The 143,555-nt window shown below is 39.8% G+C and overlaps 10 protein-coding genes and 1 long non-coding RNA gene across 15 annotated transcripts in view; 6 read left to right on the top strand and 5 right to left on the bottom strand.

Moving 5' to 3' along the window:
* Nucleotides 1–8,265, bottom strand: part of LOC146686993 (uncharacterized) — an 11,350-nt gene extending 3,085 nt beyond the window's left edge. The window contains exons 1-4 of one of the 3 annotated variants that reach the window (XM_085437994.1): nt 7,935–8,261; nt 6,391–6,669; nt 4,945–5,433; nt 3,073–4,663 (exon numbers count right to left, since the gene is read on the bottom strand). In XM_085437994.1, coding sequence (XP_085294120.1) covers nt 4,608–4,663; nt 4,945–5,433; nt 6,391–6,637 — 792 coding nt within the window. In that variant the 5' untranslated portion in view covers nt 6,638–6,669; nt 7,935–8,261 and the 3' untranslated portion in view covers nt 3,073–4,607. Of the gene's footprint in view, nt 1–3,072; nt 5,434–6,390; nt 6,670–7,934 lie in introns of those variants that run through there. The other 2 variants (XM_085437993.1, XM_085437992.1) reach the window with 2 other exon arrangements.
* Nucleotides 8,266–11,096: 2,831 nt separating this feature from the next.
* Nucleotides 11,097–13,504, bottom strand: LOC146686992 (tripartite motif-containing protein 16-like). Its single transcript, XM_085437951.1, has one exon. The coding sequence runs from the start codon at nt 13,454–13,456 to the stop codon at nt 11,780–11,782; it is 1,677 nt and encodes a 558-aa protein (XP_085294077.1). The 5' UTR covers nt 13,457–13,504; the 3' UTR covers nt 11,097–11,779.
* A 3,829-nt stretch (nt 13,505–17,333) lies between these two features.
* retreg1 (reticulophagy regulator 1) lies at nt 17,334–44,633 on the bottom strand. The gene is made up of 9 exons (XM_085437978.1): nt 44,363–44,633; nt 43,219–43,325; nt 40,711–40,741; nt 23,412–23,529; nt 23,017–23,101; nt 22,621–22,743; nt 21,966–22,036; nt 21,397–21,520; nt 17,334–21,288 (listed from the first exon to the last, which is right to left on the bottom strand). The coding sequence occupies exons 1-9, from the start codon at nt 44,545–44,547 to the stop codon at nt 20,786–20,788; spliced, it is 1,347 nt and encodes a 448-aa protein (XP_085294104.1). The 5' UTR covers nt 44,548–44,633; the 3' UTR covers nt 17,334–20,785.
* A 4,024-nt stretch (nt 44,634–48,657) lies between these two features.
* On the top strand, nt 48,658–49,521 carry rnf182 (ring finger protein 182). Its single transcript, XM_085437999.1, has one exon. The coding sequence runs from the start codon at nt 48,658–48,660 to the stop codon at nt 49,519–49,521; it is 864 nt and encodes a 287-aa protein (XP_085294125.1).
* A 5,472-nt stretch (nt 49,522–54,993) lies between these two features.
* On the top strand, nt 54,994–85,610 carry ranbp9 (RAN binding protein 9). The gene is made up of 14 exons (XM_085437942.1): nt 54,994–55,656; nt 59,047–59,158; nt 62,399–62,451; nt 67,015–67,182; nt 68,449–68,471; nt 71,954–72,138; nt 75,241–75,353; nt 75,841–75,949; nt 76,490–76,644; nt 78,092–78,245; nt 79,811–79,932; nt 80,103–80,254; nt 81,082–81,193; nt 81,835–85,610. The coding sequence occupies exons 1-14, from the start codon at nt 55,440–55,442 to the stop codon at nt 81,963–81,965; spliced, it is 1,806 nt and encodes a 601-aa protein (XP_085294068.1). The 5' UTR covers nt 54,994–55,439; the 3' UTR covers nt 81,966–85,610.
* On the top strand, nt 62,467–65,066 carry LOC146686989 (uncharacterized). The gene is made up of 2 exons (XR_014916275.1): nt 62,467–64,174; nt 64,284–65,066. It is a non-coding gene; the product is annotated as an uncharacterized LOC146686989 (long non-coding RNA).
* An 899-nt stretch (nt 85,611–86,509) lies between the features above and the next one.
* Nucleotides 86,510–91,688, bottom strand: nol7 (nucleolar protein 7). Its single transcript, XM_085438006.1, has 8 exons — nt 91,442–91,688; nt 90,744–90,804; nt 89,805–89,860; nt 89,687–89,712; nt 89,466–89,556; nt 88,581–88,702; nt 88,126–88,203; nt 86,510–86,984 (listed from the first exon to the last, which is right to left on the bottom strand). Exons 1-8 carry the CDS (start codon nt 91,624–91,626, stop codon nt 86,911–86,913), a joined length of 693 nt encoding a protein of 230 aa, XP_085294132.1. The 5' UTR covers nt 91,627–91,688; the 3' UTR covers nt 86,510–86,910.
* Nucleotides 91,689–92,339: 651 nt separating this feature from the next.
* epdr1 (ependymin related 1) lies at nt 92,340–95,951 on the top strand. Its single transcript, XM_085438007.1, has 3 exons — nt 92,340–92,616; nt 94,103–94,311; nt 95,263–95,951. Exons 1-3 carry the CDS (start codon nt 92,381–92,383, stop codon nt 95,454–95,456), a joined length of 639 nt encoding a protein of 212 aa, XP_085294133.1. The 5' UTR covers nt 92,340–92,380; the 3' UTR covers nt 95,457–95,951.
* A 562-nt stretch (nt 95,952–96,513) lies between these two features.
* LOC146686985 (uncharacterized) lies at nt 96,514–100,935 on the top strand. Its single transcript, XM_085437941.1, has 3 exons — nt 96,514–96,650; nt 97,850–98,099; nt 98,360–100,935. The coding sequence occupies exons 2-3, from the start codon at nt 97,865–97,867 to the stop codon at nt 99,973–99,975; spliced, it is 1,851 nt and encodes a 616-aa protein (XP_085294067.1). The 5' UTR covers nt 96,514–96,650; nt 97,850–97,864; the 3' UTR covers nt 99,976–100,935.
* Nucleotides 100,936–103,145: 2,210 nt separating this feature from the next.
* On the bottom strand, nt 103,146–114,456 carry LOC146686984 (uncharacterized). 3 transcript variants are annotated; one of them, XM_085437983.1, is made up of 5 exons: nt 114,392–114,455; nt 113,346–113,435; nt 111,779–112,016; nt 106,670–106,739; nt 106,171–106,267 (listed from the first exon to the last, which is right to left on the bottom strand). In XM_085437983.1, the coding sequence occupies exons 3-5, from the start codon at nt 111,999–112,001 to the stop codon at nt 106,243–106,245; spliced, it is 318 nt and encodes a 105-aa protein (XP_085294109.1). In that variant the 5' UTR covers nt 112,002–112,016; nt 113,346–113,435; nt 114,392–114,455; the 3' UTR covers nt 106,171–106,242. The 3 variants fall into 3 exon arrangements, with proteins under 3 accessions (XP_085294107.1, XP_085294108.1, XP_085294109.1); XM_085437981.1 differs by lacking the exon at nt 106,670–106,739 and having other exon boundaries at nt 103,146–106,267; XM_085437982.1 differs by lacking the exons at nt 106,670–106,739; nt 113,346–113,435 and having other exon boundaries at nt 103,146–106,267; nt 114,392–114,456.
* Nucleotides 114,457–115,742: 1,286 nt separating this feature from the next.
* LOC146686983 (uncharacterized) lies at nt 115,743–126,424 on the top strand. Its single transcript, XM_085437936.1, has 3 exons — nt 115,743–116,177; nt 118,542–118,806; nt 123,809–126,424. The coding sequence occupies exons 2-3, from the start codon at nt 118,557–118,559 to the stop codon at nt 125,740–125,742; spliced, it is 2,184 nt and encodes a 727-aa protein (XP_085294062.1). The 5' UTR covers nt 115,743–116,177; nt 118,542–118,556; the 3' UTR covers nt 125,743–126,424.
* Nucleotides 126,425–143,555: the final 17,131 nt, after the last annotated feature.

Raw genomic sequence — 143,555 nt, 5'->3', positions numbered from 1 at the left:
CTGTGTGGGGTGATGGAGCACCTCTTCAACCTGAGCCTGAGGTTGGGAAGAGTCCCACAGCTCTGGAAAACCTCCTGTGTTGTACCAGTGCCAAAGACTTCACGCCCCAAGGACCTCAACAGCTACAGGCCGGTGGCTCTGACATCCCACCTGATGAAGACCCTGGAGCGGTTGGTCCTGGCTCAGCTTCGGCGCCTAACAAGCTCATCACTGGACCCACTTCAGTTTGCCTACCAGCCTGGCATTGGAGCGGATGATGCCGTCATTCACCTCCTACATCGTTCCCTCGCTCACCTGGAGACCGCTGGAAGCACTGTGAGAATCATGTTCTTTGATTTCTCCAGTGCCTTCAACACCATTCTTCCCTCGGTTCTGAAGGACAAGCTGGAGAACTCTGGAGTGGACCATCACCTCACTACCTGGATTTTGGACTACCTCACCGACCGACCACAGTATGTGAGGACTCAGGGCTGTGTGTCGGACAGGGTCGTCTGCAGTACGGGGGCCCCACAGGGAACGGTTCTGGCTCCGTTCCTCTTCACCATCTACACTGCAGACTTCTCCCACAATTCCACCCAGTGCTTCCTGCAGAAGTTCTCTGATGACTCTGCAATAGTCGGCCTCATCACTGATGGGGACGACAAGGAGTACAGAGGACTGACTCAAGACTTTGTGGACTGGTGCCAGCTGAACTACCTCCAGATCAATGCCAGTAAAACCAAGGAGCTGGTGGTAGACTTCCGCAGGCACAAGCATTCTCCACTGCAACCACTGAACATCCAGGGTATGGACATTGAGGCTGTGGACAGCTACAGGTACCTTGGTGTTCATCTGAACAACAGACTGGACTGAACTCATAACTCAGACGCCCTCTACAGGAAAGGGCAGAGCAGGCTGTACCTGCTGCGGAGACTCAGGTCGTTTGGGGTGGAGGGCCCACTCCTGAAGACCTTCTATGACTCTGTGGTGGCTTCTGCTATCTTTTATGGTGTGGTCTGCTGGGGCGGCAGCATCTCTGCTGGGGACAGGAAGAGACTGAACAGGGTGATCCGAAGGGCCAGCTCTGTTCTAGGATGCCCTCTGGACCCAGTGGAGGTGGTGAGTGACAGGAGAACGGCGGCTAAGCTGTCATCCCTGTTGGACAACATCTCCCACCCCATGCAGCAGACTGTGACAGCACTGAGCAGCTCCTTCAGTGGGAGACTGCGGCACCCACGGTGTGGGACGGAGAGATTTCGCAGGTCTTTCCTCCCCACTGCTGTCAGACTCCACAACAAAGACTTTAACTGAACAAACACACACATCCACACATGTGCAATAACACTAAGTGCAATAATCTTTTCTGGCATCGTTGTATTTTTACTCAGTTGTATATAGCATTCGTATTCTATTTTTATCTTATTGTATATTTTTATTCTATTTTATTCTACTGTATATAGTATATTATTTTATTCTATTCTGTACAGCTGTGTACTGTATTTATTCTTATTGTATTCAAATTTTTGCGTCATAACTTTTGCACTGTCCACTTCCTGCTGTGACAAAACAAATTTCCCACGTGTGGGACTAATAAAGGTTATCTTATCTTATCTTATCTTATGTTCATGGATGTATGGCACAACAATGGGCCTCAGGATCTCATCACGGTATCTCTGTGCATTCAGAATGCCATCAATGAAATGCACCCGTGTTCTTCGTCCATAACAGATGCCTGCCCATACCATAACCCCACCACCACCATGGGCCACTCGATCCACAACATTGACATCAGCAAAGCGCTCACCCACACGACGCCACACACGCTGTCTGCCATCTGCCCTGAACAATGTGAACCGAGATTCATCCGTGAAGAGAACACCTCTCCAACGTGCCAGACGCCATCGAATGTGAGCATTTGCCCACACAAGTCTGTTGCGGCGACGAGCTGGAGTCAGGTCAAGACCCCGATGAGGACGGCGAGCATGCAGTTGAGCCTCCCTGAGACGGTTTCTGACAGTTTGTGCAGAAATTGTTTGGTTATGCACACCAATTGTTCCAGCAGCTGTCTGAGTGGCTGGTCTCAGACGATCTTGGAGGTGAACCTGCTGGATGTGGAGGTCCTGGGCTGGTGTGGTTACACGTGGTCTGCGGTTGTGAGGCCGGTTGGATGTGCTGCCATATTCTCTGAAACGCCTGTGGAGACGGCTTATGGTTGAGGGATGAACATTCAATGCACGGGCAACAGATCTGGTTGACATTCCTGCTGTCAGCATGCCAATTGCACGCTCCCTCAATGCATGTGGCATCTGTGGCATTTTGCTGTGAGATAAAACTGCACATTCCAGGGTGGCCTTTTGTTGTGGGCAGTCTGAGGTACACCTGTGCACTACTCATGATGTCAGATCAGCATCTTGATGTGGCACACCTGTGAGGTGGGATGGATTATCTCAGCAAAGCAGAAGTGCTCACTATCACACATTTAGACTGATTTGTGAACAATGTTTGGGAGGGATGGTAATATTGTGTATCTGGAGTGACTTTTAGGTCTTTATGTCCATCCCATGTCAAATCGGAGCAGGAACAAAGGTGTTGCGTTTATATTTTTGTTGAGTGTAGAACAATTAAAAGTAAAACATACCAAAAACACATCAAATGGAGAGTGAAGCAAATATTATTAATAACAACAAATGCACATATTAATAATATAAACCAAAATCCTTCAATAAAAAGGCTACAAACAGAAACAACAATTTGAAACAGCAATAAGAAAACAGTGAAAGTGACTACAGATATAGACCTTCCTAGGGAGGCCTGAAGTGCAAACATACCCTCTACACTCCCTTCATAAAACAGGGGACCATGATTACCACCATAGTTGGCCGGTCTGAAGGCACTGACCTCAACTTCCATACAATGTTTGAGCAGGACAACCAGGACAGACCCACAACATACAGAGCCTTAAGTGACCGCAGGCAAATCTCATCCACCCCACCACCACAGTGATGGGCAAGTCTCCCTGCCCACTGTACAAAATGTGCTTCACAGACGTTGTTTCATGTTGTAAAGATTGTGCCTTAAAAAAATAGCCACAAGAAGTTTTAAAGAAATCTTTATTTCACTTTTAAGACACATAACCAACACCAACATACGAATCAACAGGATGAGCACATGCTGAAATTCAGTCTTCATGAAAATCAAGATTAAATCACAAAATGTTTGGTCTCATGTGTGTTTCTTTCCAGCTTTGACTCTGTGGAGTAAAACCTCTCCACTAAACAAAAAAATAAAACATCTCAGCAACTTTTTTGTCACCTCCACAGCTCAACACGATACAAATATCACATCAAATGAATGTAAATACGTGTTTCATCTTCATTACAGGTTTTAATGGAATATGCAACAAACAGAATTAGGGCTGTGACATATCATATGATCTGCAATAATACTGGTATAAATGTTTACAAAAAAGTGTGTTTAGAGGAACATCATGTGTTTGCATTCACCCCAATGAGTCAACCCCAGTCATGTCTCACAGCCAGAGCCATATGTCGGGCTCCAGTCACAGTTTGGTAGCTGAATGTTCGCAAAATATGCAAGAAAACTTTTCCCACTGAAAGTGAAAAAAGCAAACCTGTTACAACACTTTAAGCAAAAACACACTTGAGTACAACCGGGCTGTGAAGGCACGTGAGCAGGAGATACTAGCAGCAGTGATGTGCGACCCAAAGGTAAACAAATGATTCAACCATGCATCACTGGAGCACTCGCGAGTTACATTTCATATAACAGCAAGAGCAGTCAGTGGATGGAAATTACTGATGTGCTACACGGTGGAAAAGCAGGAGGTTAAAAAGCTCGACCCAAGATGAAACAAACCAGGTAGAATTTCTTTTCCTTATATGACAGAATTGTGCAGGCTCCTTAAGCATTACAAGGTTATTTTGGATATTAAGCTAGAGTGTAAGCACTTGTAATACACTTTTCTTAAAACTTCCAGGAAAAACACCCCTGAGGATACTTATGTGCTCATATTTCATGTATGCCGTGTCACTAACATTGCACTATAATGTTGTTCATAGAGTATTTAAAGGTAGAATGGGAGGCAGAGCCTTCAGCTTTTAAGATTAGACTTAAAACTCTCCTTGTTGCAGATGGGGGTCCCTCCCTGAGCCTGGTTCTGCTGGAGGTTTCTTCCTGTTAAAAAGGAGTTTTTCCTTCCCACTGTCGCCAAAACGCTTGCTAATAGGGGGTCATATGACTGTTTGGGTTTTCTCTGTTTTCATTGTATTATTGTTGGGTCTTTACCTTACAATATCAAGCACCTTGAGGTGGCCACATTTTCACACTTTGAATTAGCTAAGCTGTCATCAGTGACAGCAGCTCACTGGAAGAGAAAGATGGAAAATCCATCATTTACTTACACATATAAATGCTGCTGCCTGCCGAGCTGATAAAATGTACATTATTTTTTTAAACGTAAGTTTCTTGAAATATTATTTTGAGGCTATATCTCCCACCCCCACATACAATAAACAATACAGAGAGTTTTTTAATGAAGGAGGTCATCTGATCTGCTCTGATCTGGCTTCTCAGTGGACTGCTTCATCTGACAGTTCTCCCACTTTTAACTAGTGTGAATCCTCATGTGTCTTTGTAACTGTATCCTCTGAATGAAGCTTTTCCCACAGGTGCTACATGAATGAGGCTTCTCACCTGTGTGAATTCTCATGTGAGTTTTCAAGTTTATCATCTGACTGAATCCCCTCCCACAGGTGCCGCAGGAGTGCAGCTTCTCGCCTGTGTGGCTTCTCTGGTGTCTCTCCAGTGTTGGTTTCTGACTGAAGCTTTTCCCGCAGGTGCTACAAGAATAAGGCTTCTCACCTGTGTGAACTGTCATGTGCTTTTTGAACGTTGATTGGTCTCTAAATTCTTTTCCGCAGATGCCACAAGAATACGGCTTCTCACCTGTGTGGATTCTCATGTGAGTTTTCAAGTTTATCATCAGGCTGAATCTTTTTCCGCAGGTGCTGCAAGAATGTGGCTTCTCACCTGTGTGAACCCTCATATGTCTCGTTAGTTTGGATCTGTACTCAAAGGTTTTTCCACAAATCTCACATTTCACAAACTTTTTACTTGTGTCAGTTTTACGCTGACTCTCTGACACAGGAAAGTTGTCTTGCTGATCTCTGCTCTCTGGTTCAGGAGAGCTGGAAGAAAGGAGATGTTCACTGTCCAGCTCTGGCTCACTTTCCTCATAAGTAGGAGCCACCATGAAGATAATAATGCCTTCAGTCTCCTGCTTCACTACAAGCTGATCTACGTCCTGACTGGTGCAAGGTTCCTCCTCTTCCTCTTTTATCTGTGGAAGCTCCGGATCCTCCTGGTCGAGGCTGAAGTTTCTCTCCTGGTCCCCAAAAACCAGTTCCTCCTCACATTCATGCTGTTGTGGGAAAGCTGAGGTGACAAATGGACAAAATTACTTGTCTTAGATAAATATAGAAGTATAACAAGAATGACTACTCGGCAGTGGTGTCTACAGCTGTCCATTTCCAACTCTACAACAGAGTTTAATCAAAATATCATCCGAAATATTTTGATTTGATTTTGATTTTATTGATTAGCATTCAAATTCAAATCTCAGTGAAAACAGTGAAAAAACAAACAAACAAACAGTGAAAACAGAACAAAAATCTACCATAAAGAAAGAAAGCATGAGACAAGGCTAATCAAAAGGTATTGGCTGAAGCATTTGCTTATTACGCCAACCCTTTTCACAAAATATCTTTTTGTATGCAGCTCCTGTACACAGGGCTTGAAGAAAATAATAAAACAAAGCAAAAACCAAACAAACAAACAAACAAACAAAAAAAAAAACAAAGAAAAAAAAAAAACTTTCCACCTTAGATAAGTAACTACATCAAAGCAAAAGAATCAAGAGGTTTTTTTTTTTTTTTTTTTTTTCTCCTTTCTCCTTTTGCTCTTTTCATTCTTGATTTATATATTTTTCTAATACTCTATTTTTAAACATATTTTTAAACAAGGAAAATGAACTACACCTTTTATCATCATATCATTTACCCAGACCTGGAAACTGTTAAAATAAGATTTCATGCACTCACTTCTAACACGTTAGTAAATTTCTATGCACCAATCACAGTTTGTCCACCAATTACTGTTGGAAAGATGTTTATGTAAATGATAAGACAAACATCAGACAGAAGGGGAAATTTAAAAGTAGGATTAAAATATGGGGATAAAAAGCAGCGAAGCTCTCAGAAAACCTCGACTAACAATCAGCTGAGTTTATTTAAACACTGGCCTTGAAGAACTCTGATGTGTTTCCAAAATATCTTTATTGAATGAATTAAAGTCATATTAATTTTTAGGTAAGACCATTACGGTTTTACATACCCCTGCTGTGTAAGTTCATTTCAGGTTTCCAGAGGTTATCCAGCTGTCTGAGCTGCTCTTCTTCAGTCCAGATGAGGCCTTCATCCTCCTGTTTGAGTACAATCTTTTCTACGTCATCGCTGATGCAGAGTTCCTCCTCTTCCTCTTTGATCTGTGGAGGATCTGGGCCCTCCTGGTCCAGACTGGAGTTCCTCTCCTGGTTGGAGACCTGCTGGTCATACAGGCCCTCCTCTTCCTCACACTTCATGTTAGGGGGAGATCTTGAGGAACAAAGGGTCACTGAGGAAAAAGGTTAATAATGTGATGACAGGAAAACACATCTGAGCAAATATAGTCCACTCTGAGCATGTCCTCATATGTGAGTGAAATTTAAACTGTACAAATGTGAACAATGAAAGTGTAAGTTACTCTCGAGCTCTGATACTCTTATTAGGAAAGTTCAGAGTACAAATCATTCAGGTAGCTGCTGCCAGCTTCACGCTGCAAGTAAATGTTTGTCATTGTTGTAGATTAAACTGAAAATCTCACAGTGCCATAGCAGATAAGTACCAGTCAGGTTTCACAGCCAGTCATTGCACAGAATCAACCCAACTAAAGTCATCAGTGATCTGAAGATTATTAGGGACTCAGAGTTTCAGTCTTAGTTCTATTTGATCTCATTGCTGCCTTTGATACTGTTGATCATGACATTTTAAATCAAAGGTTTCATCATTTAGTTGGTTTAACTGGACAGTTCTCAATTGGCTCTCGACCTTTGACCCAGTTAAACCTCTCAGGTCATCAGGTTCAGATCTGTTAACTGTTCCCAAAATCAGATGTAAGTGTGCTAAGAGTGTGTTCAGTTACTGTGCTCCTGTTCTTTGGAGCATGCAGCCATAGTTTGCCTGCTGTGGCTGCATTCAAAACTAACAACTATGTTTCCATGCTTTGTGAATAACACTGACATCTGTGAGATTTGAGCTGATTTAGTTCGAGTTAAGACTGTTTATTAGAACATTACAAAGTTATTTTAAAAACTTCATCATTTTCTTGAACCCAAATATAATTCAGTTGAAAAATATACATTTTAAAATGAGGTGAGGATGGTGGGGGAGGCACGATGGTCTTGTAGGGTTAGACCCTGATTAAGGGGTATTTTTGAAAGTAAAGCCCATCTCTCAAAGTCCCTGCCGGCCTGCCTCCACCTCGGGAAGTCTGTGGGTGCAGACGGAGGTGAGGAGCACCACAGGCGGCAGAGGACTGTCTGTAGCCCCGGAGTGAGGGTCAGAGAGCCGAAGCAGACAGCGAACTGTGGCACAGTGCAGAAAACAGAAGCTTTCCCTCCCTGCCTCCTTTATCTTAATCTTCTAAATAAATCTTCTATAAAGGCACTTTCTCTCGGTCTCAAGGTTTGTTTAATGCTAAAAGTTCACCGTAAAAAAGAGACGCACTTGTGTGATTAGCCGCTCCCTGATTTCAGTATGTTAGCCTACAAGCTGAGCTCTGATCAGGTCCTACATGAGTTGTATTCTTGTGTTAGTCCACTGAGACCATCGCAGTTTTACCTGTTATGCGTAACTTTATCTCGGGTTTCCGGCTGATATCCAGCAGTCTCTGCTGAAGGTTGATCTCATACTGGACGATCAGACGTTCTGTTAACCTCAGAGCAGATTTCTTCTGCAGCAGTCAGCCGGTCTCTCCACTATTGCGTCAAACCCTGAAATGTTTCTCAGTCGTAGCACAAAAATAAACTCTTCCAGCTAACAGTCCATCACACATGAAGCTAGCATCCATCAGAGCCTGTGAGCAGCACGAAGCAGCGCCCCACTTCAGCAGCTGGATCCATAGGCCGTGAAGGCCGAACCGAGCGGCTTTAAATGGGACGGTCTCGCTTACGTCGCGCTGCGCCTGTTGCCTAGCAACCGCCACAGAAGCGATTCATTGGTATCCGAGGCCGAGAGACGTTCACGGACAGGTACAAGGTCGTTAAGCTGGTTCCTGGAGCCAACAGCAATGTTAACACCGACGACATGTAAATTGTATGTTACACTTGGGAAAAAATGTATCAAAAGTGGAAATAAAATATTTCTTTATTCATTTGCATTTCATTTATCCCTTTAACTCTATTACTTCTCTGAGACAAATATTTGTCTTTGAATATACTGCACCAACTACAATCCTCTGAAACCTTTATGCTTGTATTTAACAGTGGAAATACAAACTCAGCATTCATAACAGGAGTTCTAGAATAACACATGAAAACTTAACTAAAATATGTTTAAACAGAACTTGAAAACTGAGAAACTTACAGAACTGAAGGAAACAGACTGTAGACCACGATGTACCATTTTATGAGATGTTTACTGGTCATGTTAAACCGTGGTGATTGCTGATACTGTGTCCCTGCTGTTTGTTCTCATCAATAGTCCTCTTCTGTTTTTAACAGAAGCTGAGGGAAATCTTGCTACAGTGTTGAATGATACAGCTCCAAACTAAATAAGTGACTAACTAATGATGCTTTGATCCAATTTACCAGGATCTATGACACAGTGCACTTTATGATAAAGGCTTTATTCAGCCTAAAAACATGGCAGAATGTAAAACAGTGCACAACCTGAGCTGAGGTGCTTTAACCTCCTCTACATCCTTGTTAGCAGGATGAAGGCGCCCTCTTGTGTTGTGCATCAGTTTCAGATTTCACTTGTTAACCTGCAGGAAGACAAAACTTCACTGAGCCTTCAGCAGCTTCAACATCATCAGTAAAGACAGATTTAAATATGTGTAACATCACACTGTGTCAGTTTGTTCACAGGAGTCACAACCTGTAACACTGATGCAGCATTCAATGACCATGGAAAGATGGGAGAGAAGAGTTTTCAGTTTACAAATTTCCTAAAACATATCAGAGTTGGAAACTGTGGAGCAACTTTACTTGTGATGGTGTGATGCATCAAGAAATGTCTTCAATCAGACAGTAAAACAACACTAATTTCTGTGTAACGTAAAGCTGTTTTAGTGAAGAAAGCTGAATCTTCTGCTCTAACATTGAACTCTGAACCCATGGTTTTCGCAGATTAGTTTGACATTTTCTTTGTCAGATTTGAGTGAGAGTGAGTGAGAAAAAAAGAGTGTTCAACATTTGATTCATAAGAAAAATGTGTTCCAACATCTAAAATAACATTTAACATAACAAATGATCTGCTCATTGATTACAATCTCTATTTGTCTCGCTAAACAGATAAATGGGTCATGTATGAGTATTTAAAGCGCCCAAAAACAATTTTCCACATCAAAGGAAGCAGCTTAAGAGGATTAAATTCTATTGTCACGCTTAAATTCATGCAATACTTTTCTGCATTTTAAAGACAATATGGAGTACACAATATGAGACCAGTGTCACCCCAAATGTAACTACAAACTCTAAAATCTGGTGGACAGGTGATAACCAAATGTAGAAAATATGCACCCCTAAATGTTTTTAATGACTAGAGAGGAATATACCAAGTGTCAGATTATTTGCAGTTAGACAGTACGACAAAAAAAAAAAAATCTAATTTAGTTAATCTGCCTCCCAATATTCCTAAGGACATGATACAACTGACCAGTGTCAGTAAAATTCAGAAAAAGAGAAATGATTTCACATGGTTGACTGAATTGCATTATTGCTGTCACACACAGCAAATATATCATAGGCTTGAAAAGGCTCATGACATCATAATTCAAAACAAATGGGCCGGAGCCAAACATGCAAACAGTTGACAAATTAAAGGAAAACTTTTGTTAGTAAGGTGTTTGTGCATCATGTGCTTCCAAAGCAGCTTCAGTATTTCATGGTTTCTACATTAAACCCATAGCATATACTTATCAGCTTGTCAGTGACCCTCTTCAGACCACTCCTATTAGAAGTGTATCACCCCAGGATAAAAGTCATAACAGCTTTGTATTGTTTTGCAGTGATTTTTCTCATTGACAAAAGGACCCAAACAAAGGCAGAAAAGTACCACAGTGCAACAGAATCACTGGATTCCTCCTCAGAGAAGGGATCAAGGGTTCATATTATTCCTTTAATTTCTTCCTTGTTATAAATAAAACTCAAAAATAAACCTTGCTTACATTTTACTATATTTTTTAAAGGAAAGTAGCCAAATTTAAAGAAGTTCTACATGGACGAAAGATCACCAGTTCTCAGGATCTCAGCTTTCTTCAGAAAAGGGGCCTTCTCATCTCTTTTTGTCTACAAACTAAATGTTGGTTGATGTAGACACACAGGTACTCCTCCACCACATCAACATCCTGTATCAGGATAGACAGAGATCTTTTAGCTGTCCTCGTCCTTCTGAAGTTGATTCCTGTCTCTCTGACCTGATCCACATTCAGAAGTAGATGATTTCTCCCAGAGCACTCCACAAAATTATCCACTAGTGCTCTGTACTTTAGTTGTGTACTTTAGCAAAGCTAAAAACATATTCATGAATTTAGAAAATGACATCTTTCTGTTGAACCCAAATGGTGAAATAGATAATCTTTGCACAAAAATATCACCCAGTGTCTATCGAGTCGTAAAATGGGCAAAAGTCAAAAGAGTAAAGTCTACACACACTGCAACCAAATAAAATGATATTTTTTTCTTTCAGATGTTAGTGTTTACTCATCTGGATTCTGTCTATAAAACACTGTGACGCTAAAGTACAAAAGTACAAAAGTACAGAAGTACCAACCCATTCTGAAGTTTAATCTTTATTGAAAACTGTCAAAACACAAAAATGTTCCCAAGACTCAAATATTTAAATGTATTTATTTAAACACAAACTTCATATCATTGGTTTCCAGTAGCCTTTAATCCTGTGCAATGAATTATTTTTAGTCACAAGGAGAACAAAATAAATCGTGAAATTAAAAAGCAAACAAATGACAATCTCCACTTTTTATCTTAAAGCAAATGTTTTTAGTTAAGAAAGGTAAAAGAGTTTAAAATAACATTAAAAATAACAAAAATAAAATGTTAATGCAGAGAATTGTGACTGAAGCACATCAGTCCCAATTCTAATGACTAATCAGTCTGCTGTCATTGTGGAGGAAAGGTGTGTTATAGAGGTGTTACAAACACATTACAAACACAACACACAGTGTTCCACTCCTGTAAAGGTGGAAGGGGCCATTCCCCCCCAAGCTTGTGTTTATCTTCATCTTCAGGCTACAGAGCTGCACATTTTTCTTCCACAGTGGTGACATTAACACAAAATCTCTCCCAACAGACATATAAACACATTCCAACTGCTATTTGTGAAAAAAACGTGCTGCACTAGATTTATACTGGATCATTTTTGCCATAATGTCATACACAAACAAAAAGACTCAAAAATTTAAAATTAATACCAACCTCACCCTTGCAGCTGATAATTATCTCAATTTATTTCAGTTTGCAGAATTCAACACTTGTTCCAAACACAAACCATCCACTAAGATAAACTCCAGCATAGAGCGGCTGAGTGAATGTGGTCTGGACTCTGTGGAGGAGAGTCATGGTTTCAGAGACGCTGTAGAAGGACAAAATACCTGCTCTGTGATCCAGGTACACTCCTACTCTGGAGGAACGAGGACCTGAGACAGGAGTTTGAATGTTGTTGTACCAAAATATATAACTGTTGTTGTTACAATCTAATGACCAAGATTTGTCATTACATCCAAATCTACATTCATTCCCCTCTCTGCTGATATTCTTGTATGCGACTGCTACATCAACTCCTATCCCTCTCCACTCCACCTCCCAGTAACAACGTCCAGTCAGACTCTCTCTACTCAGGACCTGTTCATATCCAGTGAATCTGTCTGGATGATCAGAATAAGACTGATCTTCAAAAATAAGTATTGCTTTTCTGTGTCCTTCTGATAATACAAGATTTTTCTGTACTGTGTTTGGATCCAGTGTGATTTCACATGAATATTTTAAGAATCCAGCTCTGGTCTTTGGCTCTGATTGTGGCACTAAAACATCCACTTCAGTGACTGTCAGTGAGATGTTTGTCCGTTCCTCTCTCAGAATGTCCTGTAGTTTATCTCTGACCTCTGACACAGCTGCTGTCACATCCTCAAAGTAGCTCAGAGGACGGATATTGATGCTGGATGAGTCTGTAGACTCACTGAGTGCTGACAGTGAGGGGTAGTTGTGTAGAAACTGGATGTGATCCTCTGTGTGTGAGAGCTGCTTCAGCTCAGCATCTTTCCTCTTCAGCTCAGTGATCTCCTGCTCCAGCTTCTCCTGAAGCTCTTTGACTCGACTCACTTCAGTTTCCTGCTGGGATCTGATCTGCTGCTTCACATCAGAGCTTCTTTTCTGGATGAGATGGATCAGCTCAGTGAAGATCTTCTCACTGTGCTCCACTGTTTGATCAGCAGACTGATTGATGGCCTCCACCTCCTGTTGAAGCAGCTTCACATCTTTCTCTCTGTCCTGGATTCTCTGCTGGATGTTTTGTCGACTCACCTCCAGCTCTCTCTGCCTCTCAGTCCTTTCTGCTGCAGCTGAGACTGTGTCGTGGCCTTTATGTTCATCCACAGAGCAGAGATAACAGATACTCTGCTGATCAGTACGGCAGAACATCTTCATCACCTCATCATGACGAGAGCAGATGTTCTCCTGGAGCTTCTTGGAGGGCTCCACCAGCTTGTGTTTCTTTAATGGAGCAACATCATAATGAGGCTGAAGGTGTTCCTTACAGTAAGAAGCCAGACAGACTAAACATGATTTCACAGCTTTTAACTTCATCTCAATGCAGAAATCACAGGCCACATCTTCAGGTCCAGCATAGCAGTGATCAGCAGGAGCAGCTTGGAGTCCAGTCTTCTTCAGCTGCTCCACTAAATCTGCTAACATGGTGTTTTTCACCAGGACAGGCCTCGCTGTGAAAGTCTGTCTGCACTGAGGGCAGCTGTAGATTTTCTTCTTTTCCTCTTCATCCCAGAAGCTTTTAATACAGTTCATGCAGTAGCTGTGTCCACAGGGAATAGTCACCGGATTCTTCAGTAGATCCAAACAGATCGAACAAGAGAAAGTTTCTTGGTCCAGCTGAACTCCTTTCTGCGCCATTTCTCCTCTCAGTATCAGCGACTGTGTGAGTTTCACTTCCTTATAACTGAAACTAATGCAGTAAATGGGGCCTGTCAGCTATTCCACGTCACTACATGCTGGTTACACCCATCTTCAAAGTTTAGATCTGAAGGGGAGGGAACACAGAAACATGTGGACAGAGAGGAGGTGCTGAGTCAGAGAGTGGGAGGAAGTGGGAGGTTTATCAGACTGTGTGTCATTAACACTTTTTATAACGGAGCATTTTTCACATTTTAAAAATACTATTCAAACTTTTTAAAATTATCTTCTACATCTGCTAAATTAATCATTTTATTCATTTCAATAACCACTGACACTCTAACTACATGTCTCTGGACTCTGAGGAAGCCAGAGTGCCCAGAGATAAGGACAACATGCAAATCACATCGAAAGGCTTGTACAGATCCTGCACAGGACATAGTATGAGACCAGTATCACCTTCAGTGTCAGTCACACTGAATTGTAATTGTTAGGGTGCCTGGGTCGTTGACCCAGAGGTTTAAGTTTTCATTATTATTGTACTTTGATTTTTGCCTTTATTTATCATTTCTAGTCTTTTGGTTTCTTTGTCTGAGTTGTACCTGCTGGTTTCTGTTCTGTGTTGCCTCCCCTGTCTGCTGTATCCCCATGTCAAGTCTGCGTCTCTGTGTTATGTTTCCAGTTTTACTTTGAAAGTCCGTGTCTCATGTTAATGTGTCTGGTTTTGCTTCCTTTGTCTTTTTAGGCCCGAGTTTCTGTCCAGCCACCTGTTGCTGCTGGAGGGTCCGAGAGGCCCGTCCAGCAACCTGCCTCCGCTGGAGGGTCCGAGAGGCCCATCCAGTCGCCTGCAGTGCCACCATTAGTGGCTCCCACGACATCGCCTGCAGTGCCACCATTAGTGGCTCCCACGACATCGCCTGCAGTGCCACCACCTGCTCCTCCTTCTGCAGCTACTGAAACATTGGGATTCAAGCAAAAATCCCAGCAGCTTTTTTTTTTTAAGGATTTCCCATATTATAACAGCAGGTAAATGAAATAAATAAACAATTTAACCAGTCTGACACGTAATAAAAATGACCTTTATTTACTCAGAGGTTGGAACATTTCTTTGTATTACTGTGATTACATGTAAGATAAAAATTAACTTCATTCAACTTTGCCACTACAAAGTCCTCTTAGGCAGTGATAATGTATTTCCGATTTTATCTGCAAGGTGTACATTGTAGATATATATATATATATATATGTATATATATATATATATATATATATATATATATATATATATATATATATATATATATGTATATATATATATGGGGATCCCGCAGGCGAATGGGAACCATGAAGAGGCCGCTAGAAAGGCTGCAACCACCAAGTACCTGCAGAGGGTCAGGCAAGTCCTGAGGAGTCAGCTGAATGGTAAGAACAAGATCCGGGCCATCAACACGTACGCCCTGCCCGTGATCAGGTACCCTGCTGGGGTAATAGGCTGGCCAAAGGAGGAGATAGAAGCCACTGACATAAAGACAAGAAAGCTCCTTACCATGCATGGAGGGTTTCACCCCAAGTCCAGCACCCTGAGGCTGTACGCTAAGCGGAAGGAAGGAGGCCGGGGACTGGTGAGTGTCAGCACCACAGTCCAGGATGAGACAAGGAACATCCAAGAATACATTGGGAAGATGGCCCCAACTGACCGAGTGCTCAGTGAATACCTCAGGCAGCAGAAACCCAAGAAAGAGGAGGGAGACGAGGAACCATCATGGAAGGACAGGCCCCTGCACGGTATGTACCACCGGCAGATAGAGGAGGTGGCTGATATCCAGAAATCCTACCAGTGGCTGGACAAAGCTGGACTGAAAGACAGCACAGAGGCACTAATCATGGCAGCACAAGAACAAGCTCTGAGCACAAGATCCATAGAGGCTGGGGTCTATCACACCAGGCAAGACCCCAGGTGCAGGCTGTGTAAAGATGCCCCAGAGACAATCCAGCACATAACAGCAGGGTGCAAGATGCTAGCAGGCAAGGCATACATGGAACGCCATAACCAAGTAGCCGGCATAGTGTACAGGAACATCTGTGCCGAGTATAACCTGGAAGTCCCGAGGTCAAAATGGGAGATGCCCCCAAGGGTGGTGGAGAATGACCGAGCTAAGATCCTGTGGGACTTCCAGATACAGACGGACAAAATGGTGGTGGCTAACCAACCGGACATAGTGGTGGTAGACAAACAGAAGAAGACGGCCGTAGTGATCGATGTAGCGGTTTCGAATGACAGCAATATCAGGAAGAAGGAACACGAGAAGCTGGAGAAATACCAAGGGCTCAGAGAAGAGCTCGAGAGGATGTGGAGGGTGAAGGTAACGGTGGTCCCCGTGGTAATCGGAGCACTAGGTGCGGTGACTCCCAAGCTAGGCGAGTGGCTCCAGCAGATCCCGGGAATAACATCGGAGATCTCTGTCCAGAAGAGCGCAGTCCTGGGAACAGCTAAGATACTGCGCAGGACCCTCAAGCTCCCAGGCCTCTGGTAGAGGACCCGAGCTTGAAGGATAAACCGCCTGCAGGGGCGTGCTGGGTGTTTTATATATATATATATATATATATATATATATATATATATATATATATATATATATATATATTATATATATATACATATACTGTGTTTGTATATTATAAAAACACATGCATGGGGCATGTTAAAGAAACATAGTCACTCTTCCCAGCAGATATCTGGTGCAGAATTAAATAATGATTGTAATATTTATAAAATAAATTTAAAAATAAAATAAAATCCCAGACCCCAATTGTCTGGGCCTGGCAGTGTTGTTGTAAACCCCGATGGGTTTCAGTGAAATCTAAAATATTGATATTGCTGCTCTTTTGGAAAGGCTGCCATGGGTCTCTAATTCAAGAGTTGCATTTTCCAGACACACTTGACACATCCAAACAACCTGCCAGCTGTTTACCTTCTTTATCCTCACCTTTCCCAGTCCTGATTATGTTGCAGGTTTTTTCCTGTTTTCTCACCACTGTTGCCAAGTGCTTGCTCATAGGGTACTGTTGAATCATGGGGAGTGTTCCTCTTATAGAGAATTTAAACTTATTAAATGCCTTGAGATGACTCTAACTAACTAACTTAAAAAGATAAAAGCTTTCTTCAGTTTGAGCAAAAACTTGTAAGTGAAAGCAGCTTAAACTGAGCAAAGGTCTGGGGGTGCTCAATGTTGTTTCTTTTTGCTGCCCACACATGTAACCAACACTGCTCCACTATTTAGTTTTTCTCATTAGTAATGAAAAACTGTCTAAAGCAAACCCTGTGCTCCTCTGGCTATGGAGCTGCGATGAGCTTTGAGGCCATGTTGGTTAATTTCTACCATCTAGTGGTGAAGCTGTTTAATACAGCTTTATTTGGTTTAAGTTTGAAACACTGACACCTGAGTCATCCTGCAGCCAGCATGCATTTTAGATGCATCTTCATATATCCTGAAATTGTTCAACTTATTCAGACATACAAACATAGCAACATTTCGCTTTGTAAAGTTGATGGTACTTTGAGTTTTTTATTTTAGATTATCATTTGGACTTTTAGTCTGACTGATTATCATTTTGTTACAGTCTGTCGCATTTTCTGATCTCAGATGTCAAATAAATACATAGTGTTCATGAAAACTGTTTTATTTAGGCCTACTTTTAATGAAATTTAAACACGCACTTGAGTTTTTTGTTCTTTTTATTTATCACACATTAACGGTGAGGGACAGAAAGTTTGAATAATATTCAAACTTTCTGTCCCTCACCGTTAATGTGAGATTTTTTGTAAGATGATTGGTTGCATATTATGCAACCAATCATCTTACAAAAAATCTCACAAGACTAAGAGGTGCTCCTCACACTGTGGTTTGTATATTTGCTGTGTTGCCTCTTTAGTACATAAACAATGTAGGATAGACTCTTTCTCTGTCTATTAGATACATTTTTGAAATTGCAATTTCCCTCATGATGACTCAGTGATCCTAATTAGAGAAATGAGAAAAGCCCTAAGTGTCAGAGAAAGCTGTGACTGTGAATCAGCATGACCACATACGGGACCTCCTCTAAGATGAGTGAAGCCATCATTAATCCTCCCTGTGCTTCCCCTACTGTGACAAATTAAACATACACTCAGTTTTCAGATTAAATATCTTCATGTCTAAAGCTGAGACAGTAATTTTGATACCTTCTGCAAGTTGTGATAACATATGCATGAAACATAAAGGTAAAGCAGGTACAGGTAAAATTCAAATCCAAATTTTAATAATAAACTACATATTAAAGATTATTTGGTTCCCTTGTGATTGTCAACTGATTCGATGGAATTGTGGGTAATGTAGTTGGAAGAATTGTTTCAGCACTGAAGTTTGATTCATGTGTTATGAGCTGAGTAGCAGCAGCAGTGGTTTTTCAACCAAATCTATTCGTCCTTTTCTTCCCAGATATCCAGCCTGGGATCCTGGAGCCTGTCCTGGAAGCAACTAAATCCTGTCAGTTATGATACTAACAGCAGGTGATAGGAAGTTTTTCTGCCCACTATACAAACTCACTGGTAAAATACAGTCTTTGCTACAATAACACCTGTGTTCAGTTAACATTTACTCCTAAACTACAATTTAAAAAGTGAATTTTTATACTTAGATTACCTTTTAAGTCCCAACTTTGAATCTTGTTTCAAAGTCTGGGGAACTCTAATGCGACTACTTTTAGCACTTGCAGATATGTATTTATTAAATGCTTTTAATCACACACTGTAATTTAGCTGTATGCATATGTAAAGATATTTAATGTGCATAAAAAGACAATAAATATTAGTGTTAAAGTGTGATCAAAACATAAAATATTAAAAAGAAATTCACAATTTAAACTAATGACCTCCTTTCCCCATAAGGCCCCAAAATGTGTCTGAGAGGATTTAACTGCATAGACCTCGAGATGGTTTATAAAAAGGTATAAATCTTAATATGACGTTTGTTGTATTTTGTGAATAATCACTCCTTTATTTGTTATGCAACAATACAAAATGATTTACAGGCATAAAATAATTTCACAAATACATAAATAAACACAAAAATATCGTTATTTGCTTAGAACTAAATAACAGCAGGTGATGAATGAAATATTAAGTGTTTATATGATGCTCATCAATCCTAAATTTTGACCTCATATACCATTCAGCTGTTTTAAAAAGCCACAACTGATGAAAAATCAAGAGCAGGAGATTTGTCATCAACCAGTCACCTGCCTGTCATGCTGGGACCACACCACACAATATCTTTGTGTTTAAAGGGAACCCGAAATGCTACACACGAAAAGGCTAATTTATACTATTGAGCCTTGTTCTCAAAAACAGACATAGATGTAAAATTATCCTTGAATTTTGCTGGAAGTTATAGTTTTAAAAACATGTTTAGCTCCATCTTCTGTCAGTGCAGAACGTGACGTCATGTGATCGGTTGGTTGATTGCGGCCAATAGACTTAAATTAGTTTATGTTAGCTAACTAGGGACAGAATCGATAACTCAGAGGAAAAGTAATGATACTAAAACTAAAAATCAGTCTAAGAGGATCACTTCTATGCTGCCTCTGACTACAACAATGAGCTTCATGTTAAAACCAAGAATAGACTGTCCACTTTCACTGTATGTCTCTTTAGCAGGACGTGGCTGGTCGCTGTTTGGCTAGCTGCACTCAGACAGGAAAATCCACCTGTTAATGTTCGAGTTTGTAAAGCACTTTCTAAATGAGGACTGTGTGGAGGAGAGCCTGTTTGAGACAGGTGACAGGTGCTTTCACCGGGCTGACATAAACTGGTTTTTCCTCCTCTGGCCAAGTTTACTGAGCAGCGCAATCAGCTGATGCATTCAGCACTTTTTATGTCATAAGATAATCTTTCTCTTCTTGAGCACATCCAGACAGTTTACAACATAATGGCCCATTTTTCCTGTGGACATGCTGATGAGTGTTAGGGTTTCTAATACCCTTTGGTAAAAAAAAAAAAATACCTGTTATGTTTTTGGTCTGATACTCATGTAGTAACCTGTTATGTAGTAAACTGGTTGTGTTTCGTTAAAGAGAGAATTTTTTTGTGTTGCATAAAATAGTGCTGATGGCATCTTGCCAATATCTGCTTTGCAAGCTGATGTCATGGCTCAGTACACCCGACCTGGTGAGGAACAGGCTCTGCTCCACACAGTCCTCATTTACAAAGTGCTTTACAAATCCAAACATTACGACTAACAGATTAATTTTCCTGTTTGGTGCAGCTAGCCAAACAGCAACCAGCCACTTCCTGCAAAAGAGACACACAGTGAAAGTGGACAGTATATCCTCAGTTTGTTAACATAAAACTCATTGTTGCAGTCAGGGGCAGCAAAGAAGTGATCTCGTTAGAATGATTTTTAGTTTTAGTATCATTACTTTTCCTCTGAGCTATCGATTCTGTCACAAGTTAGCTAATATAAACTAATATAAGTCTATTAGTAACGAACTAACCACATAACGTCATGTTCTGTACTGACAGAAGATGGCGCCAAACATGTTTTTAAAACTTTAACTTTAAGCACTTGTTTCTTAAATCCTGCTTCACAGACAGTTTTACATCTATGTCTGTTTTTAGAGCAGGGCTCAATAGTGTAGATTAGCCTTTATTTGTGTAGCATTTCATGCTTCTTTAAATAAAGCCGACTTAATCCTTGCTGTGACTTGACTCATAGGCGTAATTAAATGTCTAATTTCTCTCAGCTCTATGTGAAGGACCAACCCAAGGAGTAGTAGTGGAGTAGTATGTCACAAGATTTGAGTCTTATGGGAAGTCAGCATTTGTACTGTATTAGTTTGTACTACACTAGTTTTGCACACTTGCCACATAGCGATACTGTAACCTAAAAACTACGCCTAAGTCAATTCAGTGTTAATTTGAAAGTCATATAAAGCCTTATAAACGTGAGTGACCAGCCTCCACCTGACTGATAGCAAATAATAAAAGTATAAATTTAAAAAATCCATACGCCTGTTTTCAGATGAGCCTGGATCTTTCATTAGTTACTGAAATCATCTTAGAGGCCTCAGTTTGGTCAGCCATTATTAGGGTATATGGTGTGGTCTCAGCTTTGGGCTACTCTGGTTCGATTTAAAAAAAAGACAGCACTATCTGATCAGTTCTGTAGATGTTTGCTTAACAGGAAGAAGCTAAATTGAAACTCTGTGTTCTCACAGCTCTATAAAGTTGCCTCCCCTCCACATGTCCTCTGGAAACCACACCTCACCATCTGCTTTCAAACTTTTCATCCGTCAGTGGCGTTTAAGGAGTTTGGACAAGAAGCCAGAAGAGGCGGGACTGTCGGTCTGCACCTCTTCTTTGGCTTTGGCCTTCTCTCCGAGGCCAAGCTCCCCCTCCAATTGCTCCAACTCTGACTGGTCCAGCAGCTCAAAGTCCTCCACCTCGCTGTCCGACTCCTCGGTCAGCTCCAGCAGCCTGCTCGATTCTGTGAGTCCCGCCCGCTTGGGGTCTTCAGTTGGCGTCATGAAGCTGACTGCTGCTTCTATTCTCTCCTGGATGGCAGCTGTGACTGCAGCGGTGATAACTTCACCTGCCATCTGGTTGACCAAATCGAGGGCATTGGTGGACTGGTCTTGAGGTTCGTGCTTGGATTTGATTGGATCCTGGAGCCGAGTTGGAGGTGAAGCAAGGCCGAGGCTGAGGTCGTCGTCGTCGTCGCCATTGGTGGTCATGCCATTATCAAGTGAAGGGAATTCAGGTAGGCCACCAATGAACGGTTCTTCTCTGTCAAAGTCTGATCAAAGTGGCCCCGACACAAAAAGGAAGAAACACCAGTTACCTAAATATGTGAGACACAAAGTAGCTCTCGGCGTCAGTCAGAAGAGCGTCAAATGAAACTTACCCTCTGAGTTCTCAGTCTGTGGTGTGTGTCCCTCTGACAGGTTGAAAGTACCATTGTCTGTCCATGTGACATCTGACACCTCTGTGTCCGAGACAGACATCTCTTTACACACTGTGGAGTCGAGCTGGGGGAGAGAGACACACGCAGACGTCAGATTTTATAGTGCAAACCCAGATCTGAGCTGGTAATTGGTTGACTCAGACAAAGTGGTGACATCCGGGACTAAAAGATGAAGCCGCATAACAACTAAGTGCATGAAACTGCAGAATCCTGAAGTCACTTGAGGCTTACAAGGCATACAACACATTCTTTCTGCATTGCATTCATTATATTTGCACAGTGATTTGAACGCTCTAATAGTGAGCGTGACAGGGAAGTGCACTCAGTGAATTCAACCAGCAGCTCAGTGTTTGGCATGAGGAGAAAAACGTTAAAGCATTTCTTGCCATTGGATTTGTCCCATGCTGATGGTGATGTGGATCATGTGTATTGAATTTTACTAGCTTTAACTGGATGCTATCAGTCAACAGAGGCATAATTACATTAAGATGAGAAGATGATTAGCCAACCTTTGGAAACATAGAGGAGAGGTCTGACTCAATGCCTTCTTTCTCATTCTGAGCCTGCAGGAGTCGCTTTTCTAAAAGAAAAAAAAAAAGAAAAACATGGATAAGACTGATTTAGTTCTCTGGCAAAATACTGGATAAAAAAGGTAAACTGATTTTTACATGATAACAAATCTTTTTAATGTTTATTCGCTATTTAAATAAGCATTCTTATAAAAAATCTACTCCACATTCAGTGTACATTTCTACAATAGTTCCTACATGCTATGCAGCATTTCAAAATAATGTCAAATCTAGGTCAAGCCGTGACCTTAATGTTAATTTACCTGCACACTTAACTTTGGGTCAAATGAAAAAACAGTCTTAATGAAGTGCAGAGCAGAAACGACAGACCCTTACATTATGCTTGTTATGTGTTGTTGAGATATATGGCTCATATTGCATATGCCAAAGGAGACTTTTACGAGTTGCAACAAAACTTCAGTTAAAGTTTTTAAAGATTTGTTCTGGTTAGGTCTACATAATAGAAAAATAAAGGTCATATAGGTTTGCAGCAGTTTGGCAGGTAGTTGTCTTAAAAAAAAACACATGGTGAGTCACTTCCTGATCTCATGTCCTTGTTTGGATAATGAGTAAAAACAAATTGCATGATATTTACCGTGGTTCTCTTTGATTTTCTGAAAAAACTCGCCGATGCCAAAGTCCAGCTTCTGCAGAACTGGCTCCAGCCACGAGCTGATGTCATGAGATGAAATCAGAGGCCACAGAAAGACACCCAACACTTCACAGAGGAAGAAAAACAATGTCAGCTTATTTTGCAGAATAAAATGTGTACAGCAAGCTCAAATTCAGCATGCGATATTCATCATATGTGCTGTTTAACTTGTGCTGTCCTTGGGATTCCCATCTACTTGTTTGCTATTCAACTATGGACCATTTTTGGCCCGAGGACAACACAAGGGTTACCTCTCGGAAACCAGACAAAAAATGTGATTCAAATGGGTTTTTCAGTTGATAACTTGACCTTTTGTTGAGCAAATCTTTGAGGACTCACCTAGAATATACGAGATAACGATCCCTGGAATGTAGCGTCCTAAGACAGCAAAGAAAGTGCACACACTGCAAACCAGCAGGCAAAACTAAAACAGAGAGGCAAAAACAAAGAACTTTTTGCTGTCAGTTACAAACTAAATTCCCCCTCAACAATAAACTGTTTTAGTATTTCTGGTTTTACAGATATGCAAAATCCCTCCAAGCTTCAGCTTCAGACACAAATTACAGACAGTGAAGTTATAAAGCAAACAGGTATTTTCCAACAATGCTGAATGGTAGAATTGTTTTATACAGATTTCAATAATTTATTAACTAATTGTTATACTAAATATATATATACAGTATACATATATGCTTTGTTCATGACATACATCAGGTATGTCGTCTCTGCCTCACCTTGCCTGGGTTTTGCTTTTTGAAAGCTGATGTCTCTTGCAGGAAGAGTCTGAGGGAGTCAGTAAGCTGAGGTCCAACCCCAGTCCGGCTGTCCTGGCCTGAATCAATGATCTCCCAGCTATAAAGAGACAAAGACAGAGGAATGTTAATTAAATTGAAGATAACACTCCTGACTGTGCTTGAAACAATGGGCCTCTAAAATGTAAATTTGGAGCTCTAATGATGCTGTTACTCTAATAGCCTCCATAATTTAGACATGAAAGGCTAAAATTGTCGTGGTCGTGGGTCTGTTGCCCAGAGTTCTGTGTTTTTTAAGTTTTCTGGTTCTGTTGCATTTCTTGCTTTAGTCTGTTTTCATAGTCCCCTCCAATAAATTGACTGGACTAGATCATGCTGACACACTTTACGGTGACTCCGCATTAAAAATAGGACCAGCATTTGACAAACTAAGAAGGGGATTACATTGCTGTCAGAGGCTTGAAATTCTGCTTCGTTGAGGGTCATTAATAAATTTTAGTCCAAGTAAAAAGCCACTCCAATGCAAATGCCATTGTTTAAATTAGGAAGCCTACAATAACATTGGCATGATGACTGTGCAGACAGGTGTGGGATGGGAATAGGGATGTGAAACTGGTTTCCATGCTGTGGCACTGCTGGGAATTCTGGGCCACCTGATGATTTATAAAACTTTCCGCTCCAGGATGGGAGTTCCCGAACATCACCTCCTATTTAAGCTCCACTATCAGCCTCTCGTGTTCTCGTCAGATATAAAACAGCTATGAAAGGCACAGGTGTGGCTCGTGTGTAGGTCATGTGTGATAAATAGATATGAGTATGAGGCAGCTAAAGTCATCTTTCCTCTCTTAGCTACTTTCAGTTCCCCAGGCTGTAACGCAACGTAATATTAGTAAAGCTAAAATGTGATAAATGAGCATTTACTAGTGTATAATGTAACACCAGAAACATCTATCACCAGGACAGTGATTCTGGAAAGGTCACCTCTGAATGGCTCAAAGAACAAAGAAAAAGATTTTGTAATGGCCTAGTCAAGATCTGGACTTAAATCAGATTGATGTGCTTTCTCACGACCTCAAACAGGAAGCAAAATACTACTTCTAGAGCTGTTTAGCCTACTATCTTCTCGTGAATATGATGGAAATAAATAGCAAAAATTTGCAGAAAGAAAAGCATAAATCTGGACCCAGTTATTACAAAAATCTCAAACTCAGTGTGAGCAGTCTCTTACACTAAAATATACCTATGAAATGTGATCACTCTGCAGAAGAAAGCCTCAGTCTACCCTGCACCTTTGTCTCGTTGTCAAAGTTTATTCTGGTCTCCTTTTTGGTTTACTTCTTGTTTTATTTTAAAGGTTAGGTCTTCATATTTCTTTCTGTGTCTGCTTCCTTCTTTTGGTATTTGCCCTGTCCTCTTTAGTGTTTGATTAAATTCACCTGTAGCTTGTTACCTTTGTTTTCCTGCTGTCTATTTAGCCTACTGACTCATTTCCCAGATTGTTGTTATTGTTTATCCAACCTAAAATAAACAAGAGCATTTCAAGTTCAAACATGAATGCATAGTGTACTAAGAGAAATTTCTACTGTTGTTCAGACCAAATTAATCTGTCATTGTCAGTGTAAAAGCTGGAAATGTCTCAACCATGTTCCTCATATTAAATATCCCACTTTATCCAGCTGAGGATGGAAACTACATGTCCTGTGGTTGCAGCTGTCCTGGTGGAAACAGCTGGTGGGAAATGGTGATGGGGCTCAAGTTACTACAGCAGCTAGACAGGTTTCCACCAGTTAACCAACAAATATCAAAATACTGACAGTTTTGTAGACTGTGTTACATTTTACACAGAACCTAACTCTTTTCTGAGTCTGATTTAACTCCAGTGAATGATTGATGCAGTAAACAGTGTGGAAGGGGAAGCTTAACAAATACAAGTAGGATCACTACTGTAGCCCAGTGGCTCTGCAGCGTTTGGCAGCTTAAGGCCACGTTTACCTCCAATGACTTACGCTGAAAGTCTGTCACTAATAATATGAGCTTGTTCTTTCTTTCTGAGTGCAACTTGATACAAATTTACCAGCACATGCTGATAAAGGGACTGGACATTTGTAAAAGAAAAAAATTACTTCCAGCACGGTGTGACTTAATGTGGTATTTCTGACGTATCCCAGATTTATCCCTATTCTTGGCAGGTCTTTAGGAAAAGCTTATTCAGCCTAAGTATTGCATATTAGCATTTGCTGGCAGCTGCTAATACTGGAAACGATCTTCACCAAGGTTGGTTTTCTTCTTTCCTTGCACAGCTTTTAACTCCACATTCACAGTTTCACTGTCTCACAAACAGAGCATTAAACTAACTAAACTTGACTACTAAGGTGATTTAACTGATACCATCCTATGCATGCAACCGGTAAATCTCATATGGAGAAAAGTTGTTTACAGTTGCTGCACTTCTGCAAGCCACTTTGCAGCCCATCTTCTGCCCAGAACCTCATTTTTTTGCTTACTAACACAATCAGTGCCATGTCTGCAGTCATCTCCATTATTCTTTCATCCTTGACCAGCATTAAAGATGGACTCCACCAAGTCGTTGTTATATTTACTTTTATTACACTGTCCGACCCAACACAGATCATTTGCATTGACTCAAAATGATAATCCAAATTGTCTGTATAAATTTGTAATCTGCTACGATCCAAAAACGCCCTGTATTTGTGTTGAAAAAGAGAAACTGTTTTAGTTCAGCCATAGAAATTAAACAGTCAGAACTTATCAGTTAAACTTCCACTTTATCTGCAGCTCAGTCCAATTCTCCCTCCCCACAATCATGCTTCAGTTTGGCACCTAGGCCACGAGAAGCGAGAGTATCTCTTTTACATCCACCTGACCCACACACCCAGCCTTGTCTCACATAACCCTGATGACGAAAACTCAACCCGCTGATCCCCTCTCGACTTCCAGCGCCCTGTAGGAGTTTGCTTTCCAGGCAAGATGGTGTGCTGAACATGTGACAGTAAAATTGCAAAGCAATTATAGCAACATGGATGGGCTGACAAGGTAAGAATTTATCCATTCCACGAAAGCCAGACATCTCCCTAAAAAGACATGCAGCTCTTCTGTAAAGTTTCACCACATTTGTTTGTTTGAGCTTGTTGCTTGGTAATTTCTTTGGCAAATCCAGCTTTACAGCTGACACAGAGGCCTCGTGGATGTGATGCGATACAGTGCCATATGGATGATTGCTTGTTCTGAAATTAGTAAATCCCATTTAGTTTTCCATCCAGCTTGACTTTTACAGTAATATTTGCATCAGCTGGGAAATGAATGCACATTCAGCAGATGTTTTGACCTACTTTGATCTTGACTTTTCTGGTGGGGGTCACCAGACAGACAAACTTTCTGCTCAGGGGACTTTCTTGATTCTGTTGTTGCATTAAGGCTGAAGAAGGGAAGCTAGGTGTGATTTTTCCTGACTAAATTCCTTCTAAATACATGCTAAAATCTTGAAATCTGTTCATTAACACTTGTTAACACTACCCATTATATTAACCTCATCATCTTCATTGCAATCATGACACAAGAAGTGAAGGAACAAACCAAAACGCTTTCAAAGAAATGTTAAAATCTACCCATTTCTCTGAGCAGAGTAACACACTTTTCACGTTAAAAAGTAAGCTGGTGGCAAGTAGCCATCTTTCATCCTCATTTGTATACTGACAGGCGACCTTAATAAAATTGTTCGATTTTTATCAAGATGACCAATCAGACTTGTCTATGCAGACATTGCACTAGAGTTTACCAACAACCCATACTCCTTGAGGCAGCCTTGGAGCCCAAGCAGACTTGGAAAATGTGTGATTGGATCGGCAACTGCCCCCATTCACGTCCACAACCGAGTGGACCAACCAACCAACAGCAATGATGTCAGTAAACACACCACAAAATCTCAATGGGAATGGAAAAAAACACATTTCAAGACATTGACCCAGCCTTCAACTCCCCCAAAAATTATCCGATCAAAAGTATGAATATTGGGTTTATGTTTACACTTCTTGGTAGCCTCTATCTGCAAGATTTTCCAGTGAATATCACCAGTTTCTGACTTTAGATTTAACCAAAAAGTGTTTGCACAACTTAAAGTAGTAGTCAACCTTCAACATGTGCATTCTCAAAACTCCTGCCCCATGCTCTCTGGATACTTGTTGAGAAAAGACTATATCATGTTTCATTGCCCCAGACTCTTACACACCACCACTGAGCACTGTTATCCACTGGTGGGTCACTATTAGTCACATGTATGAAGGATTCAGGCAATAGTCCAATAGAAACTAAAAGGCTCTGAAACAACAGAACACAGAAAAGCGGCACATCTGAGCCTCTAACAAGCCCAGTGACTGCAGTTTAAAAATAGAAAGACAAACAATGCAAAGAATGGCGGCAAAAACATCTCAGCTCTTCACTTGTGTCTGCCCCCTGTTTATGTGGGTGTTTACCACAGAAAACCTGACTCTGACGCAACTAATACCTGATTATGTTCTGCGTAGAGACACACAGGTAAAAAGACTGATATTAACAGAGCGAGAAATCAGAATTCCAGCTGATGGAGTTTACATTTAATGCCTTCGTGAAAGAGCAGTCTGCATGTGTCTGCGTATGAAGCCAAAACAAGCAAGTTATATAAGAAACCAGTGGAACAGACAGACATGGCCCAATGACACAACTTTTCAAAGTTCATCTGTTCTGTGGTGCTTCTTTATTCAGACTGACATCAAAAGTTGAATGTATTATAAATTTAATAATTTTAGTATGATCTAACTTTACGTTGAGATTCTTTAGTAAGTTCAGGTCACCCTCCCAACCCCCCAAAAATAAAAGTTTTCAGTTTTTCTTTAAAGTACTTGAGTTTGTTCAGTTAAAAGTGCTACATCATCTCCTTCATTTCTGCCAAAAAAATCAGTAAATCTCAGATCCATGCGTTTTCAAGCCTACAATAAAGGGACAAATACAACTAAAATTGTCCAAATATCTGCATGTTTCCAACTGTAAAAACAGCTAAATTCTTTCTACTGGATCTGGATTAGCAGACCAGACAAGTCATTGCTCCTTAAATCTATTCTGGCTTCCTCTCCAGGACACAAATTTGTACCTCAATCCTGCCCCATGGTCTTCAGGAGACATCTCAAGGTCTTCAGGCACCTTCAGAGGGCTAAATGGTGCAAATAAAACAGCCAGGTAAAAACTGGATCACGGATAATGGTAGAAAAAAAAGAAACACCTAATTTAAATGTTTTCCAGTTGTTACAAAATGCAAACCTAGGCTTGAGGTAAGCTCAGCTTTTAAGTGTGACACACTGCACGAGAGCAGCTTCTGTTTATCCTCAATGAAGCCCCGCTTGGAGTATTTCAAGTGACCCCGTCTAAAAATAACCGAGTCACACTACATTCCATCCGGCAGCCATCAGGAGTACAGAGGGATGGGGTTGGGCTAGGTTGGGCTGGTTTGGGTGCAGTTGGGTGGGGTGGGGGGCAACAACAACAGCCTGTATCAACAACACCGATCCAACAACAACGGTCTCCTAAACACACCTGCTCTTGTTTCAGTGACATGCATTGGACAAACAGAGGAGAAGAAACACAATGTTGTCTGCGTGTTGATCGATGCTGTCAAAACTTTTAGCTCAAGGGAAGGTTTGACGCTTGTCATGCCCTTTTCCTTCCAGCGGGCCTCGACCCCAATTCGCTGTCACTTATGGACAAACAGTTTCCACCCTTTTGTATTTGTCTGGGTGTTTAACCCAAGAGGCAAAATCCAGGAGTCAAAAGAAGTTCATGTAAAGACCACTTCAGGACGGCTCCAAAGACGAGACGTTACTGTAGCAACGTGTTTATGGTGTAGTACAAAAAAATAATTTTGACCGATTTATTATAGCTTTGACTGATGAGGTGTAGCTGTCAGCCAGCTTCACCTGAACTGGACTTCTTAGCCGTGTTTGTGCTATTTGTACCTTTTGGTGTCACGGACCCGGTTCCGGGGACTCGGGGTTCGTGAACAGTGTGGACCTTTATTGTTATTAGTGTATTGGATGTATGTTTGCTGCACTGTGTTCTTGTGTTCAATGCTGGTGTGTGTATGTGTGTGAGGCTGGAGGATGAAGGACAGCCACCTGCAGGCCTGATGGGTGTGGCCCTGCCAGCTGCTGGTCACGCCTAGCTTACCACACACCTGCTTCTGATCAGGATCGTCGGGGGAGCTACTTAACAGAGCGATGGAGCTTCCTCCGGCGCAGGATCGTTGAGTTAGACTCCATGTCAGTGTTTGTAGTGCTGGTCAGTGTATGCCTGCTGGAGTTGGTGCCATAACGGCTGTGTCTGTGTTTTTTCCTCAGGAGAGTGGAACACAGGACTGCAAGACACACGGGGTGTGTGAAGGCACAGGGGCAGAGAGCACGGGATACCAGCACTTGGGAGAAGACACGTCACGGGAGTCGAGGGAGCACTTTTGGAGATTCAATGTGTGGTGTACATTTACCTCACTGTAAATAAACCCACTGTTCATTTCATTAAGTCCAGCGTTTGGGTCCTTTCTCCAACATCCCCCACGGTCTGCCCCCCAGACCGTGACATTTGGAGTATTTTTATGGAATTATCATAAAAATAATATGCTTACTTTGTAGTATAGACAAAAACAGAGAGATGCCAACAGGTAAAGGTTATCCAGATACTTTTAAGACGAAAAGCAACAAAGTCTGGATGTAATCACTGTTATTCTTTATATATGACTTAATCACATCACTTGACTGTGATGAAACACTCATAGTTGGTTTATTGTGCTGTTTTTACTCCAGTGGACCCCAGGTCCAATCAGAGCGGGCACTCTGAAACACACCCACTCCACCCCAAGTGATCTGATTGGTTCAAGTGCTTCCAGTCAGTCTGAATCTGTTCCAGCGGTGTGGAAACAGCTGAGTCACTCACACACACACACATGCACAGTAAGTAATTAGGCACACATTGCACTCAGGTTTCACAACTCTTAAGAAACTTTGCAGTTGTTGTGGGAACACAGAGTAGCTCAGCACTGAGTCTTTCCTCGAAGCCAACGCCACAAACACAAATTGTATGAGTCGCATGACGTTCGTCTACATCTGTAAGCACCATCATTTAAACACACAAATGGCACTGACATGATGCTTGACCAACAGTTCTTTCACTTTCCCAATAACAGTTTTATTGCATTTGGCATTTGTTTACATCCTGTAACTCTTGACTCCACAAATCCACAAAGCTGGAGTAATTTATAACACCTGTGTATGTGCTGGGCTTTTTTGATCACTGGATAGTTCTCATATTTATATAATGATAAACCTGAGAAACAATCACAGTTATCTCTCTGTTTTGGTTCTATGTTCTGCTGTGTGACTCAGCCTGACTTGTGTTATTGAGCTTCCAGGTGCAGCAGGAAGCAGGTTTTACCAAATAAGCTATTACACCCACTAAGCACCAAACAGCAGACGGGCACACGTAAATGTCAGCTGTTAAAGTAAACAGCAACAACAGCTTCAACTCTTCTGGGAAGGCTTTCCACAAGGTTTAGGAGTGTTTATGGGAGTTTTTCTTCCAGAAGCACATTTGTGAGGTCAGATACTGATGTTCAACCTGCCCTTCTCACAGTCTCTGCTCTAATTCATCTAAAGGCATTCTATCAGGTTGAGGTCAGGACCCTGTGGAGGCCAGTTACGGTTTCCCACACCAAACTCTGCTCTAGAGCCCAGTGGTGGCATGCTTTATATCACTGCATCTGACGCTTTGCATTGCGCTCAGTAATGTAAGGTTTGGATGCAGAAGCTCGGCCCTGGAAAAGCATCCCATGAAGATCTCTACGCACTGTTCTCGAGCTAATCTGAAGGCTGTTTGAAGTTCGGAGGTCTGTAGCAACTGAATTTGCAGAAAGGTGACAAACTCTGTGCACTATGTACCTCAGCATTCGCTGACCCTGTTCAGTGATTTTACGTGGTGTACCACTTCATAGCTGAGTGGCTGTTGTTTGTAATTGCTTCCGCTTATATAATGCCAATAACTTTTAGCAGAGAGGAAATTTCACAACTGGACTTGTTTTGCAGGTATCATGGTTTCACTCTGGAATCCACTGAGCTCCTGAGAGTAAACCATTCTTTCACAAATGTTTTTAGAAGCAGTCTGCCTGCCTGCTTGATTTTTATATACCTGTGGCCATGGAAGTGATTGGAACATTTGAATTCAGTGATTTGGATTTGTGAGTGAATACTTTTGGCATGTATGTGTATGTTCCTCAGGAGTTAGTGGAGACCACACGAGAGTGAAAAGGAAACTAACATTCACCATTTACACAACATGACTCAAAATAAATGCCAACTGTTACTTACATTACTTGCGACATTGTTTTTTCAGTTATCAACACCCCTCCCATGCCCCCCTGCACAAACACACACACACGTAGATATATGTGGCTGGCTCACACTCCTCAGCTGTCAGCTCACATTTTGGGTCAGCACCTAATCTCCTGCAAGCCTTTGCCTGAGACGTGCTCTGTGCCTGATGTACAATTACCCACAAGACAGCTCTGACAGGCAACAGCAGGTGGCAACAACACAATCCCATCCTGCCAGCCAAATGCCACAGAGACAGATAGAGGAAGAGTACAAGACAGACTGTGGAAGTGTGGATATGCAAATAAGGGCAAAAGAAATCTGAAACAATCAAAGCTCCCAACATAAACTGCAAAAATTTAGTGCGAGACCTAAGCTCCACACTACAGCCAAAAATAAAACCAACATATCAGTGCTAAAATCTGCAGTTCCTCTAACGGCCACTTGAGGCTGTCCCAAAGTACATCAATCCCCACAAGACTGTTGAAATTACTCATTTCACTGCAGAAACAAACATGTTTAAAGTTTGATTTAAAAAAAAAAACATTTAAAAAACTCTTTAAGTATTTTATGCCCTCAATTCAACTGCACAGTGGAAAATATTTTTATAATTCTACTTTTTTGGATTTGTTTAAAAAGCTGGCATCTTGAAATGAAAGCTGTGGTGACTTTGATGCACATGTCTGGAGTCTGGGAACTAGCTAGTTGAAGAAGTTGGTGATCCAATTATTTATTAGTCTGACACTTAGCACAAATTAGCAGCTATCTTCATGATCTACAATCTCATTCAAATATGGCCACTTAGCTCTAATAAATTCAAGTCCACAAACCAAAAGGTGACTTTGATGTAACTGTTGTACAGTTGGTACAGTTTTGTTCAGGCATTTACTCACATTCATTATGAGGCAGTTGAAACTTGGACACAGCTGCATGTTCGAACAGGAAAATGATCCCAAAAAAACATCACAACTGGTTTTGAAATGGATAAAGTAGGCTAACATTAAGCTTCTGGAGTAGTTTTCCCAAAGTCCCGACCTCAAGCCTACTGCACATTTGTGCTATGTAACCAACCAGATTAAATGAATTCTACCAATTCTGCCAAGAGTCACTTGAATGAGTGATGAAACATTTCTCCCACGTCCAGATGAACAGAATTAACTTTTTGGCAAATATTAGTGGGCATGTATTTATACAAAATGCAAAATCGTACATCCAATTCTTGTTTTTTAAAGCCGTTAAAGAGGTACGCTGTGCAATCATTCCACCCAGGAATTAGAACAGTTTCAGAAATCATTAAAAGCCCAAAATTAACATGAAGTCCATGCACATGAGTGTAACGTCTTGATGCATTCTCAATCATCTTTCGCCATCTTACAGTGATTGCAGCCATTCCCCAACTCTCTGTGAATGGTACTCATGGCCATTGATCAGTGGTCTTTGAGCAGCGGGTTTTGGTCAGTGGTTGTTGATCAATGGTCATGAGAATTTGCATAATTAAGATTAAGGAACTGACCTCCCAGCCCATTGTTCCTTCAGTGGGCTGGTTTCAGTCATTATGCAAATGTCCTGTTTATAAGATTGAAACCTGCAGTCAGCTGAGACTGAAGAAGTCACCTGGATGAGTGACGAAACGTTTCTCCCACAAAACTCTACGTCCAGATGAACAGAATCAACCTTTGGACACATGAGTGTAACTTCAAGCTACAGCTGTACTTCTCACACTATTAACATTTTTCAACCAAAAGTTGTTGTCATCAGCTCCACTGACTCAAACACTGAATACATAGAAGATAGAAACTGGGTGAAAAAAGTCCAAATGAAGATTACAAGTGGACCTTTATTTATTAATCAGTTTGGTTTTACTTGGATGAAAAATCTTCAACTGGGTGAACTATAACTGAAATGAAACAATTACTATGTCCATGATATTAAAATGCATCTTGTGAGGTGTCTGTCATTTTAAGTACAGTGTAAATTGCCCCTGACCTGGACTCACCCAACTATCTGTTATATAACTCAGATGTGTTGCATCCAGCCTGGCGCCCACAAATCCCTGTCACCTCCGCTGAATCCCATGGAACCTTTAGAGCCGGCATCGAGTAACGGACGACCTCCACCCCTTGCACCACTAACACCATTTGAATGTGACTCCCCCTTCAATGCCTTTACCACTTGGTCACAAAACAGACTGCCAAATGGGTCATGGCTCAGCACCATTAAACGGGGATCTGAAACTCTGAGAACGTGCATTAAGATATTTCTATTTTATTTATTCCACAGCAAAAATTTTATTTTTATCATGGTATTTATAAAGAACAATCACTGAATGGTACTTTAATGAACAATTCAAATAAATGGGAACTGTCAGAAAGTACAAAGTAAAAGAACAAAGAATAAACCATGATCAATACCACAAATTCAAAGATTTGATGTCATCGCTTATAGTTTTTTGAATTTCTTGTAAATTCTCACATATTCTGATTATTTACATAAAGGATTACAGGATTTTCTCTTTGAACTCGACTGTATATTTACCTGTTTTCAGCTCATGCTGAGCAGGTTTATATGTAACTTTATACAAGAAGAAGACCAAGAAGAAAATCTTATGAATTTCCTTTTAAAACACGATCACAAAGCTTTTTCTTTTAAAGATTCTTGCAGCACAAATCATTTACCCTCACCATATGTTTAGCTCCACAGTGACATAAACATACTTCAGGTAATGTAAAACTGTAAAGTATTAAATGGTGCTCACTGACAGTTAATGAATACTATAACAAAACAAGAGTCCATAAAACAGATTTGGAAACAGACCAAATCTGACCAGTGAAGGACTGTACAGTAATTATTCTACAGTTACGTATCCTGAAATATTGAATCAAATAATGTTGTTATTTAAAGAGGAACTATTATTCATTTTCTTATTTATCCATCCATTATCTTCTGCTTATTCAATTGAGGGTTCAGTGAGTGGGGATATTGAAAGTATGGTGATCTCAGAGAAACATTATTAAGGACTTGGAAACGAGCAACACATACCTTCTTTGAACCTTATTTTCAGATTTTAATGCAGTTTAAATCTGTGTTGTTATTTAACAATTTTCCTTCAGTCCGAAAACTTTAGGTCACAGTTTAACAGCTTGGGTGTCAGATTTTAATGGAAAAATACAAAGAGATGACTGAGATCACTATTAGATTAATATTTCATGTTTAAAGTTATGCGTAGAAATTGTAAAGTCACACTTTTGCCTAAACAAACTGAATAATTCATGATTGTGTGCTCAGGCTCCATCCAGTGGCAGAAATAAAAAACTAAGGATATGGATGGAAAGACAATCATGTAAAGAAATTATTCTTGTTTTCTTACAGAGAGGAGAGAAGGAAAAAAACATGCTCATAACTGAGTTCTCTATTGTCAATAGTACTTTAACGTGATACACTTTTTGAAATATTTCTTCACAACAACTGAAAGTTTTGTAAATAAGTTTGTTTGTTTAGTTCTTCATGGAAATTATGTGAGAAAAATGTCATTCATCCTTAAGCCATCCTTTAAGCTCTAAACACCACGTCCAGAACACCTCACTATGAATGTGAATGGTACTTATGACCATTGGTCAATGGTGTTTGATCAGTGGTTGTTCCTAAATGGTCATGAAAATTTGCATATTATGATCAAGAAACTGACTTCACACACAATTGTTCTAGTTTCAGTCATTGTGCTAATGTACTGTTTATAAAGTTGGGGAAACCTGCAGTCAGCTGAGACTGTAGAAGTCACTTTCTCCCACTGAAAACACTACGTCCAGATGAACAGAATGAACCTTTTGGGGTCATCCATCCAGTTTCTTCTACAATTCAGATAATGGGGGTGTGAAGCTTATACTATGCTGTCTTAAGGCGAGAGTCAGGGTATGCCTTGAAGAGCTCACCCTCCATCACAGGAGAGAGAGACACACAGAGAGACAGACAAGCATTCACACTAACATTCACACCTACAGCAAATTCAGAATCCGTAATTAACCTAACACCATCCATGTCTTTGGACTGTGAGAGGAGGAGCCACAGTAAAACCCACGCAAACACAAACACCACACAGAAAGGCCCCAGGCTGGATTCAAACCAGAGTTTGAAAAAATTTAAAATTTAAAAACTTCCAACTGAGATGAGTGTCAGGGAGATTTGTGACAGAAAGACAGCTTTAAGCGTGAAGGGAAGGATGGTAGTAAGACCTGCTGTCATGCATGGTTTGGAGACACTGACAAAATGACAGGAGGCAGAGCTAGAGCTGGCAGGTTTAAAGATGCTGGGATTTTCACTGAGAGTCATTAGAAAGAATAGGTATTTGGACATATCAGGTTGAGGTGTTCTACTGACAAAGTTAGAGAGACAAGGCTGAGATGGTTTGGACCTGTGCAGGGTAGGGACAGTGAAAATGTTAGACAAAGGATTTAAAGATGAAGATGCCAGACAAAAAGAATAGAGAAAGATTCATGGGTGTAGCGTAGGAGGACAAGCAGATTGTTGGTGTGACAAAAGAGGATGCAAAGGACTGGGTGAGATGGATGATCCACTAAGAAGAAGATGAGATGGAGAAAAACTAAAAATCTGTGTAATTTACAGCACCTGTTTGATGCATGTGTAAAAAATGTGACCTGCTTCTAATAAGAATCTTTTAAACGAAAAGGCACAAACACGGACTATCAGGTCTAACATCCTCATGTTGGTGTTGTTCCTGGATCAACATAATAATGTTAGTCTGGGAGCATCATTGGATCTGACGAATCACATTGTGTTGTCATATCATTGTGACTTTGGGAAAAAACTGCCGATGTCCACTCAGGAAAGAAATCAAAAAATGGGGTGTGAGGGTCAGGGTTAGGGTTGGAGAACAGGGTGTGATCGCGGTCAGGGTTACAGCCTCAGGTTTACGATTTGGTGTGTGGTGTGAATTTGTTTCCACGTGGCAAAACTATTACATCACTACAATCTCATTGGTCACTTGTGATGTCCAACCTGGACCAACATTAGCTTTGTTGATCCAGGAACAACATCGACATGATATCAGCTCGTGCTTGCTATTAATCTGTTTAGGCATCTCTGATTATCTAAGTATCAACACTAAGCAGCCAGTCACAAGCTTGCAGTTAGAGGGAGGTTTCAGATCGTGAATGCAGCTCTGTTCATAGTAAAGGCATACCCCAGGACATACAGATTATAGTAATGGTTAATTACAGTTTAATCTGATACCTTCTGATACACGTCAGATTCTCCAAAAGCCTAGAAACTTTTAAAACTGCTCTTAAAACTCACCTCTTTTCATTGGCTTTTAGAAAGGTTTAATTTATTTGTTTATTTATTTTTTATTTTGATCAGCGAGGTGTTTTACGAAATTGTGTTCTATTGTATTTTTATCTGTATTTACTGTACAGCACTTTGGTCAGCCTTGGTTGTTTTTAAATGTGCTCTATAAATAAACTTGACTTGACTTGACCTTCCAGCTGCATGTCCTGTCTTTCAAAAAGAACCAAATTCATTCCATATATTTACTTTCTGTTGATCAACTAATCTGCTAATTAAGTAGGCATTTGAGTCATGCATCACAAGATACGCGCATGAAGTGAAACTGTAGGTTTCACTGTTTGACAAATCACACAGTTTAGTCTGACACACACAGGCGATATTAGCAGGGGGATTAAATTAGACAGTCATATGTGAGCAATCAGCTCTGCAGGGCTGCAGCTGAGAGTCAGGACGAGACCCGGCTCTCGCAGAGGACTCAGTCATGCATGATACAGTATGAGAAGCTACACGTCTTTATATACTCTGTGTTAGGAAACCTTCCAGTATATTTACAAGAGATGACTCAAATTTAAGGCAGAGAAGTTGTTTTAGAATCACTGCACATCGGCAGAGCTGAACTGCTCATCCAAACCATGAGCGCCAAGAAGCTTTTAGAGAGTAACAAATAAAACACGTTCCCGTTTTAAATGTGCATCTGCTTTGCTTCTGACAAATCGTGTTTTACCATTTTTAAATGCAAATGCCTCTGAAATATCCTCAGCACATGCAGACATGTATAAGAAGCATTTCAGAGGTATAAATTGACTCAGAATCTGACGTTATTTAAGCAGAACATTATATAACCTGTTTTTTGTTTGTTTTTTCACAAGCTTAAGTTTTAGCCTTGGCTCAGCTTTAATAACGCACTTAATCGTCTTTAAACTCATTATTTAAATGCACCTTGGATGTTGTAACTGTTCCTTTCCTTGGATTTTGTCCTTTATCTTTGACCTTTTAACTAAGAAAAAATCACCTTCAAACTACAAACAACTGAATGATGCAGGAAGCACGACACAGTTGATCAACTTTTAGCGTTAATCCACCAAAACATTAGCTGCAGTAGCAATCTGGGAAGTTGAAGGACAGCCAGTGTCCAGTCTGACTGTTTTGGAGTTTTGCATTGTCACATGGACCTCTGTTGGGTGACATTCAGAAAAGTCAAGGCTGCGGTGCATCTGTGAAAGCAGGGGTAGCTGCAGAAGTAACCCACCAGAGGCAACAATTTAAAAACCTTTGGAATGAAGGTTTCAATCACTGCCAGGTGCCGATTAATATGAAAGACAACTCAAAAGTTATGAAAATTCAAATTCTGCAAAAGCTGGATGATTTTAAGTGTTTTGGTAAAGATCTACTACAGCAACCCATCTAATATGTGAAATAAAATGACTGAAAAGAAAAGAAACTTCATCTATATCAAAACGCCACCTTGTCCTTTGTGGTCACACAGACTTTTTCTAGGTTTCAGTATATGAAGCATGGATGTCTTAAATCTCCATTCATGATGAGGTGACTAATGAAGTTATGAGTATTTCACAATCAGAGCCACTGAGGGCTGGTCTGAAAAGGCCGGGATGTTGACAGTGAACACTCAGCTTGAAGCTTCTCAACACAACTCATTTTTTTCAAATACAACCTACGAATAATTACTGAAACATGCTGAAACATTTAATGAGTAGCAGTATAGAACAATGCATCGTCAGCCCAAAGCTCCTGTGTGATTTTGTATCTGTAAAAAATAACTGAGTTCATGGAGTGTGTTTACATGGTCATGCTGCTTGTGAGGTTTATCCTGGTTATATCCAGGAAATTACGTCTGCAGAGAAACCTGCTGCTACAGGTTCCTGTATACATGATAAACACTTGTATCCTGGTTACTGATTAGTGCATGATATTTGCACAGGAACGTGTGACAGCAGCAAACACAAATTAGCAGAAAGGGCTGGTGTGACATTTCTGTAACTGTGACTGCAGGCTTTAACTCCTTCACACCCCAGAGACTGAAATCATTTCCCTAAAAGATTGTTTGTGTTTGTGTTGTATTACTTGGCTTAATCTGCTGCAAATAGTCAGCAACACACCACCATATTCAGGTTTTAAGAAAACAGAGCAATGGGCTCATGTAGTTTTAATGAAGGATATATTTGTCGTGGTCCCTGAGTTTTGAATTTCTTGTGAACTGATGATTCCATAACCAGGTTTCTTCCTCTTAAAATTAAGTTTTCCTTCCCACCATTGCCAAGTGCTTGTCTCATTGGGAGTCATGTGACATTTGGGGATTCTTTCTAATATTACAGAATAATGCACCTCGAGGCGTTTGTTGTAAATTAACACCATATGAATAAAAGTGAATTGAATTTTTGTTTTTGAGAATCCACTATGAGCTTTGTTTCCTATTTTTTTTGTAATATTAGTGAGTGTTTAGTTTAATATTGATAGAGTTTTTATTCACTTATGTTTATAAGTCTTGTTTATGTTCTACTTCGACAGGGTTCTCTGTGGTTTAATTTTCAATATTTTCAGTTGTATTTACAACTTTTCAGTTGTATTTAGTTCCCTTTTGCTCCCTATTCTGTTCCAGTCTAACCTCTTTAACTTGTCACGAGACAAAGAAAGACAATAACAATCTTGTTTCCCCATTCTGTTACTTCCTGTTTTATTTTGGTATTCGTTGTTCTCTGTGTTCCCTCTGTCTTGTTATGTTTTCTTCAACTGTGTTCTCCACCTTTTTTCATTTCCCTCGTTACCTGTCTGTACTGTCTCAGTCGTCCCTCTGTCCTTTGTCACATTGCCTACATTGTTATGTCTCGTTGCTCTGTGTTCCCAGAGAATTACATTCCTAGTTATCCCTGGTATTTATATTTCCTGGCTCTGTTCGGTAAATGTTTTGGATTTTGGGACTTTATTTATCTCTTGGTGCTAAAAGCATTACAGGTTCAGTTTTAATTGAACCTCAGTCTCTGGCATAATATTGTGCATATGTCCAAACTCAAAAAGAGATCATAGCTAGAGGTGATTCATGAAGCAACACTGTGTAACGCCACCACACTGCTGCCAGTCGATTCTTTCTTCAGTTGAACAACAGAGTAAGACGTCTGATTACTGAAGCTGATTACATCAACTTGATTTCAGGAGTCACAAACATCCAATTAAACTTTCCTTCGTGTGATATCAACAATTTAAGCTGACCAACTTTTTGTTTTTCAGCCAAGATCCTCTTCACCTTTCAGTTTGTGAAAAACAAGTTGTGTCAGACATAATTTAAATCTAAGATCAGATGTGGTTTGAGCAGAAGCTTGATGCAGACATGTTTGTTCTTGATTTCTTTGTTTAAATTAACTTCACTGTCCTATGGATGCCTTCAGGTTCAGGAAACAATGAATGCCGCAATAGCATCTTCACCAATATGAAGATTTCTTCCTTCAGAGCAGCTCTGCCTCTCTGATATGTTTTAAAATCCAAACACTCCCATTGTAATGTTCACCAAACACACATTATTAACAAACCTGCACATCACAATCACCTGCACTTAAGTGTCTTACCTTGTTGTCATGCTGTGCCATAACTGGGCTCCTGTGAAAAAGAACCACAGATGTGTTATTCATCAGCACTCACGCGCTCACACCCACTGCAGAAACTGTGGCAAAGAGAGAGCTGAGCCTGAAGGCTTAGCTATTGATTTATTGGATGATCTACATTCCTGCCCTCACCTATCGAGCTGTTGGTGGTGACGGTAAGAATATCCCCTAAACCCGGATAGGTGGTAGAAAATGAATGGATGGAAACAATGATAAAATGGCTGGAGCAAACTGTAATGTAGTTACCACAAGCTATGATTGGGCTCTAAATGTAATATAACAACCATGTAATAAAATAATGTTAAAAGAAACATAATTTGTAGATGAAATAAATGCTTAACAAAGACCCTTTTCATGTTTCCAACCACAGGTTAATTAGATATAATCGTTTTTTCGATGGGGTGGCTGTAGCTCAGGTGGCAGAGCAGGTCAGCCACTAATCAGAAGGTCGGTGGTTCGATCCTGGCTGCATGCCAAAAATCCCTGGGCAAGATCTAACCCCATGTTTGCCCACTGATGGTGGTCAGAGCGCCCGGTGGTGCCAGTGTCCTGTCAGTGCGCCCCAGGGCAGCTGTGGCTACAACGTAGCTTGCTATCAACAGTGGGTGAATGACTGAATGTAGTGTAAAGCGCTTTGGGGTCCTTAGGGACTGAGTAAAGCGCTATACAAATGCAGGCCATTTACCATTTTTTATTGAGTGTTGATATAGTGCTAATGATTACTGTGATGTTATGAAATTATACTTAATGACGTGAAGTATGCAAAAACAGTTTTCTTTAACAGAAGTGTTAGGTGATGATAATGAAAGTTTTCTACAAAGAGAAAACTATACTGATAACATTAAACTTAAATAACTGCTGACATCAGGAGTCCAATGTGTTCAAAGTGTAATTGTGAGCAACAGTCAGGCTGATGAGTCACCATCCGCCATGAAAGATGATGCCTCATCCTTACTCATCGGGCTAATAAGCCAGGATGAAGCTGAAATCACGTAAACATCCGAACCAAATAGATTTGTTTGGTTTCAAAGCAGCCATTTATAACTCTGGTGAGGGAACATCTTGGGTTTAAGCTGAACGGCTTATTTATTTCATTTTAATTTTCCTCTTCATTTGTCAGGGATGGAAAAAACATTTATCTACTAATAAAAAAGATCCACTGTATCAGATTTAGCTGTTAGCTATTTTTCGTCCGCAGTCCCTGAAATATAAATATAAATAAAGAAATCACCAATAAATAAATTATAGTAATAAAAATGCTGTTGACATTTCAACATAATAGACCAAACATTTACCAATAATTTCAAAACCACAGACAGTATCCACATCCCATATATCCATTACGCTCATAAATATCAAATACATCTAAATAATATATAAAAGCCTTTTTAAAATCTGAGCTCCTCGTTCATTCAATGCATCTTTTTGTAAATGTTTTATATTCTTGTCAACAGCTCTGTTAGTTTATAGGGTTTGTGCTACAGCCACATCACAATCCTCCCCTTAAACACTCCCTGGTGCTTCCTTTTTTCTCTGTCTTGTATTTGTTTGGTGCCTCCCACCCTTGTTTGTCTGTCTGTCTGTGTTTTTGTTGTGGATGGGTGTGGGCGAGGTCTCCCTTATTCCTGGCTCCCAGCTCTGCTCATCCTGCACACCTGCCAACAATCAGCCCCACCCAACCTGTTCATCTGCCTTCCATCCACTGTGTTAACGTTTTCTCCAACCATTCCTCGCCACAATGCAGTTTCTACCTCAGTAATAGCACTTTGAACACCAAATTAGAACTTGCTTGTAGTAAATCTGCTCTAATGTTTCTTATCACAAAGCTTTCTCCATTTTTTCTTCTTCAGGAACATCACCCAGCTGCCCGCCAGTCTGCTTCTCCCTCTGACTACCTCAGCTTCTTGCACTCTTATATATTATAGATCATTCATTCTTTTCTATATTTAGGGTATTTATTGTTTTACATCTTCTAATCTGAGTGTCTGTCGTCTTTTTAATTACCAGGGGTTGATTACTCCCACAAAGGCCCCGCATACATTATAATGCTATTACTACATCTGCAGCAAAAGTGGTCCTGACAATAATCTGTCCATTTTCTCAAACACTGGATGCGACGCTGCAGCCTGCACCAGCTTTTGGTTCACAGTGACATTACACAAGACTACAGCCTGGCCCTAGTTCAGCATCACTTGATGCCTCTGTCACACAATACACAGACTCCTGGGACACAAAGTCATCACTCAAAAGTGTTTAAACTGATTTCAAGCAACTTTTTGTAAAGCACCTTTACACATCTTGTGCACTTTGACAAACACTTTAGTGTCAGTTGGTCTTTTATCGGTGTCAGTATTTGTATTTTAAATGGGTTTCGGGGCAGTTATGACTGAAGATCCAGAGTTATGAGATTAAGGCAAGGCAGTTCCTTACTAGTTATTCTTCTCTTTAATCGACTGATCATTTGGGGGTTACCTGCGGATCTGGACCGAATTACATCTCGGGTGGTGACCGTGATGACCAGCAGGGCCAGGAGGAAAGCCAGGAGGGTGTAGGCCCGAAACGAGTCAAAGGCCACAAACCTGCAGGGAAACAGAACAAAAGTTTCACTCACAGCAGCTCACTCAGGTTGTTGTGATGCACTCCACAGTTTAACTCTGTGGAAGTTTTAGCAGATCGATGTTTATTTTTGTGGAGCTGTTTATACAAGATGATAAAGCTTTATATTTTGATTTTGGATACATAATTTTACATCCGTGGATGTAAAAAAAAACTCACCATCTATTGTGGAGCTAAAATATTCTCATATTCTTTTGCTATAATGAAAAAATGACCCTGTGTCAGAATTTTGAGCTTTTCTGCTTTCCTTACACAAAAAGTCAGGATGCAGAATTATAACAGATCTGTGTAACGAAGACTTTATAACAGCAATCTATGCTTTTCCTCTTTCAGTACATTAACCACTGCAGCAGTAATATAGCAATGCTGGAATATATAAAAATACTAATACAAACAAAATTAAATGAACACTATTTGGGGTTTTAAATGTTTTTTAAGTGCTTTTACTGTTGACTAATTATAAATGTAACTCTTATTTTTAGGCCATAAAATACATTTCAAACAATATATTGTAACAGAATGAGAAAAGTGAAATTTGTTTAAACAGACAAACAAACATAAACTTGACGAATTTTGTCTCATGAAGTCCCAAATTATTGTGATTTGTTTGTTTTTTTGCTCATGGTGGTAGCGGTTTGTTTTGACAATGTCCCTGATACAGACATTACATACAGAAAAATATAAGAAACATACAGAAAAATACAGAAAACAGTGGCAGCTGAGTATTTACAACCCCTTTTTAAAGATCATCATTATTATTATTAGTGTGTGAAGTATAGATGAATTTAAAAGTAACAACGTCAAATGATTTAAAAGATATAATAGAAAGAAAGGACTAAAGTTGAAATAATTACGCCTTTAATGTGGAATTACTAGGATGTCATGATTTTTTAACAGTATATTTAATATTTAACTTAAAGTCATAATTATTATTATTATTTATTTATTTTTATTAACAGGAGCTCAGTGCTGTGAGATATCCCTGCGTCATGATGCCTACCCGAACATCGCGTTGGCTGCAGCAAACAGGGCTGAAGTCCTGCATGGTCTCCGCCTCCAGCTGACCAGGCCGGTGAGGCGACACCCTGCGCGGCCGGGAAGGGTCTCCTGATCCCGGCTTGGCGGTCCGCCGGCCGCGGCCACCTGCCCACCTCCGGCGGGTCCTGCTTCCCGGCTCCCCAGCATTGAAAAACGACCGGGGTCCCTCCGCTCTGCCCCTCCGCTCCTTCAGCAGAGATGGGTGTTAAGCAAAGCGGAGACTTTACTGAGCTATTTCCGATTCTGAGGTTTCAAAATAAGTGTCTCATAACGCGTTCACTTTTTGAAAAAAGTCTAAATGTTCTTTTTGCAATTAAAACTAATGCGTTTAAATCATACAGTCTTATTAAATTACTTTTTATCTCAGGAATATATAGTTTACATTATTATTCACAGAGCAAAGATACATAAGTGAAACAAATTCAGTAACAAAACATATGATAACCAATTAATAAGTAGCATGAAAGTTATTTTTTAAAGAAAATAAAATGAAAATATAAGTAACTCAAAAGTGTGCTTAAGTGCTGTGTTTGAGTAAAAGTAGTGCTGCTCTGGAACAGTGCATGCAAGGGGTGAAATTAAAAGAAAGAAATTAAATGTACAACAATTTTCTATCATTTGTATTAATTTTTCTTATTCTAACCAAAGTGTGGTAACTTTATATTTGAAACCTAGGTTCTAGCTTCTTATAGTTGTAATTAAGCAATCATTAAAATTATTTGCATTTCTTTTTGTCTTATTTTTTCTGCCTTTATTTTGAAAGACACAATCATCATGCTTCCTGTATAATTGTCTCAACTTAAATCAGCTGCACACTTCAATTCCTGCCTCTTGTGTTGTTGTCGTTCAGGTTGGTGACGTCAGGTGTGTGTGTTCGTGTGTGTACATTTATTGGAGTGTAACGTCTTTTGTTTGTGTTTTATTGTTATCATTATATAGCCTTTGTGTGTAAATGACGGAATTACTACTATATACTGCACATGTAACTACACCTATGTTAACTGCACTAAATAAAATGGAATCAGATGTTTCTCAGCTGCCAAAGTTAAAAGACTGAAGAATAGCTGCTTGATGCTGGCCTCCACCCATCCTGAAAGAGAAACAGAAAGTCAATATTTAACTTGCATTCATCAGAGACCCATACTATGAACAGATCTGTTTATGCCCAAACTTTAAACATGCCTGGTTTCTAAGAAATTAGCTTGAACAGCTTGGTGGCTCATGTTTGTTTTTCTGCCCACTAGTGGTAAAAAAAAATCACTTGGTTGAGCTTTAAAATGAACTTCTATGAACTGTGCAATAAAACAGTACAGAAATAAGATAAATGTCACTACAAGTGATTCATGTTATTGTTACTGGACAGCCTGTGTTTGAGTTTCCTCCCACAGATCAACAATCATGTTTGGCTAGCTGAGATTCTAAGCTGCTGTGGACCCAGAGGTGAGATGGACGCAACTTTAAGTAAAAGAAAAAACAAAACAAAAAAAAACATATTATATTTTAACATTGAGGTACAAAATGTTGCAAGCGCTTCAGAGCTGTCAAAAGCTACAGAGCAGGTTGTTTTGGTTTTTACACTGGTTCCTTTTTCATTCCTTCCAGCATCCTTGTACCTGCCAATTTTCAAAGAAATGCATCTTTTTGTTTGTTTGCAAACTGAACTTACAAAAAAAATCCATCTAACTCAGGGGATGACAATAAGCTTCAGACACCAAGCTTTGTACCATCAGCTTGTTGCAGAACCATATGATTTGTTTCTTCAGCTGATTCTGCAGAAAAAGTATCGCAAAGTAATTTCCTTAAAAAACAGGAAAGAAATCCAGCAAAGACCTGACACATGACTTGGTTCAAGACTTTTGCACAGTACTGTGCTTATTATAATGACCAATATCAAAGTTTCCATAATCTTTGTGACAAACGTTTCCCTTTGCATGTGCCAGTTTGCCATTGCAGGGTAAATCCAGCCCTGAAACCACAAAACCAGTTTAGTCTTTGAAATTACTGTGTGAGACGATTGTGACTTTTATTGGGCACTTATCATTAGTTTTCTTAGTTTCGTAATTAAGGTGGCAAACAGAACAACAGCTAAATGACACTGCGTGAGAGATGGCAGACTGGGCTACCTGCCACACTCGACGGAATGAGCCCATCTTAACAAGGAAAGCTCACATCTACAAAGAGACGTTGACCCATTTTGCTCTGCTGCCTGTGCTGTTCTGGCCATAAATCAAGATCAGAGCTCACTGCCAAACCAGGATCTCCAACATGGACCTGCTCCACTTTCCACTGCTGGGTCCACTCCTTCAGTCCACACCAGTTCACCAATTCTGACACATATTTGCATCAGCGGGCCTGGTCTCAAATCATAGGTGTCCTTCATGGTAAGACATTCTCTTTTCTTTGTTGTTTCAAACTGTTGACTGTGAATTTCAGCTAATGAAAACTGGATCGTGGGATTTAAATTTGCTGTAACCGCGATGGAACCCAAATGGCTGATTTTGTGCGTTACTAGCTAACTGTTTCAGAAAACAGCAGCATTCTTACAAATAAAAAGATAATCCATAAGATTTCATGCAGAAACGTTAGCTGAAACAACCATCTGCACCCATCTAACCTGATAAATGGACACTAATACAGGAAATACTAAATGAAAACACAGGTTCTCATTTTGTAACATTATGCATGGTATTACATATGAATTTGACTCAGATGTGGGTAGATTTAGGTAGCGCCAGAAGGATTGTGAAAGATTGTTTAAAAAAAGATAAAACCATGTCGGCTACTAGATGTGAAACAGGACTTGTAATGTTGCTGACCCCATCATCCACCCCCACCTCCACAGGATCTTTGTTTCTGAGACAGGAGTGTCGTTATACACATGGCGACACTCATAAAGATAGAAGTTATTTACCTGTTTAGAATTATCACCGTGGATTTAGAAGAACCAGGCATTTCTCTAGGGATGGATGAGAAAACACATTTCTGTTTTTACGTGGACACATAATTTTGCATATTTACACACATGCTCACAAACACACACACCATAACATCCATCCATCCATCTTCATCCGCTTTATCCGGGGTCGGGTCGCGGGGGCAGCAGCCTAAGCAGAGAAGCCCAGACCTCCCTCTCCCCAGCCAGCTCCTCCAGCTTATCCGGGGGAACACCAAGGCGTTCCCAGGCCAGCCGAGAGATATAATCTCTCCAGCGTGTCCTGGGTCTACACCTCACCCAGGAGGCGCCCAGGGGGCATCCTTGTCAGATGCCCGAACCTTACTCTGAGCCCCTCCCGGATGGGTCATAACATACCATAGTTTATTTATATAGCATTATGGCTGACCAAAGTGTTGTACAACACAGATAAAGTTATTTATATAGAAACTCATTCAACTTTTCATGCACACTTATTTTTGCAGACCATTAACAGGGAGCTGCAGTTTGTGTGTGTTACCTGGGTTTTATCCATGCTGCGTGTTTACAATGCCACATTATGAGGGTGTGTCTTCCTCCCAGAGACAAAAATGTAATCCATGCTACGTAAATTATTAAAGGTGAGGACATGATTTCAGGTTGGCATGTGTGTAGGCAACTAATGGTTAAGTCTACAGCAAGTGTGGTATGAAGGTAAGTCACGGAAGTCATGAATACAGTAGTGTGTGTGTGTGTGTGTGTGTGTGTGTGTGTGTGTGTATGTGTGTGTGTGTGTGTGTGTGTGTGTGTGTGTGTGCGTGCGTGCGTGCATCAGTCACTAATTGGGCTGAATTTCATGGAGCAACAAAAGATCAGACTCGAAAATTCCAGCTCTGGTTTGTACAGGCTCTGCTTTGTTGTCCTTTCGCCTCTGTTTGCTGTGTTAACAGTTATGTGTCTCCCTCCCTCTCTCTGTCTCTCACTCTCTCTCTCTCTTTAGGTCTTTCTCTCAGTGTCTCTCTCACCCTTCTCCCCCCTTTTTTGTGCGGCTCATGAAAGGCTTTTTACTCCAAATGAAGCACGGTCAACCCAACTGCTTGGAGCCAAGCAAACGCCAGAGGCCAAATCCTGCGAGGGGCTTCACCTTCTCACATGTCTCTCTTCTCGCTTCACATTGAAACACACACACATTTTAGGAGACAGCTGCAATGAAGCCTAGATCTTCAGTGAAGAGGACCTTCATCAGTGTCTCCATCTATGGGAAAAGTACCGGTGCTGAGCTTGGACTTGAGCTTTTGGTTGGATTTTGCGTTTGATCTTAGAGTTGGATAAAGTTTGAGCACAGGATGATGCTAGAGATGCAAAACCCCGAGGATAGTGGTGGTGGTGTTGGAGGTTCTAGCTTTGTGGACATGCTGGGCACTGAAGAGATGGAGTGTAAGATCTGCTACTGCGCCTACAACCTGGGGAGTCGAAGGCCTAAGGTGCTTGAGTGCTGCCACCGTCTCTGCTCCAAATGTCTCATTAAGATCCTGGATTTGGGTGAGTCGCCTCCCAATGCCTTGGTGTGTCCGTTTTGTCGCTATCTCACTAGACTGCCAGGAGATGCTGTGAGCAACCTGCCAGATGACTGCAACCTGGTGGCAACGCTGGCCCTCCAAAACAGGAATCAGAGAAACCGGCAGTTCCACCAGGAGGCAACTACGGAGCTGCTCCTAAGCCCCATGCGCCTGAGCTCACTGATGAGCAGCAATTCACCTGTGATATCTACTTCCTCCTCCACATCTTCCTCTACCCCTTACTCCACCATCCGCAGCTCCCCTAATTTTGTGGTCATTACTATCATGGAGCCTCCGCCTGCATCCATATCCACCCAAGACATCCATCCCTACCAGCAGATACATGGCTCTCACCTGTCAAACCAGGACTACCACTCATCCAGTCAGGACTCTATGGCATCCATCGCAGAGAGGTGGACAGTGTGGAACTGTGCAGCCCTCCTGTGCCAGACTTCAGCCCGGGCATTGGTATGGGTCCTGGGGCTCTTGTACTTTAGCTCCCTGCCTATGGGGGTTTACCTGCTCATAATGCAGAGGACAACACTTGGGGTGCTTCTGGTGAGCCTGGTTCCTGCCAGCCTCATCGTGATCATGGTCTATGGGTTCTGCCAGTGTATCTGCCATGAGTTCTGGGACTGCTTACCATCATAATGCAACCAAATGAACAGGCAATGCTTTGCTTTGAACATGCTTGACAATAGATCTCCAGAATTGACTAATGGGGATGTTACTGTGTAGCTAACCATGTGAACTGTTATTTGAATGGCATAAAGGTGGAGCTCATACATCTTAATTTGTGCAGTTTTTAGGCTGATAATTTACTTACCTAATAAAGCTCAAAATGTCAGATAGCTTCAACTAAAACACTACTTCTGAAGTCACTGTTTAATGTAATGCATTATGATGTTATAGTTCAAAATATAAAGGAATGTACAGACTGTTCTCATCTCCACATTGGTGTGGCTGATTTACATACATGGTGTCCTCTTTAACCTATTCCCTGATACATCAGGTTAGCTATTAACCAACAAGCTTTCTTCCGAGTGCCATGAGTGGCAAACATAAGGTTTGAACCACAGGTGGGTGCAGCTCCTGTGGTCACAGCCAGAGCTGTGCACCTGAGATGATCATATCAGAGCTATCCTGTCATCGTGCAGAGTGAAGATTAAAAATAAAACTGACAGAGTATTTAGATCAGGCTGAACTTTTGGCTGATTGGGATTACTTTCACATGACTAACATCATCATTTGAAAATTTGGCCATGTTTAGGCACGAGCATCTGCCAGTGTAGCAGTACATATCTGAAAGAACATGAGAAAAACACAATAGGTACCTTTAATAGAGATATAATATGCAACCTGCAGATCAGCAGCAGAGCTCTTAAACGTTGTCTCTGAGATCTTAGATTTGATCTTAAACACACTCATTGCTTGTGTCAGAGGGACAAATCATTTTGTTCCGATTAAAGCCCTGCCAGCTAAAATGATTAATTCCCTCAAATAGAATAAAAGGAGGCATAATAATAATAATGTTTGCTGATAACTAACATTGGAGGGAAAAGCAGGATCTAGCTGATATAATTAGTCAAACATTAAGCTAGTGGGTTTTTTTTTAAAGACGTGGGATCTCTGCTGTTAACGTCTATTCACAGAGTACTGTATTATTAGTCTGAGCCACCAGAGGGTGCTGTGACCATCCACCTCAACATCCACCTTCACTGCTGAGGTTTTGCTGGATGTCCTGTCCTTGCAAAAGTCTTTATTTCCAGTGTCTTTATTCAGGCTGTTAATCCTTGCAAAAAGATGTCAGCTAATGGAGTGACTGATAACTGACAGAACATCTCTGTCAATTAAAACAGTTAGAATCTGCTTCAGACCAGCTCAGATTGTTGTTTAAGATTTTGGTGCAAATGTAACAGCAGTGTTTACACTGTAAGTTTGAAAGTCAAATTAACAGTCATGTTTTCATGCTTACTTGCTATTGTCTGGAGCGGAGACGTCTGGAGAGATAACTGACTGAGAGAGCAAAGTCAAACACAAGCTGATAAATGAGTATGAGATGAATAACATTGTACTGCTATCGTTTGTGGCTTATTAAAATAGTCTTTAACCTCTGATGGCATTTTTTGTTTTACCTTAATATAATAATACAAATACAAACCTTTTAAAAGGTGCCAAATTGACTACCAAATTACTCATTATTTTATCTTGTACTGGGTTAGACTAGTTTTTGTCTTCAGATCTACCTTGGCATAAACTGAGCAAGATGTTGGAACTTCTTCTCACAGATTTTAGTCCATATTGACATGATGGCATCATGCCGTTGCCGCATGATGAGAATCTCCTGGTTCTTGTATCAACAGTTCTCCCTGAACCGTTGATAAGGCATCCATGTTATTATGTTCCATCCATCCATTTTCTTCTACTTATCCAGTTGTTTACACCAAATTCTGACCTTCTCATCTGAATGTTGCAGTATTGTCAATCAGACGTTGTCTTGACCACATGTTAAAGTTTAAATCTGTTGAGCTGAACGATTGGTTAATTAGATATTTGCATAAGCAGTTGAACAGGTGGATTTGGCACCAGGTGGTATTCCTGTCACAACTCCAAAGGGTGCCTGCAGCTGGAATTGAACCAGCAACCTTCCACATATCAAGTGAGTGTGTTAACTTCTACAAAATCATAAATTTTAATTATGCGTTTTAATTCATGTGATTAGTGGAGAAGCATAAACAGCATATTGTGACGTATATATATGCATAAAAACAGGGGCTTTATTACATCGCTCTACAGCGTCACCATTGGTTAGAAAGCGAGCTTTAAATACCACTTTATTTGATTATTCTGCTCTGAATTGCTTTTTAGAAACTTTTATTCTTTATTTTCTGTCAGTTTTATTCCTCTTTATTTTGCAACACCCAGAACTTTTTCATGTAAAATCAGTACAAACTAAAATGTGATCAATATGGAATATTGTAATGGATAAATACAGAATTAAATTATAAAAAAAGCACTGAAGCTAAGCCTTGCTGTGGCTCAGTAGAAGAAGAAGGAAGAGGGTCAATCCCACCAGAGCCCTTCTGTGTGGAGTTTTGTTTTTACTTTCGGGGGTTCTGGTGAATTCTGGAAAAGAGACTCTTAATCAGTTTCACTTCCTGGTTTAATATCGTTCAAAAGGACACACCAACCAGAGATTCTCAATGTGTGAAAATCATTATTTCTGTAAAAGGTTGCTGTTGATTTAAAATACTTTGCTTGTACAAACTGTTTTTATAGCTTATTTTGCTATGATCCTGGTTTATACTGCATTGATGTGTCATTAGCCTTTTCGTGTTTGAGCTGCTGAATATAAGATGAGAACAGAAAATATCCCTCTCTAAAAAAAATTATTAGGATAGAATAAAGAGCTTCAGTTTATAGATGAATACATTTTCCACCAATGGTTTCAAATCCGAGCTTTCATTTCTGTTGCACTATTATTTATTCATTCATTTGTTTAAGACACTGAGGAGCTGTTCCCAGCACAATTTGTACCCATTCTGCTTCTACAGCACACGTCTTGCTGATGATAAACAGCCAAGGCCTAATGTGTGTGTTTTCCAGGGGATGTGAATGTGAGCAACTGCTTCCCTACAGGGAGCGTAACATCATTTCAGATTCCTTTTTAGTGATGCAACGAACATTCCCACATGTTGGCGCGAGGGACATTCACAGACCATGTGAGCCAAACAAAACAAAACAAAACAAAAAAACCCTTTTCGTTTATAACAGTGATCAGAGCTGCTGGAAACACAAACAAGACAAAACACGATCTTTAAAACAACTGTTTTTAGTTCACGGGCAGGCATGAATTATGTATTATTGCCAAGCTTTTGTTTTACTTTCTGTCTGTGTGTGTTTTGACTGAGCTGGTTTCCTTTAATTTAACTATTAAAATATCAACTAACAGGGCTGGATTAGTGCTGAACTACACAGAGAGGCCCCAGACAAAAATATTCTCTGTTAATTAATAGGTAATTTGATTAGCTGCATGTCAGTTTAAAGTTCAAAACTCTGATGCTAAATACTATGTACTGTAATGTTTATAGGCCCTTTAAAAAATACAAGTTTAGGGAAAAATTATTACATAAAAAGTCCACATTAATCATAAGATACAACTTTATTAACACTAAATTTAAAAACCACCTTTCCTTAAACATCGGCTACATAATTACCCCTCACTGTCTCGGCCTGTATTTGTACAGCCACCATCCATTCCAACCACCTCCCTGATTAGCCCATAACATTTTCTCACAACAGGAAAACACTGCAAAATAGCAACGCAAATGGTAAGAGGTCGTCTTTAAATTTACCTGATAAATTCATAGTACACATTGCACATTAAATTCGTGTTTATTTAACAGTTAGTTACTACATGAAGCACAGTAAACTCTGAAGAAAGTGCTAATATTTTTTCAGAGAAGGAAAAGACACTTGTACCTAGTGGAGGCCGGGGTTGGTGAAAGGGATTTGGTAAAAAATGCAACTCACTCCGACCTTAATCAAGATTTTGAACTTTTTGTTTATACCCTAAACGTAGAATCATTAGTATCAACCTTTACTCCACTTTTATTACCTGTGCAATCGACTACATGTTGCATTCAGTTACTGTGTGCAAGTTACATGTGCTGTAATTATGTTTAACTTCTGCCCAGTGAGGCTACCAATATGTATCACCGGGGCATCACTGTTTACAGTCTAGCAAAAATAGAAATACAGAGATGTAAACTGAACATAAGAGCAATTTGATTTAATAAACTTCTTCATGTTAACAAGTATTTAATAAAACATCTTTTATAAAGTAATACGGGTTCAGTCTCGTTCACAGTACAAAAAATCTATATAAACAAATAAATGTATTTTAATGAAGCAAACAGTCATTGATATGATGTAGTAATTAGATGTCAATTAATATTTAAAAAATTGGCAAATTAAATAAGATTAGCACCAATAACCCCCTGGCTGTCAACATGTGTGAGACTGCAGGCAAAAATAAAAATGCAATTAATGTGCAGTACACTGTTAATAAACTAGAAGAAGGCACATCTATAGATATGTTACTTACACACTGAACTACTGTAATTAATTATTATCAAGCTTCTCTATAAGCTCTCTGAAAATCCTTCAAGTGAGAGAAATGCTTCTAATGTTATAGAGTAGGGTTTCTGGAGGACTGGGGTTTTTTATTCATGTGGTTCCGTAGTGGAGTGGTGTACATGTTTGACAAACAAGTGTAAGATACCTGGTTTGATTCCATGAGGAAATGCAAGGTGAACTGAACCAGGAGTCCTGACAAGACCCCCCTTTGGTGTTCTGGGTATTTGGTAGCCACCATGGCCCAATCAATCATGCAGTGCAATTGGCCATGGTGACCACTTTTGAATATGGTGCAGCTGAAAGTAGCTTTTTTTGTCACTTATGATCTCTCCATGCTCCTCTTTTCTGGATTTCCTTTCCATCAGTCCCCCTACTTGATCACCACAGATAGCTGCCCTTCCCCAAGCCTGGCTTGAAGTCTCTTTTTTGTTAAACAAGAGTTCTTCCTTCATTTGGTTGCCAAAAGCTGCTTGTATGCTTGTTTATATTATTAAAACCGAAATAAGTGATGCCTTCAAAGGGTGGTTAGCACCTGCACCTTGTGTTCAAATCCAGCCTTTCCTGCCTCTCCTGTATGTTCTATGTATGTTCTCCTGCATGTTCTCCCTGTGTCTTTGTGGGTTCTCTCTGGGTATTCTGGCTTATACCCAAAGTAGTGGATATGGTTAAGTTAGTAAGTGGTAGATAAAAGAAAAAAAAAACTTCCACAAATAAGACCATATAGATTTTTCACCTTACACTGTTATAGGATATTAAAAAGAAAGACATATAATTAAGTGTAAATCTAGTTTATAAACATCAATAATTAAAATGTAATAATAATGATAGAGCTTAAAAACTGAAAACAATGATGATGACAATAATCATGAAGACTTGCTGACAGTGTTAACCTTGTAATCTACTGTAAGATAGTTTTTAGCTCATTCTGTGTATTTTCTTCACATTCCCATAGGAAGTGAGTGGAGCTGTTTTCAGCCAATCAGATCAGCGGATAATGCTCCGACAACAAACAAAAGATCGAGGCTAGCCGAGCTCATCATACTTTGTCGATCCGTCTAGGCTAACGTTAGTAGTTACTTTGCCCCCAGCACCGACTAGCTCCCTGTTTTTTTTTTTTTTTTACTTCTTTGCTCAGATCCCGTGGGGCAGTCTCATCCTCTTGTTTCTATTTGTGTTTTAGTCAGACCTAATGTCAACCTGAGTCATTTTCAGCGATCGCTTCGCCTTTGCTGGCCAAGCTAAACGCGTTAGCCAGGTTAGCTGCTCGGCTAACCAGCTCTGGCTGCCTCTGCAACAACCAGCGAAGCCAATTAGCTTAGCCTCCTAGCTTGCTAGCTTTGCTAACTCCCCTTTAAAACTTGACACTGACGGACACAAGTGGCTCTGGCTTGTTGCTGACAAGCCAGTTTACTAAAACTCGTGTCGTAGCCATGTCTGGACAGTCATCCGGCGGTGGGTTTCTGATGTCGGTAGTTGTCCACGGAGACTCGGCTCTGAACGAGCAGGAAAAGGAGCTCAATCAACGGCTCCGACGGCTCTATCCGGCCGTTAACGAAAACGAGACTCCACTTCCCCGATCCTGGAGCCCGAAGGACAAGTTCAGCTACATCGGACTGTCTCAGAACAACCTCCGTGTACACTATAAAGGTATGACAGAAACCCTTAATCGGGAATTTTTGTACTTGTGTTACCAAATGCTAACGACATGTTAGCTTAGCTTGACGGTTAGCGGATCAAAGCCAACTGCCGTTGAGGCTAAAAACAAAGTCTGCTAAGCTAGCAGCTTCACCAACAACAAGACAGAGGACATCTTGCAACCCGACCAGCTGGCGAGGTGTAGCCACAGCCAAAATTGACCTACTAGCTTGTTAGCTTTCCTGCTACCTTGTGAGACAGCTCGTCAGCTCCATTTATAGTCACCGGGAAGCTTTCACGACAGACAACCTGGCCAACTCTCTTGTGAAATATATATTTTTAAAAAACATCCTTAGCCAAATTACATCTGATGGTTTGGGTGCCAAAATTACAACGTTCAGTGTTATCCAAAATGAACCAGAGCTTGACAACCCTCTGTTAGGCTAATGTAACATTATTTTATTTATTATTAATTGTCAGGAAATGCTGTGTCAAATATCGTGATTATCCCGGTCAGAGGCTCTGCTAGGCTTCCAGTGAAGTGGCTAGTGTTGATACGATATGCAGAGATAGTTGGACTAGTTTCTATCTAGAGGGCTTTTTCTCTTTCTTTTCTTTTTTTTTTTCTGGTGCAGGCCTACAAGAAAAGGCTAGTGTGTTGTTGTTGTTGTTTTTTTGTTTTTTTTTAAAAAGGTGCAACTGCTTCCTGGGTGTGTACTGCTATTCTGTGTCTGTCTGGCCCTCTGCACACACGCTTCCTTGTTGCAACTAGAATGTTCTGCCTTTGTGCAACAAATCCACCTGAATTTCTTACAGCAGCTGCAACTTTAACATTCAAACACTGTAAAACTTTTACATGTACTGACCTCCAGGGAGCAATTCTCCACTTACTGAACAGTTTATTCTAACAGCAGTGTTAAGCTCTAAAATTCAGGCCTTCTGTGATTAACCATGTTTTAACAGAATGCCATAGTTGTAAATGGAAACCCTTTGAGTTTAGTTAGATGGGTTTTGGTTCCAATTCCAAATATAAATTCTCATATAAAACCCTCTGAAAAGATTGTTCTGTGAGTTCTACTGAAACTAAATGTCAGCTGTGTCCCAAGGCCTACCAGAAATGTAAAATACATTGTAATGTAAAATAGCAAATACTTTACAAACTGACATGTCAGTTATGTAAAAAATTTTTTTTAATTAAACATATTCACATTTCACATGGTTAAATGCTAATATTTAGTGGTATAGTTGGCTAGAAAATGAATAATTCTTTGGTGGGTTAAGATTTCGTTTTGGAAGATTACATTTATCTGACATTTTATGGACAAAAGCATTAATTCTATATTTGAGAAAATAATGTTTCATATGTTAATACAGTAATAACAGAAAAATGTCATCAGAGCAAGAGAGAATAGCATTGGTGTTACTCAGTGATATAATTCACATTTGTACACCTCACACCCAAAGACTGTTTTAAACAGCTTTACTGTGCAGAAGTTTGTATAACAGACAATACTTAAAAGAACAGTAGAAAATCTACACAAGAAAAGTTATTATTCTGTAGACACTGTGTTACCAATTAACCGCTCTGTAATAATGTCTGTAATTAATGATAATGATAATATTAATACAGGTTATTTGTAATCTCACTTAATAATTAACATGGTCTTTGTTTTTAGTCAGTACTGATTAATTTATTGATCGGTTCATTTACCCGACTCTAATGGTTTAGCTATTTTGGTTACAGATGAATACGTTCAAGACTTGTGTTTGCCAAAAATGGAAACCACTGTTAATTCTGGGTTCAGAAGTGTTCTTGTAAGCTGATCATCTTTAAACTTTATATAATTATAAAGATTAAATGATTGAGTTGACTAATAAATTAATGTTTCATGTAAAATTTTAATGATCGTGTTTTCCTGTTGCTCTTTCAATCTGGGAGCCATATTGCCAGTAGAAAATTTGTAAAATGGAGGTGAGGTGTTTACTTCACTTGATCTACATCTAGTATATATTTCCTTATATTTGAATGTGGTTCTGGGGTATTTGAAAGAAAATAATTAACTGTGATAAGTAACCAAGTGTCTTTATTAAGACATACAAAAGCATTTAAAGAAATCTTTAAATTATGACAAATTGTACTGTAAACTCAGGGCCTGTATTATGGTCTAGACATACATTTACAAATGTATGTTGTTTTTACATGAAGGCAGTCAGGTCAAATGATGCTGCTGTTTATTGTTTATATCCTACATATAAAGAACCAGCCATTAAGTAAATGTATTGGATATTGTCAGATATTCTGTTGGCAGCATACTGAGAATTTCCCTCTCTAATGATATTTAGAACCTTATTAATAAAACCAGTTTATTTGACTATCTATTGTAATAACTAAACAGTTACTGAGTAACATACAGCAGTGTAAACATGTGATTTATAACCGTCATGGTGCTGTTAATAGCTCTACACTGTGGCTTCATGTTAACCTTAAAGACTGAGATTATGAGCCGCTCAGATTTAAGACGTTTGGAGTGACAATCTTCTCACCAACGACACATCTTTTGCTCAGGTGTGTTTATAAAAATGTCACCTGGTATATCAGCATAATATTTCTGTATTGTTCAGCCATAGTGATACAAACCTATATATGTTTTATAGTATGTTCATCCACATATTCGTAATGGCAGACCATTGAATGTGGAAAGTATGTAACCATGGAAAGTAAATTATGCAGTACTTACAAGTAAAATATGCACCTCGACAAATAGTGGGACATCCAGTATTTTCCTTGTGGCTGGTTTTATTTATAGATCCAAACTTGGGTTGTAAAATTTTTTATAGTGTAGTGTCTCTGCAGAGTCCTTAGCTCTCTTCTGGTCCAATCTCAAAGTAACTCTGACATTATTTTCTCAGTATATATGTGTGTGTGTGTGTGTGTATATATGTATGTGTATATATATATATATATATATGTATGTGTGTGTGTGTGTGTGTATATATATATATATATATATATATATATATATATATATATATATATATATATATATATATATATATATATATATATATATATATATATATATATATATATATATATAAATTGTTGTTGTTTTTTTTTTTTCATTGGTGGGTAAATCTGCTAGTGAGGTGAGTTTTGTGCTTCTCAAACGTTTTGATCCGACTTAATGATTGCTAGCCTTTGCGATTTAATCCCTTACACAGCTTCTCATGGCAAAAAACCCTACATACATCGTAAACTGGGCTTTAAATTAAAGTGGTATTTGGTCCTTAGCCAGAGTAACTGCAGAGAAGCCTCTGCGTCTTGGCACTCAGCACATGTATCTCATGAACTATAGTCATTTGTACTAACTGCGCACTTCTGTGTTTTACCGCAACCTAAAGGTCATGGAAAAACACCCAAAGATGCTGCATCAGTGCGGGCCACCCACCCTATCCCAGCTGCCTGCGGGGTCTACTACTTTGAGGTGAAGATCATCAGTAAAGGCAGAGATGGGTAAGAGCAGCCCTAAACATTCCAGACATACACATTACTTTCAGCAGTGTTAATAGTTTGGGCTCATAGATGACAGTGAGTGGTTCATAAGCTGGTTAGGTAAACTGTCGAAAAAATTTGAAACTAGCAACCTGCAACACTGCAAAAAAAAGAATGCAAAAAAATATTTGTGGTTATTTTTGTTTGAAACTAGACAAAAGCAATAAGCAGAGGGACCATGAAGAGACAAACTTGTTCTTAGGTGTGCTGGCCCACTCAGTGTATCAAATAATAACCAATAAAATTACCTCCAATTTGATCAAACTTCTTTTAGAGTAAAACATTTAATAGCAAGCCTGAATATAAAACTGATTAAGAGCCTGCAATGTCTTCCAAAAAATAAGTGCAATTTTGCCCCATTCAGCAAAGCTACTCTCATTACAGCAATGCACAAGCAGCTCATTGTCAGATGCTGCTCCTCACTCTTCTCTGAACAGAGCAAACGAAGAGAGAGTCATGTCTGCAGCAGGAGAGAAAGATGCTGTGTTCACGAGGAAGTAGTGGCAACTGTTCATCTACAAGTAGGATGCAGTCCATGGTGACAAATATTGTTGTCATATAGACTGTATAAAAGATGGGCACAGCGCTGCGGTCCTAGAAAATGAAACCAGTCAAAGTGCCTTAAAGCTGCTTTCTTTTTAATGGCCACCAGGGGGCAACCCTTGTGGTCACAAAGGGACATTTTCTAAGTTGGTGTCGGCAAAAATGTGAAAACAAAGTATTCATACCAGGCGTTCACAAACCAGTGTGGGACCCACAGTTGGTACATCCAACCTTTATTCCGTTTGCCTGGTGTTGGATGGTTAAAGTTGCAGAACAGCTCAAAGGAATCGGTAAATGTAGCAATAAGTTCGAGACTAGGTGACCAAGGTGAGAGGGTAAATAGTTGAACACTGGGGGGAAAAAAAACCCCCAAACAGTCATAGGAATGAAATTGGCTCTACCAGCTGTGCATGCTGGTGTGTTCATGTATCAGTATGTAAATGGCAAACTGCACGTTTGAGTAATAATCCAGGACTGCTCAATGTCACCACCTTGACGTGCTTATTTAAGGATGTTGGCATTAAACTTGTAGTGCCCTTGTGCTGTGCACTAATGCTCATGCAGCAATGAATAGAATAGAATAGAATAGAATACTTTTATTTGTCAATTTCTTCAAATGTACTTGCCATACAAAGGAATTGAAATTACGTTTCACACTGTCCCATGCGTAGACATTGACAACAATAAGGTGCAGATGCACAACAAAAACAGCCCTAACAATAAAGTAATAAATAGTAATATAATAATATAAATAGTGCTAAAAGAAATACTAAAAATATATATATAGTTGCAGGTGTGTGCAATTGCAATGCAAGTCAGGAATGTTTTCAGTTCTTGGTTCAGAGAGTGTTTCTTTGTTGGAGAGTATGCTAAGGCATGTGAGGTTGAGAAAATGAAAGAACAGCTTTTTCTGTTTTGTGGTTGGTTTTTGGTTTTCCCTCAGTCATGCCTGTGACACTCATTTATCATGACTGATGAACTTCTCATTGGGAATGATAAACCTTTTGTTGTTGTTTTTTTACAAAGTGAATAGTTGCTGAAAGCATAAAGTCCAAATAAGTGACAAGTCTAATCTGGGTTTACATGAGCCATAATCCTGCAGCGTTTTGCCTTGTGGAGTGTAATTGTTGTTTGGTCCTATGAGAGTGGGAGGTTGAGATAAAGCAGTTCAGTTTCTCTTCTCTAGAAAGTCCTGATTTTTTTTTTTTCCTCTTACTTTGTTTTGTGTTCAATCAGAAATGATTTAAATTATGTCCTCCAGTTAAATTCATTTTTATTCTCCTTTTATTCTCCTTTGGGTCATGCCTAAAATTCTTAAAGGGTCTAAATGGCCATGTTTGGGAGCGTCTTTGTAAAACTTCCTAAATAATTTCATAAAAAATATTTAGGAAATTATTTTCTAACTGTTCAAGACTCCAGCCTGTAAACTGTAATGAATTCTTTGGATATCCATTATCTTAAAAGTCACACATCATCATGTTTAGGTACCACATGTCCTTTACATCAAAAAGGATTTTAGAAATTCGTACGAGAAGACCGCAAAATAATGAACATGATTAAAATCTTCAAAGTGCCTCAGGTTCATTCGTAAGACATCAGGCATTCCCTGGTTGTTTGTAACCAGTTGGTCATGCTTGACCCCAGATAAGTAAAAAAGTGTTCACATTTAACTGAATTTCTATAATGGTGTTTGGAACACACAAGGATAAATATGTGTTTCAGAAGTTCAAATGTTTAAAACATTTTCAGAAGTGGTTTTTAGAACATAGTTGGACTAGCAGCTTTGCTTTACATCTCAATTACTCTGTCACTCCAGCACTACAATCAGAGAGAAATGCATGCATCTCTACTAACTTGTGATTATTCTGCTGTTTTCATTATTTCAAGTAATAATTTTTGAATTCAAATATAAGAAATAGGATTTGGTAAATGATTGCTTTAAATGTGCCAGAAAAATACATCTAATCTGTTTTCTTGGCTCAGAATGAGCCAATGGAGGGGGGGAGGGGGGGGGTGTTCATACCACAAAGGTAGATCTTTTTGGGGGAAACAAAATTATAATATGTTCAATTAAGTTAACAAAATGTGTATATTAAAAAAAACAACTTCATTACATTGTGTGTGTTGAATATTCCTTTGTTTATAGCCTTTTTTGAGGATGCCAAATTTGTAGGGGTTTGCAATTTTTGCATAGATCAGCCATGCAATGAAAAAACTTGATATATAAATCAGTGGCAGCTTCATTCTCTTCATTACTAAATGAAATGCTCTATGTTTTTTTTTTTTTTTCTTTTTTTTTTTTTTTTAACTTCAGATCTGGTGACTACATTTACAATCCCATGACATTGAATTGTAATAATTTCTGTTACTCATCAATAACCACATTAATGTTAGCTTTTGCCCTCATTGAACAATGTTATGGTAGCCCTTGTCATGAACTTAAATTATTAAAAAATAAATGACATTAACCTAATTAGACATACACCATTTTGAAGAGATTACGTATGTGAGAAATTGGTGTTTACCGTGTTGAATGTAGCTTGACATGAGCCATGTCTGTCTGTGGTATGATTGACTTCAGCTTACATGTGTAAAATGGCTTCTTCAGTCTCTTTCTGCATAAACGCACAGCTTAACTCTCGCCTGTCTGTCCTACAGGTACATGGGTATCGGCCTCTCAGCTCAGGGTGTAAACATGAACAGACTCCCTGGTAAGTTGACATATTTTGTGCATTTGTTGCTGCTGTCTTTTGGTGTCTTTATCTGTTATATTCTACACTAGATATGTCTGGGATTTCTGTGGGTGTCATCTTGTCTGAACATAACTACTAGAGATTAGATTTGGATAAACTGGTTGGAGCCGTGACTGAGTCTGTTCATTGTGGTTGTTAGTTTGAGAAAAAAAAGAAAAAAGAAAAACAAGTAATATAAAAAACACAATTCAGATCCTTACGTAGGCTTACTGGGAAATCTTCTATAAGGTCAACAAGGCTTTAACGTTTTAGTCAACCTGTTTTAGGATTATGTTGCTATACAAAGGCTTATAGAAAAATGAAATAAAATTGAAATTGGTTGCAACCAGCATGGAAAAATTGAAGCTAAGTTCATATGTTGAGAATTGATACCTGTCAGGACAAGCCAAAGGGTTTATATCCAGAGATCTCAGTAATGTGTTGTGTAGCTCTTGAGTGAGGAGCAAGGATGAATACTCTACTGAGCTTTTATGTATAGTTCAGGCCAAGGTGTTGTGTCGGCATATCGAAAGTGGCTAAATGAAGATTTCTCGTTAGTTTGCTCATAGTGGCCTAAAGCATCTTAACTTTGATGAAACTGCCAAAAAGGATGTCATAAGAAATAAGTCTGTTAACTAATTATTTAAAAGCTCATAAATTATACAAAAGCAGATATTACCAACATAAACACCAGCCTATGAATAAACACGATCAGTAGCTGAAATTTTTATTTTATATTTGTAATTATTTATTCATATAAATATATTTTTCCTGTGAGGCTGTGGAGGACATGTTGCCCCCCCCCCTCGCTAACCTCACAGTTTTCTGCGAAGCACAGGCCTCTGGTGGGTGGAAAGTTTAAGATTATCACTGTGTAATCAGTATATCCTAAGGTGATGTTTGACCTTTGTCATGCTCCCTTCCAGTATTTTTTTTTTTCGTTGTCTGTTGATTACACAAGTGTTGTGCTTAAAAGCATTCTCAGTGTATGCACTCAATCATTAACTCGTATCCATGATTGTTGGAACAAGAACTTTTTTTTAAACACTTGTGCAATTAGGTGTAATAAAGTTGTTGTTTTGGATTTTTTTTGAGCTGCTTCAATGTTTTAGTGAAGTCAGAAACCAACACATGAGGTAGTGAATGTTGATGGTACAATAAAATGTCATGAATATCATCATTAATTGGACGCTGCAGACGTCAACCCTACGCTCCCCTGAGGTTATCAGGCCAAACAGGACCCCAGATACCCCACCACCAGTTTGAAAGCTGGACCCACCCAGGAGCTCCAGTCTCTTCACACAAAGATAACAGCAGGCCTAGTGCCAACCGCACAGTCTCAGCTGATGGATAGATGCTAATGAAAACTCAGTAATAGCTAGGTTTCATTTGACGTAGACGTGACGTCGACGTAAAGCGCGAAATTTGACTGGCGGTCGGAAGTGAAAAAGATAAGCGCAAAATCACAGACAGACAGTACGCAAAATGCCTATGTCCTGTTGTGTTTACGGATGCTCCAGTAGGTCGACCAGAGAAACTGATAAACGGTATTTTAGGGTACCAAAAATAGCCCAACGAAGAGGAGAAAAATGGAAAATTCTAACCGAAAAACGTAGGAAAAAATGGATTTTAAATTTACGTTTACAGTCGGGAGGAGCAGAGTCTGCCAATGCCCGTGTCTGCAGCGACCACTTCGTCAGAGGTAATGTTATGTTTGCAAACGAACTTATTAGCATTAGGTTGTCGTTAAATTCTCGTTTACTTAGTGCTTTTAAGTTAGTAGTCTAATATTGACTTGATTGGGACTATAGGCTGCCCAAGTGCTTTGGATGACGAAGAGTCGGAGGACTGGGCTCCGACGGTCAATCTCGGCTACGAACGAAAACCCAGATCGGAATCAGTTCTCAAACGAGAGAAAAGAATGAAGCTTAAGGCAGAACAGCATCGATGTGCAGAGGCGATTTTGGATATGCAACAGACGGCTGAGAGCCCGGATTTGAGCCTAGTGACAGTGGAGAACAGGCTACTAACCCTGCCATACAATTGCAATGAGCTGCAATCACTTCTCCATCCTCCTTTGCAATTACCCAAGTCTTCAGAGGTGTCTCGTTAGACCGCTGAGAATGGTTTACCTTGAAACAAACAACTGTCACTCTAACGAAGTCCTAAGGATGTGGCATGTTTGTTGACGTTAAAGCCGCTACCGCTAACTGTTAGCATGTTTAAGATAAAGCAATATAAGAACAAACACTCACCCTTGCAAACACCAAACTGTATCCATCACGGAGACGTTTTGTTCCAAGGTTGTGGACCCACCCGCTGACAAAAACATTGTACGCCTCCAGACTCTTGAAAGCTTTCATTTGCTGCCTAGTGTAGTAAGAAGTCTGGAGGACCAAGTAGTTGGTGATATCCACAGCCTCGATAGTAGGCAAATCCTTTACTTCTGTGGTGTATTCGGACATTTTCAAAGAATACGGATCACGTCCAATATATTTTTTAACTATCTGTTTATATCTCTCCCGAGAAACGGGGTCTAAAGTTGCACAATAGCTGCTCTCCTGACTCTCCACAGTGTCCTCCATGTTTACTTCCGCCCTCCACTCAAAAATCGCGCTGCCTCCGCACGTCATCAGAACCACGTGACCGCAACCCAACTATTGTGAAGAACTGATGCCAGAGTGCTGCTGAGTTGAGTACTGTCCTGCAGTGATGACTGTGGAAACGGCAGGATTAATCCTGCTGCTCGACAGTAACTCACTGGATCCTGCCACATGGTTTCTAATGTTAAAACAGCCCCAAAGTCCTATGTGCTGCAGCAAAGGCTGCATCCCCTTAAGTCTCCCTGAGAAACAAGTACTGTGCAAACACAGAGTACTCCAGGTTTTAATACACACAGGTATTCTGTTCACATTAAACCTTTGCTCATCAGTAATTTTCTTTCTTCCATTTTATGCTCAATACAAAAAAATATTTATTTTCAGTGAAATAAGGGGCATCACATCAAAAATGGCCTGCAGTCTGCAGAAGGTTAAACAAAACAAAGAATTGAAGGTTAAAAATGCCACACAAAAATCTCCCAATTCTGGGAGTACATCCAGTTTTCTGGAAGAAACTGAATGAGCTATGTCTTTCTGCAGTCAGCATGAAAGCAACAGCAAGCTGTTCCACTGATTGAGAATACCGATTCCCCAGGTTCAGTTCTCATAGTGTCCTTGAGCAAGGCATTGAATCTTGCAGGTTTGTGCTTGCTGGCTCACGGTACAGGGCTGTGGGTGAAGGTGTGGACACATACATCTGCCTTTTTTCTGTTTTAAGTGAGGATATTTCAGCTCTACTGCTCTCAGCACTGTGTGATTCTTGATCCAGGTCATGATATTACACCAGCGTTTACTGAAGCGTTGGAATTATGACGTCACATGTCTATTTTTAGACTTAACATGCGAATTTCTGGCCTAATAAAGTTTGGTGATAGGGAAATGTCTGTAAATACTCACAAATGTTAGAGTTGGGTTTAACTTTCAGCAGATACGAAACAGCTTGGTCCAGCTATTTTGTTGTTTGACAGCTTTTATTTCATGTCTTATTTGAGGAAATCTAATAATTAGATTAAAAAAGAAAAGAGTCAGCACTCAGAGAATCCCACTTGAAATCTGGGAGAACGCTGCCAAAGCAAAGATGAAAATCCTTTTATGACCATATTTTAGGGCATGTATTTAAATCAGACTTTACTGATGATTCTACACGTGTGACCATTAATATTGAAGTGTAATTTAAATAACACTTCGTAAATATGTTCCCAGAGGGATTTTAAGATTGCTGCTGAGTGGCAAGATTACTTCATAAAGGTTTTGACGCTGCCTCTCCGGTTTAATCACACTGCGTTCGAACCATTTTGGCGGCCTGCTCACAGCACTGTTGTCCTCCTCAGTAGCGTAGCTTTTGGTGTGATTTGTCACAAAACAAATTTTGAAAACATTATGTTGTGTTTTTTGATCTCCCGTGTCATCAGTGCCAGTATGCTTCTAGTTCAGTCATATTTACAATACTTATAGGGGCCACATTGTACTTCTGACCCTAGAGCTGAGTAATTTAAACTGACGTATTGCTTTAGGTTTTCTAAAAACAAATAAATAAGTAAATAAATACTGACGTGTAGCACATGTAGGAGGAGCTCACTGTTTGTAACGCTGGCCCTTGGTGACAGGTAAAAGCTACAACATGTGAGGAGGTGTGTGTAAAGTTGTGTATAGGCTTTGCCTATAACTAACCCACAACTGTGTTCAACCATAAGAAGTTTCTCTGTGTGAATAATCAGCTGCAAAGTATATCATTATTTTACAGCACTGTACCTTTTAATGTGGGTTTGTAGGAATATTCATATTGTGAGACTGACCATTATCATTCAGCCCTCCTATGGGCTGTGTGTGTCTGTCCGTGTTTGTCTTTGTGTTTCTGTGTTGAGTCTGAGATTCAAACAATTGCTGCGTTTTAACACTTTTTCACCTCATGTTCTCACACTTTTCATTTGCATCGCTACAGGTTGGGACAAGCACTCTTATGGTTACCATGGAGATGACGGCCACTCCTTCTGCTCGTCTGGCACCGGGCAACCTTATGGACCCACGTTTACAACAGGCGATGTGATTGGCTGCTGTGTTAACCTCATCAACAACACCTGCTTCTACACAAAGAATGGCCACAGCCTAGGTACAGAAAATAATACCCAATAATGCTGCCATGCAGTGGTCTGTGTATTAAGTTGCAGAAGGACTGCAGTGTTTCCAATATATTTTTTATCAATGTTTAAACAGAGATGGCATTTCTCTCAATAAGAGAGAGATGAGTAACAGTTTTGTTTTTTTTAAATAAATAGTTGGCAATCGCGCTTGTCCACTATATTTTTCCCACTGCTTGCCCACTTGTGTTTTGAAAGTTCAATTGCTGCTAACCAGTTAGCTCCAGCTCTTCCTGTCTTATCTTTCCCCTAATGGCTGGCTCACTGGCCAGGTTTTTGTTGGACTGTAATATTATTCCCCTCCTTCCCCAAAAGGATCTCAGCCTGCAGCACCTTGAACTGCAGCTTTTGAAAGTAGTCTTGCTTCTGTCCTGTCGCGCTACTGTAAGCTGGATGGTTACTCTGACCAGAAGCTGCGGTAGATGGAGGATTGGCTCACTTATGTCCCTTTTATACCCCGCTCACCAAAGCTTTGTAGTTGGAGACTTCCAAAGGAACTTTGATTACATTTGTGTAGTTATTTATTTCTCACAAAGGGATTGGAAAATTTAATATTTTCTGAGGAGAAACTTTGCCATGATGTAAGCTCATTTTACAAACACGGCTGTAATAGTTTCACAGAAGTTGTTACTGAGCCAAACACAAAACAAGAGGCCACTGCAGCAAGTCCAGCTTGTGATATATTGCTTTTTTTTTTTTTTAAGTTTTGCATGTTTCTATGAATTGTCTTGTTGTTGTTGTTGTTGTTGTTGTTTTAAATAATCATTCTTTGTTAATTAAATGTCTCTGATGTTTTTTGCTCTTTTTTTGTTTTAAATTATTTTTTCCACTTTACTGCACAGCAAAGAAATGTTACAAAGCTCGATAGTAAAAGCAATGTAAACATATATTTATATGTATGTATGTTCTTCATAATATAAGCATCCAGCAAATCTGTCAAAAAGCTTTTAATGTGAAGGCTTTGCAATACTTTGTATAATTTAAAAATTACATCAAATTTGTATTTTTTAGATAATGCTTTAGTGATAATTTCCTTCATGATTAGAAGACCGGGTTCACAGTTAAATCTGTTGGGGAGACGGTCTTTCTCGCTTATGTGACATTTATGAACTGCAGCAAGATGACCGTAACCAGATTACCTCAGCACATGTAAACACACGAACTGTGGCCTCACGCTGTGTGCAGAAATGGAAAGTACTCTTGTTCTTCATGCTGACTGTTTCTCTCTTCCTCTGCAGGTATTGCCTTCACAGACCTACCAGTAAGTACTGAGATTTTCTTCACTCTTTGTTGTAAAGTAATCTTTTCCATAATTAGCACAGCTGTAGGAGATGATGCTATTTATGGAAATTAAATGTGTCATTTCCTGCAGAATGTCCACTGCAGTCAAAATGTTTAATCATGCAAAATGGATTAGAGGCTGGAAAACTCGGGAGCTCCGAACACACCGTCAGCTTTTCTCAAACACTGTCAAACTGGAAGGCCTTTCTTCTTCTGTCACATCTGTAGTGATTGTGGTGTCTGTGTAACCTTTGGCTAAAGTTTCTTTGGCTTTATCCAACCATAAACAGACACTCGAGTGTTCTCTATTAAGAATTTATTATGTGTTTAAAGCAAATGAAGTGTACTTTCTGTATTTACGTTATGAAGTTCAGAGGTTCACATTTATTAGGAGGCTTTAACTCAAAGTTGTCAGGTGTTTGACACAGTAAACTGCTTTATATAACACTTTTTGTACTATGGTTTCATTTTTTTTTCCACAAATGGATGAACAGAGTTACATTAGTAAAGCATCTAGTGCAGGTTGTAGGCCTTGAAATGTGGGGGAGAAAAGTAGAACGTAGAAAAATTGAAAAACGGCAAAACAAAGCACAGTTTTTAAAAAATTATATAAATTGATATTAGCAGGAATATCTTTACTGTGTATAAAATGCTTCTTATGTGGCACTGATTTCATTATCTAATTATTTTATTGGTTGGACCAATAAAATTAAATGGAAGACTCCTAAATTTAAATCTCAGGGACGTCTCTCAAAGTAGAAAGAAGCTTTTAAAAACAAAGTCAGCAAACTTTATAAGCTGTGTTTATTGTTTGTTTGTTTTTGGGTTTTTTTTCCCTCACAGAGTTCACTCCTGGTGACAGTTAATTTGATAATGCTTCAAAGTAGCTGCTTAATAAATGTCTGAAGAAAGTATTTATAAAAATAAAAAAAATAAAAAAATGTTTCTTTTAAGCTGCTGTAAACTTGCTGTTTGATCCAGATCTTCCATCAGAGTCATGTTGACACATTTTCCACTTTCATTTAGTGGGGAAAACAGCTTGAAAGTTTAAAAACTATTTACAGTGTATGAGCCAAATGCTCATGCTTCTTTTTTGTTTTAAAGGGGGTTTGTTTTTGTTTTTTTTCTACTATTTGCTGTGTATTGTGTCAGACAGAGGAGATAACTGTAATATTGCTATCTCAGGCACACAGCTGTGAGCACAGAAGCCCCAACCTCCTGCTGTTTAAAACTTCCGTTTGTAAGCAGCAGCGAACCACAAATGGTTTGCCCCAAAGGGGGAGGAGCTAAAATGTTTTGTTGCTTTTGTTTTGTTTGTTTTGCCTAAGGAGCTGCACCAAGAACGTCCAACAGTATGGAGCTAGACTTGAGAATAATGGCCTACTTTTTCAAATGGAACCAGAGTTTTGAGTACTCCTTTGTTTCTTAACAAGGCGACACAGTCAGCTCCTATTCTTCGTTATGTGAACGACTCCCACACCCACTGGGTCTTGATTCCAGTGGGATTCATGCATACGTTACCAAAGTTGGGATGTTTAGGGAGACACTTGTTGCTTGGTTGGTAGCAAATGAAAACGGGTGCCGGCTGTTATTGAAGAAGAAAAATAAGAGTCTTAGCTAAAACAATAATCCATTGAGCAGCCAAACAGACTTGGATGTGAGCCAGACATTCATGTTCCTCCAGAGCTGTGCAGTGAAGTGCGTCACCTCGACGCAGCTGACCTTTCTGGTTATTGAACCATGACAAAGACAACTGTGAGAGACACACACAGCTTTGTACTGCTGTTCTTATGTGGGCTGTTATCAGCGGTGTTATTCCCAACTCCTAGCCTAAATCTAACTCTAAAAAAGTTTAGTGTTTTGTAAAGTTTTTGTTGTTTGTCTTTCTTTTTTTTTACATTTTGGTATTTCGGTATTAATTTATTTTAAGGACACTTGCAGCCATCCAAACACAACACGGTGAATGTGCCTTTCCACCAGTCACCACTGCCTCTGATTAAACCAGAGCTCTGGTGATTGGTAGAATAGTAGAACAATACATCCAGATATGCAAATCTTAAGTGTTTTTCATTTAGCTCTGTCTGATTACTGTCTGTCAAATCAGGGATTTATATTTTAAAAAAAAACAAAAAACAAAAAAAAAAACTTTTTAAAACAGTCTTTGTTGCAAAGTCAGCAAACCTTTCAGTGGCTTTTTATCACAGATTCTGTACTTGCAGTTTTTATGGCTGTGTGATAAGTGAAATTTAACTCTGGTGCTGCTTCAAAATAAGTGCCCAGAGACATTTTAAAATGCCAGCTGAGTGAGACTTGTTTCTGGAAAGGCTTTGGCTGTAGTAATTGAGCTTCATTGCTTTCAGTGCTCCCGTACTTTCTACTTTTTATTCACCAGTACTCATGTATAGTGCTGTTGCTCATTAAATCATAATCAGAAATCATACAACAATTTGGATTATGTCGTGTTGGAGTGTAGAGTCCTCCTTGTTTAACATCAGTAGTTTTCCAAAACTGTGTATTAGGGAGCTGCACTGTTAGCACGTGGGATTGCTGTTTCCTTGGTCTGAAAAACAAATGAGGTTTTTAATGAAGTTACAGGTAACAACAGGAATAAGTTGAAAAATAAAATGAGAACTGCTGTTTAGTTTGGGTAGTATATTGGTAGATGTTGCCATAAGATATGCTCCATAGCATCAAATGAGTATTGAACAGCAGTCAAAGATGATCGGCAGAAAATAAACACAGCAACCTTTCAATGACCGAACCCAGTTATATTATAATTAAATCATATTAATTGTTCCCCTTCACAGTTCAATATGCTTCAAATTGTAAGACAAAGAGTACCCACCAGTATTCCTTTATTATTTATGTCTTCAGTTGAAATGAATTTGCTCTAGGCTGAGTGCAGTACGTGGGACAGAGTCGATAAACAGGACTATGAAGTACTAGTAATGTATTGGAGGACAAACTAAAATTAAAAAAAAAAAATCATAAAATGAAGTGAAATGCACAATAATCAAAAAGATCTTTGCTGGGTTGTTGACTGACAACATTTTTTTAGTTCTGTCTATAAAGCAAAATTAATCAAAAGTCAAGTATTTGGAAGTGTCATCAATTCTGATGAAGTCAGTTCAGCAATCAGCTGATAGTCATATTATGGTCAGTGAGTGCGATAAGGCCCCCCCCCCCCCCCCCTTTTTTTTTTTTTTTAAACGACGCTGTGAAAACAGGCTGAGCTCTCTGTTCAGAAGATGCACTGTCAGCATCCTACCACATATGAGCTTTGTCAGCTACTAAAATCACATTTTAAGGCGTAATTGCAGACAAAAGCTTATTTCCTGAGATTTTCCGTTTTCCTGTTTTTACCCTTCATTGTTTCTTCCTGTTTTGATTAATTGTCCAGATTGCATTCCAGACTCCGTTTCCTCTATCACTCTTACCTCTCTTTATCGCTCCCTGCTGCAGCCCAACTTGTACCCGACCGTGGGCCTTCAGACTCCAGGGGAGGTGGTGGATGCAAACTTCGGGCAGCACCCATTCGTGTTTGACATTGAAGACTACATGAGAGAATGGAGGACAAAAATTCAGGCCCAGATTGACCGCTTCCCCATCGGAGAGCGCGAGGGCGAGTGGCAGTCCATGATCCAGAAGTAAGAGAGTTAGAAGGCTCAAATTATTTGCATGTAGTTTAAGCTAAGTACATTTATTTTATTTTTTTTTTAACTGTGGAATATTAGACTTGCCATGCTTTGTTCACTTATGTCTGCCCAGTGATAAGGTGCCACGAGGATGACTTCTTAGGTTAAGAATAACCTAGAAATTGACTTCAGTCTGCTTCCCTCAGGAAAAAAAAATAGCTGCGAAAATTGTGGAAAACGAACTTTGCAGGAAATGAAAGATTTTGATATGTCCATTTTTAAAAAGCTGTTTTTTATTTTATTTTTGTATTTTGTATTTTGTATTTTTTCAGCCAGATGGTCTCCAAATAGATGTCCCTATTATGATTTCAGAAGTTTAAGTACAAGTAGGAGAAGTGAAAAGTTAATCTGTGGATATGTTTCCTATACCAAAGCTTTATCCATGTGATGTTACCACCACGTGGCTCCTAACCTGACCTATTTAAGGCTCATGAGGAACAGTGTTATAATGTTCAGTTTCTTTGTTGTACACGATTGTCAAATCTCAAATTTTATCTGCAAATTTAACAATTTTATCAGGATACAGAATAGCAAGTCTTAATCAACAAATTTAATATCTGATACAAGTGATGATTTTATAGCCCACTGAAATAAAGACCATTTTGTTTAGCACAATCTTACTGGTTTGCTTATTAAAATCCATACATGCTTATGAATGTGTGGATTAAAGGACTTTCATGGTTAAGTACATTTATGTACAGATTTGACATCATATTTGGCACTTTAACTCTCACTTCTGCTTAACTGCTTGATGTAATGTGGCAGAGCTAGTTGTAGCAGACATGGAAAACCACACGGAGAGTTATTACCATCATTACTCCACATTTCACAGCTGATTGGATTTTAACTAGACCATAAATGGTTGAAAGTGCTGGTTGTTTCAGTAGTACCAGCGGCATATTGACCAGATGGAGGAAAAGGGAGTACTTGACTTTGTGACCTCAAGGTATTCTTCTGCATAAAACCAGCTGCCTGCTTCTCCTAAGTTAACGCCTTTGCAGGGTCTAAGTACTGGCTATTTTTATGCACTTAAACACACACTGTTACACACTGTTGTTTCACAGATAAAGTTAATAAATAAATAAATGTTGTAACATAAAACAACTCTTACTTCTGTTTTCCTGTTCAGCTAGCGATGTTGGTGTGGGTGCATGAATTACTTGTTCTAAGTATAAAGTTCCTCTTGGTTCAAATGGGTGTGAAAGTGTGTGTTTTACAAGTTGTATAGTCGCAGTTAACTGCTTATCTACTGACAGAGTTATGGTGACTGCAGTAGGTCTCACACGGTGTTCATGTCACACAGACACACACTCAGGCTTGTTATCTGACTGTTTTAGCAGTACAATCATTTACTAATTCATGCTTACATGAACAGGAGACAGCTGACCAGAAATTTACATTCATGTTGGATCCAGAGCTTTTGATCAGTTATTGTAGACTGAACAGTGTTCATCTTGTATTGGCTAAATGAAAAAGTCTTAGAAGGATGCTGTAGGTGACAGGACTACTACTAACATGAAGAGCATCAAGGCCCAGATGGATTGTTCCTCACCGAAGAGCTGGAGCTGTGATTCAGAAGGGAAAGATGCAGGGCTTGGTTTCCCTTCAAGCTGTGGCCTGGCAGGATTAGCTCTCTGTTGCTATGATTACTTGTCCTGAATGGATTTAAACTCCATTTGATGGGGATTGGAGTTGGGGGTGGGAGTGAATAAAGGGACTTATTGCCTTTATCCAGATGTCACCTCACAGGCAGGAATAGAACCAAGAAGTTTCTGATCTTACACCAGTGCAGTGTATTGTCTCTGTGGAACAATGGTAGCATGATGATCAGCCGGTGAGAGTGGCATTATCTCGTCATATAACGGCCTGAAGCATGAAGTTTGGTTTAGCTCTGCTGCACTGAGGGAACTCGTCATCGACATAGTAATGGGGTGTTTGGGTTTAGCCGTGCCTCTAATTTGATTAATGAAAAGTCAGACACATACACTCAAAAAACATACCATGCTCATATTCATCTGCATATTTTTATTCTTGAACTCTGCCAGAGTAGCTTTGCATTATTCACATTTCAAAATAATCCTTATGTATATTATCCTGGTCCTTGCGGTAGCACCTGGAAACTTTCTATTGTCTGCCCTGGATAAACAGAATTTGAGCAGTAGCTGAGCGTGGCTTCTGTGCCTCAGATGAGCACATAAGGATGTCCCCCGCGGGTTACCTTTAAAGGGTCATTCTGGCTAATAAGACTTAAGTGTTTGTAATTTCAAGTTAGTCTTTCAGGTTTGTGGACATTAGAGAAGTAAAGAGTGATCAGATGAAGAAAGCGGAAAGGCCAACAGCTGAACACACTCGGAAGTGAAAAGAAAAGAAATATGAACTGACTTTCATTTGCGAGGCACGGTGTACAGACAGACTTCCTGTTTTAACTTGACACCCTCCCCTCACCCTTACCACAATGGTGTGCCCACAGCCCACAGTTTTCCTGCGCAGTGAGGGATTGTGACTGATTGTGACTATACCACAAAAGGATCATTTTATTTCCTAGGCTGAGTTATTAACTTGGTGAGCAAAATTGTGACATAATAGAAAGAACGGATCAGAGAAAGCTACACAAATGAGACCAGCGTAGAGTTGAAGTTGTGTCTTGACAGTGAAAACGACAAAACAAACTCAACTTTAGTTTTGTATATAGTAGCTGTTTCAGCTTGAGACTGTCAGCAGACTCTGTTATGCTATTGCTGTGGTCCAAGTTCTGAAATACAAGCAGTTCAAGAGAAATTTGTGTGTAGTGGTGCTGTAGAAATTTGGGTGTAATCAGGCCAAAAATAAAACCTGCTTTATCTCACTTGTTGTGGTACATCCCTGTTCAAAATCAACTCAGTCGAACCAGTTTTTTTTTTTCTGTCCTGACAGAAAAGTTCAATTAATGTTACTTCTGCTGAGGCAACATTAACAAATAATGAAAGCAATAAAAACAATAAAAGCAGTGCTATTGTAGAAAATCTGCTTCTGCTTTGTCTGATCAGTGTATTTTGGTTTTTGTTGTCTCATCAGGATGGTGGCTTCTTACCTGGTGCACCACAGCTATTGCGCCACAGCTGAAGCCTTCGCCAAATCCACCGATCAGGCCGTGCATGAGGAGCTGGCCTCCATCAAAAACCGGCAGAGTGAGTGCTCCTATATTTCTATATCTATTTCTTACTCCCCATTTTTAAAGTTGACACTGTGCTGTTTTTGTAGATTTAAAAATCATAAAGGAAACAAAGTGGTTGGTATGGTTTCTCTCTGCGAGACGCAGTCAGCCAGCATATGTTGATTTCTAATACTCTACAGTATACAGTTCTTGAATTTAAACATCAGTGTATATGATATATACATTTTCCCCATACAAACTGTACTTGAACAGGAGCCTGATCATCAGAAACCATAAGGGAGAAGTGACACAGTAACATTGGGTCGTTATAGGGCTTTTCTTTTTTGTTTTGTTTTTTTCAAAGATGCAACAATGTATCTGAGTGCAACTACAGGCAGAGTAAAGCTAATGGAGCCCATCATAAAAAAGATGTTGGGATGACCCTCCCTTCTTACTGGAGGTGGAGGTTGTTAACGGTAGCATTCAAAACCTTCATGTGTGATTTCACTGTTGGTTTGTAGAGATCCAGAAGCTGGTGTTGTCGGGTAGAATGGGTGAAGCCATTGAGACCACCCAGCAGCTGTACCCCAACCTCTTGGAGAGGAACCCAGACCTTCTCTTCATGCTCAAGTAAGAACATGGTTGTATATAAAATGTATGTTTTACATGTTACACTTGTTCTATTTGTTTTATTTAGATGGATAACATTATTGGAAAAGTTAACAAAGCCATAATCTAAACCCTTTTATCTGTCACGCACCCTCACACAGCCTCACTATAGACAGTGAGTTATTCAATAATTATATTTAAAGGAAAGGGGATAAGATATCCCTTAAGATACGATAAGATTTCCTGCATTGCTTTGAAAATGGCTTCGCTCACTGCCCAACTTGGATGGAATCAAACATTCTGCCCTTTTTTTAATTCTCTAAGCTGAACGACTACTCTCTTTCACATATGTAGCTCTATACTTAAATACCAAGTTAAGTACTTTTTTTAAAATTTGTCCTCCTGTCTTTACATCCCTTTCTTTATTTCCTCTATTTCCATCTGTTGTTGCTCTGTGTGCTTTTTCACCTTATTCCACCTCTTTATTTTCATACCATCCTTCCTAACCCTTCTGTTTTCCCCCCTTTTAATCTTTCCTCACCTCTTTCCATCTTTCCCCAGGGTGAGACAGTTCATAGAGATGGTGAACGGGACAGACAGCGAGGTGAGATGTCTGGGAGGTCGCAGCCCAAAGTCTCAGGACAGTTACCCCGGGTCACCCCGGCCCTTCAGCAGCCCCAGCCACAAAGCCAGCAGCTCCCAGCCCTACCTCACAGGTACAGTCCAACATTATTCACATCATCCACAGTGTGAAAACTTCACTTATCTTTGGGGGGAAAAGAGGCCAGAGGCAAATAAAAGGGGAAAAAAATATTTCTTTCTTTCCCTGACCTGAGCACAAATATACATCAGCTTACAGACACCATCTCTACACCCATGTTTGAATCTGTGTCTGCAGCACAAACTAAAGCCCACCACATTTTTTTCATCTTGAATGACACAGATGTTCCTCTAAAAGCAAGGTGCAACAAAAATACAAAACAGTGTTTATATTACTATTTAATAGAAAAGAGTGGATCTCCTGAACCAGTTGTGAGTTGCTCTGCCGTACCTGGAGACCAGCTGATCACTTTCAGCTGTATCTCATTAGCATGTGTGGCAACTGACTTGTCTCTTCAGGAGCGTTAACTACACATTGCCGTGGTGTGATTGTTTCTTATGCCCTTTAAGCATCTGAAGCAGCATAAATACCTCATTGATTTTTCAATGAAATAAAATGGGATGGGTAACAGGCTGTGAATGCATTTCTCTTCTTTGTAATGGTGAAGCCAATAAACTGCCAGTGAAGCCTTTTTCTCCCTCTCTCCCTTTTTCTTCTTTTTTTAGTTGCAGTAATAAATGTTAAATATTTATAATTTATTGACTCCAACTCAACACATTCTGCTCACATTTGCCGGCAGCATTTGTGCAAAGCACACAATAAAAAACTGAACAAATGACTATTAAGTTAGTTAGTGCTGTGGAGCTCTTTAATGACAAGATAAGGGGGGAAATACTATATAAAATTAGACTATTGGCTTTCTGTTTTTGTTTTTTACAGCTTTGTCCTGTCACTTTATATTGTGACTTGTTAGAGAGAGTGATACAAGATCATGTAAACTTTTGCTATTGTGGAGAAGATGTTTCACAATTAAAAAAACTGTAGTTTAATGTGAGTGTCAATTCTATAAATGCTATAAACAGTTTAGCGCAACTTATCCATAGATAAGATAAGGAAGGAGTGATGAATGATTTAAATGTATGCACGCACGCACGCACGCACACACACACACACACACACACACACACACACACACACACACACACACACACACACACACAGAGTAGATCTAAATTTTCAGATCAGAGCATTAGGATTTTTCAGTCATTGTTTGTTTCGTTATTATTCAACAAAACATCTTATTTGTTGCTTTGTTTTGTCATTCTTCTGTATGTTTTAAATACAGTTATTGTAGTTTTGTATATGTAATGTATTTTCATAAAAGTGAATTACTGTCATTTGTTATGCATGTAAAAACCAAACTATGGGTAGTGGTTGGAAATCAGCTGTGAGCGAGCACATCAGAATGGATGCGTTACTTCTATTGTGTTTAGTAATTGGAGTTTTGTCTGTCACTTTAAGAACATTTGAAATCATTTCAAATATGTCAAACTTATTTGCAGGGTTTGACAGCAACTGCTGTAATGGTGTGACGTCTAATAAGAGCCACAGCTCCTCCCCTCACAGTCATAAGCCCTGCCCCCCGGGCTCTGGCTCCACTCTCCCAGCATCCGACATCAGCCTCAATGGGAGTCGCAGCCAACAGCCGATAACCAGGTATGGAAACAAAGCACTCACACAGCAGTAAAAGCTGGAGGAGTTTATTTGGTTTTGAGTTTTTTTTAACTAGCATATCTTTACAATTTGACTTTAAAAGATGTAAATTTCATCATGTGACCTTAACTTTTCCTCCATCCCCCCCAAATTATTTTCATCTAAACTAGTTAACAGTAAATTTAGACTTTTAATCAAAATAAGCCAGCATCACTTTATAACAATCATTTATCCATTTTCTTATTCACAGTTGAACAATTATGAATTCATTATTAAACCATGTAGTGGGACACATTACATCAGTATGCAATATAATTATGTATTTGTTAATTTCCAAATGTTATTGTCATTAGTGAGTCTGTCCTCGTTCTCAGGGGTTCAAGTACTGCTGTTAGGTCAAAGCTGCCGGCGTCTCAGAGGTATACGTAAAGCGTCTGTTGGTCCTGTGAGCCACGTGTCATGGCATCCAAACCACAACCTTTTACTAAGGCTAACCTGACGCCTAGTAATATGAAACTAAACTGCATGTGAAACTAAACAAACTACAGTTTTCACATTCACTCCTCCGCCTGCTTGCTCACAAAATATTTAAGACAAGAACTATAAAAATCAAATTTTACAAGGGCTTCAAAATATTTAGATGTACTAAAATATTTATTCAGTATTTATTTAACCATTGTTGTTAAACATTATCTGCCCACATAATGTTCATAGATGGTTCAAACTAGACATTAAAATGAATATAATGAATAAGTAATTTGGTAAGTAATTGTCTTAGTAATTTGGTTTCCAGCTTTCATTGAGGAGAAATTTCTTCCCTTGAACTTTCTGTGATGTGATTGGGTAATTTACCAGATTCAACAATCTATCAGAAACATGTGCCTTTACACTTCAGACAGTTATTTTTATTGATGCTGGTTACTATTTGTCATTTTTGGTTATGGTTATTGGTTATTTTTAATATTCTACGCTCCACTCAACAGACAGGAGTTGTTTGTTACCTCCTTGTCGAACTAATCTAATGCAGAGGACAGGGCAGTGTAGACTAATGGCGGCACGAAATTCACTTCCACAGTTTTTGAACTTGGGAATAAACCCAACAACTTAGATAGGTCTAGGTCTGAGACGTTTTATGTGATGAGGATGTTGGTCCCTAGGGATAGGAGTTACTTTAAAAAAGTAAAAATGAGCTATGGTGAATCCTATAGATGTTTAATGTAGAGCTGTTAGTATTAATTGTGTTGTTCTGATGTTTATGAGCCTTGTTAGAACTAAAGATGGAAATCGTGTCCGTCCTGTAATGGTTGCATTAATGCTGAAAACTTGCGTAGACAGAAATCACTCAGGAAGCCATAAAAATATCGATAAATAATCAATTTTAAATAGAAGCTGTGCTGGCAGTGATTTTAAATCAGAGCAGTATAATATTAGTGCCTCCAGTGGTGTGTTAATGCATTCACTTGGCAAGCAAAAGGTTGCTGGTTGGATTCCAGCCAAAAGTAGCTTCTACAAATCCAAACAGTATCCACCTGTAGAAGCTGCTGACAGTTTCTTGTGTCTTCTCTCAGTAATGATGTGGATATGGAGGTCGATCACTTCACCAACGGAGTGACAGAATCGTCTTCCAATGGTTTTCTCAACGGCACCTCCAAACACACCACGGAGCCTGACGACTGTGACGCAGACATGGGTGAGCAGAGCGTGTGGAGACATAAGAAACTTGATCTGAGACTTTGGATGTTGCGTTATCTAGCAGCTTCTTTCTAGCAGCCTTTTTCTTCTTCAAGATGTCATGCACACATTGTGCGTGTCACGCAGCCTTAAAAACACTTTTCTTTTCATTTTAAATTGACTCTACAGAGGTGGAGTCGGCACAGTCTAAGAGGCAGCTGTGCGGCGGAAGCCAGGCAGCCATCGAGAGAATGATCCATTTTGGCAGGGAGCTCCAGAGCATGAGTGAACACCTCCGCCGTGAGTGCGGCAAGAACTCTGCTAACAAAAAGATGCTCAAGGTAACACAGGAATCTCTGTTATTTACTTGGTTTATATTGTTTGTTTTTGTGGGGTCTGTTCACCTTTTGTGTTTGTATTTCAGGCATTTACAGTTGACTTCAATCATTTAAGCCATTTTCTTCACATAAAAATATGCCTGCCTTTGTACTGTATATTTATAAAAGCTTCAGATATTATCTGTTTGTACTAGCTCCCAGTAAAATGCCAAAATGAGCCAGGTTCAAATCAAAGGCAGTGTAAAGGGGTGCTCATGTTCTAAAATTCTGGTCTCATTTAGAGCAAATTGATGGTGAAGGTGTTCGACTTTGGCAGGTACCTACATTGATGATCCTAGCATATGAGCATTCAGTCTGTTTTTCAGTGACATCTCGTTCCAGTTAAACAAATTGTGACAGCAACAATAGTTGCCAGAAAACTGCCTCAGTGGAAGGATTAAAAAGCAAATGTCATAGATGGGATTGAGGTTTTGTCATTTAAAATCCGAGATAACGGGGCTCATTTTCAATCTCTCCAAAAGGATGTCTATACTAATGACCTCAAATGTTCAGTATTAACATTATTTTATTTCATTTTTTTAAGGGAAGAAAGTATAGCTCAAAAACAGATTTTGTGACCTCTGCAGTCAGTCATGATGTAATATATTTGTTTTAAAATGTACAGTCAGTTCAGTTGTCTTAAAGGAACAGGTCAAACTGTGGGAAAATTCTGTTTGAGCTGAAATGCTAACACAAAGAATGTTCAGCTACAGCATGTTGTAACAAAGCAGGTGAAATGAAGTGATGGGCTGTGGTGTGATCACTTTCTGCTCTCCCGTCTTCTGCTGCAGGACGCATTCAGCCTGCTGGCCTACTCGGACCCGTGGAACAGCCCAGTCGGATACCAGCTGGACGCCATTCAGAGAGAGCCGGTCTGCTCCACTCTCAACAGTGCAATATTAGGTGGGTCAGCCATGAGCAGTGCATGATCCAGTCTACAGTTTTCAGTTAGCATTTTGGATGTAGGAGGATAAAAGAGATTGATGGGGACTGTGGGTAACCCAAATCTCAAAAAGAAGCAAAAAAACTCAGATTGTGATAAATGCTAAAAAACTTTTGCATGTGGTTTGCTGCAGAAATCTTAAGACAGACAGGCAGCATATCTTAGGGACTGCATATTACCAGGACATGTGTTTAAATCCAGGTGAACTAACCTTAAAGATAAAGGTGTCAGTGCACCTGCTATCCAGCCGAAGGCAGAACTGAGCAGGTATTCTCATTCTGAGTGAGCTGGAAAATGTGACTTGCTTCCAAAACACCAGTGATTTTTTTTTTAACCATATATCAAATTGTCCTTTGCATGTTGATATGTTGATTCTGATTATCATGTAATGTGATGTTTTTAAGCTCAGAAATTCTTTACAGACATTGTTAAACACAATTTTCCTGCAGATTCTGAAGTTTTTCAGTTCAATAATCTGAAAATAAAGCCGTTCAATTAAAATGACTTCCAGATGCTGTATGACTGTCCAACAAGCACTGCACCTACCAATTCCTGATATTACCTGCAGTCACAATTTTCTTTTTTTCCTTTTTCTTTCCAGAGACTCACAACCTGCCCAAGCAGCCTCCCCTGGCCCAGGCCGTGGGTCAGGCCGCCCAATGCCTCGCCATGATGGCACGAACTGGCAGCGGCTCCTGCGCCTTCGCCTCTGTGGACGATTACCTACACTAGCCCCGTGCGCACGCAGACACACACACACACACACACACACACACACACACACACACACACACACACACACACATACTCTCCAAGGGCCTGTCCAGAAATCCTTCTTTCCAACTCCTCAGTCAGTGTAGTCCTATTAGCCGAGGAGGCATTCCTCTGCACGCCGTCATAGAACGTCAACCATCTCACTCGCTTCTGGTTCTGCTTTTGCTGAACGCCGCTGAGGGTCAGAAGACATTTCTGGGCAGATCCTTAGAGTGACACCACCTCCTTTTCCATCATAAATATGAAATTACACCTCCACCTTCGGTTGGCTCCCCATGCGTCTGCCTCCATCTAACTGACAGTAGCTGACTTTAAAAAATAATCGGGGGGGGGCTGAACTCATGTGGACGCGCCACAGTCCCCGCATTCCTGGGGGAGGAATCAAACCGGGGGTGGACAGACTGCTAAAAAATATCTCTGGTCAAACATAAATGGGGAGGGGAGGGGTGGCGGGGGGGCAACAATAAGAAAACAGACGAGTGGCCGCCATGGTTGACCCACCATTAACGTGGTCCCTGTAAACCTGGGGCTTACCAGGCAAACACACACAGAAAACACACACAAATAAACACGGAGGCAAGCTGATGCTGATGCTGGGATTGAAAAGTCCACCTCACCGAGGCTTGCTCAAACTCCGGCCAATGCGAACCTTATGGCCTACCCCCCCCCTCCGTAAATCTTCACCCTCTCTGCACCGCCTCCCTCCTGCTACCTTCCACTGACTTCAGGACATCGGCGAAGATATGTGTGACGTACGTGGACTCGGGACTTCAGAGAAGCGAGAGAGAATCTACAGTCTCGACTCAGCGTTCCCTATTTTTAATCTTTTGTTTAGTTTTTGTTTTTCTTCGGCGAAGTGGGCAGACGTGGGGGGGGGGGTTACCTGGCTCTTGTTTTGTTTAGTTTTTCCAGGTTTACAAGGCATGGTGCAGATGACGATGATTATTCTTATTATTATTCTAATTATCAATATATTAATTATTGTTACTTGCATTCACAGTATATTTGTTGAGCGCCAGCGAGAGCAAGTTCCTCCAACTTATTATAATAAAGGTCCCGATTCTACCGATTACCAGTGACGAGCGTGTGTACATGTTAACGTTTAAATATGAATTTAACAAAATAAAATTATATCAATAGAGCGACATATTTAGTTATAGAAATCACAGAAAAAAAACAAAACAGTCCTTTAATGCTTTGTACTGACACCAGTGACCCCTGAAGTGTTCTGGTTGTTCCCAGTTTGTAATATTTTCCTCTTTGGTTGAATCCAGGGTTCCTACACAGGTGAAAGTTGACACAAATTCCAGGCCTGGAAAATTCTGGAAAAAAACAGGTTTTTAGTTCTAAGAACTTGGCTGCAGATTTTACATGTTGTCCATGAAGTCACTACAGCCGAGCTGAGAGCGTCTTCAGACACTTCTGCTGGATTTTCTATGATGACTGCGCTGTGTAGGAGCCCTGCTTTGACCTCTGACTGCATTTTATCTGTTACCCTCCCTCCCTCCTTGGTAAACCCTCAGCCACACAAAAGATTTGTCCCAAACATTGTTAATATTTATTTTTGTATCTCTCTATGCTAATCTTTAACCCCCAACAAACTCAGGAGCCAAAATGCCCTCTTGTTCATCATTCTTGGTTTAGAAGCAGCTGATTGGCCCCTGTGCCTCTATTGAATGCTGACTCGACTTTTGGTCATTTAAATCAGATGAGAAAAACTGAGCTGGTGTGAAATCGGCCTCTGAGGTAGCTCAGCCATTTAAGCCATTTAAAGTCAAACTTAAATTTCCTGTCTCCTAAAAGAACAAGACAAAAAAACAGAACAAAAAACTGTGTTTTTGTTTTTTTTCCTTGAGTACGTCATAAAGTCAAGACCCCGCCCTTAAAAAAAAAAAAAAAAAAAGAAGAAGAAAATCCTTCGATTTAAATGTGGCTGACCTCTACTTCAGGGACTTCTTCCCGTGCACCTTTCGACTGCGTTCAGTGTTGCCGCTTCTGTTACATCACTCTGTTGTGCTCTGCATTGTTGATCCCAGATCCCAAACGTCCGGTTCCATCATTCTGACCCCACTTTTATGCTGAAGACCACTGATAATGAGAGCCAAGTCTCTCAGGTTACAGCTCGTGAGAACAAACGGCAGTTTTCAGTGCAGGAGTCCACAGGGTCCACGCACAAAGCCGTGCACGTCACCAGCGTGTTCGTGATCACACTGAATGGATGAACAATGTAAATTGATCCCTCGGAGTGAGACTGTAATGCCTGAGGCAGAACATTTGTATAATTGAAGTGAAATTGTGTGGCATGTGTGCCATCATTCAGCAGCTGGTCGTAGAGTAAATTAGTCAGATTTGATGCCCTGCAACTTCTTACATGTATCAGAAATGTCAGAACAGGACTTCCAACTGATCTGTGTTTCAGGTAACCCTGCAAATGATCCACAGGTGCACAACATAATGACCTTGGATCAGCTACATTTAAATCGGTGATGGTTTTTGTTTTTTATGGCAGAGCCTCAGAACTTATATATATTTATATATATGCATTAATCTGTATCTTTACCTGAAGATGACCTTATTCATGACCATCTCCAGTCCTCATCCTGTGTTAACTTGGCTCCAACTGTCTTTAATCAAACCAGTACCGTCATCAGTGGGTGCCAAAACCTCACCCCTCTCTTTGTATTAATGGAGAGGCTGTTAGTTCAGCTTAAACCATAGAAACAGTAAATACTTTTAACTTGGATAGCAGAAATCTAAATTCTTTTATTTTTCCTAATGATTACCACCAAATTGCCCCCAGAGCTTTTTTTTTTTTTTTGTACTCAGCAAAATGCTACCAGGGAGTAAATCTATCCAGTTTTTATTTCTGAACTTCCTGAAAATGCATACAGGTGTTCATTTTTACCCATCACCCCTCAGAGGAGAGCTTTCGTGACCTTGCGGGTTTGTTTTATTAACAGAATAGGGTTTTTTTTGTTTGTTTTTGGCCTCTTAGTCTGTAAAGATGTAAAAAGAAAAAAGACTTTAAGAAGAAAAAAATCCAGAATTGTCACCTGCACTGTGGCTTCCACGTTAAACCAAAATGTATCGCAGCTGTGTTTTTTAGGCCTGTGTTCATGCTCGCCACTCGCAGAGAAACAGGAAGGCCGAGGCTTTCGCTTGACACAACATCCATCTTTTCCTCTAGCCCCTGGCCCTCACATCCACCCAGGAATCCAGAGTTGGTATTTTTCCTCACGGTGGAACCAAGCTTTCTGTACTTTGGTTTGTTTTTCTTTGTTTTCTTTTTTTTTGTTTGTTTGTTTCTTTGGATCGCAAGCAGTCACGGCATCGTTTAGAAAACTTCTTAGACAAAGTGTCTGTTGTCTCTTTCTGAGTAAGGTCTGAAACCTATGCATGCCATAGTAAAGTGGTGGTAAGATCAAGTTAGATGTCTCTTATTTTATTCTTTTTGTTTCTCCTTCTTTTAGCCAGTTCACGGTGTATAAGGAAGATGTCAACCAGTAAGTTGTCCACTGCTGACTGTGTGTCCATTTGGAGAAAAAAAATGTGCAATTTGTGTGAGGGTGAAAAGATTTATATTAAAAATGACAAATGATGATAGCACGTGTGTGGATGCTGCATGACACCTGAAGCAGAAGTTTAAATCAAAATGACGTGTTCAAAGATTCTTCTTTAACTCTGGGGTTTCTTGCACTTTTACAATAACTGAAACCCAATGACCAGCCTATACCATAGTAGAACTGACGACTGTGGGAAGGAAGAACCACCTTTGATCAGACTTGGGGAGGGCCAGCTATCTACCAGCCCACTGGTGAGGGAGAAATTGAAGGCATAGAGAGGAAAAAAAAATATTTAAGAGGGAGAGAAAATAAAGGCATATAAACTCATGGGGAGTGAATACAGGTGAGTGGAGACTGCTCAGTGCATCATGAAAAGTCCCCCAGCAGCATGGAAGGTGCAGGGTTGCCTGACACTTTGAAGGCTAATCTTAAAATAGGGCTTTGCTCTCCTAAACTGGGAGCTGGTTCTACAGGAACAAGATACTTCATCTCATTCTACCTTTAAAAACCACAAGTCAGCCTGCAGTCTGAGAGCAAAGTGCTCTGACAGGATGTGATACTACGAGAGCTTTAATGACAGATCCCAACTTTTCAAGCCTTTGTATCTGAGAAGGATTCAGTGCTTTGGACTGAAAATAGTAAAAAATAACAAAAGCTGTGTATGTACATATTTCATGATAAACTACCCATAAATATGTATATTCACAGTAAAATGTCCATAGATTGGCCCTATAGTTCAACTTTTATTTTTGTCTTCTAAATATTGTCATTTCATATTTCAACTCAGGATTATTTGAGTGCTATTTTTCTCTTATGTCTGAAGTAAGTTTAATTACCAAAGATGCTGTGCTGATACTCAACCACGTCATCTTTTGCATTTTTGTTTTTGAATGCAAACGAACACCTGATGAAAGCATCAGGGTTTTTATCTCAAAAATATGAAATAGAAAACAATCAGCATTTATTCATACAGAATTTTTACAGAAAAAAAAGAGCAAACATCTGATTTTTGGCCTTTCAGGTATGAAAACACCTTTAACACAAGCGACTGCAGAAAAACACGAAACACAAGAACTTCACATTAAAGCCTTACAAACTTGGAGACGCAGTAATAAAACCTTTGCTTCTTGGTAAAGCCGTGATGAAGAACCTGTTGAAGGACTTTAGTTTGGTAGGATCTCAGTCTTTTGAGTCTCTGTGACAAGTTCAGAGTCTGTATACTGTCCCATCCTGAAGCTTCAACAGTGCTGCCACCCCCTCCTCAGTGATGCTGACTGTTTTGAGTCCTTATAAACAGCCGTGGGGAGAAGTGTGCTCACAGGCTGCTTGCTTACGTCCCATCAACAGGAGGGAAGCTGCTGTTTGTGGAGCCACCTCTTCTTCAGCTTCTCTGCTTTGGCTTTCTCCTTAGAGGCTGAAAGATCAGACCAATAAGTTGTTTTTTTTTTAAAATGTGACTTATGTCCCCACAGCTTTCCAACTCAAACACCCTTTAGAAAGGACATCGAGAGTAAATATGCCAGTCTGAAGACTGAAAATTGCGAGTGTCGTCGCGGTCTCTGCAACAGGACGCCCGGGAGAGCGAGCGCCTCTCAGTGAGACGGGACATCATTGTAGCAAAGCTCAAATTGAGACAGATCATCGTCTTTACAGACTACTGCCACAGAGTGTAGCTTGCAGGTGTTTATTTTAAATCAATAACACAAAGTATTAAGACCAAAGAACAAAAAACATGGTGGTAAAATCTCTCCTGAAAAGCCTCAGGGGCAGAAAACCTGGTGAGTGGTGACAACAACATTAATAAATATCATGGCATAAATCTGACCTGTGTGGCAATAACCGCAAAATTCTGTAAAAGATTTAAAGAGATCAAACCAATGACAGTTAAACAATGTGCAGGTGTGCACAATCCAGGTGTGCAAAGCCTGCAGAGACTCGACCATATCTTTACTCGTCTCACACAAAGACTTCTATAACAAACAGGTTTTACCGTAACTTCTCGATGAACCCATCTGTAACTGTGACCTCAAACTTTTCATGCCTTTGACCCCATTTTACAGATAAAGCTGAAATCACTGTGTACTTGGCTGTAATTGGGGTGACCACAGATCTAAATTAAAGTATTACCACTTTGCGGCCATCTCTGCAACACCTAATTCCCTGGTCATTTATTCTCTAGAAATTATACTTCTATCTACACGCAGTTTCATAGTAGAAAGCAAAAAAACCATCCACCTTTACTACGATAAGTAAACCTGCCCGCCTCCACCACACAGCTGAGGCCACCGTAAACCTCACCTGTACATGTCCAGCATCAACATCACTGGCTCATATTTCCACCATCTTTAGAGCTTCAGACTTTTCTGGGATTTGTATTCAGGCCCCACCATCTCTTTTATAACAAACTGTGCAGAAAGTAATCAGTTAAGAAAAAATAAAGTCTTTTTTTTCCTTTTTAAGCTTCTTATCTTTGGATGACACATTGCACCAACTGGACTGTAAAAGCTGAAGTAAACTTCCTCTGGTCATCAATCTCAGGCTTGTTCTGAACGTACCCCAGTCTTTCTTGACAAACTGCACTGCCGCACTTTTATTCCACCCCTTCTTGTTCTGGAGGGACAGCATCTCATTATCTGAAAGCAGAAGGACATTAAGATTAAAAACACTGAGCAGAACGCCGGTCTGAAAGTCTGAAGACTGAAAGCTGTGAATGTCGTCGCGGTCTCTGCAGCAGGACGCCCGGGAGAGCGAGCGCCTCTCAGTGAGACGGGACGTCATTGTAGCAAAGCTCAAATTGAGACAGATCCTCGTCTTTACAGACTACTGCCACAGAGTGTAGCTTGCAGGTGTTTGCTTCATTTTACATCAGCAACACAGAAGCTGTGTTCACTCAGTATTAAGACCAAAGAACAACAAACAAGGTGATAAAATCTCTGCAGAAATGCATCTCCCTGTATCATGGAGTAGAAAACCTGACAAAAAATTAAGTATGGCGGCGCCACCAGCTTACTTGTGGTCCTGCAGGTTCCTGGTCCGTACAGTCTGGACCGGATGAACTCCTCGGCCACCTGCTGTTGGAAGGACGCCAGCGTTCGCTCCTTCACCGTCGTCACTGTGTACTTCCCCTTCAGACTGACAAACAACACGAGTACAATAAAAGGACGGAAAGAAGAATGCGTGTTTGATCAGCTTCACTTTAGTGAATAATGATCGTCTCACATATATCAGGATCAGTTTGAGACTTCTTCAGTAGCACCAGCATGCACTTTCATTGGATCCAAAAGGCTGAGAATTAAAACAAGTCTCTGCACACAGAGTCCAACTAATATCCTAAATTTAAAGTGCCCAATGAGGTGAGAACAATGAAAGTATCACATTTCTGTATCATTATTTTATTGAGAGGTTTTCAGCATCTTCACTTCCTCTCTGAAATGTCACTGAGTGGATTCTGATCAGTGGGTCCAGCAGTCAGTGAAGTGCTTGGTAACAACAGGTTTTGTCTAATCGTGGTGGGTGAGGAGCTGCAAACTGGCTTTCATCAGTGAATCAAAGTTTGTCTACCAATATTTTATCTGCAGAGATGTTCCCAAAACAATCAGTGGGTCTCTCCTGCTAATGAACTCCAGCTCCACCATCATGAACCATCGCTGGAGGAGAAACTCATGAGGACAGGCTGGAGCAAAGTCTTCATTAAATTAGACTGAAAAATATTAGTTTGAGACACTTCCTGTCTTCAAATACATCATTTTCTCTTGTTTCTATTGGTGCCTGGTAATGTGTAACAACAACAAGGTATTTGCTGACCACACTAAATAATAAAGAATCTGGCAAGTCCACCCAAGTAAAGCGTCTCTCTTAAACTCTGAAATAAAATGGTTTAAAAACATTGACATACTTCCGGGCATTTGCCAATTTCCCACTCCTTTTCTTTTTCTTCTTCTTCTTTCCATCTCCCCCCTCTTTTTCTGGCTTTTCCTCCTGTTCACCTGGGTGAGGACAGGTTGATTTAGCTGAAGTCACAGATCTGAAGTTCAATCTGCTGCTCTACAAATCAGTGCCCAGTCCTTCCACAGCATCAGCTAAATGGTTAAAGATGTATTAAGAAAGCTTCTTTACCTTCATCTTCAGACTGTTTCTGCTTCCTGGAGAAAAGAAAAACAAACAAATGTTGTGAGCACTGAGTGAGTTGATGGAGACGATGTGTTAAATCCAAGAATTAGACAGGTAAACTTACTTTGAGGAAGCAGAGTCGATTTCCTCCAACACGTCAGCCGATAAGAGTTTTCTTTTCTGTGGAGAAAACAGTCTGTGAAACTGCAGGTTCACACATCTTTTAGTTTTTCTACGGCATTAGGTCACACTGAAAGGCAAAAAGAGAGAACTGTTTTTTGTCACTTTGCATTTTGAGCTAAAGTGAAAAATGTCAAGAATGGGACTAGAACAAAACACTGACATCCTCCTCCAGAATCAATCAAACCAGGCGTGCTACTTCCTGCCTCTTTACTGTAAAGCTAAGCAAAGTTAACCACCCTGCAGTGAAGAAGACTCACAGGCAGAGGGATTAAAAACAATAATGAAGAAAAATAAATAAAACTCTCCTCCCCATCATTTCCTTAATGTTGCTTTAATACACCTCAAACAGCACAGCGGTGTCTCCTTCTGAAATGAACACCCTCTGAACTCTTTTCAGATAGAAGTAAAATAAAAGAAAGCACTGATGTGTGATTGGGTTGAGCCTGGATCCTGAACTATGAAGCAACTTCAGCATACTCAGGCTCTCCTGATCTGGCTTCACTTAAACTAAAATCAATAGTCAGACTGTAATGGGAGTTAAACAGGTTCTGCACTTTCTGAATCTGTTAGTCCGCTTGTGTTAGGGTGATGTAAATTTCATCTTTAGACTTTAAAAAAATACTTTAGCTCATATTAGTGTCAATGCAGTGAGCTCTGAGGATTGGTGACACCATTTTCTAGGCGATCCATTGTTCAGCAGGCAGTAGTTTTGAACTTGTCCATATGTTTTCTCAGGAGCAGGTTATGACTTCATGAGAAGTTACCATGGTTATGCACCCTGGTAAGAAGGTAAATGCATTTGTAAAACTTAAAACTCAGGGTTAGACAGGGTCCAGGCCTCTGAAAGTATTTGAAACCATTTAAAATGACACACACTGACCTTCTGTTCTTGGAAGAGCTCCTGTCTCTTCCTCCTCTTCTCTTTTAGCAGCTGCTTTTCCCTGCAAACAGAGGAGCATTTCATCAGGTTTATGGATAACAATGACACAAACACACAACTGTACAGCTTCTGCTGATAATGTAATAACACTTATGGGGAATTTTTGCTGGTGGCGATCAAGCGTAAGCCATTCTCAGGGGGACTGCTAATATTCTGGTCCCTCATGTATGAAAATACTGCAAAAACCGGCAAACGCCTCAGGATAATTTACTGATCCGTTTGTGGCCCTGCTGAGGTCACCCTTAAATCTGACTAGACGTGAAGTTTATGACAGAACTGTTACAAATGTGGCTAATAAAAAGGCCTCTGAGTGTGCAGTCCATATCGGGTTTATTTTTTGACGCTTGAAAAGTTTCTCTTTTAGACATTAGCCCAACTAAACTTCGTCAAACAATTCAAAGATCCAGACCAATTTGATGACACAGAGCTGTGCGTCTGAGAGTACACAACAGCTAAAAAATACACACGTTGTGAACATGAATTTTGTTAAATTTCGTGCTGCCGATTTGATATACGCCTACGTAAAAATTACGTAATGTATCTGTAGTGTTCACTGGAATAGAGACATCTGAATGCAAAGTTTTTTGAATGGAGTTTGGCCCAACCGTCCCAGCACAGGTTAGCTAGCGGTTAGCTACCTTCTAGCGGTATCCAGCGCCTGTTTCATGCTCCGCAGAGCCGCAGCTTTGGAGTCTTCAAAGGTCACCTCCTCTGGAGCTTCATCGTCGCTAGACTCCAGCGACAAGGTGAAACTCTCTGCGGGCTTTTCGATGCCCGCCGTCTTTGACGACGAGCTGGCTTTCCCACGTTGTTTCTTCGCCATGTTGTCCAGCGTTGTGAGACGTCATCAGGCCACGCCGCACACAACGTGACGCAAAAAGAATGAACCCGACTGATCGACCAACCAATGACTGCAGCCCAACAAACAAACCGTTTTAGATAGATCTAAATGAGCGAATGATAGGATTATCTAATTCTAGAAAGTTTTCCCATTTTATATTTGTATTAATTTAATATTTATTTAATAAGTTGTTTGTTGTTTTTGCAGAATATATTTCACCATCCATACAATTATGCCAACATTTCAATATCTCGAAATGTCTAGTTAGTTACTTCTGAGTAAGTCAAACTTTTGAGATAGAATATCATCTATATTACAGTTAACGTTGAACAATTTAGGTGTTTGTAACTGTAAAGTTTGTTGTAGGTAGTATTTTCCAACAGATTTTTATTCATTTATTTTAAATTTAAGGCCAGTCTCTCAAAATTGTGACTTTTTAACTTAAATTTTCGACTTAAGAATCTTGAAATCAACTTATTCAGAAGTTTCAGTCACTAAAATTTTCAGATAATAAGTCGAAATTTCTATTTAAATCTGAATTTTATTTTATTTTATTTTTTTGTTTCAGTGGCGGAAACAAGTGTCTATATTTTCCTCATTATGTGCTTGTTTTGTAATATCTGGAGGAAAATGTTAACTACCTGTGCTTTAATTTTGAAAGATAAAACCGGAAAACCATCTCCTCTTTATTCTAGGGATCTGCCGGGCTGTTAGTAGTGAACGGGACTCGGGCACAATGCACCGACTTCTGCTCGTGTTTGTGGCCGCTGCTGGGGCCTCTGTCTTCGTCCTCCCGCGGATGGATGCGTCCCCGGCGGTCGGGCCCTGCGTCGCCCCGCTGCAGTGGGAGGGGAGGTGGGTTGTGTACGACCACAGCACCGGCAGGAACAGCCGAGCCGCCGTCTCGTACGACGCCCTGAACCAGAGGATCCGAGTCCTGCAGCAGCACAAGAAGCACACCCCGTGTCAGAGGTAAGACCAGTAAATAAACACAAAGTAAACATGTTGTTTACAGACTGCGTTTTATTACTGCACACAGTCAGTGTGAAGAGTTACAACAAAACAAGCTGCAGCTGTAAATCTGCGCTTAATAATCTCCAAATCATCTATATAAGCATCACTCCATTTATCATTAATAATCATTAATAAAGCTGATTTATAATGGATTTGGTCCCAGCTTTAAGCTCTTCTTTTCTGTAAGATCGGCTTTGTTTTATAGTTTATATGTATTTTTATTCACAAAACCAACCCATAATTTACACCCATAGTTATTTATACTGCAAACACTACAAAAAGTAATAATAGTAGTAGTAATAATGATTATAAAGGTCATATTCGATTAATGGATAAATTATTTTCCCATGCGTTACACATCAGTGCTAAAGATCAGATTAAAAAACACATCAGAGACTGACTTATAACTGTACTATTAATCTATAAAACAATGTTTTGTTTAGTTTTTTGCATTTTTGTGTTCTAAAAAGGGTCGTAAACAGTCTGTTTGAACACTTCTCAGCCTGGACTAAAGTCTGGAGTTGTGAAATGTTCCCTGGCTGGTAAACGAGGCCACAGAGCGACTTTGGAGTGTTTGGTTTGGGCACAGAGGACTATCCTGCCAAAAGTAACCATCTTCAGACTTTAGAAGACAGAGACACTATCAAACTCTTGGACAGTTTTCTTGCTGCCGAAATAGATGCCCTATAGTTTCTGTGCATAAGAAATGGAAGTAGGAGCCACGATGTTGCCCACTGGTTTTGGATTCTGCGATTTGAATGTTGAATGTTTTATGTTTTGGCCACTGCTCAGGTGGTTTGCTTCAACTGGATGTGACCATGTTTGGATGAGAGCATGCAGTGTTATCACACAGATCCAGCAAGTAACAGACTAATAAAATATTAGACTTTACCAAAACTGAAGCACAAACTTCTTAAACACCAGGATATACGATTTGTTAGATAATTTATTAAAAATGCTCCAAAAGGCACCAACAGGACAAACACAGTGGAGCGCTCCGGTTCTTTCACTGGATTTACTGGAGCTGAGGCCAAACATAGAAATGATTAAAACACATTCCAGTTAAATCAGCTTCTGTAGAGTTCTCATCAAGGGGAAAACTATCCATAGACACCAAAAATGGGTTTGTAGCAGGCTGTAAACATGATTAGTTCTACTGTAAAATCGGTCATTTGAACCTGGGAGTCTGTGCAGAATGACTCAGCTGTGGAGCCGGACTCTAGTGGACATTAGGGGAACTACAATTTCTGATATCTTGAGATTGGCTTTTAGCTCCGTAGGTTGATGCTTGGTGGTGAGACTTTTTTTCACAGTTCAAAACTATGAGTCAAGCAATATCTATTTGATCTTTTTTTTTCCACTGTTTATGTTTATACACCGCTCTCTGTGTCTTTTGTCCTCTGCACAGTCCCATCCAAAAACTTCTTTAACCTCTTTGTTTCAGGTTTTTTGAGTACATCTACTTGTATCAGAGCATGGTGATGTTCCAGATTGACCAGAAGACGAAGGAATGCTCAAAGATCGCTCTGACTGAAGCCTGGGATCCCTTCGACGTCCCTGATAACTCCACCTTTGAGGATCAATACTTCATCGGCGGCCCTGGGGACAGCATTGAGGTTCAGGAGTGGTCAGATAGGAAGCCGGCACGCAAACGTAAGTCTGAGATTTTTATGCTTTCAAACAGGCCATAGTGAGTGCTGAAGAGTTAGGTCAGTGTTAGCGTAAATTCAGCACGTCCTGCAGCTGCTTTATAATAACAATAAGCCCTTTCACTGTGGTTTTATTGAATTATGAGAGTGGCTGTAGCTTCTAAATGACTTCTTTTCCACGAAAAAGAGTAATTCTACATTTTACATGCATCCTTTCGTGAACTACCCCACACTAATATACAGTACTGTGCAGTACTGTTCCTTTATATTTATCTAGGAAAATGTAATAAACAGTATATAGGTGTATAAGGAGTTGAAAGGATGGCTTGACAGTCAATATGTGGTGTGACCACCTTTATTCTTCAACACAGCCTGAACTCTCTGAACTCTCTTAGGCAACTTTCTTGTAATTTATTAAATAATCTTCAGCAAAAGTTCTCCAGACGTCTTGAAGGACATTCAAAGCTTTTCTGTGGATGTTGGCTGCTTTTTGTTCCATTCTCTGTCACATTGCTTTAATAATATTAAGGTTCAGGCTCTGTGGAGGCCAGTCCATGACTGAAAGTGTTTTTTTTTTCTATCCAAATATGCTTTTATTGGCAGTGTGTTTCATCACTGTCATGCTGAAAAGAAAGCCGTTCCCAGTCAGATTCTTCCTACATCCAAAATCTGACTGCACTTTTCTTGGTACAGTTTTAGATTAGGCACTGGAGCCATGGTGGTGGAGATGAGGTAAGAGTGGTTGATCCAAAATTTGGGAAGATTGTTTTTATTGGTTTGAGAGGGGTTACTACAAGACATTCTCCAATGATTTGCCAATACAGCCACAACTCCCACTACCCACTGTGAGAAAACTTTTGGTTTTTGTGTGCTGCTTCTGAAAAGGCACCGAGGCAGAGCTGGCACCTCATCTGAAATCTGCTATTTCAGTAACTTGTCCTCGTCTCTCCACCAGATGAGACCTGGGTGGGCGTTTACACCGTGAAGGACTGCTACCCAGTGCAGGAGACCTACACGAGGAACAGCAGTGTCACCACCTCCACCCGCTTCTTCAGCCTGGAGCTGGGAATCAGCGACCCCAACGTTTTCACCCCACCGAGCACATGCCAGTCAGCCCGGCCTGAGAGGATGGTCGACCTCGAGTGCTGAGACCTCATCAGATCTCACCTTTGACCTTAAAAGCTAAACTGCAGTTTAAGTCTGAAACCGCTTCCCTGTTTAGTCATTCACTATTGAAGTATACTGACATTTTGTTTGAGGTAAAATTACAACTGTACTTTAGTCTGAAACCAGTGCCACAGTTTCAAAATTCTCTACTACAAGAGTAGCACTTACAGTAAAATAACTCATTCTGCATATGCCCTGTCAGTTAAATACTACTAATATATAACTACTACAGTTCAGCGCTTCCCAAACTATGGAATCAGGACCCTCGAAAAGGTCAGAAGATGAGATCTGAATGGTTTTAAGATGATTCATGGGAAAGACAAATCGTTACTATTTTGTAACCTGCTTTTATTTTGTGACTTGTATCTTTAAATTTCACTACGACATTTGGGATACTTGTATGAAGCATGATGTGTAAAGACTCAAAGCTAAAACTGTCAGATATCACTGGAATAAAACGATTATTTTCCTCTGAAATGTTGTGAAGTTGAAGTATAAAGTAGTATGAATTAAAATACTCCGTACAATTACCATAAAACTGGATAAACACTTTATGAATGCAGTAGCTTTCTATAACTGTCAGACACTTTAAGTAAACATTATTTTTTTGTGTGTCCTCACTTAGAGCCTGATGGTACTTTTGGCTATAAAATCCATCACATGACATCATTCAATTACGTTCAGTTAACTCTGTGCTCGAAAGGGACTTTAAGAGTTTTGATCTCATTATTACAATTATGGGTAAACCATCATTTCCAGACTGCCAGCTTTGAGTTAATTTCCGTATGATTCTTCTTTTGCCATTTAAATTTATCCCCCAGAACTAAACACAGTAAGAAATGTAAGCAGGTGTACGTAGATTGTTTCCCTTATTTTATAGACATTTTATTACCACAAAACCATTTGAATTTTAACATCAAAGAAAGCTGATGTCTAGTCATGGGGGAGGGGTGTGTGTGGGGGCTTTTGATGCCTCTAATCTGCCCAAAATCCAACGGCGAAGGGCGGAAGTGACGCAACTGTCAGTGCTCAGGCGTCATTTCCGTATTTCAGAGAGTTTGTCAACATTAGAGACTACCGGTGGTTAAAAATCGATCGTGCGGTATGAGGGGGAGATCAACCATCAGAGCAGACTGCAGGATATGAAGACAGCTGAGATAGAGTGACACGTAACAGGTGTGTAAAACTGTGACGGTGTCAATGAGCTAACATAGCGCGCACGAGCTCAGTTTGAATGCTAACGGACTGAAATCAATGAGCCGGTGTGAGCTAGGTTTTTATAGAAATAACACAAGTCCTCCTCTTGTTTTTAAATGAAGGGTTTTAGCATATAGCATCCGATAAGATACAGGGGAGAGTGACTTTACTATAAGCTGGTTTTTATACATTAAAATCAAAGAGTCGGTGACAGGAAGCTTCTGTTATCAGCACTGTGCTACCATCGGCTCTTTGTCCCTCAGCCCGCGGCCGCCTGCGGGGGCAGGTGTTCCGAAAGTGAATTTTTAAACGAGTTTTTTTTTTTGCAACATTATGTTTGGCCTGTATAAACTAATAATAAGGGGCCAAAATAGCCTCCCTCTGTCTGAACCTGCAGGCTCTCCCACACAGTGAGCAGCAAGCACAAGCTTGTGAGCATAATAACTGTATACATTCAGACAGAGCTATGATGGAGTCTTCTTTCAGACGCTGAGCGTATACAGGACAGTAACAGACATTAGAAGACTCAGCTCCTGCAAAGCTGCAAAGAAAATAAAGTCCACGTGTGCTGATTGTAAAGAGCTGTTTTTGAGACATCCAGCACTGACTGACGCAGACCAAACCAGAACCAAAGGCAGGAGCGACATTATTCTGATAAAAATCTGTAGGTTGGTCTGTTACAATAGATTATTTCCATAAGATCCACCACATCTGCCCTGCAGCTTCATTTAATACACTGATCATTGCAGTGCTCTGAACTCACCAATGCACATGTTCATGCACTGACAAAGATCACCTGTCAGTTAGCGCCTCAGGTTATATCCTGAAATAAAAACATTCTGTTAGGACAAAATAGACTGTTTCCAGCATTAAATCATGTAAATGGACTGCTCATTATACAGCACTAACATTCACAATAAACTAGGGTTTAGTATCTTGGCGTGCAGACTGGCGCAGTAAGTCAAGCCACAATATTACATCTTGTTGAGCAGACTGGTGCCCATGTTAATCTGTGACAAACGGCGGCAGTTAACATGAATGTGTTTTCTAAGTCACTAACGTGTTAAACAGCAGATAGCGTGAACGTGTCACATCCAGGTATGGCAGCCTTTGCTCACAACTGTATTTTCCTGTCATCATATTGGTAACATTTTTCTTATGTCCCACTGTTCCTCAAGACCTCCCACAACAAAATGAATTGTGAGAAAGAGGAGGGTCTGGATGACCAGGAGAGGAACAACAGCCTGGACCAAAAGGACCCAGATCCTCCTCCAATTAAAGAGGAAAAGAAGGAACTCTGCATCAGTCGAGAGGGAGAGCAGCTTGTAGTGAAGCAGGAAGCTGAAGACATCATCGTCTGGACCGGGGAAGAACAGCTCAGACTCCTGGATAACATGTGGAAACCAGAAATAAACTTACGCAGCACAGGTTTGTAAAACCAGCCAGCTAATGAGAGATATATTTCTACAGTTTGATAATCACAAACATCGAAATATTGAGATAATTTTTGAAAATTAGAATCCAAGAACTATGCAGTCACTTGCACCAGTGTCCAAAATGATCTGCCACAACTGAAGAATAAATTTCATTGGTAAATGTGAGTGACATGCTCACAAAGTAAAGACCTGCTAATAGTTAGGATTATATTTTCTCAATTGTGTGTTTTCCTGTTATGTTTCTCCTTTCAGATTTCCCACAACAGCATGACTGTAAAGAGGAGGTTCTCACAGACAAGCAGGACTTTAATCAAGAGATGAACTCAAGTATAAACAATGATGACCCTTCACAGACGAAAGAGGAACAGAAGGAACTCTGCACCAGTCAAAAGGGAGAGCATCTTGTACTGAAGCAGGAAGAAAGCAAGCATGTGGAATCAACTAGAAATGCAGAGCTGAAGAAAAGACCTCAGATAAACAGAAATAAGCGACTGTCGCGTAAATCTGAAACATGTGAAAACTCTGTAAAATGTGACATTTGTGGAAAAACCTTTTACTATAAATCCTCTTTGACAAGACATCTAAGAGTTCATAAAGGTGAGAGGCCACATTCTTGCAGCACCTGTGGGAGAGGATTTAGTCAGATGATAAACTTGAAAAGTCACATGAGAGTCCACACAGGTGAGAAGCCATATTGTTGTAGCACCTGTGGGAAAACATTTAGTTTCTCATCACCCTTCAGAAGCCACCTTAGAATTCACACAGGTGAAAAGCCACATTTGTGTGGCACCTGTGGAAAAAAATTCTACAAGAAATCAGATTTGGAAAGTCATATAAAAGTTCACTCGGATGAAAAGCCCCATTCTTGTAGCATGTGTGGTAAAAGATTCAAGCATATGATAAACTTGAAAGTTCACATGAGAATTCACACAGGTGAGAAGCCTTATTCTTGTAGGATCTGTGGGAGCAGTTTCAGAAAGAAATCATCACTGGAATGTCACGTAAGGAGTCACACAGGCGAGAAACCATTTGCTTGCAGCATCTGTGGGAAAGGATTCACCCAGACACCAAATTTAAAAATTCACATGAGAATCCATACAGGTGAGAAACCATATTTATGTAGCACATGTGGGAAAAGCTTCATTAGCTCATCAGAGTGCAAAAAACACATGAGAATCCACACGGGTGAAAAACCATATTCTTGTAACACATGTGCAAAAAAATTCACTTATAAATCAGGACTAGAAACTCACATGAAAATTCACACAGGTGAGAAGCCTCATTCTTGTAGCACCTGTGGGAAAAGCTACGCTACAATGGTATACTTGAAAATTCACATGAGAATACACACAGGTGAGAGGCCATATTGTTGTACTACATGTGGAAGAAGATTTAGTAATTTAACAGGATTCAAAAATCACATGAAAATTCACTCAGGTGAGAAGCGACATGCTTGTAGCACCTGTGGGAAAGGTTTCATTCAGCTGCAAAACCTGAAAAGGCATATGAGAACTCACACAGGTGAGAGGCCATTTTCTTGTAGCACCTGTGGGAAAGGATTTTGTGGCCTGTCCGGTTTAAAAAGACATATGACAGTACACACAGGTGAGAGGCCGTATTCTTGTAGCACCTGTGGGAAATCATTTAGAGAATTATCAACATTGAAAACTCACATGCGAATTCACACAGGTGAGAAGCCATATTCGTGTGGCACCTGCGGGAAAAGTTTCATTCAGTTGGCACAGTTGCAAAACCACCTGCGAATTCACACAGGCGAGAAGCCATATTTGTGTAGTACCTGTGGGAAAAGATTCCGTAATGTTACGAACATGAAATCTCACATGACAATTCACATGACGACTGGTTAAATGTTTCCTGTTTAAGAAATGTGTCAGTGTAGCATGTGTGTTAATAGTAGAGCGAGCAATGACAGTGCAAATCACACCTGTGGGATAAAATATGATTATCCCACAGGTATTATTCAGCTCAATACGGCATATATTTATTTTACACAATAACTAACTGTAACAATTGTTTATTCTATTAATTGTCTTATTCATATGCTGCAGGGGAAACTCTGGTTTTATATTTGTCTGACTTCATATTTTTATTGTTTTAGGCTGTAGAGGTGACAAGCACAAGTTGTAGATAAACTTGTTCCACTAAACAGCTTTGTTATAGAGAAAGAAGCTTATATAAGTTTTTTTTTTTTTGTCACTTGTTGCTTATTATGGCAAATATTTAATTTCTCTGTTGTTCAGAGGTTTCACTGCACAATATTAAAAGCAGGGAAGTGTCACACAGAAGACACAAATATATCATTATGAACTTGATGTTCATTTTCATGAAAATTAAACTTCAGAAGATGCTGAAGGGTTTTGAGTTTTATAAGGTTTAAATAAAGATGTGTTTTAAACTCATGGCTTTTTTCTGAGTTGTAAAGTGAAGTCCCTACAGTAATAGAGAGAAAACGCCAACAGTCACATGTCCTTCTATAAACAACAACTTGGTGTAAGTGGGAAGGAAAAACTCTTTAACTTAAAAAATTGTGGCACTACATGCAGTGGTGCCAACATTAGCCATGTTAAAATGTTACCGTTAACAGGTGGTCAGGCTGTCCGCAGGCAAAGACTCAGAGATTTGGCTCTCCATTTCACAGCAGAGTCCTTTCACATTCTTCACATATCCGTGTTGGGCAGAGTGCAGAAACAGCTGCCGAATGGCATTTGTCAAATTAGGGTTTTTTTGAGAGTTTAATTCTTTTTTTGTGAAATCCATTTTCGATTTGACGTATTTATCAATGGATTAATAAATCATTTTGAAATATTGATTTATAAATAGTCTTTATTTAAAATGTAATTATTAAATAATAAGTTACTTTTGCAATGTTTAAATAAATAAAATAATTTAAAAAATACATTTGTAACTGAATTTGCAAATGCATTTTATTGCACTAACAATTCAAAATTGCAGCATAAAATTTTTTGGGGGTGTGTGTGGCTCTTGTGGTCCTCCATAATCATGTTGCTCAACTGGGCAAACAAAATTACTTGATCAGAGATTCATCCAGGAATCATCCTGATCACAATCAACCAATAACACGAGTAATGCGATTCCATGCGACTTGAGTGTGTGTCTTTATTCTGGTCCTTGATTTTGTAAACTTTGTTTCTTTTTGTCAAAATGTTGGCCTTAGTCCCATGTTTTTCCGTTAATCAACAAGGTTTAAAGTGGCTTTAGGTTAACCAAACAGGAAAATATCCACTTTGGGGTTTTCCCATTAATCCACACAAAGAGTTGTTTTTTTCTGGTCAGTGAACTTTAACCTTCTTTCTTTATGAATAAACTGTAACACCTGGAACTTGTCTGAGTTAACATGAGCTGCAAGTTATGTTTTCTTTTACACTTGGGTTTGTTTAATATATTGTTTTTTTCCCCCGTTGTGTTGTAATTGATAATTTGTGCTTGATGAGTTGTGCAAATGTAGGCTTCATTGATCTTTCAGAGTATGGCTTGGGAGTATGTCTTCAAATCAAAATCATGATCAATGAACATTTTACCATGATTATGATTAACCTTTCATGCATGAATTATGACAACCTCAATCTGGATTTTCACTCATCTTTAGGCATGAAAAAAAGATTTTTGAACTTCATTTTTAAGTTTAAGTATACCATTAACACTGACACAAATCCAAGAAAAGAGCCTTTGAATAGCTGTCCACTGTAGTGACCACTACGCGTGAAAGCGTTAATAAATATGCTAGTAAAGCTTAGATTTTCTTTCCATATTTTGATGATAGTATTACTCTTGGTCACTGAAACAATTTTTCTCCCAGTTTCCCGTTTTCTTCTATTTGTTTGAGTCTTGAAAGGGTTTGAACTGCAGGAGGGGAGGGTTTCTGTGCGCACACACACACACACACACACACACACACACACACACAGTGCCTGAGATTACAATAAAGAACATCCCCTATTAGTGACGAAAAAGAGCCAACAGGAGAGAAAAAACTTGATAGTGACTTTCTGTCAGGGCAAGCAAATCAGGCAGTACGTGCCCAGTGAAATCTATGAACACATATGATCTAAAATCTGAGTGGCCACAATCTCTCTTCTTGCATCTCAAACAGCATTCTGTCATAAAGCGTCTTGCCTATTTGCAAACTTTAAATTACTGCCATCTTGTGACAGTGATCAGTTTTTCAGTTGGTCAAGTTGATCTTCGTTCAACAACTTTACTTTGACATTAAATATGGCACACAGGGCTGGTTCAATTTTTTTTTTTTAAAGATCACACATTAAACCATATTATTCGACACAAGTTTTAATTAGATTGTGTTGACATCTTACAATAAATGACCCACATCACAAAGAAACAGTGCGAGAGATTAAATATACAGGACAGGATAAAAATCAAGTTTAGTCTTCATTAAAATAAATATCACCACAAAATAACTAATGTTCATAAAAAAAAATATGTTATGTGTTTCTTGATCTTTATCAGTTTTTAATCTTATGTAGTGTAACCTGTTTAGTGGCTAATAAAAATATCAAACTAAAACATATTTAAAACTAGGATGAAATTAGTAGAATAATATTTTCTTTTTTTCCATCTCGGTGATGAAATAACCTTCAGAGCATATTCAAGCTGGAACTTTGTCTCCATGGCAGACTTCAAAGCACTTATAAAAGCTTCTGAAGCTGAAGAGTAAACCTGCTATTCATAAACTAAAAAATAAATGTTACTTGTTGACTTCTGGGTAAGTCTGTGTCAAATCAACAAAGACTTCTGCTAGCCCATCTCAGATTTGCATAAAAATTTTACAGTAGAAATTTTAAACATTTATACTGATTGCCGTGAAATTTTAGTTTCATATATTGAATAGTTTTTTTTTTTTTGTTTTTTTAAATGGTCCAATGACCCACTTTCAGCCCTTTCCCCCCCCTACTCTACCTACCTACCATTTTGAGTCCTACTGCTTACACAACTCTGAACATTTTTATTCAAATTAGAAAAGGTTCAACAGAAACTTAAATTTTATAGAAATTTAATTTGATGCTTTTAAAGAAATTAAATCCTGTCCAGTCTAGCAGCTTTTAAAATACGAATTATGGTGTAAAAATCACTTTTGTGCCAAACATATGTAGCTTTTCCAAGATACATTCCATGAAGTCTCTATCCGGTTGTTCAGTCTGACGTCACTAGCCGTGTCTGGGTCTAAACTCCGCTGCAGGTCCATATATCATACGATCAGTATGGCATTACTGAGAGTTGAAAAACTGTCTAAAGTCTTTCATCTTTAATAAAATGATCAGCGTTCTGCTCTACCAGGTGTAACAATTGAGTTTAACATCCAGGCATCCATGAAAACGGAATTTATGACATTTAACGGAGTTAGAAGTTAGCAGGGAGTTAGCTCGCTAGCTTCTATCTAAATACAATATAGCATGTCCTGACTGCGGGGTTTTGGAAACAAATTAAAACGTACAGCTCTGCTATCACTTCCAGCATAAATGAAGACAGAAAACTAAACAGCAGTGACGCTTGTAGGGTTACTGAAGTTGGGCTAGCTGGTATATAATGATGTGCTACGTGACCGCTAGCGACACAGCTATGTTAGCATAATATAAACAAGCTAACTTTTTTCCCACTCGATAAAAGTTAACGTGAGTGTTCTCGGTGGTCAGAAACAAATGTAATCGCATGGCAGGATGCTGTAAAAGGACCAAACTTCAGCCAGGAGAACAACTGAGATAATCCATCCACAATACGAGGTTAGTCATTCATATACTGTTGCATGGGCTGGGCTGTAGTTACATCCTAAGGTTTTAAAAACTGAGCTTAAATAAATGATTAGCGGTAATAAAAGCCGAGGGAGGTCAACAGGGATCACTGACTGTTTTAGGAGCTTTTTGAGATTAAATAGAAGAAAATACATAACATTAAACATGTTAACAACACAAAAGCCATATTAAACGCAGACTACTTTAGACCCGGAAGTAGGATTCGTCGCGTCATCACTGAACAACCGGATAGGCTCCTCTTGTTTATGTTTCTTTTATTGGCTTATTTCATCATTTTATTTGTGTTATTTCAGTTATTAGATTATATGTAACATAGTATATTATAATATGACAATGTCTAAGCTGACAGGCAGAAGAGGAAAAAAATACTGCTTTTGGACAACTCTGATAATTCTTGTTAAAATATGAAAAGAGGGAAAATATGCCCACACTTTGAAACATAACATTGTTATGTAAATTGGAGAAGGCTCAACAGAAACTTTCTGTTTTGATAAAAATCAGATTTAATGATTTGATTAACCTCCTAAGACCCAAACTCTTCCACGGCATGCATTTTTAATTTATCTTTGATATCGGGGCATATTGGGACCTGATGAATGTAAAAACAAAGAATTACCAGATTTTTTTTTTTACCTGATTTTTGTTTCTAAGAAAAATGAGAGCCACATATGAGGATATTTGTTTAAAATTTCGATAGAACAGTAGCAGTATAATGTCCTCATTAGTGGATATCAGGCCATTGTTGAGCAAAATTTAGTATTTTGGTCTAAATAACCCAAAATGTGATGTCCACATATGTGGACGGCAGGTCCTAGGAGAAACATGCAAATATCTAATGAAATTATTTTCTGAGTTGTAATTACACAACCATCTAGAAACTTGTTCTATTCAGATTAAACTCTTTACGGATATTTTTGTTTTTGTTAAAACATTTATCGTATTTGCTCAAATGCTTGAAAGCTGAATGAAAATAGAATATTATCACTTTACGACTTAGTTAGAAACCATTTAAGTTTTGAAAGTAACTTAAAACATATAACTTTTTGTTTTGTTTTTGTTTAATATATGAAGCTAAAATTTCACAGGACTGGTTATACAGGTTTAAAATTTCTACCGTGAAATGTTAATACATATTGAAGATAGTTCAGTAGGAAATGTTCTAAAAACTGGCTTATTTGAGACCCTTTATAAAACTGGGCTTCCAATTACATCAGAACAAAAACACAGCCAACTTGAATGACTATTATTAAAAGCTATTCCATACTGACCAGAATATAAGGTCATCTTTTTTCCCCTCAGGTGTAGCTGTGATTTTCCTCACTATGCATTCTAACAGTCACACACTCCTACTCTGCCACATTTTGTAGGGTAGTATGAATTCTCATGTGACTTTTTAAATGAGTCAACTGACTGAAATTTTTCCCACAGGTGCTACAAGTATATGGCTTCTCACCTGTGTGAATTCTTGAGTGAGTTGTCAGGTTTTTAATATGACTAAATCTTTTTCCACAGGTGCTACAAGAATATGGTTTCGCACCTGTGTGGATTCTTAGATGAGTTTGCAACGTCGAATTCTGACGAAAGGTTTTCCCACAGATGTTACAAGAATGTGGTTTCTCTCCCGTGTGAATTCTTATGTGCGTTTTCAAGTTTATCAAATTAGTAAATCTTTTATCACACATATCACAAGAATACGGCTTTTCGCCTGTGTGAACTCTCATGTGAATTTTCAAGTGTATCATTTGGCTAAAACTTTTCCCACAGGTGCTACAAGAATATGGTCTTTCACCGGTATGAATTCTCATGTGCGATTTGAATGCTGACATGTCATTAAACTTATTTCCACAGATGCTACAAGGATGAGGCTTCTCACCTGTGTGAATTCTCATGTGCTTTCTTAAGTGTATCATCTGACTAAATCTCTTCCCACATGTGACACAAAAATATGGCTTCTCACCTGTGTGAGCTCTCAGATGTCTATTAAGTTTGGACTGATACTGAAAAAATTTTCCACAAGTGTCACATTTTAATAATTTTTTACTTGATGCTAAGTCCACATGCTCGCTTTCTTCTTGTTCTAGGCTCTCTGGGTCAGGAGAGTTGTGAAAAAGGAACTGGTCACTGTTTGGTTCTGATTTACACTCCTCGTAAGTAGAAGCAGCCATAAAGGTCTCAGTCTCCTCCTTCAACACAAGCGGTTCTTCCTCATGACTGATGCAGATTTCCTCCTGTTCTTCTTTAATCTGCAGAGGTTCTGGATCCTCCTGGTCCAGATTGGAGTTCCTCTCTTGGTTACAGACCTGCTGATCTGTGACAACTTCTTCCTCCTTACCGATATCCTGCTGGTGGAGGTCTGTATAAAGACATTAAACATAAAAAAGTTTAGTGTATAAAACACAGGAGAAAATAGAAAATAGAAATTGTTCAATTAACTGCTTCCCACTGGTTATTAATGCTGATGGTTGCTGCTGCAGAAAAAAAAAAAAAACTGACAGTGAGCTCAGCTGCAGGTAATTTTAATTTTCCTTCAGATCCACACTTTGCTGAATTGGAAGCTAGTGCGATTCTTTGAGGACTAGAGTGATGTGTTCGCTAAGGTGTGCGTTTGGGAGTAGTTTTGGTGTTGTGTTTTGAATTCATCGTAGATGGGACACTGCTGCATAACTTCAGCATGTATACAATGAGTAGCAATAATTTAGGGAAATGATGGTTTGGTACGGTGTTCAGTTATATTACTGAGAAGCACTGGACTTACCTTTCCAATAAATTTCTAGTTTTTGCAAGGCAAGATTGGACTTGCAGGGAATCTAGATTTTTGTGTTTTCCTGCAATAAAGAAGACAAAACTGGCAATCAATCTCTTAAGACACCTGTGTTTAATTATGGATTTCATGGACAAGTGGCAGCAGATATAAACTAAACTAGAATAAGGACTGAACACTATTTGACTCCACAAACAGTGACCTAAAAACGCTTTTTACCTACTGTGGTAACCATCTTTGAAAAATAAGCCACTCTCTCTTTCTCAGGTTATTCAGTGTAAGAAAGAGATCCCTCATATGAAACATTTTAACTTTAGTGTTTAGGTCTTGTTTTTTTTCACCCCCATCAGTGTTTTTAGCTCATCTACTTTTTTTGGCTCAAGGGTTTGGCCCTATTTGGTTTAAATCTAAAGCCCCTTGTCCACTAGTACCTACTCAGATCAACTCGGCACGGTTCGCACAGTTTCCAGGATTTTCCATTAGGTCACAGTGCCTGGTACCAGGTACTGTTTTAGTACCTGCTCGCCCAGGGTTCCAAGTGATCCAACCAGATACTAAAATGTGACGTTGTCGCGCTGCATGTCACATTGGCTGGTCAGTAGCATCACTCGATGAGTCATGAGAGCATCTCGCTCACGAAAGTCAAAACCACCATTTCTGAAACTCGGCAACAAAAGAAATTACTACAAAAAACAACGCCATGCTCTCCCAAGTGTGACGAAAAGCTACAGACTGAGCAGCAGGGATATATTTGCTTCGACATCCACATTTGTTGTATGTCGCATATTAATTATGTCGCAGGATGCGTACACAGGTTTTTATGACAACAAGCACGCAAACAAGGTACTACTGGGTTGTAATGGAAAACCAGTCGATTTGAGTGCAGTCGACTGCAGTGTGCATTCACACTGAAGTCAATTTGACAACGACAATTGCATAATTTTGCCTCATCTATTTGAGAAGACCTGGAGAGAAGCACTGACACTGCCGACCTTCACCCAGTATGTGACGTGCCACACGAGAGACAATAAAACATTGGACCTACTGTATGCCAATGCAAAAGAGGCATAAAGTTGAGATGACCATGGGGAGGACATAGACAGCCTTGTGACCTGTTTTACTGGCTACAATAACTTCAGTGTGGATAATACCGTACCCACCAGGACTGTGCAGCGTTTCTCCAACAACAAACCCTGGATTACCCCAGAAATTAAAGCCATCCTCGAGCAGAAGAGGAGGGTCTTCAAAGCCAGAGACAAGGAGGAGCTGAAAAGGGTGCAGAGAGAGCTGAAAGGCCTGATCAGGAATGTAAAGGCCAGCTACTGGAAGAAGATGGAAGACCAGCTTCTGCAGAACAATGTTAGCGAAGTCTGGAGAGGCCTTATAACCATCTCAGATCACAAGGATCAGAACTTTCTGCCTGTGGGGGATGCAAGGTGGGCAAGTGAACTGAATCACTTCTTTAACAGTTTTGATTTATCCATGAGGCAGTCTTCAACATCGGCTGCAGACTCACCCACCCTCACTGCTGCTGTTCCACCTCTGACACATCATACCTCTTCTACTCACCCTGCTCACAACTCCCCACCCCAAACACAGCATCCAGCACACAACCGACACAAGGCTCTAGCCTGTCTCTCTCGACCATCCAGGTTAGGAGGGAACTGAGGAAGACCAGAACCAAGAAGGCAGCGGGTCCAGACGACATCAGCTCAAGGGTCGTCAGGTCCTGCACAGATAAACTCTGTGGGGTGATGGAGCACATCTTCAACCTGAGCCTGAGGCTGGGGAGAGTCCCACACCTCTGGAAAACCTCTTGTGTTGCACTAGTGCAAAAGACTCCACGTCCCAAGGACCTCAACAGCTACAGGCCCACCTGATGAAGACCCTGGAGCGGCTGGTCCTGGCTCAGCTTCCGTGCCTGGTGAGTTCATCATTAAACCCACTTCAGTTTGTCAAACTGCTGAGACTCAGCAGTCCATCTGCATCTTAAGGATAAAGGACACTCTTTCGAGGATGCCAATGTTCACATTTTGGACAGAGAGGACAGATGGTTTGAAAGAGGAGTGAAAGAAGCCATCTATGTCCACTGTGAGCGACCATCTTTGAACAGAGGCGGGGGTTTACGACACCAACTGTCTGCCATCTATAATCCAGTTTTGAGATCCCTCCCCAGACGCCTTAACGCCCACTCACATCCTGGGCCATCTGATCTCAGGAATTCGCATGATAAGGTGGGGCCAGGTTTCACAATGAACTCACCCGAAACTCTGGCTGATTGGGACCCACACCCAGTTTCACACCTTGGCTCAGGCGATTAGAGGATGATCAGGGGGTCCTTTTGTCCCTCTGTGGGGGGTTACTCCCACTAGGTTTATATCTGGGACTCTCCACCATTTGACCCTAGAACTGAAGAAGCTTCTCGGATGAGAGGTGAAACGTCTTCAAGTAACTTAAAAAAGTCCAGACGCTTTTCTTTGCAAGCTCCTTTGACTACGATGACCTGGATGACTGAGAACCTTCACAGCCACTTCAGTTTGCCTACCAGCCTGGCATTGGAGCAGATGAAGCTGCCATTCACCACCTACATCGTTCACTCTCTCACCTGGAGACCGCTGGGAGCACTGTGAGAATAATGTTCTTTGATTTCTCCAGTGCCTTCAACAACATTCTTCCCACGGTCCTGAAGGACAAGCTGGAGAACTCGGGAGTGGACCATCACCTCACAACATGGATAATGGACTACCTCACCGACCGACCACAGTATTTGAGAACTCAGGGCTGTGTGGCAGTCATCTGCAGTACAGGGGCCCCACAGGGAACGGTTCTGGCTCCGTTCCTCTTCACCATCTACACTGCAGACTTCTCCCACAACTCCACCCAGTGCTTCCTGCAGAAGTTCTCTGATGACTCTGCAATAGTCGGCCTCATCACTGATGGGGACGACAAGGAGTACAGAGACTTTGTGGACTGGTGCCAGCAGAACTACCTCCAGATCAACACTAGTAAAACCAAGGAGCTGGTGGTAGACTTCCGCAAGCACAAACATCCTCCACTGCAACCACTAAACATCCAAGGTATGGACAATAAGGCTATGGATAGCTACATGTACCTTGGTGTTCATCTGAACAATAAACTGGACTGGACTCACAATTCAGATGCCCTCTACAGAAGAGGGCAGAGCAGGCTGTACCTGCAGGTCTTGTGGAGTGAAGGGCCCACTCCTGAAGACCTTCTATGAGTCTGTGGTGGGCTCAGCCATCTTTTACTGTGTGGTCTGCTGGGGACAGAAACAGACTGAACAGGCTGATCTGGAGGGCCAGCTCTGTTTTAGGATGCCCTAAAGGTTGGCTAAGTTGTTATCCCTGGTGGACAACATCTCTCACTCCATGCAGGAGACTCTAACAACACTGAGCAGCTCCTTCAGTGGCAGGCTGTGGCCCCCACGATGTGGGATGGAGAGATTCCTCAGGTCTTTCCTTCCAACTGCTGTCAGACTCTACAACATGGTCTCTGCAGATGACTGCACACGTGCAGACAGACACACACACATCGGATACACAATTGTAACCGTCTCCCTGATGTGCAATATTACAAAGTGCAATTTTTTTCCTACAACAACAGAGCTCTTTGTACAGTATTTTATCTTATTTGTATAGTACTTTATTCTATTGTATATAGTATTTTATTCTTGTTGTATAGTATTCTATTCTAGCTTACCCTATCCTATTGTGTTTTATTAACATTTACCACTCTTAAACTTGTACTTTCTGCCGTGACCGAAAGATTTCCCACGTGTGAGACTAATAAAGGTTATCTCACCTCATCTTATCTTAGGTTGAACCTTTATCATGCAAAAAAGAAACCAGAAACGCTGTCGTCTTCTCTGAACCAAAGCTTGTTTAAAATGGAATTAGATCAAAAACTGTACTGAAACTACATGTGAAGTTTTTTTTTTTTGAAAATACTTTACCACATTCTCTGGTCTAAAAATGAGAGACACCATCTGGTTTTTTTAATCAGCACTCAGTTCAAAAACCTGCATCTTTGTTGGTACAGAGGTGCATTTGTATCCACTGACCTGGCAGCTTACACATCTGGAAAAGCACCAACAATGCTGAAAGGTATATCCAGATGACGTAGTTTTAAGGAAGACCTTGCATATATCAGCAAGACAAAGCTGAATGTCATACTGCATTTATTACAACAGCATTAGTTTGTAGTAGAAGAGTTACGATCCTGTGAAAAACCAAGTACACTCTTAGTGATTCAGTAGCTTGTAGAACCACATCCAGCAGTAATAACTTGAAGTCATCACTTTCCGTGTGACTTAATCAGTCTCTCACATCATTGTGGAGAAATTTTGGCCCACTCATCTTTACGAGTTCATTAAAGTTTATGGGGGATTGTTTATAAACATTTAGGGAACTCTTAGCATTTTATGTCCAAAGCGTGCCCTGAGTGCATGTGTAGTAAAATGGCTGAGTAATGAAGGTATCAGGACAATGGTCAACCCACGGGACAAAAGATCTTTTGTCGCAATAATTTCTCCAAGTTTCTATTTCTTTCATGTCTGTGAAGGTTCTCAGTCATCCAGGTCATCGTAGTCTAAGGAGCTTGGAAAGAAAAGCGTCTGGACTTCTTTAAGTTGCTTGAAGACGTTTCACCTCTCATCCGAGAAGCTTCTTCAGTTCTAGGGTCAAATGGTGGAGAGTCCCAGATTTTATCCCAGTGGGAGTAACCCCCCAAAGAGGGACAAAAGGACCCCCTGATGATCCTCTACCTAATGACATGAGCCAAGGTGTGAAACGGGTGTGGGTCACAATGAGCTCACCTGAAACCCTGGCTTATTGTGACCCACACCCGTTTTCACACCTTGGCTCATCTTCTCGGATGAGAGGTGAAACATCTTCAAGCAACTTAAAGAAGTCCAGGCACGTTTCTTTCCAACCTCCTTAGACTATTTCTTTCATATTATTCCCTCTCCACTCTCTCCTTGCGTCCTTTATACTATCCCTAAAAATTTTAGTACCTTTTAGCTAAGTTTAAAATCCTAAAAGAGTTATATAATTATTATGGACTTTTATTTACAGTTTAACATACCTATTCTGTGTAGCTTTATTTCAGGTTTCCAAATGGTATCCAGCAGTCTGAGCCGCTCTTTCCCGGTCCAGACGATGATGCCTTCGGCCTCCTGACCAGTGCAGACTTCCTCCTGTTCCTCTTTAATCTGTGGAGGCTCTGGGTCATTTTGGTCCAGACTGGAATTCCTCTCCTGGTTACAGACTTGCTGATCATCCACACCCTCCTCTTCCTCACAATTCATGTTGATGTGGGAGGACTTTAGAAACAAAGGGATATAAGAAAAATGTTACTAATGTGATGACAGGAACACACAGATATAATCCAGAAGGACTGTACACTGCGAGCATGTCTCTCACTTTAATGTGCACAAATTTGACAAATGTGTCGGGAGTACCGTGTGAGACAGTCTCGAGTTCTGGTGTTCTTATTTGCAAAGTTCAGACTACAAAACATTCAGGTAGTGGCTTAAAGTGTGAAGCAGCTATTTGATTAAAAGTTGTACCCTGCAGAATCACACATGTCTAAAGAGGAAACAGCTTTTCCTAAATCCATGATAAAAACACGCTGCAGATAAACAATCAGTTGCATTTAATTTTGCCCATGAGAACTTCTCTGCCTATGATGGGAGATCTACTCCAAGATTCACATTAAGAGCTACTTTCCTTTGTCCAGTGTCTGTCACTCATTTCAATCAGACATACTGTCAAGCACAGAAAACCAAAGGAGGCTCTGCTGCTGCCATGAGATTAGCTGCAGCGAGATTACTGCTGGATACCTTTAGTTTAAGGGTGCTCTATCTCAGCAAAACTTGGAAATATTTTGAGAAACATTTCAATTTCAATTATTTTACCTGATCATTTAAAAATTAATTTTCTTACACCCAGAGTTGGCACAAATACAGGCTTTCTTTACTTATGCAGAAGTACCGATATACTCCAATAAAAGTTGAAGTACTGATTCAACTTCTTTACTCAAGTAAAAGTGAAAAAGTACAGGCTCTGAAATGCACTCAAAACAAGAAAGCAAAAACTAATTCATTGAAGAACATTTCTATTTCCTATTTCTATGCAAAGCTAACTGAACTTCATGCTAAACTAATGTAATGGTAAAATAAAATTAGTAGAATACAAACTTTGTTTGTCTGAATTCAATTCTAATAAATGTACTCAGCTTGAATCAGTTAAGTAGGACATCAAGAGTGAAAAAGAAGGAAAAAAAATATCTCTGTTTGCTGTTGCCGACATTGTAGAGGGCGACTTTGCCACTAAACAGCAAAATGAGCACAGTGAGAGGTTAAAGTGGATTCAGCAGGTGGGGGAACCCTGAAATCAGTTGTAGTGGCTCAGTGTGAGGAAAAGAATGACAACTCACAATAATTTATATTGAGAGCAGATTATCTTAATGTGCAGGCTGTGATCAGATGACCTGCTGCTACTGCTGAGGTTTACTGTGGATTCACACACCTGCACCAGATGTTTCATGAGTTTTTCTGGCTGATTTCCATCCTCTACACTGACAGTACACTGTTGATGCTGTCTATTTTCTAGATGGTAAAAAGGTTGAATTCAGTGAATTATTCTCCTACCTTTGAATCTAACCTCTCTTCTTCCTCTCCTGTCCTCTTTCTTATCTTTCTCCATCTCTGTATGACATCAGCTCTCTTTCTTTTTTCTCCCTGTGAAATATAGCAGCTGGAGCTTTAGCTAGCAACACACTGTGAACAGCTGCACACAGTTTGTGTGTTTGCTGATGTTTGTTCAGCCTTTGAACTTGAAATGACCTGTGACTTAAATAACATCACTCCCTTGTGTTCGTTCCTCTTCTGTAGCGTTATCTAAATGTTAAAAGTACTGCAACTTACAGACATTTGCAGTTGTTCCAAAAATATAACAAAATAAAATAAAATAAAAACACCACCTCATGTTAACCCCTTACTATGGCACACCGTTTTGCCTCTTTTATCCCTTTTTATGTGACATCCTCTGGTAATTAATACACAAACAGGATTCCCTTTTATGTGTTACTGTTTAGGCTCAAATAAGTTTGATGTTTGGAGGCGAGAGGCGGAGAGAAAAACATGTATTTAAAAAAGGTGAGGGTCGTCTGCTAGGACCTGATCGGGGGTGTTTTCCACAATATTTCTCAAAGTAATCTGCAGGTTGTACAAACACAGTGACATTCAAACTGTTGTAAGCGACCCAAGGACCTAAAATCTGCCAAGCACATCTGTCCTAGATATTATCAAAGTCATTTAAAGCAGAAAAAAAGGTTTACAAAACGTGACTTTTAACAACTGCACACAGAGTAGACACAATAAGGGAGATTCAAAATGATATTTTCCAAAGAGATACGTAGATCCTGCTGACTACAGCCAACCAACACATAAAAAAGGATATTAAAGATTTTTTTTTTAAAGAAAGGAAAACACGCCAGCACTGCCAACCCCTTTTATGCAGAACAAAGTCGCTTCCCTCAGTGTCTCAGTGGGTATTTAACGTCAAATATTTACATTTAAAATAAAGAGAAGCGCTTGATTTTAGCCTGTTAGCCTACAAACTGAGCCGCTACATGAGCTCCAGCACGGTTCACACTCCCGTGTTAGCTCACCGAGACCGTCTCAGTGTTACACACCTGTAATGTGTGGCTTTATGTCGGGTTTCCAGCTGATGTCCAGCAGTCTGAGCTGACGGCTGGTCTCCTTCTCATGCCGGACGATCGTTTTTTCTTTTTCTTTTTTTTTTAACTTGTTAGCAGATTTCTTCAACAACAATCACTCTGAAACCCGAACACTAGACATGTTAAACAGTAACCATTGCGTCATTTCCGTCATTTCTCTTCTATTGTACTTCCGGTGGACTAGAAAGCCTAAAAGCGTATTGCTGCGCTTCTCAGGTCAGTCAGACGAAAGTAAAGTCCTTACATAAAGTCTGGCAGCCCTACGAAGGAGTAATGTACGATAGATAGATAATAGCTTTTTTTGTTTTATTGTAATTGATCATTTTGATAACAACATGGAAATTTAGAGATTAAATAATTATTAGTGGGACAAGGCAGTGGTTTGACAGTAATAATATTACGGGGCTCAGGGGGTTGGGAATCGCATCTGTAACCGGAAGGTCGCCGGTTCGATCCCTGGGCTTTCTGTCCTGGTCATTGTGTCCTTGGGCAAGACACTTTACCCTACTTGTCTACTGGTGTTGGCCAGAGGGGCCGATGGCGCGATATGGCAGCCTCGCTTCTGTCAGTCTGCCCCAGGGCAGCTGTGGCTACAACTGTAGCCTCCACCAGTGTGTGAATGAATAGTGGTATTGTAAAGCGCTTTGGGTGCCTTGAAAAGCGCTATATAAATCCAATCCATTATTAAAAAATAATGCTTTTCTTAATGTAGTCCTGATGTGTGAGCCTTACCTGCCTCACACAGATGTTTCATTTTCATCACAGCAGTAAAAGTATTGCTGTGTTATTGACAGCTGTAAAGAAAGGAGTTCACACTGAAGTATCGGTTTATATAAAATCAAACACACTGAGCTCCACATAAACTTCATGCTAACCAAAATGCGTGCAAAAACAACCAGATCATTTTAAACATGCTGGAGGTGCTGCAGACAAGCAAGAACCAAAAAATGTCTCTTTGTCACCATTTTATTAGATTTTTACTGTTTGTGTTAAACTATGCTGTTTCTGTCCCTGCTCTTTGTTCTCATCAAAAGTCTTGTTCTGTTAACACTCTGTGCTGAAGCTGAAGGAAATATTAGATGATACAGCTCCAGACTAAATCACTGACCCATTAATGACGCTTCGATACAGTTGTACCTTGCACTTCTATCAACAAGGATGCAGAGGAGGTTAAAGCACTTCAGCTTAGTTTGTTCACAGCTGTGCCAAAATTCATGAATACCTCCACGGATGTCCTGAGGAGGGCAACAATATGCTTTTAATGCAGCCGATCTGACGAAAATTTAAAAGGAGAAGAGGAAGAACGGAAATGATGCGTAATGCAATGTCAGACATATGATGGTGAAAGAAAAATTGATCAGGTTGGTGATATAAAAGTGAAACTTGACTTGATTGATTTGTTTCGTACGAACTCGAGAAGTGAAAGTTATCAGACCCTATTTTGATTCTTAAGGCAGACTCGTTGGTTTTGTGAGGATTTCATTTTTTTTAAATAACCGGTCTACACTCCACACCAGTTGGTGGCGGTAATGCGCCATTGTGCTGTTTGCCAACAGCCATTAAACAATAAAAAGAAGAAGAAGGAACCGACGCTGCTCTGTCCCGTTGTGTCTGAGAGGAGGTGACTGCTGCTGCTCAAGAAATCTCAGAGGTTAGGACAGGATCGTCCGGTATGAGGAGATCAGTCAGCACAGACTGCTGGATATCAGCTGGAAATCTGAGATAAAGTCTCACATTACAGGTATGTAAAACTGGTGATGGTCTCAGTGAACGAACACAGGAATAACATATAGCACCATATAGGACTGATCAGAGCTCAGTTTTGGCTAACAGACTAACAAGGACTTCTTCTCTATCTTTAAACAGCAAACCTTTAGTATTAACATCCAGGAGACAGAAGCCGGTTCTGTGTATTTTGGTCCGAGAGTGACAAACCTGGCAGGTTTTCACCGGACGGCGTGTCGGGTTTTGTGTTTACGTCTTTTTGCGGTTACCTGCCCTTTAATCGTTTGCTGTTTTAGCCGACTGACGGTTGAAATTGTTTTGTGAGCTTTAAGTCGAGATTCCGGCTTTTCTGGCAAAAAATACTTTTACATTTAAAAACTGATCAAATTAAATCAGGATTTAATGAATCGATAACTCATTATTCATATTAAAATCGTTTTTTTAAACCCACCCTCACACAGAATAGCTGTAAAAGAAGAGCACTGTCCTGCAAAGTAACAGTGTGTAGAAATGAATACAGTTTCATATGAATACAGCTAATGTAGTTATAAAGCTATAAGGCATCTGGTATAAGAAGAAAAAATGATAAAAACATAAAAATGTTTTTCAATAATTGTTGTTATTATTTTTTAATAAGGATAGAAGATGTTTATACATTTATATTACTATGTTTTATTATTGTTTCTGTGAGGTGCAGCAGGCCATGTGGTGGTTGTGACAGTGTAGAATATATATATACTGGAAGTGCTGGGTATACAAGTCTGGCCTAAGTCTTCGGTCAGAAAGACTTCAGCAGTCCAGGAGTTTAGTTCACCGTCTTTAATGAAGCTTCACAGAAGAACTGGTTACAGCAGGGCTTGCCATGATAAATCCAACTGTGATACAGCCAGATATGCACTTATAATTGTGGCAGATGCAGTATAGGTGACTATAAGCATGGTTGTCTGGAAACAGAAACAGGTAATACTATAATTAGCAGGGTCAAAGATAACTAAGCAACAATCAGAACACATCATCAACACAGACACAGCAATATTTTACAATGTCCACTAGGGGTCGCCGTAAGACCAGAAGTTGGCTAAATAGCACATATCTTCCCAGTTGCAAATGTTAATAACAATTTAGCATCTTTTTACTGTCTTGATGCATACTAAATCATCCAGGTATTAAAATCCCCAAAAGATTGTGGTCATCTGGACGTAGTGTTCTCAGTGGTAGAAATGTTTCATCACTCATCAAGTGACTTCTTCAGTCTCAGCTGACTGCAGGTTTCCCCAACCTTATAAACAGTACATTTGCACAAGGACTTGAAACGAGCCCACAGAATGAACAATGGGCTGTGAGGTCAGTTTAATGATCAAGACGATCATTAATATGCAAGTTGTCATGACCACTGCTCAAAGACCATTGATCAATGGTCATTGATCCATTCACATACAATTTACAGAGAGCTGCACTCACAGCATTGTAAGATGGTGAAAGATGGACCATTAGGCCCCCTCCTCAATTGAGAGATTGTCTTTCCCATTTCACAGGTACTCCTCCTTGGGGAGTCAAGGAGGTCTGTGATCAATGTCTATTGATTTGTGGCCACATATATGTATATGTGTGTGTGTGTGTGTGTGTGTGTGTGTGTGTGTGTGTGTGTGTGTGTGTGTGTGTGTTTATGCATATGTGTATGCTGGGTTTTGTTTTGTTTTTTTCATTTGCCTCTTTTATGGGCCCCCCAGCTGTCTGTGGGTCCCTGGGCATGTACACAGAATGCCCACTGAAGTAACTTTGCCATAAGATTTATTAAAAAATTGGGATTTAGATTGATCTACTTAGAAACATGGGCTGTGAGGTCAATTTCTTTTTTCATTAATATGCAAATTTGATCAAAGACCATTGATCAATGGCCATGAGTACCAATAATGGCTGCACTCACAGCACTGTAAGATGGTGAAAGATTTACCCATAGGCCCCCTCCTCGATTCAGAGATTGTCTTTTCCTTTTCATGTAAATTACCTCTTCAAGGAGTCTTTGATCAGTGGTTATTGATCAATGGTCATTACAATCTGCATATTAAATCAAGGAACTGACCTCACTGCTCGCCGTTCATTCACTGGTTTCAGTCATTGTGCAGATGTACTGGTTATAAGGTTGGTAAACCTGCAGTCAGCCCTTTGAGTGCTCCAGGAGAGTAGAAAAGCGTTATTTAAGTATCAGTCCATTTACCATTTAGCACTCACACGGTGTTCCTGAAACACTTTCAGTTTTACTAACAAATGTGAGCAACATGCTCACAGTGTACAGCGCTGCTAGATTCTATTTGCTCACAAGTGTATTTTCCTGCTATCACATTAGTAACAATTTTCTTGTGTCCCACTGTTCCTCAAGACTTCCTAAGACAATATGAAGTGTGAGGAAGAGGAAGGTCTGGATGATTCGCAGGACTTCAGCCAGGGGAGGAATTCCAGTCTGGACCAGGAGGACCCAGAGCCTCCACAGATTAAAGAGGAACAGGATGAACTCTGCATTAATCATGAGGGAGAACAACTTGTAGTGAAGCAGGAGGCCGAAGGCATCATTGTCTGGACTGGGGAAGAGCGGCGCAAACTGCTGGATACCATCTGGAAACCGGAAATAAACCCAGAGAGCACAGGTATGTAAAAACACTCTCTCTACACACACACACACACACACACACACACACACACACACACACACACACACACACACACACACACACGGAACACCTGATTGTTCTGTAAATAGTTTTAAATGTTTATTTAAAAAACCGTCTTGGCTGCATTTTTAGGTAAACAGCTGCAAAAACTTTGTTGTTTGCATAACTCAGTTACTTTTTTGAAGAAGTAACTATAATTAATTGCCCAACATTTACAGTTACAGGACTCTCTCCCAGACCACAGACTCATACTCATAATACAAGTCAGAGCTTTATAAATAAAAAAATAAAAAAAAAGAAGAAGAAATTTTTGTTTTCAAAATTGGAGTTCAGTTATTTTTACTTCCAATAGTGTTAACATACTACCAGTGTTGGGTAAGTTACTTTAAATTAGTAACTTAGTTACATTACTAGTTACTGCTATCAAAAGTAACTCAGTTACTTTCAAAGTAACTAGTTACTAGGGAAAGTAACTTTGGTTTTACTCAGAATTCTCTTGTTAGTGTGTTGCTTCCGTAACTGGATACCCAGCAAGATTGCCAGTCTTCTAGCTTGCTTACTTGTGCATTACAAGTGCATTGTGCCACCTACCAATAGAAAGGAAAAGATAATGTGCATATTTCCATGAGAGAAATCCCACGCCTGGACCGTCGTTGACCGCCGCCATGATTCTAGCCTACGTCACAACGTCACGTGCGCTTTTTACATCCAACACGAAAACTGCAGTCGTGGTGCTTTCGATTGTACTCAGAACTCGGAAAATTCTGCCTTCCAAATAGGAAGATGTAGGTAACACCAGACTGCAGATGAGCTGCATACAGAGCTGGACTGGGACAAAAAATCGTCCCGGGCATTTTGACTAGAGACTGGCCCACCATTATAGGAAAAATCATAAAGCCGTTGAATGAAAACAAACACTGTTGTGACTAGGGATGGGTACCGGTGTCCGGTGCCATCATAAACGGTAGTAACCAGACCGAAAAGCAGCGCACATTTCGGTGCTTTATTTCGGTGCTTTTTTTTCCTGAGCTGTGATACACTTCTAGCCAATCATTTTACGTTTCCGAGGATAGTAGGCGGGTCCAGGTACCTACGTTCTTTTATGCAGAGCTACAGATTAAAAATGCCCAAGGCAAAAGTCTGGCTGTACTTCACAGCAAAATATGCAAACTCAGCAGCCTGCAACAAGTGCTTTAAGCTGATACTGTGATACTGTCAAAGGAGGTAACACCTCAAATCCGATGAAACACCTGGCGATGCATAGCGTTTTTTTTAAAAGCCGAGAAATGCGCCGTATTTGATAGCTTGCTGCGAGACCTCACACCGAGCGCATCTACTGCGGGTGTGGTGCCTGTTATCAGACCTGGGGTTAGCAACATCCCCAAAAACACGAAGAGGAGAGTCCTGGCCCCTAGCCCTGCCAGTGTAGCAGAAATGATGAGGATGATGATGCAGCAGCAGCCGTTTTTCTCTGCTTGAGTAGCTTAATGTTGTTCGTGTGTAATTTACGTTGAGTAGGCTAACCACGTTATTACATTAATGCATGTAAGGTGAACTAGCAAACATCATCATAGCTACATGCGGCTGTCTTCTTGTTTGATGGCAGATACTCCCTTCACCCTGGCCAAAAAGGCTAAAATGACCAAAGAAAAAGAGGGAAACGGCTAAACATGAGAGGTTTTTGGATAAAGTTTGTTTTTTCCATTGTTTAAGCACTGCTTCCAGCCAAGAGTGATACCATATATGCCCCATAGCTGCAGAAAAGGCTAACATTGTTATCTTTTTACAAAAACCAGCTGAACATGAGAGGTTTTTGGACCAATTTTGTGTTCTCCATTCTTTAAGCACCGGTTTGAGCACCGTTTGAGAACCGGCACCGTTTCAAAAGTACCGATTTGGCACCGGTATCGGATAAAACCTAAACGATACCCATCCCTAGTTGTGACAGTGATGTACACTGTCTTGATGGTATATATGCATCAATCTATCAATCGTTTGTTGCAAGATTCAGATAATTATTTTTTTAAAAGCTAGATATTTTAAATGAGAATAAGAAAGAAAAGTACTATTTTGTGCCCCCCTCTCCCTGTTAATGCCCTACTTGGCCCCCCTGGCAAAACTTTGCTAGACTCGCCCCTGCACAGTTACCAGCTGTCAGCTACGTAAAAAAATGATCCTGGTGTTATTTGTCTCTCAGAAACAGTTCATAACTTCCCTTCAACTCATTCATGTCACCTAAAAGGTAAACCTGTTTCTCCATCACCTGTTCAGCTCTGATGATTCAGTAAGGACATCTCCTGGTTTCATCTTCATGTTTCCCTCTCACCAGCAGAGATGGGCAGTAATCTGATTACCTTTTTCAAGTAACGAGTAAAGTAAGGGATTACTATTGCAAAATCGGTAATTAGATTACCGTTACTTTCCCGTAGGAACGCTGCGTTACTGCGTTACTAAAACCATGATTTTTTGCGAGAATGTCTCATGACAGTGACGTAAGCAAGTGCGCCGTTGGTGACAACAGCTGTGTGCAGATCAACAATGGATCACATATCGATTATGGGAGAGAGTATGAGCGTGCAGCGTTTAAAGCGTGGAAGTACTGACCTTATTTTGAGTTTGATTCCGTAAAAAGTGACAAAAACATTAGCGTCCATCGTGCGTGGGAAGAAAACTTCTTTTTACAGCGAAAAAACCCCCTAAACTTCCAAGCAAGCACCGAGTGCGCTATGACGTAATGGGAAACTCACAGAGAAACTCGCGGACTCTTCAACTGACCGCAGCACACCTGCACCAGGGTAAACCTCCGCCTACCCCCAGTCCTGCTTTACAGGTAAAAATAGAGCAACAGGACCGCTGAGTCTTTGACTTTATTTATTTACTGCTGTGTTTTACTTGCATCTATTTGAAAGAGTGAGTGTAAACACAAAAAATATTTTATTTTATGTTCTGGAATGTGCAGAAAATAGGTTTAAATGTTAAACTAATTTATTCAAGTCAGAGAATGTCGCATATAATTAAATTTTTGCTTGATGCATAAAGTTAAAAGATTAAAACTGATAAAACAAGTTTAAAAAAAGAGACTTTTCCATTTGATTACATTTTGTATGATGGATTATGCAGAAAAAGTAGAATTGGGCTGAAAGATCTATCGCTTTATCACCTCTTCAGGTTGTAAATCGTGTTTTTAAAAAAGTAACTAAGTAACTAAGTAATTAATTACTTTTGAAAATAAGTAATCAGTAAAGTAATGGGATTACTTTTTGGGGGGAGTAATCAGTAATTAGTTACTGATTACTTTTTTCAAGTAACTTGACCAAAACTGCTCACCAGGTAACCAAACCGACATCATGACCAGCAGCTTTTACGGCTGTGGCTCCAGCAAACATCAGCTGATACTAGAAATTAATATTAAATAAATTCTAACAACAGCTGATCAAGCTTAAACGTGCTGCTGTTGTTTAACGCGACATCCGCTTGTTTCCTCTTTCTGGCGCAAAGTGGGCGATAAACAACCAAGAGAGAAAAGCCGATAAGCTGATCATTGATCAGTTTAATGATTGAAGTAGAAACAGGAGAGGGAGAGAGAATGAGAGAAGAAGAGGCAGCTGTGCAGCAAAGACACAGAAAAACTCCAGCTTTGTGTCTTTTTCATTGTAGCTGAAGTACTGGACAAGCTGCGTTCCTTTTCACCTCAATACGAAACGCGTAATATTTTATCGGAGACGATTCCGTGTTTTTAGGGGATGGTTGGCAACTCTAATAACTAACCCTATGAACAAAATAAAGTTCAACATCAGTAACATAGCACCATCCAGCTGTATAGAAACTCCATCATGCTAGCTAGTACCCAGTACGAAAAAGTCCGCATAACAAAAATAAACTGTACCTTAACTTGGTTTATATCTGACCCAGATAGACTTCAGGTCATAACTTCTTACCTGAAGTTCAGTTCACCTGACACTTGGACCGGCGGCCGCCTCGGGTCTTTGCTCCTCCTGCCTCCCCCTTCCCTCATCCACCTGCTGGCCTCCACCACTTGCTAATGTTACTGAATCAGTGGAAGCTCTGCGATAGCCACCGCAAGAAGTAACGAATAACGATCCTATCTAAATCCCAGTAACGATTAACACGTTCCTGATTTTGGCATAATAACTAGTTACCGTGCTCGTTACCACAATAATAACGTAGTTACTGTAACACGTTACTTAATAACGTGTTAGTCCCTACACTGCATACTACACAGGTCATGAACAAGATTTTTTTAATTTTCATTGTAAGTGAGCTAAAGCAGTTAATTAAAAGTAGTCTAACATAAATGTAAATGCTGTAATTTAATAAACCATGAAACTTGGATGGATTCGATGTTGGCGTGACCACAGTGCACACATCTAATGTCGCTCACAGTGGTCCAAGGGACCACTCAGGGAGTTTGTGTGTTTGCTCAGACACATGAAAAATTAGAGGGAACATTGCCCCCCACCCACCCATGAAAGAACTGCTAGAAAATACACAACACACAGTAATAATATGTTTTACATTATAAAACAATTCTAATTCTAAGTGATGTTATACACTGCTTGCATTAAATTTTAGGATCGTATTTATACTGTTAAACTCGAACAAAAGACGGTATATTAAAATTATGTTAAAGTTAGGAAGGTAAAAATAAAAATTTATGGTTACTGACAATTTTAGATTTTTCATTTTATTTTACATTAGGTGTGTTAATTCAGTTTCTGTTTTGTAATTTAATTGATGTTTGTATTTAAACATATGTACTTAAAAATAACTGAAAATTCTGTAAAATGTTAAATGAAAAACTCTGGATGTTTAAAAACTCTGCCATTTAACAAATATTGAGCTTTTCTAATAAGAGTGTCAGAACTCCAGTCATTTATATCAGTGCAAAAATTAATTGTTCAAATTTTGGAATTACACTTTTCTTTCATAAACACATTTTTCCCATTTGTCCCATCAGATCTGATTCACCAAGTTGAGCGTAACAAGGAGGAGTTTCTGACAGACCAACAGATCTGTAACCAGGAGAATAACTTCAGCCTGGACCAGGAGCACCCAGATCCTCCACAGATTAAAGAGGAACAGCGCAACAGTCAGGAGGCAGAACAGTTTCTACTGAAGCAGGAAACTGATACGTTTATGGTGATTCCTTTTTATGAGCATAGTTACCTCAATAAACTAGAACCAAACAGGAACCAGCTTCTTTCTCTTAACTCTTATGAACCAAACATGCGTGATTCGAAAGAAGGTCACCATGTGGACCTGGGATCGGCTAGAAATTGGGAGCTGAAGAAAATGAGACATAACGGAAACGATAGTCACAGTAATATAATACACATCTCTCCAGTATCAGAAAGTCAGTGTAAATCTATTAAAAATAAAATTTGTGTAAAATGCAACACTTGTGGTAAAACCTTTCGCGATAAATACAGCCTCACTAGACATTTGAAAGTGCACACAGGTGAGAAACCTTATTCTTGTACCACCTGTGATAAAAGATTTAGTGAGTTGTCAAGTTTGAAGAGACACATGAAAATTCACACAGGTGAAAGGCCATATTTTTGTAGCATCTGTGGAAAAAGATTCCGGCAAACGATAAACTTGAAAACTCACATTAGATGTCACACAGGTGAGAAGCCCTATTCCTGTGGCGCTTGTGGAAAGCAATTCAGTCACATGATAAACTTGAAAACTCACATGAGAACTCACACAGGTGAGAAGCCCTATTCCTGTAGCACTTGTGGGAAAGATTTTAGTAACTTCTCAGCATTCAAAACTCACATGAGATTCCACACAGGTGAGAAGCCGCATTCTTGTGATACTTGTGGGAAAGGATTCAGACATATGATGAACTTGAAAACTCACATGAGAACTCACACAGGTGAGAAACCCTATTCTTGTAGTACCTGTGGCAAAAGATTCAGTCATAAATCAACATTGGAACGTCACATGCGAATTCACACAGGTGAGAAGCCACATTCTTGTACCATTTGTGGGAAAAGATTTTGTAACTTATCAGCATTAAAATCTCACACTAGATTTCACACAGGTGAGAAGCCACATTCTTGTGGCACCTGTGGGAAAGGATTCAGTCACATGGTAAATTTGAAAACTCATATGAGAATTCACACAGGGGAGAAACCATATTCTTGTAACACCTGTGGAAAACAATTCAGTTATAGAATGAACTTGAAAACTCACATGAGAATTCACACAGGTGAGAAGCCCTATTCCTGTAGCACTTGTGGGAAAGATTTTAGTGACTTCTCAGCATTAAAATCTCACACTAGATTCCACACAGGTGAGAAGCCACATTCTTGTGATACTTGTGGGAAAAGATTCAGTCATATGATGAACTTGAAAACTCACATGAGAACTCACACAGGTGAGAAGCCCTATTCTTGTAGTACCTGCGGCAAAAGATTTAGTCAGAAATCAACATTGGAACGTCACATGCGAATTCACACAGGTGAGAAGCCACATTCTTGTAGCACATGTGGTAAAAGATTCAGACATATGATGAACTTGAGAACTCACATGAGAACTCACACAGGTGAGAAGCCCTATTCGTGCAGTGCCTGTGGCAAAAGATTTAGTCAGAAATCAACATTGGAACGTCACATGCAAAGTCACACAGGAGAGAAACCACATTCTTGCACCACGTGTGGGAAAGGATTTAGTAACTTATCAGCATTAAAATCTCACACTAGATTCCATACAGGTGAGAAGCCACATTATTGTGGCACCTGTGGGAAAGGATTCAGTCAAATGGTGAATTTGAAAACTCATATGAGAATTCATACAGGGGAGAAACCATATTCTTGTAACGGCTGTGAGAAAAGATTTCGTTACACGACACAGTTGAAAAGACACATGAGAATTCATACTGGTTGAAAGTTTCACTCTTACAAAATGTGGGAGAGCTACTGTCACGCGTTTGTTTCTCACACAGGTGAGAAGTGAAATCACTGCAAGACCTGAGGGAAAAGACCCCATTCTTATCTATGGTATAGTTTCTGTCAAGAACACTTAAAGACAGAATTCTTTGGGGCACTTTCATGTTTATCAGATAGCATAGTGAAGACAATAGGGAGAGCATGACAAGTGAATAGAAAAATAGGCGCAGCAAAGGGAATCAGGTAGGAATCAAACATGAGTTACAGCATGCAATATTACAGCATATACTAATCTATTCAACTTGTGAGCTAAACTGTTATCCAAGAGCTTTGAGAATTGTTTATTTAAATTATTACCTCATTTCCATGATATATTGATGAATCTCTGAGTTATTTAAATCCCTGTATTTATCTGAACTCATATTTTCCAGTTGTTCTAGTGTTGTACATGTGACATCAATTGTAAATGTCTGTTGTTTACAATATTACAATTGTAATAATTATTATTTTATTATTAAAAACCAATAATTATGTCATGGTGGACTTGAAATCACTTTGTTTTGCCATGCTGAACTTCAGGGGAAATGTTATGCCTATATTGTTATTTATTGTTTAGTTCTGTTGTAAATGAGTATGGGTTATGTGTTCTTAAATGGTAAATAAAGAGATATTTAAAGGTTTTTGTGGTTATTTATTTCTTCAGAATCAGAATCATCCATCCATTTCCTTCCGCCTTTCCTTTCCAGGGTTGCGGGGGGCGCTGGAGCCTATCCCAGCTGTTATGGGTGAGAGGCGGGGTACACCCTGGACAGATTGCCAGTCTGTCACAGGGCTAACACATAGAGACGCAGCAACCATTCGCACTCACATTCACTCACAGATTCACACCTATGGGCAATTTAGATTAATCAATCAACCTATCCCCACTAACAGAATCAGATATACTTTATTAATCCCGAAGGAAATTATGGTTTACAGCAGGCAGCATGCTAGTTGGCGCATTCGCACTTACAAGGAACCTTCTGACCAAACATGCTTTAGACATACATCACATTAGGGAAGCCGGTTAGAGAGGTAGGCTGATAGGAAAGAACAACAAAATTAAACAAACATGAGGTGAGAGGAGAAAAAACTCCACCCAGACTGAGCTCCTAATGGGAGAACAGTTTGAGAGCAGAAAAAATCACCTCAGCACAAAAAAGCACATGGCTGTTATTACACCATAGAAACACATGACAAACAACACATGACAAGTAACTTCTCTGGCTCTTGATGAAGGCGGTCGCACTTTCTCCCTTCCTTTATCTTTCCTGCTTGGCTTTCTCATGTCTCTGTCTAGTCTTGTCTACTTTTCTCTCTCTACCCTGGAAGAGTCTCACAGTCTGTTCTCTAAAACCTAAAAGAGGAATTATGGATTTGATCAACTGGCCCCTGAATGCAATTGACACCCTCTTCACAACGAGAAGCCTGGGTTTGGAAGAGACCGTGTGTCCTGGAGGGACGTTCTCTGCCGGATACATGATGGATGGGTGGAAGGACTGGAGGGTTGTGTGCCTGGTGGGACTGTCGACCAAGGACATTGAAGACCTTTTTGGAACCATGATAACAGGGTTCTTGCTGATAGGCGCTGGCTTGGCCCTGGCTTATCGAAGAATAAAGAAAGCGGAAACGGCTGTTCAAATTCCCACAAGGCTGCCCGCTATGTTGATTGGAACGATGGAGTGAGCCGTGGCTTCTCAGAATGGGCTCATTAGACGCAGCCCGGATGACATCTTGGAGAAGCTTGTGGCTGCTGTGAGTACTGAGACTCTGACAACATCTGACAACATCTTGGAGAGGCTCACGGCTGTCGTGAACACTCGTGCTCTATGAGCAAACTGGATAACATCTCGGTGTAGCTGGATAACATCGTGGAGAGGCTCACGGCTCTCCATTGGGAATGGTGAGGAACCAGTGATGGACATTAGACAGACTGTAAAATTGTCATGCAGTGGTTTGCACTAAAGAAAGAACACCACCATTATTTCATGCGGCTACCATATCGGCGCCTGCTGCGGTCTCAAGGCTGGAGCTGAACATAACAAACAATTTGTCCCCTGATAACAAACTGTGTTTAGACTCTTCGTTCCAAACGCCCTCGTACGCTTATCTCCAAGGCTGAGTCGGACGGTGGGTCTGGGCCCAGCGCTGGATGAATAGCTGCAGGGCAGCATGGCTGTGTCTGCATCAGCTTCTCACCCCTTACCCACCCCTGTTGCTTTTCACGTGCTTCATGATGTTGTGATCTGGACATTTATGTGCTCTTTGTGCAGAGGAGGTTTTTTTTTCTGTTCCTCCCATAGGAGCACCCAAGTCCCCTCCTCGACTTGCCCATTGTATTGTACATTTCAGTGTTTTTCCATAATACTACCGGTCTCCGACCTGTGTCTCCCCATGTGATGTCTGTGTTGTGTATGTAAGGTCGGGGTGGGGGGATGGGGGATGGGGGATGGGGAGGATTTCTTGACTGGTGGAAATTCCTAAAACGAAGTCTTCACTTATCCCTTTGAATCAGTGGATAACTGACACTTTAACTTATATTTTATTGTTATTATTGTATTGTTAGGCGGTTGTGGGCAAAAGACCTGCAACTGACAAATAAAGGCTATCTCATCATCTCATCATTATTGTTGTTTGTTTGTCGTATTTATTATTCTTATCGTACCTTTCATATTTCTGGAAGTAAACTTCTTTTTACATCAAAAAAACCCCCCTTAAATTCTGAGCAAGCACCGAGCACGATGCCACGGGAATGTGAAATCCACAGAGAAACCCCTGGATCCCCCCACTGACATGACCGCTGCAGCACCGGGCAAACCTCCACCAACCCCACTCCTGCTAAACTGGTGACAACCGAATTAAGAGCGACAGGACTCAGTGCCACTGAGTCTTTGGTTTTATTTATTTTCTGCTGTGTTTTAATTGCATGTATTTGAAAGAGTGAGTGTAAACATACAAAAAAAAATATTTTATATGCTGGAATATGCAGAAAAAAGGTCAAAAACCAAATTTCTACAAGACAAAGATTGTTGCATATAATTTAATTTTTGCTTGATGCATAAAGTTAAAAGATTAAAACTAACAAAACAAGTTTTAAAAAGAGACTTTTTCATTTGATTACATTTTATATGATAGATTATACAGAAAAAGTAGAATTGGACATCACTAAGTTTTTGCAAAGGTCTATTGATTTATTACCTATTCGGGTTTTGTATCGTGTTTTCAAGAAGTAACTAAGTAACTGAGTAACAAATTACTTTTCTCAAGTCACTAAACCAGCACTGTTGGTGAACATATTCTGTTTCCAAAAGCTGCCAGACATTGTTATTGTGCTGTTTATTCATCCTTGCTCTTTGACTCTGAGCCTCCTCCGTGTGTCAGTATCCTGTTAGCATTTCTCTGGATGAAGCTCCCTTGAAAACATCTCTACCAAATAAACTCAACTTTTAGAAGGACCTCACCTGCCTGCCCACTCTCCATCCCTTCACATCCTATCAGCCCATTGCTCCTCTTCATGAATCCCTGTCCTCTACTCCTCATTCACCTCATGTTAATAAATCTCTTGTGACGGCCTTTTTATGTTCCAAACACCAAAAAAGTCCAAGAAAAGGCCAACAACAACGGGAGGTTTGTTTTAGAACACATTTCTTACTTCATTGTTTAAAATTATATGGTGTTTATTTCGTGGAAAATGACAAACAAAAAAACCCCCCAAATAACTTCTTGCAATTTAAAATGAAATGAAAGTCAACTTAATTTGCTTTAACAACTTCAAAAAGTGGTGAAAAAAAATCATTTTTTAAACCCTCCCGTTGTCCCATCTGAAATTTGGCAAACAAAAAACATCTGTACCACACCCCTCCAGGGTGCTCTTAATCCCTTGATTGATGGGAGGGTCCATAAGCTAATAAACCAATCACTTTCCAAAAATAAAATGAATTACAAATTTACATAACAAAAACTAGGTCCACATATTCTTACAACTTTAAAGAAAAAACAAAAATGAATACAAATTGCGATTTATAAACATTCAACAAAAATGGCCACAGCATCTCTTAAACTTGCCTCTGAGTATTGCATCTGCTTTTACTGCTGCTACTTCTCTTTAACTTCTCTTTAACCTTGTAAAACAAGGAAGCAACCTATGGAATACGCGAAGTCCTGATTTCTTCCATCTGAAACAGTCAATGTATCTCAAAAGGAGAAAGGGAAGTAGTGCATGCTCCCAGTGCTAACTACCATGCCTGAAAGTACTTAGTTACTCATTTGCTTACTTACACTGGACATATTGAGGACCTGGTAGCAGTTCAGAAGGAGTAAGAAGCCCTTTTTGTTGAGACCCTTTTTCTTTTGTTTATTGGCTGGGAGAGAATTGCCCTTTCTTTCTGTTATATATATAGAATAAGGATCATTATGTGTGCATCAGTATGACTGTGCAATGACAATAAAGAGTTATCTTATTGGTAGTGCCATGGTCCTGGGTCTTGTTGACCCAGTGTTTTGAGTTCTCTTGTATTTTTTTTTTGTCATTTGGTGTTACTTTATTATTAACCTCCTAGGACCTGGCGTCCACATGTGTGGACATCACACTTTAAGTATAAAAACAATAATAAACACAAAGTTTTGGTTCTATAACATTTTTCTATCATTGCTTTATTATGGATTAGGTGCAAGAGTTGTTACAATGTATAATTAAACAATAGATGGATTCAATAGCAAACTGTGCCTCGTTCTCAGATGGACAGCAAGTGGAATATGATAGATGAGATGAGGAGATGGAAGGAAGAAGAGAGGCAAAGAGTGATTCACAGGCAGAGCTTAGTTTATTTCCCAGTTTTGTTGCCTTATGGTTCCAAGCGCCGTGACCAATCTTTGCGTTTTATTATTATCTCATAACACTTGTTTAATCAGCTACCCTCTCTCCTGTGGACTGTTTAATCTCTACAGTCTCAGATCAACACAGCCCTGCCCTCCAGCACTATCAGCAGCAAGAGCAGAAGCAACCCCCCAAACAGCAACATTGTACCCCATCAGGTAAAAAATGGGCTACGTTTGCTTTGCATTGTGCCCACCTGATGACAGTGATGTAGTGTGATGTGATTCCATATTAGATTCTTGATGAATGTGGGTTGTTGTTCTTCAGCCTGCTTCTATGTGCCCTTTTTAACTGTGAGCCCCCGCCCCTTTAAACATCTCTGCACTGCCCTGACTAAATGTATATATAAACTGTCTCTATGGTTTACAGTCTGAGTCTGACAAGCTGTCAGCTGTTCATTTCTGCTATTTGAATTGTTAAAAGAAACAAACTATTCATTTAGCAGATTAACAAAAAGAATAGAGAGGCATCCAGTTATTGACATTTATATTATTTAGTTAAAGGTTTGAACAGAAAAACAATTAAACACAGAGCCTCTTCCTGCTTTCTGGAATGAATCACAGCATGAAAACCCTTCCTCTTCTTCCTGCTCTCTAGCTCAGCACCTCCTGTCTGTCCATATCGTTCTGTGTTCCCTCCCCTTTAGATCTACATTATACAACTGTTATACAACTTCACAGTTATACAGTTCAAAAAAGTTCTTTTTGGACTTTAAACTCATAAAATCAGAATTTAATTAAACATCGGGAACACTGGCAGGTTCAGGAAGAAAATAATCTGTCCTTAGTTTATTTGGCAAGGAAACAGAAAGCACAGACACAGAAAGCACTGGCCACTCAGAGTGACGCCGAAAACCGGGTTCATGTCAAGGGGTGTGGAAGCAGGACCCAAACACAGGACTGTGCAGCAAACTGTGAACTTATTTATAGTGAATAACAATAATGACAAGAGCAAACAATCCTCTGTGTGTGAGTTTTTGCTTCTTGTGCTTGCTTCTTGCTCCCATGCTGTGACTTCTCAAGTGTCCTTGGTGAGTTTCTTTCCCCCTTGTGGTGTCTACGTACAGAGCGCTCAACTCCCGTGTCCAACACTCTGGGAAAACAACAAGCAACTGGTAAGTACACGCCACTTCTCAACTCCAAAAACACTGTCCCACAATTGCTGGGAAATAACTGATTTCTCTTAACGATCCAGCATCGACTGCAGCTCAGCTACTCCGCTAATTAGCCCTCCAGACGAGGCTGACAGATGCATGTAATTATCCCTCAGGTGCGGCTGGCTCCACTGCAGGGAAAAACTCTCTGGGCCTGATGTTACAGGAAACTCTGGGGACCGCCCCACACACACACACACACACACACACACACACACACACACACACACACACACACACACACACACACTCGTACAGATGGAAATGTGGGACTGGGAGAGAACAACAACGAACATATGACAGCATGGCATGTTAAACAGAGACACGGGCGACCAGCGAGGACTGCCTTCCCAAGATAACCCCAGAAATATAAATAAGTCCACAAAAAACACATGAACCCATGACAGTTCATGCATTTATTACTTCTAGGCTGGACTACTGTAATTCATTATTATCGGTTTTCAGTTTGCGGTGCTTTAATGTGCCCTGCAGTGGTCAAATTTGTGTGTTGATCATCTATACAGCAGCTTTTTGTCAGTGTGGTTAAACCGAGGGTGACATATTTTCTTCACAAGACAAAGTGCTGCATGACTTTAACTGTGACAACAAGATATCTTGTTTTTTTACTCTCAAGCTTCCTTCTCCTTTTCTGTGAAACAAAGTTCTGGACTCTCTTTCCCCCCCCACTAAGATTTAACTGTGAAAAACAGATTCAACACAAAGCAGTAGAGGGCAGTAAAAGACCAATTTAGCTGGTCCTCTATGTTGTCTTCTTTGTCAGAGTGAGGTTCTTGTGGAAGAACACATTGTACCTGTTATGCTTTGCATAATAAAAATATAGCTTTTCTCTTAATATTGTATTTAGGTCCCGTGCTGTTCAAGAAAATAAAACAAAAATGTGAACTAACACCCTAACAGTAACTCGGCTCACGGCTTGGATAGGAAGGTAGTTCTTATACTGGCCAATCTAAACAAAGCTATTCGGTTTCATTTGACTAATGAAAAGAGTCAAAATATATTCGGTGTGTCATGGTCCTGTCATGGTCAGCGGTATGACTGTTGTGACTCTTGTGTTTTAACAAAGTTATTCCACATGAGCTGGATTTCAGTGAAAGAGTTTGACAGTCTGCAATCCTACAGTCAGAGTCTACTGACTGTAGCTGTCAACAGTGAACTTTTACTCTACACATTTTGTGTGTGCTAATCCCATTTGCATCAGTATTAATCAGTGTAGTTACACGGAGGGTGCTGCTAGTCTCCTACTGCATCCTGTATACTTTCTGTACAAGATGAAGAGCTGCATAGATTTAACTGTGACAACAAGGTTTCGCTACCTCCTCTGTAAAATACAGTTTTGGCCTTTCTACAGTCACATCCATGAGATGAGCTTGATTACAATTAGGTTTAACTGTCAAAAGATAAACTTCAGAAAAGAAATTATGATTTGTCATTTTGTGTTGCACTGTGTTGCTTTTATTGTCCGATGAAGGTTCTTTGTTCTGCTTTTGGTTTGTTTTTCTATCTAAAAACTGAAAATGTAGAGTACAAATGCATAATACACAAGTGTTTAAAAAGCCATTTTATCAGCTCAGTTCCTGAAGCGGTCACTAATGTGTCTGTACATCTGCTGTATTTGAATTATTGCAAGGAACAGAAACATTTCATTTAGCAGATATAAAGTGGAAACTGAGAATTGAGAATTAATTTTTTTAAAAATCTGTTACAAAAGATTTGGACAGAAAAGGGGAACATACAGTCTCCATCCCCTTCCTTGAATGAATCACAGCCCTCCCCGATAACCCTGAGTGGAAAGAGTTGAAAGAGGAGTGAAAGAAGCCATCTATGTCCACTGTGAGCGACCATCTTTGAACAGAGGCGGTGGTTTACGACACCAACTGTCTGCCATCTATAATCCAGTTTTGAGATCCTTCCCAGACGCCTTAACGCCCACTCACATCCTGGGCCATCTGACCTCAGGAATTCACATGATAGGGTGGGGCCAGGTTTCACAATGAGCTCACTCGAAACCCTGGCTGATTGGGACCCACACCCAGTTTCACACCTTGGCTCAGGCGATTAGAGGATCATCAGGGGGTCCTTTTGTCCCTCTGTGGGGGGAAACTCCCACTAGGTTTATATCTGGGACTCTCCACCATTTGACCTTAGAACTAAAGAAGCTTCTCGGATGAGAGGTGAAACGTCTTCAAGTAACTTAAAGAAGTCCAGACGCTTTTCTTTGCAAGCTCCTTTGACTATGATGACCTGGATGACTGAGAACCTTCACAGACATTTCATCTTTCACTGTTCAATTCATCTGTTGAAGGTGTTCAGCTCATGTCTGTCAGCTCTCATGACATGAAGTTTAAAACAAAGAAGTTCCATCTGGAACTTCCTTATTTTAAACCAAACGAGTTGCAACAGGAACTCCTTTGTTCTATTGTAAGTCAGCAATGCAACAAGAGCACATGCATCCATTTATAGCCTTCAAAAGACAAAAGCATCATTCCATTGCAGATTAGGCAATTTTTAGAATATTTTCTGCTTGATCATCTTTGATTTGCCTAAAATTTTGTCTAAAAATATTGTTTGAGCACATAGTATGATTGCTATGACACTTCAAGGTTATATATCAAACACTTTTCAAAATATATTTCTACCAAAAAATTTCTGTCAACCCACTTTTGGGCCTCTTTTTGACACATTCAGCTGTCTGCTGTGATGAAGGGTCTCGAGATTTTCATTAAACAGCTTTCCTTCAGGAAAAAGAGCATGACAACACATTGATAAGCATGGTAAGGCATTACTAGGTAATACAGAATAAAATGCAATAATAAAAGGCAATATCTGATTCCTCTGTCAATCAATTCATGGATTTACTAAACTGGATTAATAGCTGGAAAGTAACTTACTGTGCTGTGATTTTGATCTTCAAAGTCACAACACATGCACGGTGGTGCAGTGGTTAGCACAAGTCAGACACTGATGCTGGACAAGAAACCCTGGCTTGCAGTCTTCACTCTAATTCATTCTTAAAGTTTTTCATTGGGTTGCTTGAACCAGTGGACCTTGCTTTGTGCACAGTCATTTTGGATCAGGAAAGGGCCATCCAGCTAATATGTATGGCATGTTCAGGTGTTTGATTTTATACAATTGTACCCAAGTAATTGATTGGAAAGCTGAATTCAATTATTTTGATGGTTGATCAAATACTTTTGGCAATATACTATTGATTAGTGAATGGTTCCCATTGCTGACCATGTGTGCTACTTGTTTTTAAACCTTTAATTAAAAAAGAAAAATTCTGCTAAAGTTTTGTAATCAGTGTGACACACACAGCAAGTTCATGTAATGTAGCTGCAGGTTTACATTTCAGACTGTATAAAAGGACAACAATAACTGTTAATGTATTTAATTTTATTTTATATAGAGTTCTGAAATCTAGAACACAGGTTTTAAACCATGTAAGGTATCAGATAATTTACCCGTCAGCCTCTTAAGAGTGGAAACGTTTGTGCTAAAGGATGACAGTCATAACTTGAACTTTTTTGTTTTAAAACAAAGAAGTTCCTCCTTTGATTTAAAAGAGGAAGTCTGAAATTGGAAAGATGCCCAAAGACTGTCACAGAACAGGATGTTGTAAGAAGTGCTTTCTATTTCAGGAAATAAACTCTAATCAACATCTGTTGGGTCAGCATAAAAATGTACATTCAGTGGTGCATTCAGAGCACTTGGAGCTTATCAGTGTATTAAATCGAAGCTGTAGAGCAGGTGCAGTGGAACTTATGGAAAAAATGCATTGTGTAGTATTGTCACAGAGCAGACTGATGTACATATTTTACCTGACAGACACAATGCCTTGTGTCTCCAGAGTAACATGAGCCCTGCTTTTCATGGTTTTGTCTTTGTCATCCCTTAGTCACAGCTGGGTGTCTTCACAAACAGCTCATTACAAACAGCACACATACATTTTTCTATTTTACTCCTGGCAGTTTGGAGCTTTGTGGGAACTGAGTTAGAGGTGGCGGATTTATCCAGATATCAATAGTCCAGTCCATATTTTGTTTCTATCTGGTAAGTCCAGCATGCACTATGAAAAATGACTGAAATTTTTTGTTTTAACTGTCACCTATATTTTATTTATAGATTTTTATTGTATTTATTCATTTATTTTTATTTATATATTTTATCTATTTATATTTATAGCACATTTAAACAACAAAAGTTGACCCAAAGTGCTTTGGAGACCATCCAGCTCCAAAAACCCATTTTCATGTTGTTGTTTTTTTCAAATACATTAAAAGCTGAAAGTTGTTAATTATTGTGGAAAGAATAAAACAGTGATTTATTGGTCAATAAAATGAGTTCAAAATTTGCAAATTGCGTCACATCATAAATCATGAGACACTGCTTTCCTTTATAAAAGTTATGGTTATGATCCAAAGTTTGGGTGCAAAGATTGATTAGGGTGACATAGGTTCACATGTCAAATACTTTTCAAGACATACTTTTTGAAAAATGGTCTGTTGACCCACTTTCACTTTATTTCACATATTAAAGATAAAATCCTGAAATTTTCACCGGCCTTTCTTACCATCTAAATGAACCAAAGATCTGTAATTTTGGATAAATCCATTGACAAATACCCGAGTAATGGCCTGTTAAAATATGAAGAAAAAAAAAAGTCCAGCTATCATGGAAGTCACAGAAAGGAAGACTCACTCACAGGACACTGAGTAATGTTTATGTAGGTTTTACAGGTTGCTTTTAAGTGCCGGAAAAATAATAATTTTCTAAGATGCAATTTATTCTGAGAGAGTCGGTAACACTGTGGGCACAAACACACATTGTCAGACTGTTACAAATACACAAGGGCTTCTGAGACACTGGAGTAGTCTGCACAGAATCACAGGTTAGATCTGAAAACGACCCTATGGATTACATGAAGAAGCCAGAAGCCAATAACCCTTTGTAATGCAACAGTCAGGCAAAAAATGAGGAATTGCTTTAGCCTAAAATAGGCCGTCTGATAACCACATGAGGAGGAGGTATGTTAATCAGCAGTATTTAAGAAGTGAGAGTTTGCCAGGAAGGCGGGGAAACTGGGAAGTACCGCCTCTGAAAGAGTAAACAAAACACGCCCACAAACATATATGCATACAAAGAAAGGGAGGAAAAAATAGGGCTAGAAAGAGAGAGAGACGGTATGCCAGTGCAGGAGGTCAGTGACCACGACACCAGCACTTAAGCAAAGTTCCATATTTGATAACACACTAATAAAAAAACATAAAGAGCCCACAATATTACAATATTTGAAAGCACCCCCCAACAATCTCAGCACCCTTTATGAGCAAGCACTTGGTGGCGGAGAAAAACTTACTTTAAGGAACAGAAAGAAACCAGCCTCAGGGAGAGGCAGCCATCTGCTGTGACCAGTTGGGTGTGAGGGGAAAGAGAAGAGAGCAGAGAGAGATGGGATACAAGCAAACACAGGAGAGAACCAGAGTTTAAAAATTTAATGACTACCTGTGTTTGTCCTGCATGTCCCGCCTCTTCCACTATGACAGTTCAGTTTAATTCAATTTTACAGTCGCCTTAAGGCCATCTGCTGCGACCAGTTGGGATGAGGGGAGGAAGACAGGACAAAAGGCATGATGTGTAAGAGAGCCATAGATTAATAACAAGTAATGTTTCAATGCAGGTTTATTAACACATAGTGAGCGCGAAACTTGACTAAAGAAGAAACCCTCAATGAATCATGGGAATCCCTCAGCAGCCTATTGCTGTATAACTAAAGGAGGATTCATTGTCACCTGATCCATCGCTAAATAAACGCTTTAGCAAAAGGGAATCAACCATAGGGTCCAGTTCCCTTTAACCCAAATTAAATAAGCTGGATGGATGGATTTTATCCAACATGAGTATGATAATTAACTGAAATATTTTAAAATGAAATTCTGCACACACGTAAAGACAAAGATGAGGACGGAGCATGTGGAGATTTACATATCCTCTTGGCTGAGAAAAACAAAAATATGAGGTCATTGTTCCAATCCATTGCCTCATGTTGACTGTTGAGTGAAATTAAGAGGTTCATGCATGTCCTTAAACGCCTTGAGGCAAATGCTGTTGTAATTCGGTGCTATATAAATAAAGTTGAATTTTAAAAAATAAACAACTGAAAACCCTGCCAGCTATGCTTTCTGTCTGTGTGTCAGTGTCACTGTTTGCCAAATATTTTGTTGTTTAGTCTTTGAATAATGAAGTCTGTACAAAGCTTTAAATTGAATCAGCCTGTCTTGCATTCAGAACGGCTCTGAATGCAAGACAGGCTCTCCTTTATTTGATTTTAGGGAAGCCAACATATTGGCACAGGCCTCGCTGAGATGGCTGCCAGTAACTCGGATGGAAAAAACTTTAACAAACCGTGACACTAAATGTTTGAATATTAGTTGCACCAGGAATAGATTAAAAAAAAAAGAATGTGATTTTTAAGGTTAACGTTAAATTCAGAGATGTACTCCAGTACAAAATGTCTGATTTAGGAGTAAGAATAAAAATGTAACTGAGGAAAAAGGAACTTAATTTGGAGTTGAGAGAAGGAAGCAAATGTTTGTTTTGAGAGTTTTTAAATCCTAAAACAATTAGCCACTCGTAGAAAGCACCATGGTCTTTTCAATATTGCTGCCATTTACAATAGTTCAGTTCAGTCAGACTTTTCTAAAACACCCAGAGCAAAATCTAAAAAATAATATGCTCGCATCAGTTAACAAGAGTCATACATGGTCTTACAAAAACTAAACTAAACAAAAGAAACAACATTTCTGTGAGTTTACAAATGTTCTGTCTCCCCTCTAGCTTGCCATCAATTGCTCACATCATCATGCCCCTCTCATCTCTTCTTCCCATCTATCTTTAATTGAAACTAGCAATTAATTCTGAGTTCAGACATACTTTGTTGTTCATGTGCGTGCACCATCATGGCATCTGTTGGCACTTTTTGAAAGACCATGTATAGCAACTCTTAATTGATGCAAACATTAGTTTTGCCACGGTACTGGATCAGTGACCCAGTGTTTTCCGTTTCATATTATTAATCTTTGATTTTATGATGTATCTTTGTTAGTTCTTAGGTTTTGCTTCTGTGTTTGGATTGTGCTTCTGAGGTCAGTCTATGCATTTCCTGTTTTATTGTGAAGGTCTGTGTCTGATGTCAGTGTGTTCAGTTTACATTTCCCCTGTCTCGTCAGGTCAGTTAGGTTCAGCTGTGTCTCCCTCTTTTTGTACTTATAGTGTTTGTCCTCTTGTGCTCGTCGCTGGTTAGTCTGTGTTATTTCCCTGCGTCATCCTGTGTTGTTTCCCTGAGTCTCCCTGCGTCTCTCTTTCAGGTCTGTGTTGTTAGTTTTTTCCAGTTTAGTTTTTGCTTAGTTTCCGTCCACGCCTTCACGGTTTCTGTTTGTATCACCCACCTTATGAATAATACTCACTTGCATCTCAGCCGTGCCTGCATCTTGGGTCCTTACTCTCACACACCACACTGCTTAGCTCAGCAAACTGTGACAATTTGTGATTTGTCCTCTGAATGCTTTGTTATAAAACAGTTGAGTCAGAACTTTCAGAAATTCTTATAAAGCCTGCAGTTGACCAGTTAGGACCAAAATTCAATATTTTTCCATTTGTTTTGAAAAGTATTACAATATATCAGGTCAGGTGGTACAACCTCAGGCCATCCGCATCATCAGTTTCCTCACCATCCACAGCTCCTTAAGAATCCTCTGATCTACTGATATTACTGCTTGCACTGATTAATCCTGATCCATCTTTTTGTTTTTCTTGCAGCCAATAATCATAGCAGAGAAAACTCTTTATTAACGAGATTTTGTTCCCACCATTTAGTACATTTAGAAATTAAATCTGTAATCACATACACATTTGTCTTTTTGGCAGAAAAAATACTTTTGTTGTTTTTTTTCCCCTAAATCTACAAACATATTAGAAGCTGTAAAACTGTTATTATCATATTATCAATAATCAAAGCATAGATCATTCAATTATTAATATTGAATGCAATATGTAACTCAATATTTAATACTTAAGGTGCAAACAAACTGAAGATATGTATAATAAATAAACTTTGATCAAAGTCTTCTGTCTTCAGTCCATTCTTTCAGTTCTGTTTTTCCTTATTCTGATTAGAAAAATGTTCTGTCAGTAAAATCTAAAAAATGTGTTGGACAATTTTCTATCAATATATTCCATATTTTTCAGTGTGAAGCTGTCACAAACCAGGGGAATTCTCTGAGTGCTGTAAATCTTTAGTTCCCTAACCATAGAATTTAGTAGAAATTGCATCGCTTTAATCAAGATATTATAGATTTTAGATATTTTAGATTTGAAATAAATAAATAAATAAAAAGTCTATGATTACTCTTGAGTAATGAGAGGAGCATAGACCAGAGAAAAACTCAAAAACGTCCTTTTCTACAATCTTGCTATCTGTACAATTTAATAACTCCATAAACTGGTTATGGAGGGTTTTTTTTCTGTCGACTTGTTTTTCTAAATGACTAAAATAATGGAAATTATTTTCTCTATCTTAAATCCACTTGGCCTTTGATCTAATAAAAGCACTTTGAAGGTACACGTCATGTGATGGTCCTAAGTCTTCTGACTCAGTGTTTGTGGTTAATTTATATTTTTTGATTCTTTTTACTCATGGGTTTTGGTTCTCTTTGTTGTTTTCTGCTTTTGTTATATTCTTCGTCCTAGGATTTAGGTTTCTGTTACTTTGTCTTTCCCGTGTTCCTCATCGAGTCACTCGTCTCCCTAGTCAGTCGTGTCACTATGTCTCAACTTCTAGTCTGCGTCTTTGTGGTTGTCTCATGTTTCCTGTTTTATTTTGACGGTCTCATGTCCTATGTCAGTGTATCTAGTTTTGCGTCCTCATGTCTGATCATGTCTAATTAGTCCCAGCTGTGTTTCCCTCCTGTTTTCCATTCCCTCGTCACTCCCTTGTGTATTTAAGCCGTGCTTTCCTTTGTCCTTTGCTGTGTTGTACCACTCCATGTGCTGTGTGTGATCTCTGTGGCGCTGCTGAAGCACTGGATTTAATGTTTTCCATGCATCTATTAAATTATTATCCATTATAAAGCCATTAATAAATTAATGTCATTGTCACTTTTCCCTAATTTTGGGGGACATCTATCCATCACTCATTTGTTCCAATCACCACCCACGAGAAAATAATCAGCAATACAATGTTAAGATCTGATACCACCTTAGTGACCTCTTGAAGGAGAGTTTTGTTTAGTCAGTCATTGTTAAAGTGTTATGTGTTAAAGCATGTCGCCACTCCTCCACATCAATTTCAATCATGGTTGAAGAGAATCCTATCACATTGTGGGATAAGCGATGGACGGAGGGAAATTTACTGCAGTCACAGAAATCCTAAACTTGGAGGAGTGTGACAGCCGTAGCCAACTCGAGAAAAAAGAGCTCAAATGCAGGACGCAGACGGAGCACTGGCAACGATTAAGTGACAGTTAGTTTACAAAACAAGTGTATATACAACGAGGCTATTCAACTGTGAACTGTGGGCAGTGAGTATAAACTTGTGCCATGAACAGTGCCAAAACTATGGAGCACTTATGCAACCTGAGCTATGCAAACAACAAGAGAGACTATAAGAGACAAAGACAAATAAGAGTAAATGGTTCCAGGACAATGCTGGCAGTTATTGGTTCTGAATGTTCCTTTTAGCTGCTTAATTGCCGCAAGTGGATCAGTTGCACGGAGGGGAGAGTGATCTGGGTGAGTGATAAGGAATCCAAAACTCCTGATGCTGAGGCAGGCAGGTGTGTGTAGTGAGCAAAAACCATGACTATGAAGACTGTCAAGAGGTCCAGCGTCCGAATGCAGGTTCTATGGAGAGGATTTGTATCTGGTAATCTGGTGAGTAGCTATGAATGAGAGGTTCAAGGTAATTTACTATGATATTTACAAAACACACTGATGGCCTGCACTAACTGTGGTTAGCTGAGAATCTGGTAAAAAGAATTTGAGAGCGCTGCCCTTAAAAGTCAACAGCTTAATTACCCACAGGTGAGAGCAGGAACACGGTGGCTCCTCCCAGAGGTGGACCTGTCGGCTCTGTGGAAAAACACTGGCATTAACACAGACCATGGCTGGAGGAGGAAAGAAGGAGGAAAGCAGTTCCACTGTTCCATGTTTAATTTATTAGGCTATGGGACAGATTTACAAAACAAGTTAAATTATTGTGTTATTATATGTGTTATTGATATATTGATATATATTTGTCCTGAAAGTAAAACACCTGCAAATACACATGTCATCAGGGTAACTGCAAAAATACTCTTGTTTAAAACGTTGTCACTGAAACAGAAGCTCTTTAATGAATCCAGCAGCTTTATAGTATCAAAAGAAGACTTTGCACTGCTACAGATGTTAGCAAATCAGGCCTTCAATGTACCTTCTTTAAAATCTCAATCTTTTTAATGATGTGATATTTTTCACATGTTGTTCTCACTTATATGACTTACATAAACTAACAGGGTTTGAACATGTGGTGCACATTATGTAGTCTGTCTTCTTGTAGTTTTAACATGGCGCAACACATCACGTAAGGGCGTTCGACTTCAGCACCACTCTTCTCTTTTCCTAACTTGTTATCAATTCTCCTTCATACCTTTGTCTCCATTTAAACAATATGGAGGTCAAGGAAAAGAGGCTAGGGGATAAACAGATTGTCTTCCCCTAGCCCTTTGTCACACCATCCTGTTCCCCCCAGACTGTTTCCTGTGCGTCGTGGCCATTATGTTTCCTGCAGTTTTCCTAATTCCAATGTTTCCCTCGTGTTTCTCTGTTTGTTCATGGATTTGGGTCACCTTCAATAAAAAGATTTTCATGTAATCCCAGACTCTACATCTGGGGTCCTCAGTCTACATGAAATACAACACATTGGAGATATTCCTGTTTTTAAATGTGGTACATAAAAAAAGTGATTTGACTTGTCAGTAAAAATCTGAAACATGATCTGTTCCAATCAAAGCAGCCAAATGAGCTGGGATTTTATGTGTTTTCAACTTACATGGACAAAGATTAAAATACACTTTTTACTTGAAGTTACAATCTTAAAAAGCTATTTTTATTCAAAAAATCCTCAGAGATTTCATTTCATATCATTTCTGTTCAATTTCAGCTTTAATAGTCACCTTTAACAAGGGTCTATTAGAAACTGGGATCGAAGGCATTTCAAGTTTAAATTCAAATCAAATTCAAATTTTTATTTGTCACGTACACAGTCATACACAGTACGATATGTAGTGAAATGCTTGGACAACTGCTCGTGACCTAAAGAAAACAAAAAAGGAAAGGCTATGAATAAGATAGGAAATAAATATGAAAAATTAAAAAGGGTAAATTTAACTAGGAAGGAATAAAATATAAATTAAGGTTAAAAATGAAATAACTGTACAACACAAATTAGAATGAAGGGTAAATTTAACTGGGAAGAATAAGATAAAGATAAATATATAAATTAAACTTGAAAATAAAATAACTGTACAACAAAATACACAATACACAATATAGAACTATATAAGAATGTATGAAGAAATCTAAATATAAATAAATATATACACAATAACAGCAGCTGTACAAGTATTAACCGGAAATGAAGAATATAGTGACCAGTGTTGTGCAAAAACAAAGTCCAGAAAGTCCAGTG

The sequence above is a fragment of the Copadichromis virginalis genome, linkage group LG18 (genome assembly GCF_057382275.1).
Source record: "Copadichromis virginalis isolate Kocher_CV1m ecotype Utaka linkage group LG18, C_Virginalis_male_GT1.1, whole genome shotgun sequence".
Lineage (NCBI taxonomy): Eukaryota > Metazoa > Chordata > Actinopteri > Cichliformes > Cichlidae > Copadichromis > Copadichromis virginalis.
Note: the sequence above shows the minus strand (reverse complement) of the source record. Positions and strands in the feature narration are given on the sequence as shown.

Coding starts and splice junctions, on each gene's coding strand:
- LOC146686992 (XM_085437951.1), bottom strand. CDS start 13,456: ATGGCGCAGAAAGGAGTTCAGCTGGACCAAGAAACTTTCTCTTGTTCG.
- retreg1 (XM_085437978.1), bottom strand. CDS start 44,547: ATGCTGGGGAGCCGGGAAGCAGGACCCGCCGGAGGTGGGCAGGTGGCC. Junction 23,102..23,411: donor AAAAGCAAAACCCAGGCAAG/GTGAGGCAGAGA, acceptor TCTCTGTTTTAG/TTTTGCCTGCTGGTTTGCAG. Junction 22,037..22,620: donor GAAAATCAAAGAGAACCACG/GTAAATATCATG, acceptor TTTTTCTTTTAG/AAAAGCGACTCCTGCAGGCT.
- rnf182 (XM_085437999.1), top strand. CDS start 48,658: ATGATGCTAGAGATGCAAAACCCCGAGGATAGTGGTGGTGGTGTTGGA.
- ranbp9 (XM_085437942.1), top strand. CDS start 55,440: ATGTCTGGACAGTCATCCGGCGGTGGGTTTCTGATGTCGGTAGTTGTC. Junction 62,452..67,014: donor AAACATGAACAGACTCCCTG/GTAAGTTGACAT, acceptor GCATCGCTACAG/GTTGGGACAAGCACTCTTAT. Junction 75,950..76,489: donor GACCTTCTCTTCATGCTCAA/GTAAGAACATGG, acceptor ATCTTTCCCCAG/GGTGAGACAGTTCATAGAGA.
- nol7 (XM_085438006.1), bottom strand. CDS start 91,626: ATGGCGAAGAAACAACGTGGGAAAGCCAGCTCGTCGTCAAAGACGGCG. Junction 89,861..90,743: donor AGCTCTTCCAAGAACAGAAG/GTCAGTGTGTGT, acceptor TTTTCTCCACAG/AAAAGAAAACTCTTATCGGC. Junction 89,713..89,804: donor ATCGACTCTGCTTCCTCAAA/GTAAGTTTACCT, acceptor TCTTTTCTCCAG/GAAGCAGAAACAGTCTGAAG.
- epdr1 (XM_085438007.1), top strand. CDS start 92,381: ATGCACCGACTTCTGCTCGTGTTTGTGGCCGCTGCTGGGGCCTCTGTC. Junction 92,617..94,102: donor AAGCACACCCCGTGTCAGAG/GTAAGACCAGTA, acceptor TCTTTGTTTCAG/GTTTTTTGAGTACATCTACT. Junction 94,312..95,262: donor TAGGAAGCCGGCACGCAAAC/GTAAGTCTGAGA, acceptor TCTCTCCACCAG/ATGAGACCTGGGTGGGCGTT.
- LOC146686985 (XM_085437941.1), top strand. CDS start 97,865: ATGAATTGTGAGAAAGAGGAGGGTCTGGATGACCAGGAGAGGAACAAC. Junction 98,100..98,359: donor AATAAACTTACGCAGCACAG/GTTTGTAAAACC, acceptor TTCTCCTTTCAG/ATTTCCCACAACAGCATGAC.
- LOC146686984 (XM_085437982.1), bottom strand. CDS start 112,001: ATGAATTGTGAGGAAGAGGAGGGTGTGGATGATCAGCAAGTCTGTAAC. Junction 106,268..111,778: donor AATAAAGCTACACAGAATAG/GTATGTTAAACT, acceptor GTCTTTATACAG/ACCTCCACCAGCAGGATATC.
- LOC146686983 (XM_085437936.1), top strand. CDS start 118,557: ATGAAGTGTGAGGAAGAGGAAGGTCTGGATGATTCGCAGGACTTCAGC. Junction 118,807..123,808: donor AATAAACCCAGAGAGCACAG/GTATGTAAAAAC, acceptor TTGTCCCATCAG/ATCTGATTCACCAAGTTGAG.